The 142,796-nt window shown below is 39.0% G+C and overlaps 4 protein-coding genes and 3 long non-coding RNA genes across 11 annotated transcripts in view; 5 read left to right on the top strand and 2 right to left on the bottom strand.

The window, feature by feature from the left end:
- Positions 1-39,640: 39,640 nt before the first annotated feature.
- Positions 39,641-45,113, bottom strand: pcare1 (photoreceptor cilium actin regulator 1). Its single transcript, XM_040041281.1, has 2 exons — positions 41,171-45,113; positions 39,641-40,212 (listed from the first exon to the last, which is right to left on the bottom strand). The coding sequence occupies exons 1-2, from the start codon at positions 44,500-44,502 to the stop codon at positions 40,089-40,091; spliced, it is 3,456 nt and encodes a 1,151-aa protein (XP_039897215.1). The 5' UTR covers positions 44,503-45,113; the 3' UTR covers positions 39,641-40,088.
- Positions 45,114-45,608: 495 nt separating this feature from the next.
- On the top strand, positions 45,609-48,921 carry spdya (speedy/RINGO cell cycle regulator family member A). 2 transcript variants are annotated; one of them, XM_040042621.1, is made up of 7 exons: positions 45,609-45,754; positions 46,391-46,652; positions 46,743-46,801; positions 46,882-46,967; positions 47,111-47,282; positions 47,506-47,723; positions 48,325-48,921. In XM_040042621.1, exons 2-7 carry the CDS (start codon positions 46,439-46,441, stop codon positions 48,329-48,331), a joined length of 756 nt encoding a protein of 251 aa, XP_039898555.1. In that variant the 5' UTR covers positions 45,609-45,754; positions 46,391-46,438; the 3' UTR covers positions 48,332-48,921. The 2 variants fall into 2 exon arrangements, with proteins under 2 accessions (XP_039898555.1, XP_039898554.1); XM_040042620.1 differs by having other exon boundaries at positions 45,611-45,754; positions 47,506-47,716.
- A 28-nt stretch (positions 48,922-48,949) lies between these two features.
- trmt61b (tRNA methyltransferase 61B) lies at positions 48,950-52,666 on the bottom strand. Of its 4 annotated transcripts, none has more exons than XM_040042616.1 (8): positions 52,551-52,666; positions 51,642-52,465; positions 51,444-51,546; positions 50,311-50,501; positions 50,097-50,188; positions 49,329-49,531; positions 49,164-49,253; positions 48,950-49,071 (listed from the first exon to the last, which is right to left on the bottom strand). In XM_040042616.1, exons 2-8 carry the CDS (start codon positions 52,392-52,394, stop codon positions 49,037-49,039), a joined length of 1,467 nt encoding a protein of 488 aa, XP_039898550.1. In that variant the 5' UTR covers positions 52,395-52,465; positions 52,551-52,666; the 3' UTR covers positions 48,950-49,036. The 4 variants fall into 4 exon arrangements, with proteins under 4 accessions (XP_039898550.1, XP_039898552.1, XP_039898549.1 ...); XM_040042618.1 differs by having other exon boundaries at positions 51,642-52,494; positions 52,577-52,666; XM_040042615.1 differs by having other exon boundaries at positions 52,577-52,666.
- A 2,222-nt stretch (positions 52,667-54,888) lies between these two features.
- Positions 54,889-73,134, top strand: wdr43 (WD repeat domain 43). Its single transcript, XM_040042128.1, has 18 exons — positions 54,889-55,137; positions 56,053-56,187; positions 56,385-56,506; positions 58,463-58,583; positions 58,775-58,893; positions 59,004-59,106; positions 59,399-59,463; positions 61,170-61,329; positions 63,427-63,513; positions 63,667-63,792; positions 65,322-65,468; positions 65,737-65,823; positions 66,201-66,232; positions 66,767-66,830; positions 67,295-67,408; positions 69,223-69,292; positions 71,805-71,863; positions 72,123-73,134. Exons 1-18 carry the CDS (start codon positions 54,931-54,933, stop codon positions 72,255-72,257), a joined length of 1,953 nt encoding a protein of 650 aa, XP_039898062.1. The 5' UTR covers positions 54,889-54,930; the 3' UTR covers positions 72,258-73,134.
- A 7,156-nt stretch (positions 73,135-80,290) lies between these two features.
- Positions 80,291-92,057, top strand: LOC120739507. Its single transcript, XR_005697235.1, has 5 exons — positions 80,291-81,372; positions 84,205-84,260; positions 84,550-84,637; positions 87,859-87,938; positions 91,269-92,057. It is a non-coding gene; the product is annotated as an uncharacterized LOC120739507 (long non-coding RNA).
- A 5,645-nt stretch (positions 92,058-97,702) lies between these two features.
- LOC120740372 lies at positions 97,703-99,759 on the top strand. Its single transcript, XR_005697357.1, has 2 exons — positions 97,703-97,938; positions 99,436-99,759. It is a non-coding gene; the product is annotated as an uncharacterized LOC120740372 (long non-coding RNA).
- A 30,570-nt stretch (positions 99,760-130,329) lies between these two features.
- The window catches only part of LOC120740373, a 16,002-nt gene continuing 3,535 nt past the window's right edge, over positions 130,330-142,796 (top strand). The window contains exons 1-2 of the long non-coding RNA XR_005697358.1: positions 130,330-130,780; positions 131,091-131,244. This is a non-coding gene — a long non-coding RNA (uncharacterized LOC120740373). The remainder of the gene's footprint in view (positions 130,781-131,090; positions 131,245-142,796) is intronic.

The following is a 142,796-nucleotide window of genomic DNA, read 5'->3' as shown; positions in this document are numbered from 1 at the left end:
CAGCAGTGTTAGCTAATTCTCTTATAGCCTGCCGTTGCGCCTGTCCTCTGATCCCAACCTCTCTAAGCAGTTTTGCTGTTGTACTGGCAACAAAGCCCCTGCACCCCACTTCCACCGGGCGCACCTTGATCTTCCAGTCTCTGTCCTCTGCCTCAGCTGCCAAGTTGGCATACAACAGCTTCTTACGCTCAAATGCTTCCTCAATTGCTTCCTTCCATGGTACCGTCAGCTCAACGGCGTACGCACGTTTTGGGGAGTTAGACCAAAGGACGAGGTCTGTAGTAGTTGTTACAATCTCTGTGGGAAAAATTAGCCTCTGATCCAAGTGCACTTGCATCTGACAATCACTGGCAACCTTCAGCAGGCCCAGGTACGGGGTTGAGGGGCTTGTCCTCGACTTGTCTCCCTCCCGGACAAATGTTGATGAAAGCTGACGCTCCTCTTGGTTTGTGAAAGGTTGAGCGTTGATGGATTTTCTTTTGCACTCAACTGTCTTGGCTAGACACCTGAGGACCTGGTTGTGTCTCCATGAGTATCGGCCCTGAGTAAGGCTAGTCCTACAACCAACCAAGATGTAAAACCAACCAACCAGTAAAAATACACAGTGAGTTATCAGGATGATATAAAGGTGAAATTAACTTAATATGATCAGTATAAGTGGGCTGAGTTTGAAAAGACAGCTACTATTGTTACCCAAAATTTTATTCTATAAACAAATCTTTGTACAGAATATGTATGCAAGAGATGAGATTTTTGGTGAGAAAATCTTTTTGATTAATTGGTTTGTTGCTAATCTAGTTAGAGTTGCCGTTTAACTGTCACATATGGGCAAGTGGCAAGCAGGGAGTGGAACCAGATGCAGAACTCATTAGACAGACTTAAACTCAAAATCTCAGCTTTATTAACGCTTGTAAAAACAGCAGAGAAAATGACAGCAAACAGTGACTAGGCAGGGTAGGAACTGACAGAACTTACTGACGTAGCTCACATACAGACAATGTACACACATGCGGGTGATTAAGGAGAGCGGAGACACATGGGAACACAGCTGAACTCAATCATAGCTAATAAGATAAAGGAAACAAACCTCAACAAAACACACACGGGATGAGAATATCAAAATAAAAGAGGAAGTAACACACACACTGAGACGCAGACTGTGACACGGGAACTTGAGACAAGGACTGGGGATAAACACAAATGGATGAAACACAGAGAGATGAGCATGGAAACAGAAAGGAAGAAAACACAGGGGCAGATTGAATAACTATCTAAACTAGATTAGATAGTTATTCAAAATGTATACGATTGAGCTTTTCAACTGCTCTTTTGTGACTCAGTTATACTAGAGTAAAAATAGGACAGCAACCTCCTTTCAGGTAGGAAAAAATAGATCATTCCCTGGATTGCATTGATTTTCATGTATTTGTTTATTATTATGTCGGTAAGCAGTTGCAAGTATTTGTAGTAAATGACTATCTTATAAGACAAGTGTGATATATCAACAAACTTGATCTCAAGGCGGTTTTATAGTTTCTTTCTCCAAATAATCACAGTCCAATTAAGACAGACTGCAGTCACTCTCAGACAGACTAGCCAAGGTTTGCAAATATCACAGTTACCACACAAAGAGTAGGCATAATTGCCAACTTAACCCGATTCAATCACAAGCTAATTCAGTCTTGTTTCATGTTGAAGATGGCAACTGACTACAACTGGTTGCAGACCCAGTCTCGGTATTTGAAGGACAGATTCCAAAAGCACCAGTCACATGTTTATTGCACAGAGTTGCAATGATTTTGCACAGATACTTGTGCATTTCTGCAATGGTTTTATATGTTTAGCAAACAACCTTTGAGTTAAACTGTGATTGGTAGCGAATCCAGTGAGGGCCAGTATAACAATATAAGTAATTTATTACATAAAACATACATATACTGAAGAAACACAAATATATATAAAACAATGATATGCAACTTAAAAGAGATTTGTTCTATAAGACTGAAAGAAAGTTACCTTCATCAAAGTCCTCTGTAGGAGGGCAACCAGCCTTTTCATGTACATTTTGTGTACTGTACGTGTATGTTTCTCTCTTTTACTTTTAAACATGAAATCCTTTTAGTGTGTTGAAGAAATATCAAATAACCAAGAAATATCAGCAATCAATTTTTCACTCTAACTGACCAAATACACCCAGCTGACATCATAAAGATTGTATACCTACACTTGTGTGCAGCGCCTACATAGCTAGGGGCTTGTAGCAACACAGCAATGAGCTGGAGTCCCTGTTGAGAGTTGGCAGAGATCCCAGCGTTCTATATTTACAGTCGTCAGTGTTTTTAAGTGGTAAACTCCAACTGACAATCTGATGCTGTGTTGCACAGGGGGAATAAAAGTAGAATTTAAACAAGGAATGGAGTTTCTCAAAATCTTTATGGAGTTTCAGTTTTGTGTTTATTACAGTAGGGAAATAGATTATGTGTGATCCAGTTGAGTTCTGTCGTGCTTATTTGATTTGATGTCGGTAAATGCACGAAACCTCTGGCAGACTGATGCAAGAGAAAACTGTTTCCTACTCAACTTTTATGATCTAGAGGAGCCAGTGTGGGTGAAGCTAAAACGACTCCAAGTATATGTGGCCAGAGGACAGTGAGAATTATTTTTTATTTTGCATCATGTTGTGTGAGTCAAAGCACATTTTATGACCCAGAGTGCAGTGAGGAAAAGCAAAACAGAGAAGCAGATGCACATGTTGGCTTGAAAGTAGCACAGCTAGGCAGATGCCACCTGACAGAAATGAAAGCCATGTCGCTCTGCAGCAGAGAGCATTATGCCATGGACTGTTGTGAATTCAGTAACTGACTCCAGCTCAGAGTGAGCGCTGATTTGTGTGACAGGCAGAGTGAGCATTGGCATAATTCATTATGCAGAAATTTTGCATGATCCATTACCTGAATGTTCACTGCCATTATTCCTCGATTGGATATTCCAATAATGTCTTCAGAAGGCGGCTTAAGTAGGATTTAGATTTTGGTTGAGTAGACATGCTTCCAAAACAAGAATATTTTCTTTGAATTAAGCTAAAACTGAGGTAGCTGTCATTCACCATTTTACATTTTATGATTCAATAGAACAGACATGCTGCTTTATTTTTAATTTTCAGGATTTCTCCAGCCATGTCTTTCCATTCCCGCTGCTTTTAAATGCATGTTTCCAGCCATTACCTTGTAGGAGGAACAATGACCCACACCTGAGCTATGTGACACCGGGCAGTGGGTTTCCCTCCCTCTTGATGATCTTCTGATTTCATTATGACCTCCGCGGAGTATGCCAGACTCAGAAAAGCTGTCCCTTAACATACCTGACCTTATTCCATTCAAAGTGGTACATTAGAATAATGCATCGCTTTCTGGTACATGTACTATAGTACCAGTCAAAGGCTGAGACGCCTCTGCTCATTCAGTGTTTGAATAACACATATGAATTACTGTTGTAAAAACTTTAATCTAAATCTTACCAACAATTTTTTCACATTGTCTATAACAGGGGTCGGCAACCTTTTTGATGATGAGTGCCATCTAAAATTTCCTCAGAAGTCAATGTGCCATATGATTGCATTAGCAATAAATTTAATAATGCTCTATATTAACAGTTACACACTATATAGAACAACTTCATAGAATTATATGTGTTCGCAGATGTTGGCAGCTATCAGCGAACAGTTATCAGCTATTTTGAAACCAAAACAAAAAAAAATACACTTTTTATCCATAACAAGAACTCCATAACAGCAAATGAACTGTACAACAGAAAATGCAAAATGCTATCTATGGTCTCCTCACATCAATGATAAGAAAAATAAACTGGGCCAATATGGCATGTTTGTTAATACACATGTTAATCTGATCTCTGGTCTCCCACTCAGAGAGAGGTCTCCGAGTGTCCAGCATTTGGACGGCTACCTGAGGACACTCATGTGACAGAAAATCTGCTCACACAGACATGTAGAGCCAAATACTGTCAATAAGGCCTCTGCAATGTTCTGAAGACAGTTAAACTTGTCAGGTAGTGATGTCCAGCAGGTGAAAATGCAAGCTCCATGAACACGCACAGCTGTGGATTCCAGCTGCGTTTGAAGTTCTGCAAACTTTGACCCCCATAGACTCGAGCTTTTCAGTTCATTCAGCTGCATTCCAATGTCCTCTGTGTCCAGCCAGTTAATGCAAGACAAACCCAGCTGCTCATTAAAGCTTTCTGGTTTGATCAGAAAAGAAAACATTGGTCCATACACCTGAAAGTCCCGAAAACGCATTGTGAATTCTGTCCTCGAGTCTACGGATGTATCCGTGTATTTCCGTGGTGCTGATGCTGCGCTGAGCGGACAGCTCCTGAAGCATTTGAAGTGTCGGAATGTGGAAATTTCAACATCGCTTGAAAAAACTTCCAGCTAGCAACGTCCCTCTCACCGGTAGGCTAAGTGATTTTTAGCCAATTACAAGTTGAATCTGGTATTTGGGGTTGATAGCTAAGATACCGTCATTAAGAAGCGTCATAACTAATGTGTCTATGTGAGCTAATTTGCGATGTGCACCGCTGGCCCGGCCATTTAATTTTTAATGCACCTTCTCAGATTAATTCACTGCGTGTCGTGCCCAGGGCTGGACTGGGACAAAAAATTGGCCTGGGCATTTTGACTAGAGACCGGCCCACCAGGTATTAAAGCCATAAAGCCTTTGAATGAAAACAAACACTGTTGTGACAGTGATGTACTCTGTCTTGTTGGTATATGTATGATTTCTATACATTTTACATCAGATGAAAACTTTGGTTGTAAGATTCCGTTCCTTCTCACTTCGAAACGCGTAATATTTTCTCTGAATGCGGGACAATTCCGTCTTTTTATGGGACGGTTGGCAACTCTACTAACTAACCTTATGAATAAAATAAAGTTCACTATCAGTAACTTCAAAGCACCCGCCCAGCTGTATAGAAACTCCGTCATGCTAGCTAGTACACAGTATGAGTTATTGTAACTGACGGTAAAAAGTCAGCACAACAGAAATAAACTACACCTAAACTTGGTTTATATCTGACCCAGATAGACTGCAGGTCATAACTTCTTACCTGAAGTTCATTTCACCTGACACTCGGCCTCCTGCCTCTCCTTTCCCTCATCCACCTGCTGGCTTCTGTGGAAGCTCTGCCATTGCCACAAATACATTTTAGCAGAAAACCACTGTTACAAGTTTGTTGATGGGATATTCTGCCTTCTTAATGCATTTGAACCAGGTATGTTCTGTTGCTACAACTGTGTAACTAAACTACTAATTATGGAGGAACAGCAGTCCACCAACCACTCAAGGCGTCATGGAACAAAAAGAGAAATTTCAATAACTTCAATGGTTTTTCAGGCTACTTTAAAAAACTACATCACATGTTGTGGTGAAGGCGACCACTCTGGTGTCCAGTTCTTGCTAAAGTATTTCTTAAATTTTGGTGTATTTATTCGTGGGGTTTTTCTGCTTTGTTAAAGTGAATTTTCTTTGTGCTTCTTTTGTTGCTTCACTCGTTGTCTCAGTTTGTTTTACAACCATTGTTTTCACTGCACCTCATTTCTTTTCCCATCCCAGTGTACTGAGCCTGTGTTCTCCTCTTTCCTTTATCAGCTTGTTTGTGTCTGTTTTCCAGCTGTTTTATGCTTGCTGGGTAATGCACTACAAAGCAGGATTATTGAGTTAGAGTTATCAGCGTCATGAAGGGGGCTTTCTTTTTACCCATCTAAAGCACTGCGGTAATTTATGCTGAACACAGGTTGTGTTCAAAGTTTTGGTTTTAAATTGCCTGGGCTTTTTGACTTGATGGTCAACCAGCTTTGACAGTGGACATTTGGCTCAACTCATTTGTGATATCATTAAAAAACAAACCTTAAATGTAAATGTAAAATGGTACCACAAGAGTACCATAATTCTAACCCTATATACCGTGCCTCCTTTACAAGCTAAACAACACATTCAAGCATAAACATCCTACTTTATTTATCACCCACTGTGAGCGTCAAATACATTCTAATATTATGCATGCTTTTTTTTCTTAATGCAGGTGTAGCCTTGGGAAAAAAATACCGAGAGAATGAAATTGGTAATAATAACTTCTTTGGTAATTTTTAAGTGAGATCATGCTGTTGTGTGAATTGATGAATGACCTCCTTTTACTTCCAACGAGATGTATGAACAGTACTTCTGAAAGTCTAAATCAAGTCAAACTACAGCAGGTGCTGCAGATGTGCTATGCTGCTGTTAACAGAATCATTAACAATAATGAGCTTTGTTGTTACTGCAGTAATCTGTGTGCGTGTTTAAGTTTTTCATGACTAAATTGTGTTATTTTAATTGTACTTAAAGTTGTAAAGTATTTCAGAAGAATTCAGCTGAGGAGGCACAGTAAGCTTTTTGCATGGGCCAGAACTCCTGGAGCTCCTCTTTAATGCTGATGCTGCAGTCCAACCTGAACACACCGAGGAACCTGTAATTTTTCTATGTGTGCAGTTTAAGGTTTTACAACTCTAGCCTGCAATCACATTCGAATTAAGTAGCAGATCTGAGAGCGCACTGAGTGCTAAATGAAATATAATGACTTGAGTACATTTATTTTATCGTTCTGTAAGTTTAAAATACACAACTGATTTTCTCCAACATTACTTTCTCGTCTTATTTGCAGCAAACGTGTTGTATTTTACTTTCATATCATTTGTCATTCTTTGTAGAGCTGTATCATCTGTTGTTCTAATGTCCTGATTGGACTAGGTGTGGCTGATTTGTTTTTGTGCAGAATAAGAGTTAAATAACAGCACCCAAATATCATCTTTCATGTGAGCATGCACAGCTGAAGATGAAAGCCTGTGTTAATAAAGAAAGTTCATAAGCACTGTGGTGATATCTATTATCTGGGGGTTTAGGTTTTGTCTCGTTGATTGTCCTTCAGTTTCCAATCTATTTTCTTTCCTTGTGTGTCTGTTTTGTGCACTTAATTTTTTATGTTTTTTTGTTCGTCTCTTTTGTTTTTTTACCAGTTACCCGAGCCTTTTGTTGTTCCAAAAATATGAGTTTAACTGAAGTTATGTACACCTTTTACCATCCACTCTCCCTAAGTTCTATATTGCTGTTGTGACAAATGTATGGTCACAATTGTATTTTGCTTTGAGTATTTGATTTTTAATTGGGGTTATGAGTGCGATAGGCTGCCGCAAAGCTCCCATACCTCAGATGGGAAGGATATTGCTGAACGAATACAACACGTGCCTCCTGTCTCTAGTATTACTGTATAAATAAGAATATTAGTGTGAGTTCACTAGTTGCAATGCACATGTAAGGAGAGTAGCTATTCCACATGTAGTTGTAATGACATGGCAGGGCTTACTACTTATTTTGTGGCAAATGTAGCTCCTGGACACGCCTCTTTTAAACCAAGTTATGCCCTGCCGCATAACTTGGGTTATACGGCAGGGTAGTTATCCGGAACACACCAGTCGGTCTACCTCTAAATGAATGTAATTGAGATGCTTGGCATGACATCTAACATTCCATTCATGCTCGAAAACCCTCCAGTAAAACAATATTTCATTTTCTGAAGGGGACGTGTACTCTTCCCACATATCAAATATTATATGAAGGACAAGTCAAGAGCTTCGAAACAACAAAGAGGCTTTAAAAAAACAGGTGGTTTTTTTTTTTTCACTTTTTTGACCAAGATCTGGTTTGTTTGGTTTTTTTTTTTACTTTTTCCACATGCACATCTTCCTATGTGGTAAGGCAGTGTGAAGCAAGCTGTGCTTTGATGGCGCCAGAATAAAGGAGGATTGTGTGACATCCGTCGATGTTTCAGACGTCCCTTTCCTGAAATACCTCAAACAGTCTCACATACGCAGACTGTGCATTCAGTCTTCAAGTCACAGCCCAAACTTCTGGAAACAGAAGTAAGATGAAACTATTAGATTAGTTATTTCTGAAAATATCCCAAAATAATGAAGCTGCTATAAGTGAGTCAGAGATATGTTCTTCTTACCTGCACTTGAAATTTGTTACAAATCCAGACTCTTTTAAAGTTTTTGAGGAAATGTTAGATTTGATATGAAGTCATTTGCCTCCAGCCATGACATTTCTCTCAACTTTAATTGTAGACAGCTTGTTTAGAAACTTCCAGTCCAAAAAAAGTTCTGTCAAGATACTCGCTGCATTTGAAAGCAGAAAAAGCTTCTTTTTTTTTTTTTTAAATCTTTCACAACAAGCACAGTGCCAACACCAATAGTTGAAAGCATCTTTTTTAAATGTGTGACTCATGTTTGTAGCTATATTTACTTCCATGCCCTCTTAAATGACAATGAGTTTTAGCACTCTGGAGATTTGGCATATAGTCTCTAATATTTTCCTCAGTTTTCAAGTGCACCTCCACACTCAGGATTTATTTCACTCTTTGTCAAATATGTAGCCTGTCCACTCCTGTGATATTCATTCAACAAGTTCAAGCTATCCTAGCAGCTCAGCAGGGCTGTACTTAGGGATAACCTTGTGAAAATCTTCAAGTCAGGATGCTCATACATGAAAGTATGATGATGATGGTCGTGCTTGAAAGGTCCAGCAGTAAGCATTATTTTAAAACTGTCTTACCTCTAACTTTGTCTCGAAACTTAGCCCAAGGTGTCTCTCTCATATACTCATTTCTAATCCTGCCCCATCTGGTCACTCTCAATGAAAATGTCAGCATCTTCATCACTGCCACCTCCTGCTCTTCTGGCGTGTCTCTGTGTTAGTGTCACTGACTCCAAATCTTATAGTCAGCCTCACTAGTATCTTGTAAATCTTCCCTTTGTTAGCATACAAACCAAGGAGAAAAGATTAACCTATTCTCTCTCCCACCTTGTTACTTATTGATGTTTGGTCAAGACCCCAAGGTGTCAAGTTTGAACACACTGCCTTTTTAATTGGAAGTGCTCCTGTATATCATTTCCATCCTGCCACCCTCTTTGGTCAGTTATGTCTGTTGTCACTCAATGCAAAATACATTAGTGGAGCACTATCTTGCAGCTCAAAGCCAAGGAGGTGACCAATGCATTAAAATGTGACAAGAAGGTCCTAACCCGGTGTCAGTAGCTTAAGTGACGAATTGGGCATTGGAATGAATTGGAAAAATGTGCATTAACCAAGCAAATCTTTTTCTAATAGGTTTCAAAATCACATTATACGAGAAGGCTCATAAATCAGAGATGAATTAATTTTGAGCTTACTTCAGCTGCTCTGTAGATGAAAATAATAAAAAAGTGAGCTAACAGGATTCCAATATAATAGCGCTATAACTTCCTGTGACAAAATGAGATGTGTCTTTGTAGATGCTATAACTTCCTAAAGAAAATCTCCACACACAACCTCACATGACACCCTGAAAGTGGCAGCGAGTGGTGAGGAATGATTCACTCTCCTAAGAATGTTTCATTTGATTAATTAGACCTGGAGGCTCAAAGTGACTCAGTACCAGAGAAAAAGCAAAGCTGATACATGATAATTCGGTGAAGCTAAAATATGATCATTTCTCTTCCGTTACTCATCTCATGACCCCTCGGGCTTATCTTTTAACCCTGCAGGGATTCTTAATCCCCCGCTTGTCTACCAGTGATTTGGATGCTTCCAGCTTTCTTTAGAGGTCCACGCCAAGTGACAGGTCTTTAATTCCAGGTGCCAATTTAGTTCCAATATAGCTAGAAGTCAGCTCTCACTGGGTAAGCAGGAGAACTGGAGGTGAGAAGTGCCGAAGTCTCCACTTTCTGGACTCAAGTAGACTTTACTTAATTTACCTATGCTACATATAGTTATTAGGTCCATTTGTGCACACCACAACAGTGGATTTTAAATCAATCATTAACATTTAATATTCCAGTAGCATTTCAAATATAACATACATACTGTACTGTACTACATACTGTAGTATGCCTACAAGGACAAATATTATTGATTTGATGATTTTTTTTTAATCCTACATTTTGCTAGTGATTGAGTGTGTAGAAGAATTTGAAAACCGAGTAGACACATTTTAGAGAAACTAACACCTTTTAGAAGCGTTAACAGCTTTGACTACCAAATTACTCTCCATTCAGCTGTTATAGTTGTGGCAGATCAAATGTAGCACCTCGGCTACTTTCAGTGCATATAATTAGCTGTCATTTTAGTTCCAGAAACTTCAGACACAGTCATTCTTAACCTAAAACCAACTACCTACAGAAATTCAACCATTACAATTCTTTCAGTGTTTCATGTTTTCACTTGAACCTCCACTGCTTTTAGCATTTTTGCTTTGCCTTCGAGTTTTATAGCTTATAGAAGGCTGTGAAGTTTATTATTACTGTAATACATGGATGAACAAAACCTATGCTTTGCTGACACCCAAAATGATAAAGGAAAACGTCAATATTTCTTCTCCTTTGATGGATGAGCAGCCACTTAATGACTTTCAGTGTTGAAGTGTTGATGGTTCAACTTTATTTCCCTTATGGTTCCATCTTTAGTTATTACTTCAATACAATGACATTTCAAAGTTTCAGAAGCCGCAAAATGTCAAGACATTTCGAGTATATATGTAAAAAACTGTATATATGTAATATGCTGAAGTTAATACACAGTAGATTTCCGTAATACACAGTAATTCACCAAGACTTGAATGAGTTTAACAATATTCTGGTGTATTCTCCCATATGGAAAAGACATAGTAAAAACATATATGATTTACTCATGAAAGTGGCCACTTTCTCATTACTTTCATATATTTTTTAGTAAGTATACAAAACATACAAGTTTCATTATATAATTTTTCAAGGGATCTTATATGTGTTTTCACTCTTGTATGCTTTTCATACAAGTTTCACACAAGACAGATACAAACTTTATAAGATTTATATATATCTTTTCCATATGGGCTAGATCAGTTTTACAGACCACTGGATACAACCCGACAGGTCTGTTAAACAAACAGGGCCAAACATACATTTAAAATCTGTATTTATCTGGTGACTTGTTCAAGCAATAGGAGTGGATTTATTGATTCACCACTAGCAAAGCAAAGAATAAGCACAACAAAAACTGCACGCTTGCAAAACCGTGACAACCCTGAAGTAGTGACTTACTTCCGTACTTAAACAGAATACAAAACATCTGCACACACAGAATAAGTCAGCACAATCAAGTTGTCTCCAGGTGCCCACAATGGATCAGCAATGCACCAGTGTTGAGCTAAAAAGCAAATGTCTTAAGTTTGAGTTATTAAAGTAAAATATCCTCACTGGCCATGTTGTTATATACTTCCCTTCTGCTAATATCTACTCAGCTCATAATAAAGCAGTTACTTAAAATGCATTTCGGCATGTAGACATGGCCAAGAGCACCTGCTGAAGTTCAAACTGATCATCAGAATGGGGAAGAAAGGTCATTTGAGTGACTTTGAAAGTGGCATGGTTGTTGGTGCCTGTTAGGATGCCTGGGTCGTTGACCCAGGGGTTTTGAGTTTATTATATTATTTATACTTTCTAGTTTTTGGTTTCTTTGAGTTCTGTCTTATAGTTTATGTCTCTGTCTTCTCTAGCTGCTCGGTCTCCCCTGTCAGCTGTATCCCCTTGTCTAGTTCGCGTCTCTGTGTGTCCTTAGTGGCTATATCCCCGTCTCCAGTCAGTGTTTGTGTCTGCCCTGGTCCCACGTCTCTGTTCCCTCTGTTGCAGTGCGTGCGAGTCTGTGTCTTTGTTCAGTCTGTGTTATGCGTTTCCTGTTTTACTTTGAAAGTCCATGTCTGATGTTAATGTGTCTGGTTTTGCTTCCCCTTGTCTCGTTAGGCTTGATTTGCCCCAGCTGTGTTTCCCTCCTGTTACCCATTCCCTGATTGCTCCCTCTGTGTATTTGAGCCCTGTGTTTCTTAGTGTCTGTGTCGTGATCTACTGTTTATTTTGCTGTGTGTTTTGTCAATCCGCCGGTGTTAGTTTATTTTTTGACCTTTTTCCCCAGTTATGTTATGTTTGAGTTCAGCATTAAAGCTGTTTTGGTTTAAGTTCTGTCTCCGGAGTCTGCACCTTGGGTCCTATTCCTGTCTGCACACAGCCACACCTAACAGAAGATCGCGACCATACTATGGACCCAGCAGACTTTGAACTCCAGGAGCGACGCCGAGCAGCCTTTGCCCAGCTGGAGGAGGAACTCCGCTGGAAGCCATGGCTCACCCCTGACGTCGGGCGCATTTTCCATGGCACTCGGCTGGCTCTCGGCGGTCCCCGGAGCTGCCAGAAGTCTCCACCTGTTGCTCCGCTAGCACGCAAGATGCGGCCGTTTCAGTTGGGAGTCCTCCGCGTGGCTTCAGGCACTCACGCTCCGGCCTCAGTGTCACCATTCTGTGCACCGGAGGCTCAGTTGCTCATGCCACCAGCTACCTCTGCCCGAAGGAAACGGCGCTCACGTCGCCGTCATATGGACACGTTTGAGCAACCTCCGGTGGTGAGTCAAAAGGACTACACTTTCCAAACTCCACATGAGCCAGTTTTCAGTGTGCCTGCTCCTTTGCCTTCCGGTGCTCCTTCGCCCAGGGCAACTGTGGTCCAGCCATCTCCTGCACCTGTATCAGTTCCTCAGGTGAGGGGGACTAGGGCCCAGTTTGTCCCTGCTCCAGTTTCCAGGCCAGCTGAGGCTCCGCTAGTCTCTGCGCCCGTGTCTATTCCGCGGGTGGGAGCGGCTACTGCCCAGCAGGCCACTGCACCGGTTTCTGTCCTCGCTGGAGGCTCGGGTGAGCCCGTCCAGCAGTTTTCCGTAGGCTCTGAAGACATAGCTCAGCTTAGTGCTCATCCACCACCTCACCCGCCATTACTACCATCTTTACAACAGTCGATACATATTAGACTTCTCTCCATAGCTCAGACATTAGCTCACCTATCTGCTCAGTCACCTGCTCAGTTTCCGCCTCAGTTGTTTGCTCAGTCACCTGTCTCTGCTGGAGGGTCCGAGGGGCCCGTTCAGCCTCCTGTCTCCGCTGGAGGGTCCGAGGGGCCCGTTCAGCCACCTGTCTCCGCTGGAGGGTCCGAGGAACCGCTTCAGCCACCTGTCTCCGCTGGAGGGTCCGAGGAATCGCTTCAGCCTTTTCTTCCTGCTGGAGGATCCGAGGGGCCAGTTCAGCCTCCTGTTTCCGCTGGAGGGTCCGAGGAATCGCTTCAGCCGTCTCTTCCTGCTGGAGGATCCGAGGGGCCAGTTCAGCCACCTGTCTCCGCTGGAGGGTCCGAGGGGCCCGTTCAGCCACCTGTCTCCGCTGGAGGGTCCGAGGGGCCCGTTCAGCCACCTGTCTCCGCTGGAGGGTCCGAGGGGCCCGTTCAGCCTCTTGCCTCGTCAGCTGGGGGTCCGGGAGGACCCAGCCAGCACGTCCCAGTGTCTGCTGATGGTTCTGGCGAGGCCGTTCAGCCACCACCGGCTCCACCGCCTGGTCCGGCCTCCGAGTCTGCAGCTCCGCCTGGTCCGGCCTCAGCCTCTGCAGCTCCGCCTGGTCCGGCCTCTGAGTGTTCAGCTTCGTCTGCTCCTGAGGTCTCCATGCTGTCTGTTCCTGCACGTCCTGCACATCTTGTCCGGCCTGCTCGTCCTGCACGTCCTGCTTGCCCTGTCCGGCCTGCTCGTCCTGCACGTCCTGTCCGGCCGATGACTGGACGTCATTGCCGTCATGGACGGCCCCCTGAACTACGTCGCCGTCGGTGCCTCCCGCCCGGCCGGCCTCCTGATCTGCTCGGTCGCCGTCGGTGCCTCCCGCCCGGCCGGCCTCCTGACCTGTTTTCTGGGCTCTTGGACCATCAGCCTCCGGGCCGCCCCCCCTGACCTGCCCGGGTTTGGACTGTTGTGCCGTTAGCCTCCGGGCCGGCCCCCCTGAACTTTTTTGAGACTATTGCCTGGGCCTCTGCGCCTTTTGTGAGCTCTTTTGTTTGTTTGCTTTTGGACTATGCCTGGGCCTTGGTGCTGTTGTTTTGGACTTTGTTCCTGTGTTTTGTTCTGTTGCTTTCCAGGCTCCGTTGTTTGTTCTTTTTTTTGTTTCTGGCTCCTTGTTTGGTTTGTTTCGAGCCCTCCATCCTGTTTCCCCCGCCGCCCACCCTGGTTGGGTTGTTTTTGTTTGGTTTTTTTTGTTTTGATGTTTTGGTTTGGGCTGTCTGGAAGCCAGCCCTTAAGGGGGGGTACTGTTAGGATGCCTGGGTCGTTGACCCAGGGGTTTTGAGTTTATTATATTATTTATACTTTCTAGTTTTTGGTTTCTTTGAGTTCTGTCTTATAGTTTATGTCTCTGTCTTCTCTAGCTGCTCGGTCTCCCCTGTCAGCTGTATCCCCTTGTCTAGTTCGCGTCTCTGTGTGTCCTTAGTGGCTATATCCCCGTGTCCAGTCAGTGTTTGTGTCTGCCCTGGTCCCACGTCTCTGTTCCCTCTGTTGCAGTGCGTGCGAGTCTGTGTCTTTGTTCAGTCTGTGTTATGCGTTTCCTGTTTTACTTTGAAAGTCCATGTCTGATGTTAATGTGTCTGGTTTGCTTCCCCTTGTCTCGTTAGGCTTGATTTGCCCCAGCTGTGTTTCCCTCCTGTTACCCATTCCCTGATTGCTCCCTCTGTGTATTTGAGCCCTGTGTTTCTTAGTGTCTGTGTCGCAATCTACCGTTTATTTTGCTGTGTGTTTTGTCAATCCGCCGGTGTTAGTTTATTTTTTGACCTTTTTCCCCAGTTATGTTATGTTTGAGTTCAGCATTAAAGCTGTTTTGGTTTAAGTTCTGTCTCCGGAGTCTGCACCTTGGGTCCTATTCCTGTCTGCACACAGCCACACCTAACAGTGCCAGGACAGGACGGTGTTTTTAAAAAAACTGGTCTACTGGGATTTTCCCCAAAAAAAAACATTGTGAGGGTTTGTAGAAAACTGCCTGAAGAAGAGAAAAGTGAACAACAGCTCTCTGGACAAAAAAAATATTTAGCTGTTATCGACGTTCGAGCTGTTAGGAAGGCAAAAGTAATTCAACCTCGTTACCTTGTCCGATCAGTTTCGATTTGTGCTGCTACATTCAGATGTTAGGGTCAAAATGTGGTGTCTCAATAGTCAAACCTGTTGGTGGAGGTGTAATGATGTGGAAGATATTTTCTTGGCGCATCTTGCAACCATTAATACGAAATTAGCATTGTTTAAATACCACAGCCTTCCTCGGTATTGTTGCTGATGATGCCCAGCTTTAGAACTATCAGAAGATGGGTAAACATCTTCCAGCAAGATAACACGCCATGTCAGAAAAGTCAGGAATGTTTCCAGAACCCTGTTGAATCTATGCCTTGAAGAGTTAAGACCGTTCTAAAGGAAAAATGATGAACATCCTTTCCAGTGTTTCAATGATCATGGTCTTTAGGCATGTCAGGTCATTGGTTCAATTCTCAAATCCTTCTGAGTGTAACAGTGCATAAGAAAAGGATATACAGTGGAGGCCTTATTCCAGTGAAGTAACAAAGTGTCTGATATCAGTATTGGTGATGTCTTTGTAAGGGGAAATGTGGTGAACATCATCCTTTCTCACCACCTATGATGTTATTGGTAGTCCAAGTGTGTTTGTCCTCATCTTAGTCCCCAAGCATCCTGGATCTCCTTAAAATATTTCTAGGTCAGATGGAAAATGCTTTCTCAGCTGCTTTGACTCTCTGATATTATAAATATCTACCCAATATCTTTCAGATGCATACTGTATAGGAGGATCCAAGGTATCCTAGTCAGCTGCACAAGCCTTTACATCTTTCAAGGTGGCTGTAAAGCAACTTCCTCTCAAATGTTCCTAACTCGGGGGAAGAAAATGTGTCTTTTTTATAATAGGGAGTCTCTGTCTCTGAGCTCATGAGAGCAGGTGTGGGTGTTAAGATCACTTCATTATACACTCACTTATGAACAAGATCCTGAACATCCTTAGTAATTAATTTGTAATCGTTTTGCTCATATGCTTTGCTAATAGCAATAGACAATTAGAAAAGATTTTGCCATTTAATCTGAAAATTGATGTTAATGCCTGGAACATGCATTCTTTCAAATGGAAACTCTCTCATTTTGTAAATTATGAACTTATTTACATTATAATAAACAATAAAGCAGTGAGTGATAAAGGGTGTGGCTTTTTTGTGATTGTATAAGCAGTTTCAGTGGTTTCTCAGTCAGAAACACCCCGAGCTTGTCTGGGTTGCAGAAACTGAGATGGCAACTGCCAAATTGCTCAAATTTAAGCTTTACAAACTAGCGGGTGGCATCCGGGATGCATTGTTGAAGCAGCAATATGCCTTTTTTGTGTTCAGTCAGAAAGTAAGGCTGTCTGTGGAGGTCAGGCTTGTGGATGGGTGTTCTGAGTTTCTTGGAAGAGATATGCGTTCTCATAGAGATGTCTGCTCTAATGTTCTTGTCTGGCAGCAGGGTCATGTACTGAAGCGTGATTGATATTGGATGATATTTGCTGCTCTGGTAGAAATCTGTGTTTCTTCTAAAAGTCCTGGCTGAAAACTAAAAAAGTTGGAGGTTATGTTTCCTGGGCCCTGATGCCTAAAGTGCTCAAGAAGATAAAGTTTCTGAATCAGTCTTCTTTTAAGACTCTTCTCAAAAAACCTTTTAACTGAGGATTTTTTGGATTAAAGTGCTTTGCGTTGACAAAGAAATCAGGAGAGCTTATCTCATCATCATTATGACTTTAATTACTAGAAAATATTTCACAAGTGGAAGGGCTTGTAATTATAAGAAAAGGTTGAGGTAGTTGCCAATGGGCGGGTGGTGTTGCTGCATGATTTACTGCAACGAATATAAGCTTAAATTAAATATTAGGTGTTTGTTTGATTTTTCGACACAATACTTTAGATTTTTTTCTTTTGTTAATGCAGTGTGTGTCTGTATTGTTCTAATTTACTTGAGGTTTATTTTCTTAAGCTATCCATCCCTGAGTATATATGAATCTGTCCATCCAGTAAAATCGAAAAACTACGACACTACAACCTTAGCATCATCATCAACTGGCAAAACATCCCCAAAGTGAACACTCTCACTTTCCTTCTGGCTACATAAAGAGTGCTCTACTTCCTCCACTGGCACTGAAAATTGATTTTGGACTGGGAGGTGTGAAAATCCCCAATATGGATGGAATTCCTAGCTGCAGGTCAGTACAGTCGGTATCTTATGTAGAACTGGCTACACTGACATATTTACCCTTTATTCAAACACATCTACTTTTCCCCTGGACCTCAATGATAAAGACAGCCATGGGTACTTGGACATTTGCGATGCTGCTGCAGAGTTGCCATAACTTATCAAGCCTCTAAGAAGATTTTTTGTGCTCCTGCGTTCTGTTCATTAGTCCACTGATGGCCATGGGCTGTGGGTGCAGAAAAGGGAGGGACACACTAGCTTGACAGCTTTGGCAGCACAGAGAAAAAGCTGACTGGAGCTCTGCTATAATGTCTCCGTCCTCATATACATTTTTCTTTTTAAATGTAATTTGCCCCTATAGTTTTGAAATTGCACGTGGATTTAGTTTTTGGGTTGTTGTTTTTTTAAACGGATACTACATATAGCACTGTTGTGCCATTTTGGTGTTTGTCTCAGTCAGCTTTTATGCATTTCAAATGCATTTCAATGCTGTATGCCACCCTCTGAGTCGGATCTCTCCACAGTTGATTGGAAGAATACAGAGTTCATCTTAACTGGGATCCCACTGAGGAAATACAAAACATTAAGGGGCAGCATGTAGTTTAAAATTCTGTGTTAATCTGCTTCATGCTTAATCGATCATTCAACCAGGGCTTCAGTTTGAGAACATTTACTGTTTGCTGTGCATGTAATCTGTTATGCATTCACATTTCACCTATATTTTAGATTCTGGTAAGAAAAAAAAAAGTAGAGAAAAAGTAAAGTTCAAACAGGTTTTTAGAGGTTTTAATAAAGTCAAAATGTGTCAGTAATTTTACACATATAAAGAGCACCATGGGTCAAGGGAAAATAGTTTGCTGTGTATAGCTAATTCATAACAACTCTAGCATGCTTGCTAGCTGGCATTGGCATAATGCAAAAATCGAGGTTTCATTATGAACTCCATGGAAACCTTTGGGTGACATCACAGTGGCTGCAACCATCTTTTGTATGCATATATGTTTTTGATATTTAACTGAGGCCAAAGCAAACTGCTGAATCTTGAATAAATAACATTTAGAGCTATGTAACTGTGTTATTAGCCTGTATCTGCTGATGCCTCTATTGCTATTGCTGCCTCCACTACCCTTCTTGAGCCTTGGGTTTGGCAGCAGTTGTTTGTCTCACATAGCGAGGTCACATGGGAAGTCATTTTGGCAGCTCCTGCCATCAGAGCGTGCCAGTCCTTTTCTCTCAGCCATCGGTACATGGTGCCAAACTGAGAAATGAAGCATGTTATCTGTAACTAATACAGTCCATCTCAGCTATGGGATTATCTGACATCTATGACTGGGCTCTCTGCTGTATTGCATCCACAGGCAGGGTGAAACTCTGCTCATTAGTGATGCGTGGGTCAGCCCATAACTTGCAGGTCTCAAGGGTTATGGGTTATAAAAAACAGAAAACATTCGAATACTCTAGGCTGTGACTACTAGTCCACCTTCACCTTGTCCTCCCCTCTGTTTCAAACACACACAACTACACACACATTTACGCACAGTATAGTGCAAATCCTTTTGTGCCATGGCTGTCAGTAATCTGCATTACTGAACCACAAAGCATCCCAGTGTTAGCTGGGAGTGAATCAACAGCAGCATATGAGTGAGGAAATTAACCTACACTGACAGCACTGTGCTCAGCAGTTACATTTGTACATAATTTGAGGTCATGTAACGTAAAATGCCCCTGCTTGTAGTGTACAGTGAGAGGTATGACAAAATCCTGCCCGAGTAAAAATGAGGCACATTTCAAATGTTTTTACAAATTATTTGAATTTATAGAGTTACAAAAAGACTGTGCAGGGGTCGCAAGTTCTTACAGGCTGCGTTTGTTATAGTGGTGTAACTAACTTAAGTGTGGATGTTAAAACATTTGGACCTGAAACAGCACTGCAAGAGGAATAACGCCAAAGCTAGTACATGCAAGACAATGCTTTTTGATGACAGCAGCTCGAGGAGAGATCCCAGGCGTTTTTGCTTCTGTCAAAGTGCGTTCTAAACGTCATATTTAAAATGTAAATGAATACAAATATTAATCCCAGTGTTTGTTCTCACTTATTCTTTGATTCCAATTTTCATCTAAGATTTCAAGCCTTCTTTCATCTGCAAACTACCACTTACTCACAGGCGGCTGCACCAACACAAGTAATATCCCTATGGACAGCAAACAAACAGCAAATGCTTATATCTTCCAGGCATGTAGTTGACAAAACTGCAGAACAGTAGGTGTCAATTCATTTACCAAACACATCTAAGTTAAGCTTCGAGTCAAATAGAGCTTCAAAACTTCCAGTGTGTTGACGTGTGTGTTCCACAACGCTGTGCCCTGGGGAAGGCTACACCGCCCTCTGTCATTCCTGCTTATATGGTGGCTCTTTCAGAGCTGAAGACAAGCTGAGAAGAACGCACTAAAGATGGTCTACTTTCACAGTATTATGTTTTAAAATTCTTTGCAACTCATGGAAAAAAAACTCCAAAACAACTATGACCTAAAATTAAAACAGAATCATTTGCTTGACGCTGATAAACTGCACATCAACTGAACTGAAAACAAATCTGCTTGTATTGTGATGCAAATATCCAAACAATAATCTCTTGTGAATACACACCAGGAGTTGGGTCATTTGAGCAGTTTACTGCCAAAAACAAACCAAATAAAAATCACATTTAAACACTGATTAAATGCATGGCATACTTTTTAAATTCCATAAGCACAATCTGCATAATTATTATATAATCAATATTCTGATTTAATATGCTGCTGTTAATCTTACTTTACGTTTAAGTTTTTGATTTAATGAATTCATTTATTTACAAAATATTCTAAGATAATGCATGGTATGCAGTTAAGGCCATTTTTTACTTAGTCATGTGTTTGTTTATTTTGCCTTTTTTTTTTTTATTTAAGTAGCTCCACTCCTGTTTGTTTCGAAAACATTTGTATGCTTGACAGATCATGTTTTATATAAAGACCTTCCAAGACGTTATAATTGAAGAGATATTTGAAAGGAGATAATTCTTAAGGATCTGGGAACAAAGCTGAAGATGATGGCAGGATTTACAATACCACAATACATGTAATTAAAACACTTTATTACCAGACACTGGTTTACAAACAGCATGATTCACTGCCACCATGTTGCTCTAGCTAAAATAGCAGTTCAACACAATAATTAATTAATACAGTTAAAGACAGGCCACTTGGGGAGGCAACCTACAGGGTGGAGTGCTACCAGTTTCTCACCCTGGACGTCACAATGCAATTCTCACTGCAGCTTAAATGGTGCTTTATACTCATATCATGGTGTTTACACCCATATGCATAAGGGAAGCTCACCAGACATACCTCACCAGACTGTGTAAAACAGGAAGGTATTTAAATTCATTTTCATATTGATTTATGGCTGACTTTTTGTGTTTCCTGAAGTTATTTGGCTGCAGAATTACCAAAAATATCAAGAAATGGACTGTAACTTGTTCCCTTATCATGTTTTACATTTTCTTTCATGTGATCTTCAACATACAACATTTAATAGTTTGATTATTAAAATCTGACAATTCTACATTTTTCCATTCATCCAATAATCTCAACAATATTTGATGTTGTTGCCAATAGTAGTTCTTGATACTGGTTAGAAATATGATAGGCTTGCCTACAGGGAATTGTTTATTCTGTTAATGTTCATCTGCAAACATGTTCTTTAAAGTTTTCTTAAAACACTTTTTTTCCCTTTTTATTTTGGGGTCTACAGGGACGTATTGTTTCAGACTTGTGCTTGCATACGTAGAACAAAGAAAGGGCTGTTTTCCAGGCAAATATCAATCTCTGGGGAAATTGCAATGTTGCCAAAATGATTGATGAAAAATAAAGAAAAACAACACCATGGAATGTATTTAAGGCACAGCACTTAGTACTTCACTGCAGTGTATTATACAGTAATCCAATTCTAATTAAAAGTTTTGGTTCGGTCAGAGAAAGGTTTGAAGGTGCGGTGGGGTCAGATCACTGACCTCTGGATAGAAACAAAGCTTTGGGAGTGGAAAGAGAATGTGAAGTTAATCCTTTTCTTAAATATGTTGAAGTCATGAGCATAATGGTAACATAACTGAAAACCAGCTATAGGATATTAATTTTATTTTTTAAGCATAAATACAAAAACCCTTCCAGTCATTTCAAAGTCTATAGGAAAATGGCTTTCTGTCTTCCTGCTGAGTTCATGGGCTCACTCACACATTATGGGTCATACTGACTCATTTATTTTTGATATGAAACTGCATGCTCATTGGATAACGACATGTTAATCACGCTCCTTTAGCCAATAAGCATGTGGTTTCACAGTCAGACCTGCTCATCTCTCATCACATCTTTTTTTTTTTTAACTTAATGGCAACGATTGCAAAAAAAATCTTGAGCCTTCAGCAGCTTCAGAAACCAGTGGGTGATGTCACAATGACTGTGTCCATCATTTATGCTGCCTGTGGTAACTAGGCTCTCTTGTCCATGACAGTAGGTTGCTTTCCATCCAGATTAACTGTATGTAGTGAAAGCAACTGACAGTGTATGCCTTGCAGCTATCGTCGATTATTACCACACAGAGTGCACACTTGACAATGAAGGCTGTATACCTCCCAACAGATTTGTATTAATTAAATGCCCTGAGGGTAGGTACCACCACAGTGTTATTCCTTTTTATTTTCCTACTTACACATTTTTATCTCTCTTTCACCTACCTAGAGATATCCAGTCGTTAAAGTAGACTTGGTTTAAATGGATACCATCGAATCTGCCGAGGGAATGCAGGGGGGACAGAGAAGCGAAGTCATGTAGTGGAACATTGTTTTAATAGAGCCACTACAGACAAGAGGAAGCAAAAGAAGCACAAAGGGTCAAGAGCTACAGCAAGGCTAAAAAAAGACAAGCTGGAGGAGGAGGAGGAGGGAAAAATAGGATATGCTGACTTCATTAACGCAATCTGCAAATGTACACCAGAGGCCATTGAAACTCTATTCAAATCTATAATAATGAAATTCTGTGTAGCATCAGGTCTTTCAGTGGGTAACTCTCTGGATTACATGGGAAAAATGTAAGATTACAGATATGCAGATTTAAGCTTTTGTGTCTTGCTACATGTTAAATTTCATTTGCAATTCTGCTTAAATGTTTAGTTTTTAATGTAATTAACATATCTCGTTTGATTTTAGTATGTACTTGGTCAAACCTGATGTAGTCACAAAAAATGTGTATTAGGAGAAGCTGTTAACATGAACAGATATTCACTCATTCCATCTTTAAGTCTGAGATTATCTGGCTTCACTGATTCTTGTGAAGCTGCTTGTAAACTCTGGGTGTATTGATTGGGTTTTGAGCATTTTCATGTTAATGTGGAGGAGTTGTTGGAAAGCGTGAAGAGTCAACATCAGAACCATGAGTGATAGTACAGGTTAATTAAGCTTGACTTTAGTTATATCGAAAGTGATACTCCAGGAGGAGAGCTGTTGGCTCAGACAGTAGTCTTTCTTGTTAGTTATTTTGTTTAATAAAGTCTGTTTTATTTAAATAAATCTTTTGGGTCAGCTCCTTTTTGTCACTTTCTTTGAGCAAGTTTGTTGCAAATTTCACATAATGAGAACAGAAGAAGATGCAGAAACCGGAGACCTAATTTCCGAATATTTAGGATATAAATAGAGTGCTAGAGTTATTAGAAAAGGCTAATAATGAACAAATGTGATTTACTGAAAAGAAAAAAATGTCATGTCAGACTGTTTCTGCTGCCAAAACCCAAAGTAGAGGAGGAGGAGAAAAGTAGTTAATACCAGACCTTATAATCCTGGGATAATACAAGACAACCATTTCCAGTTATCATCACAAAGACTCCTGGTCTTATTCTGAGCTTTCTGTGAAGAAATAAGAATGTAAATGCTTCAACATTGACAGGTACAGAATTAAAGTAACTGAGCCTAGAAGACTGGAACAACAAAAGAGTTTAGCTGATGAATGAAAAAGTCACTTTATAAACTCCTGTTTCCTGTCAGGGTATTTTTGAAATGATGAATTTGTATTTGAGGGTGAGTTGTTGAGCTTTATAGATGTTTTAATGGGATCTTCTAAAGATAGCTGCACAGCACGGGTCAAAATGAAGATCTGTACCAAAAGTGTGAGTGAAAGTTAACCTGAATAACCTGATTGGGTTCGTATAATCGTAAAGTTCCAATTTCAAGCTATACGTTGAATACTGCAGGAGGCACAGTGGTGCACTGTTGCCTCACAGCAAGCAGGTCTGTAAGAAGGCTGTATGAATGGTGGTCTGTCTCTGTGTTAGCCCTGTGACAGAATGCCAGCCCGTCCAGGCTGTACGTTGTTTCGCACCCACAGAGATAAGCTCCAGCCCTCCCGCAAAACTGAATTTGATAAGCAGAAGGAAATAGGTGGATGGAAATTGTAGACGTATTGTAGACATCATCATCTTGTTTCTATAACACTCAGGCAAGAATGAAAATGTGTTGTGGTTTTGACTGACAGACTAAGGATACTGCAATTTGTCATTAACAGCCAGGCCCTGACGCATAGTTTAGAAGATGGCTTTAAATCCCAGATCCATGGAGTTATGTCCATCCTTTATATATGTCCAAAAATAGCTGAATAGCCCACTGACTGCTTCTGTCAGACAGACACAACAAGTCAGACATTAGCAACATATATTCCTCCTTCATACTTCCATATTAACATCACTTGTCACTCTGCAAAGACTAGAAGCTAGTTAGCATATACTCTGCATGGGCTTTAATGTTCCCCACATTGGGCTCGCTGGAAAAATGGTAATGTATTAGTGTTTCTGTCTAACTCGTAGACATCTCCTACAAAGTAGGAGCTTTCCATCAATATCTCTTAGACTGCAGTTCAAATTTACTAAAGAACTATGACACCAACTTGAGGCCATGTTTAGTCCATACTTCTCTAGATCCTGTTATCTCTCACTCCAGGACCAATGACCCTTGCCCAGTCCTCCACCACTAGTGGCATTATCCCACCAGATAAGGTCCTCTGTCAGTCGCATCAACCTGTGCGACATTGTGACATTTGGCGAGACGAACAGTGCCGCCGCTTTTTTGCTGACCTTTCACAAAGGCTTCAGCAACACTGTGTCACAGGAGTTGCCCTCGACTGCATTTGTGGCCGACACAATCCTGAACTCAATTTGCGCTCTTGCTAAAGGGTGTAATGATTTTGCAGGTCTAAGAGATGTGCTTCTTTAATTCTCCACTTGCAGACAGGTGCATTCTAATCTTCAACTATAAACATGGATGAGTGAAGGTATTATATATAAACAAGCAAAATATCCATCTTCACATCTTTAGCATTAGATTAAATTGTGCCTCTTATTGCAGCATAACAACAGCGATGGTAAATTTGAGCTTCCTGTAAATAATTGCAAACCTTTATGAGACGTAAGGTATCGCGACAAGAATGCCTTTGGTAACACTGCCACCCAGTGTGCAGAAGAACAGCTGCAGCTATTTACTGCTATTTTTCTCAGTATCAGTGCCTAAATGCTAATGCAGCTCCTTCATAGTGCCAAACTGAAGTCACTTTATTCATTCCTTATATGAGAGCTACTGCAAACATTACACAATAAAAGACTTTTAACTGCATTTATCTAATCAAGTCTGCTCCTAGTTTGTTGATATTCTCAGTCCAGCAGAGTTTACAGACCTTGAATGCTAATGGTACTATTAGAATGCAGTGCATGCCCGCACTGTGCAGGGACTCCAGCCTTCTTGCAGTGAGCAAAGCCCTGACATGTATACACACGCGCTGAACTCATAGTTCTTTCTATAACATATAAACCCACTATTTGTCTTCAGGGATGCTTGGGCATCTTGAAGCTTAAAGATCTATATTTCCTTCTTTGCTCACCCAATCCCTATAACAGTGACCTGTTTGCCCTTCTCTTTCTCCTCTATGTCTTTTTTTTATTATTTTATTTTCATTATTGCTTGTTATTACAACGACATCTGATTGAACCTGTTCCTGTTAATCATCAGTTTTCATCCAATCATCGCTCAGACACTTAAGCAATCTGAAAATTCTAACTCTCACATTGTTGCAGATCTTTGATTGCGCTATCTATATGCAAATGATGTGTGAAATTCGACCGCAGCTCGTATTTTGCAGGCTTTTGTTGGGAACCTGTGTAACTCAATATCATCTGTTAAAAAACCAAGTCACATATTCGGTAAGTTATAAAGAAGCTTTGTGGGGGGGGGTTATTTATCTGCAGCAGCCTTGGATAACTGTAATAACAATTTTCAGCACCAATCCATTCAACACATAGTGTGTATGTGTGTTTACAGTTGCCTAGTTGCTGAATGTGCACAGCCTCGCGTTCTCTCCCAGCAGCTGCGTGTTTCCCAAGGCTATCGATTTTCTTATACAGCACATAGCAGAACAGCATGCAAATCTTCCACATGATCAACTCTCAAATAGGAATGAGGTAAGTAACGTTTAATGGAGTTTAGTGTTCTGATTTCAAACTTTCATGAGGCTTCATAAAAGCAATTATGTTAGATGTCGGATACAAATGCAGAAGATTCAAGAGAATCAAATTCATATAACAGGATAACATATGCTCACATAGACTTAATTCAAAATGGTTTAGTGTCATCATCATGTTTGAGATTTGTGTATTTGGAACCAGGATGTATCTTTATTAAAATGCAAACCAAGCTATTTTTAGAAGACTACTTTGAGAAGATTTAATAGAGTGATTGTCTAGCGCTGGTGTGATTATACCAGCTTCAGTTATTCTAGAGGATCAGATTAAGTAGTAGTAGCCAGTATAGTGTAGTATATTACAGCTTCAGAAGTAATACAGCAACCCTCATTCTGGTGCTCTGATGATGTGGACAAGGAAAGGAAACTTGGGGGTTTTTTTTATTTTGTTTTGTTGCTTTTGCTTGTTTGTTTGTTTGTTTTCTGACTTTTCCTTATCCATACAGCCCAGATTTGTTCATTTTGGCTTTACAGTGATGGAGCTTTCTTAATGGACTTGAGGATAAATTGTTCAGAATGAAAACTCTAAAGTGGCCCCGAGCAGTTAAGGGACTGTACAAACTCATTTGAGTGGAGTCAAGTATAAGACATTTTAATGTTGTATCTGGTACAGAAAGAGAAAGCTACTTAAGACATTAACATTTTTTTCTGTATTCTGTCAACTAATATCCCAAACCCAGATTACAGGGTATATAAGTAACATAGTTCCAAATTTTAATTGCAAATGCCTTATGTCTCCAAATCTAGCTACTGTTTACCACAATATTCTCTAATATAAACAGTAATAAGTTAATCAAGTTAATGTTTGCACCCTAGGCACCAATATGTACATTAGTAAGATTAAAAATGTCCAAATATATGGTCAACACTGAAAAGTTATGCATATTCCAGTCAGTCTAATAACTTGTGTTTGCTTTCCAACACTATTAAAACTCTCATTTGCTCTGCCTTTTTCTGACACCTGGTCCTTGCAAGAAATAAATCTGATAATGAAGCTATTTACATAAATGTCAACGTGTGGAAACTGATGATGAAGAAATGAACATTGCGAGACTTGCTGTAAGTGCCACTGTTGATCAGTGAAAAAGAATCAGTCTGAGGCGACACAGATTAGATAGGAAGGAGCAGCTGATGTACAGTAGCTACAGTAGCTTCTCTCTTGTGTCTTTTTTACATTGCAAAGCTAACAGCAGCCAATATGTCAGCCCCAGCAATGTAATGCTCATGTTCAAATAGATAGCCATTCAGGTAACTCTAATAATGTATATATATATGGCTTGTATCACTAATCTTGAGCGTACTTTTTTTTCCCTCCAACTTTGAGGAATAATCTAAGGATAAATGCAGTACTATAGTGGCTTTTAGCAGTGTAACAGGCCCTAATAATCATATGATTATGTAACTACAGTTTAGGAAGAATGAAATTTAGAAGAAAGAAAATTTAAACTAACATGTCTCGTCTGCTTAATCAAATTATAAATGGTTTAGTAATTACAATGCCTAACATAACAATGCTACATCCATGTCAGTCAGCTTGTAAAGAAATCTCAAAAGATTTAGAAAAAGATTTAATCCGTTCAAAACTTCTTAATTAGTTCACTTGCATTTCACAGCAGTTCAAAAAAACAAAGTGTAAAGGTAAGGTGATTTTTATTTTAGGAGGTTAACAGCTATTATTTATCATACAGCAACATTTTTATGCAATAACATATCCGTGAAATAGGCTGGAGATGACATCATATACAACCATATATCATAGTCTGACTAGTTGCATTGTGCAGTAAGTGCAGATACTCAAGTATATATAGGAGTTATTTTTCAGCTGTAGCTGCATTTTTGCAGAACGTATATTTGCATCCGTTTGCCTAAAATGTGAGAAACCACATTCATCTTTCTTAAAATGCCAATAACAGCAGCAACATTGCCTGTGCCTGCTATTAGTCAGTGATTCAGGCATGCAGATGAGATGTTTCAGTGAGCCGTCTTGCCACAAATCTCTGCACGCTTGTCACGCTCATGCTCTCCCATTAGACCATGTTTTCTACATCTCTGCATCTGCATCGGTGCGTCGCAGCTTGATCTAACCTTCAGGTTAAGGCCGTTTGACACAGACGGTTATCAGATAGTATTATCATGGAGCTGCCATGTCCAGACGAGCACTGAGCACATACAAGGCCTGATAAGAGGCATCCATGGCAGTTGGTGGGTCGTGTTTTTTCTTGAGCCCCACCGGACCAGAGTGTTCTGTAGTTGTAAGCCAGGTGGAGGAGTCAGCCTGTGTAAACTGGATAAAGAGAAACTCTGTTGACCTATGTATTTGCTTTGGTCTTGAATTTTGTGTAATGATTAGGCTCTGAGGCCAGTTCAGCAAGATAGTAAGAGGTTTAAATCATGATAGTGGGTTTGCTGGTACAACAGCTGGTGCCATCTTGGAGTACTAATGCGTCATGAGTGTAGAGTTGCCTGGCAGGACTGTATGTGACATTAAAACTAAATTAAAAGTAAAAATGTTTTGTTTGTTATTCGTTCAACAAAGCTCCAATAGCAGATGGATTACAGAAATACTTGTAGTTTCAAATATTTTACAGTTATAATTGTTTAAAAAATTCCTGTTTTGACTGTTTTTGTACCACACTGTATTGTATTGGTCCCACAATCTGGAAGGTTCTCATTCTTTAGCCTACATCTGAGCTATGATTTTGTAGCAGTTGGTAAATTTTGCTTGTGTGCAAGCATTCATTTCCATTAGTATTCATTTCAACCCATGTTTCAAGCTACTAAATTGATATAGCTCAGACTCCGAAAGTTCAGCTCTATCCGTGCTAAATTCCTCGTTGTTCACTAGCTAGCAGCTGTATAGCTGTGTGTGTCTGTTGCTTTGTTTGGCAACTGGCACTGATGTTTTTTTTGGAACTTTTATGCTCGATCAAAGCTGCTGACAGCAAGCAAACGATATTAAAAAAAATGTGCAGTCTGTAAATATTCAGGTTGAAACTACAACTACTGTAACAGTCAGAAAATGGACCTGCTCGCCCATGTGACCAGACATTTGACGGATACTGCAAGTCCTGTCTTATAACACTCGTGGCTATTTTCAGTATTGCAAAAACTGTTAACTGATATAAAAATACTAAAAAAAACTATTATATAAACTAAAGACTAATATATTAATCATGTATAATATTTGATATTTAATATTTAATCTAATATTTTTAGGCATCAAGCCATTAAGTGATGTAAAATTAGAAATACCAAGGGTGGGTGGAGGAGCTAGAAAGGATACGAAAGGGGAAGCCAACAGTAATAATTGGAGCCCTCGGGGCTGAACTGGTAGAGTGACTCCAGCAGGTTCCAGGAACGACATCCGAGATCTCTGTCCAGAAGAGTGCAGTCCTAGGAACAGCTAAGACACTGCAAACTCCCAGACCTCTGGCAGAGGAGGAAACAGGGATCAAAATACTGACGGTCTCATCTTCTCACAGTTCCTTCATTCTCTTGCTCTCCAGTATTTTTTACTGTTCTCCTCCCTAATCCCCATCCCAGATTCTCTATTCCACAGATAAAGACTGACTCTCCATCCCTCACATTAAATTTTGGGGGACAAAGATGTCAGTGCTGTTGTCCTGACTCTCTAGAAAAGGCTTTCCTCTGAGATCCACAGCACTCGATCTGTGGACATTTTCCAAAAAGTAGTTGAAATAATAGTTATTCAAGCTTTGGGGCTTTGACTTGTTACTTTGTCATTATTATTATTATTATTATTATTGTTGTTGTTGTTGTTGTTGTTGTTAATATTAGACAACACATTCTACCTCCTAGAACACAGCCGCCATGAACAGACTTGGATTGCCAACTGATAAAGAGGGCAGGACTTCCAGATATCTGCATGTGCAAAAACCTCTCTGAAAAACTTGTCCATAATTATACTGAGTTTATTTATCGAAATGTACATTTTATAAAGATATAAAGCTTCTCCATCACCTAGTGACCCTGAATTGAATAAACAGCTAAGGGGATGGATGGATGAATATGTTTTATAAAACTACTTTAATTGTGTCGTGCCTGTATGTAAAGTAATTAACCAAGAATAACCTCAGGCAAGGTTGTACTTTTCCATCTTAGGGGAACTATGAAGCTGCACCCACCAATTATCTTTAATATGAGGTGATTTTTAATTCAGGTACCTGAACGTAAGGAGGGGAAATAAAACTCAGCATAGATTGTAAAGTTCACAGACAGATGGTTAAATAATCAATTAGAAAAGATGCAGCATATTGGAGAGCAAAGAAAAGTGATGTGCCTCATTTTAAACACAAGTTTTATGTTATATTTTAAGAAGTTGCAAATGATGAAGCAGAAAGTTTCAGAGCTGATGGGCACTGACTGAAAAAAGCCTGCTCGCCTCTAGCTAAAAGAGACATCGCTGTCCTCAAACACACCTAGACTTTTGGCTGCTGGGCTGAGATTTTATAGACAGGGACCCGAGTTGTTTTGCAGAGAGGATATGGGCAGAGGGCAGGAAATAATTGTATCAGATTTATTTCCATTTTGCTGGAGGGAGCTGTGGGACATCTAGTACTTGATTTCTGAAAGAGCAGACATTAGCTCCTGTCGGTTGCTTTAATCACTGTTTTCCAGTGGGACATAGATCTGGGTGCTGTATGCATAACAGAGATGATAAGAAAAAACTGTGCTTGCATATAATGTGTTCTAATACTTATAGGCCTGGAAAGGTGCTTTGAGCTGCATCGCATGCTAATTTAAAATGAACCAACTACAGCATGTTAATGGTGTTAATAATTGATTATCTTAATCAAAGCTGTGTATGTGCTGTTCAGAGATACATCAAACATTAAAGATACAATTTATTTTTCTAAACTTTTGCTAAAAGCAGTCATTTGAAATTCAATCAGTTGAAGAATGAAGAATAGCACTGGAAGAGGTCATAGAGGTCATTTTGCAAAGTAGTAATAGACTTATTGTTTAGGTTGGAGGGCTCATTCTCATGATGGATTCAGTAGAACTGCACCTTATTAGCTATTTACATTCATGAACCATCTTGCACAATGGTTGCCAGAAGGCATTTAATCCCCCAACAGCTTTCTTGTTTTACATATTAATTGTATAACTGTTTAGTTCTACAACTATCAGAATTAATTTTCAGCTAGATGACATCATTAATGGATATTTCTGAGTGTGTCTACTTACTGTCTGTCCTCTACTTGTTTAGCCAGCGTGGGTGCAGCCCTATGTGAGGTGATGTGAGCCAGTCAGATGAAGACATCAAATGCCATTGCTGGAACCGTGACACCCACTGAAGAGCTGGAGAGCAGGGCAAATGTTGATTTCCCTTCCTGACGGGCTGAGCAAACATGCAATAACAATATGGAGTAGGTAATTATGATGGGAACTCATTCAGTAAATATCACTTTAGCTCCATCTCATTAACAGAGGAATAAACCACAATGTTGAACAACATTAATAGATTGTTTAACTCATCATTAACCTCCAGTGCTTAACTTGCCAGATTCCACATTGTTTTTGCGCTGGAAGGAGAACCGGCGTGTCGGTCTTTCAACACAGCAGCTTCAGCAACAAAAGGTACTGTCTGTACCTGGTTTTCTCAGCAGAGGAAAGCTGCCCACACATATATTTTCAGATCTAGAAAACACCGGGTGCACTGGCAGTGTGTGTTTAACATCCCCTCTCTGTCATCGCCCACAAGAGATAAAAACTGTTAAACATTCAGGTGCTCATTTGAGTCTTCCAGGCTAGCTAAAAAGAACAGCTTTGTAACAGCGCATTGCCTATTTGCTAAATATACTGCTGTGACATTTGTTGTCATGGATTTTCTCATTACGTGTGATAACACGTGAACAGAATGCAAATCCACTTTGTCTACAGTATATTTATTTATATATGATTTCTAATATTCTATATAACTTTAATTTATAGTTACAACACTGGAGCTCATTGTGTATACAATATGTTATTTAAAACAAGTTTCACTGCATGCAGGTGTAATGTACTTACTGTACTCTTACTGTAAATCTATGTGCATGAAGCAATCAATTTGATGCTGGTGAAAATTATACATCAACCCATGCCTTCATCGATTGTCTAATAAAAAGTTAAAATCAGTTAAAATAAAAAATTCATAGCACAAATTAAAGCCAGTGATTAAAAATGTCTTGTTGATTAGAGGAGAATAGCCAGACTGTTTTGAGCTGATAGGAAGCCAATGGCAACTGAAATAACCACTCATTATAACTAAGGTATGAAGAAAGGAGTCTCTTGAAACACAGCATGCTTAACCTTGAAAGCAACAGAAGACCTGCATTGGGGCATCTGAACACCATCTCCAGCGTCTTGTTGAATCTATGCCATGAAGACTTAAGGCACTTGTGAAGGCAAAAGAGGGACTACAAGCGAGGTGTAACTAACAAAGTGGCCAGTGAGTGTATTTGATTTTGACAAATTCATACTCTATGCCTGGCTTCTTCGCAGAACAGTTGTTTTTGTCCCTACATTTACATTAACCATTGTTAACTTTGCAGGTGATGCAACAGTAACTGGGCTTATGTCCAACATAAATGAGTCAGCCTACAGAGCGGAGGTACAGAACATGAAGAGCTGGTGCTTGGAGAACAACATGTTCTTTATTAAAACAAATGCCAAGTGGCTTATATTAACTGTAGAATGTCAGAGAAAGCCTTTTCGTCAGAAGAGACAGTGTAAAGAGAATGCCTAACACATCTCACAGGGCCTCACGCAGTCTACCAACACTGTTTCAGTCTAGAAAGAAGAGCAGCTTTTCTTGAGGTAGCTGAAGAAACCATGTCTGGCACAATTCAGCACTGTAGAGCGCATCCTAACAAGTGAGCCACACAGCACCTGATAAGAAAGCTTTTTACAGTCTTGTCCTGCAAAAGGAAAACAGTTGGGTTCAGCTCAGTTAGTTCATCTATGTCTTGCACTGCAGCAGGAAGGCATAAGTGTAAAGCCTTCTTTGCATGCACCTCCAGACTGACAATAGTTTTTTCCCAGTGCAGTGACTGCTCTTAATCAGTCAACAAACTACCACACATGACCTACTACTCCTGTAACTATACTGAGGACAGCTTACTTCATAGACACATGTTTACTACAGCATCACAGTAGTTCTATGGTATGAATTCTCAACTCGTCTCAATATCTAGATCTATAACACAGTGACGAACACTGTTATCATTATACCACAGTGTACAAGAGCTAACACATTTTATAATATTTACTTATTTTTTTACTATTACCAAATACTATTTTTTTGCTAGTTATTTTACAACAATTGCTTGGCAAACTTAATGTTGCTGAACGTGTGCAAGATTATTGAACTTTCTGTAACAAAGCTACGCTAGTCCCTTCTATCTTTATGTTCATTTGTATATGGAAATCCCTGAAACATGAATCATGGCACACACCAAATCATTTGTGCTCTAAGCAAATTTGCAATGTCTGTTGTTGTATTGTAAAACTCAGAATCTAAGATAACGAGTGAGAGAGACATGAGTTTGAATTATGCTGCTGAACTGTAACTAATATGCCAGCTGAGTGGAAACAAACAAAATAGTTCTCCCATTGTTAACTGTATTTCTACATGAAAATCTGTCCCATGACTGTAATTATGGTGAGTCAACTAAAAATAACTTTATCAGGAATAGACGATTTGGAACAACTGTTTTAGTAGTTTCAATGTTTATTTGAGTGTCATTATCGTTTATAATAACCCAAAAAAAAGCCAAAGGCAGACACTACTCAGCACACTTTCAATTATTTCTTATTAATCTAATTGTATTATGTATGAATGTGTTATGCAGATATTGTGATGGTCTGCTTTATAAGTCCCCTTTCTAATAAATTGCTATTACAATGTCCAAGTGGCGACCATTGATGACATGCTGTGATCAAAAATGTCTTCTCATTGCTGTGTTTAGTATGAAAACTGTTTCCATTTTGCTAAAAGCTGAGGACATGAATGATATTGTGCTGCCCAGGAGGGGAGAGAAGCTGCAGTTCTCCAGTTATATGCCTTTCACAGCAGGTTTGGCAATCGCCGCTTCCTCTCAGAATAACAATCACTCTTTGTACTTTCTTATTCCAGGGCAGCAGACACACCTTCATTCCCTGGGCAAGAAACTTGTAATTGAAACAAATAGCACTAAATGCCACCTCTTACACTGGTATATGTATTAAATAAAGGTGACTCGTCTTGCTGGGAGTTGTAAAATGGTTTATTTTGATTGCTGAAAGCCTGGAAAAACATTTTAAAGAAAGTGTTGCACTTTTTACTTTGGCCTGTCATTTCAGGTTCTTGCATATAGGCCCACTGTCCCAGTAACTTCCCTCCTTCTGTAAGCCATGAAACACAATGGATACTCCTTTCAATCAACTTATGGATTCTTGATGTTCACATTGTACTGGTCTAGATATTGTTAGTTCTCTTGTGAGTTTTTTGTTTTTTTGTGGGGTTTTTTGCCTGTCCCGTTTGGCTCTTTTGCCATCAGAATTATTGTCTAAAGGCGAAGAAAGATGCCCAACGGATTTACTTTACCAAATTTTTACTTGTTAAATACGGGACAGACTGTGGAAAAGAAAGGGGAGAAAGAAAGAGGGAAAGAAAAACAGCGGAGAAGAGGGACGGGGATAAAGGGCAAAAAACAAAAAAACAACAAAAAAAGCAGACAAAAAATACATATATCAATCACCTGGATCACCTGTTGAGAAAGAAAAAAGAAAACAAGCAGACGAAAGAAAAAAGAGAACGGTGGTGTGTGAAGACTCCAAACTTGTGAGTTTTCTTAAGTTGTGTTCTTACACAATAGCAGCATTTGTTATTTTTCCATAACTAATGATTATGCTTATAATGGATGCTGTTTAGCTACAGTTTCATGATTTACATTTATACTGTTCAAAAGCTATAAGGAAATTAATAAACTTCATTTTATATCCCTGACATGAACTTAAATGGTAAATTTACTGTGTTTAAAGAAAATTTACCAGGGTTTCTTAAAGGTCTAGTGTATTCTTCATCTCTTGACTTTGAGATACTATTTAGGAATTGTTAAAATATATCATATCAACTGATATAACACCATCCTGAGAGTCTGGAACCAGCTAATCAGGTATAGCCTGAAGCTTATCCCAGCTATTATAGGGCGAGAGACAGACAACCATTCACACCTATGGGCATTTTGGAATCACCAATTAACATATCCCCACTAAGTGCACTGTAGACTGTGGGAGGAAGCTAGAGTACGTGAAGACAACCTGGGCAGACACTAGAAGAACATGCAAATTCCACATAGAAAGGCTCTGGACAAGTAGCGCAGTCAAACTCAGGACCTTGCTGTGAGCTAAAAGTGCTAACCACTGCACCACTGTGTTGCCATTTCCTTAAATCTACATTCATTTTTATGCGCAGCAGAAGGCAATGACTCTGCAAAAAGAAGCCGCTGGATGACAAAATGACCTAAAGACCTTAGCAGAAACATCTGGTTAGTTTATATTTTTAGTCACTAGTTTTAAATCTTATTGAATGCAAAATGGTGTTTATTATGTAAATTCTGATTTCTTTTAGAATCTAAAGAAGTATTCTTCTGACCGAAAAGTAACTACTGACCACTGAATGGTATTTTAGATTTTTTTATATACAGAGTATGTTCACAGAGTTCCTGATAGTAGTTTTAAGGAAAGTGGGTGTCTTGGTTGCATGAGGAGATTTATTCATTTTGCATGTTGATTTCAAAAGCTGTCTTTAAAGAAAGAAAAATCAGAGTGGGATTATTATTAATAATTCACACAGACATTAAGACAGTTAGACTCCCACCACTTGTTTTATATCATCCTCCTTCAGCATTATTTTTTGGCAATAAGCAATAAGTCAAGGCCACATGAGGTCGTTTTATGACAATGCTTCACTGTAAAAGCCATGTAAAATGTAAAAGCCAGAGATAACACAATAGTATACATCAAATCAACAGCAGTATTAAACTATACCATATTTTTTCTGATCCCTATTGTCTTATGGGATATTAATTTATTTGTATTATTAGGCATCATTTATACACAAAGCTGGTGGGTGCATTGCTACATTATTTGAAATAAATCTTACATAAAAGAGTAACACAGCATACATCTAAAAGCACTGTGTCTCACTTTCTGAGGGATTACTGAAAGATTCATTGGAGTAGGACAATGAAGACTAAGAGGATATAAACAACACCATTATGAATAAATCAACTATTCTTATGTCAGTGTTTGCTTATCAACATGAAGATTGTTTTATTTAGTCTATATCCTTTGGTATAATCTGCAAGTTTGTATTCAAGTCCCTTCAGAGAGGAGGGAATGACTTGGATGTAGCACATTTATCGCAGTCCTCTGTGTTCTCTGTATATTTTCTCTACTGGGAAATTATGCTTCAGAGACTGTATAAGTCATTCATTGTATTGTCTAACACATTAGAGCATTCACTGATAACTCATAATCTAAGCAAAACAAACAAAGGGGAGATTATGCTTCCATCTGTGTCTTTGAATCATAAACAGTTTCCACTTGATTGCACAGGAAGTGCAGACTGATGGGAGACAGATTGTGAGGCGAGATGCTCCTCTGGTGGAGAACAGATGTCATTGCAGGCGTGACTTCATGTAGCCTGTCCTTGATAGCAAGTGAGAGGACAGAGAGCTACTAATCCACCAATCAGATTACTGCAGCTCGTTAAAGAGAACATTTCCTTTAGTAAAGTGTAAAGAAAATGATTACTACACAGACATATGCAGTGGCCCTTTGCACTGTTTAAACATAACTTTAATTTGGATATTTTACATCAGTTATTTTCTATATCTACTAAAGAAAAAACAGAATTGTAGATTTTGTGTTACTGCCCAAAATTTTATAAAACTGTAAAAAAAAATGTACATCCTATAACAATGTTTGAGAATAATTGATCTTAGCATATAGCAATATAGCAATATTATAATACAGTAATTCAATTTTATAGATATTCTATTTTATACTGTGCTGTAAAATCAAACGTCTTTAATGTATATTCCCCACTCACCCTGTAACCATTCGTCTACGCTTTTTGCCAATTTTCAAACAAACAAGTCATTACGTTAACCTTGAAGACCTTTGTGGATGTAAGATGAATATTAATGGGTTGTTAACATGACCCCCACGTTACACCCCTTCAAAGTCTTATCAGAAAATTGTAAAAATCTTAAAATGATTCAATCATGAAAAAAAAACCATACATGGAATTACACTCAACAGCCATTTCATTAGTTAAATCCTGATTAAACCCTTTTTTGGTCTCAGTTCTTTGTGGCATAAAATCACCAAGGGACCGGAGACATTCTGCAGAGATTTTAGAATAATACAGTTCCTGCTGATTTGCTGGCTGCACATCCATGAGTTTCCACCACATTCTAAGGTTGCTCTGTTATATTGAGATCTGGTGAGGCCATTTGAGTACAGTGAGCTCATTGTCATGTTGAAGAAAACAGCTTGAGAATATCTGAGCTTTGTGACATGCTGCAATATCCTGCTATAAACACCCATCACTGTGGTAATGATGATCGGATGTGCAACAACAATACTTGGGAAAGCTATGGTGTTTAAACAATGCTCAGTTGGTACTAAGGATATAATATAATATAATATGATATAATATAATATAATATAATATAATAAAGAAAACATCTCAACCTCAATTTTCTGTTCTAAGCTGTTCGATGTATTGTGCATTCAGAGATGCTCTTCCATATACCTTGATTGCAGTGAGTGGTTATTTGAACTACTGCCTCCTCTACTTTAATTTAAAAGGCATTTCTCCCCCTCGCTGAACTCAAAGCAAGATCAGTTTTCTTGGGTATATACTGACATATATACATATACATTACATACATATACAGTATGTAACTTTTATACCATCTCTACTTACATTTTAGCAATTTTATGCTGTGCTGTACAAGTCAAGCCTGTTTACTGTGTATAGCATTGCAAAGCAACACTGAAGATAACAAAGCCTAAATAAGAAAACATATTGAAAAAAAGAAAGATTTCTGAAAGAAGTCACAGTTTCACTTGAGGTTGGTTTTAAGAAAATCGTGACATTATTTTAACCAGATTCATGAGGTCATTACCTGGATTACTTTCCCTTGCTGCACTTTGCTCATGTTTGTTTCAGTCCAGTTAGATTGTGGAGGCTGGATGAAGCACACAAATACGACAAGGACAATATTTTCTTAAAAGATCATTAAAAGACCATTTCTACAGGATGCTTATATGCTAAATGAAATGAAAGTGTTACAATGAAACAAAAAACAACAAAAAAACCCTTCTGACTCATGGATAGCAATTAGATTAAAAAGAAATAACTGTAAAAATAAATGTCTTTACATTTTTTTTCTTGTGGTTCCCATCTGTGTTTTTTCCCTCAACATTAAAATAGGCTGTTTGTTTCCTGATGAGATATGATTACAAAAGTATACAAAAAGTATTCTTTCCCTATTCTCTTTTCTTTTATCCTTACATCAAAGCTTTACTTAATTATCAGTTAAGAAAACAGAGGATTTTTTTCAGTAAAGGTATAGGTTCCGTTTCTAGCCAGGATTATGGAAAAAGAGAAAAACTTGTAGGGGAAAATAGGACATTTTAATAGCTAATTTAGCATTTTTAGTTTTCTAAAGTGTAAACATACATAGAAGAAAAACTAAATATACATTGTAGTTACAATGTATATTTAGTATATAGTTACTGGGAAGAAATATGTAGCATTCGATTTATCTTTTTTCTCATTATTTTGAGAACTTGATTTAAAATTCTTTAATAATAAAAATATGAAACTGGAATCTTGAAATCTCCTGATAATTAGACAGTAATTCATAACTATAAGAAAAGATTTGTAACTTATTGATCTTTTCTGAATACAGTGAGGATTAATGTAATAGATGCCGAGAGTGTAAGACGCTGTAACGTTAGGTCCAACCATTTCTCTTATTCTTAGTTGCATTCCCATTAAGTTCACCAGGTCGCAACTTCTACTTTTCCATTAATTACAGGACATTAATTTCAAATTACACATAAACATAATTTGTCCCCTAAAGATAAAATGCTGGCATCACCACTGTGAGCATAATAGCATAATGATGTTAGCAAGAAATACAGTATCCTAAGACATTTTCAGGGATCATGAAACACCTGAATGCAGCATTATGACAGTTGTTATTGATAGTGTTAGATTATAATATTATTTTATGCCATGTTATACCCCTAATTAAAGATTGTGAATTATTATGTAGTTTTAGTTTGCATTATTCCCCTGAATTAGAAGAAGCTGACAACTATTGCATTAGTTAAACTGATTTGCATTAAAGTAGACTGCTGATTTATTGTGAAGGAATGATATTGTTTTATGATGCATTATACTGCTGAGTTATAAGAAATACTGTTCGCAGAAAGTCATCGCCTTGTTTGTCTGATTAGAAGAGAGAGTATACTGGAGTTTTCTGCCCCATCTCAGCAGGAGCAGATAAACAGGGAGCCAAGGTTGTAGCTTAGGCGCCGTGTGAGAGAAAAGCATGTGAGTGTTTAGGCTTTTTATGATAAGGTGGAGGCACCAGAGGCTATAAGAGTTTGAGCAATGCTCCACCATTTTGAGATCTGAGGCTGTCTGCATACAGTGTCCATCTCCCACGCGTGTGTGCATTAAAATCATCGTTTGACTCAACCCGGCCGGACCAGTGTTGTTATTGTGGTTTTTTCTCTTGTGTCCATCCCCAATTTGAACTCGTAACAATAGTACATGCAAAGTTGGGATGGAATTATTTTTATTACAAAACAATAAAAAATAAAAGACAGAATAATAATACTACAGTTTAAAAAAAAACATGAACATACTTTTTATTTATGAATTTTGATGCCGAAATGAACTTAAGGTAAATTTGTGAATACTTTGTGATTAAATACCAAAAACTTAGTCATTAGTGGGAAGACAATCTATAAAAAAAAAGAGGAAGACTAAATTGTGATGTAAACATGAAGCTTTTTTTTTCAGATACAGTGCAGACATGAATGCAGTGAAAAACACCAATGAAAGAATTACAACTAATAGAACCTGAAATACATATAATTATAAACACTGTGGAGGTGTGTTACAGCAGAAGAGTGGATAGAATTAGCTCTTCCTCTCTTCCAAGTGGAATAAACAGCATCGACTTAAATCCTCAGTAAGGCCTGCTAATCCATAATCCTCCTGGCTCTGCATTGGCCCCTTTAGTCCTTGTGCAAGGCACGTCCAACAACACACAGGTCTGGGTGTGATGCAGAGCGTGTTGTCGTTCTGAGGTCTGATTGGCTACCCCATGAGTCATCATCTCTGGTTGGTTCATAGTTTAGCCTAAAAGAAAGAACAGAAAATGTTGTCATTAGCAATTAGGTAACTGGGCCAGGTGAGTCCGAGTCACTTGGTGCAATACTGACTCGTGAAGTACGAGAGATTAAATGTTTTATATAAATCTAACGTAATACGTAATAACAGCAGGGGAAAGTCAGTGGGAGGTTGGAGAGTAGCATTAAGTACAGAGAGTTATTTGTTGCATAATGTATCGTGAGAATGAGCTTCTGTTTGATAGACACCTACAATGTAAGCATTTTTTATATTTAATATAATTACTCTTTAAGTGATAATGTGGCCTAAGAGTGGCATCACTTCATATCAGAAAATCTCTATGAACTGAAAAATAAGTCTACCAAAAAAGACAAAAACTCTGTCATTATATATATTGCTGCTTAATTTTCTTTGTAGCAGTTTCTATCTGAATCATCAAAATCTGCAAAGCTTGTGAATCTTTGGTCATGTCTAACTTTTCCTGACGGTTACAGAATTAGACAGACCATCATTTAACTTGAATAAAAAGCTGTCCATTTACATGTATTAGGTAAAAGCCAGGGTTTAGAAAAGTGCATATCCTCCAAAAACATTCAAAATAGGGAACATTGTTTCAAGGTGTGGGACAGGAGGACAAAGAAAAGAAATCCTGTGCAGTTCCTTTTAAAAAAGGAAATCTTGTCACCCTGCTGTTATTATATTGTGATATTCAAAAATCTTTTAATTGCTTCCCAAGTGGACCCCATGCCACTTAATTGTTATGTATGTTATTAATACTGTTTTTTTTCCAAAACCATAACCAAGTAGGTGTTTTTAAAATAAAATAGGGCAGCTCCTACCAAAGAGGAGCATTTGTCCAGAATTGCTCTCAGAACGTTAAATAAATTTAAGGTAAAAAACAAACAAACAAACAAAACAAAGTCATGAATAATCATTTAAGATAAGTACAAATGTGGTAAAATCTCACCCCTGTGAATATATCGCTGGTTCACTCCCACAAGTCTCAGCCACTGAGATGCGTTGTGATTGTTGTGGCAGACTTAGACTCTGCCTCCGGTCTGAATGGCTACGTCTGATAAAGGGTCGTGGCCCATGGACAGATGCAGGAGTCCTCCCACGTGTCTCAAAAGTATGTAAGAGGAATGAAACTTTGGTTGAGGTCCATGCTTGCGGGGGCTTGCTTACTGAACATGGCTGGGCTTCAAACATGGACGGAGAAACGGGACAGAAGACTGAACGTGCATTATTAATTGTCCTGGCACTTGATGAGTCTTCACTGCTATTTTCCCTTGACCATCTTTGTACTTTTGGCGAAGCTGGGGGAGATGGTGCTTTGAAAGGGTATGAAGCGACTGAGTTTGAGCTCGAAATGTTCTGCTTTGAAACGGGTGGACTGGGGAGTCTCCTCTGAAGAGCAGGTGGTGTAGGAAGTGTTCTGTTAAGAGAGGGGCTAGATGAAGAGGGTGGAGTAGGCTGATTTTTGAAATTGTGGGGACTGGGAAGTCTTCGATGTAAGCTGCTTGGAGTAGAAGGTGTGGAAGGCAACATTCGCCCTCTAGACACAGGTGGGGTGGCAGGTGTTTGGCTAGTCTCTACCGAAGCAGGCACAGAAGATGCTGTAGTGTTGGATCCAGGCACTGAAATGTTACCACCATCTTGTATGTCTCTCAATTCTGTTTGAGTGGCACACGGTCCTACGTAACTTGTTGACAATTTCTCTGACTGAGAGTTTGAAGAGGGTTTTAGTTGTATGTTCTTTCTGAGTTGCTGATATAAGGAATCCTTTTTGATTTCCGAATCTGGTTGATTGACCTTAGACAGAGGAAATGTCTCTTGTTGTTCCACTCTAACAGGGGAAATGTGTTTGGAGGTTTGTGGCAAGCCTCCTTTGCTTGGCAGTACCGTCACTGACTGAACTGAGGCCTTCAATCGTTGTGATATTACACCCCTTTTCAACAAAGGTGATCTTCCTACTTTTGTTGCACCATCTGCTGCTACACTAGTTGATGTATTCTGAGCGCTTTCAAAGGAATTGTCCAATAATACTTCCATTGCTGGTGGAGGAAGACTATCCAGGTCTAAATCTGTTTTCTCACATGTTGTAGATTCAGACCTACAGCTAGTTATCCCAGCAGTCAGCACGGCTTCTACATTTCCTAAACCGGGTAACACTGGAACACCACATTTTCGCACACCTTTGAGAGGCCCCAGGACTTTGGGACCTTCTAGTTCCTCTATTCCTTGACTGAATGTATCAATCAGTTTTTTGACTGAATTCCTACCTCTGTGAAGGCCAGAAGATGGTTGGGGTGATAAAGGGGGGCTAGGAGGTGGAGTGGCTTTTATAAGACCCTTGGGTATATTCTTGTCTTTTTGTTTATCATCATCAGCTTCACTGGTTGCCTCCTGTTTTTTACTATTGGACTTTGTAGGACTTGCCTTGTCTTTAGGTGGTTGGGGGTTGTTTTTCTTTTCTAATGAAGGCTGTCTCTGATTTATTGCTGGAGATTGTGCTGGTGAGTTTCCTTGGTTTCGTTTTAAAGGATCAGTCCTTGTTTTTCTTTCTTCTTTGCTTTTATTTATGCTCTGCAATCTCCGGTTTAAATCTTTCTGGGTCCTTTCTAGTTCAAGAAGAGTAGGATCTTCCCCTTTGCTCCGAAGGGAATCTGCTGACCGGGAACGCTGACCCCTGTTCACCGGGGTCTTTTTCACTTGTGCCTTTCGTACAGCTGCTGCTGTTTGAGGCCTCCTTGGAGATCGTACCTCATCATCTGTCCAATCCTGTGTGCTAGTTTTTGTGCTCGCTGATGCCTTTGTTTTAGAACTAGGGTTTTGTGACGATACAAACTGTATCCTACCACTTATTGCATTTTTCATTTTCATAGTCATTTCTACATTTTGAGGATTTTCTATCCTCTTTGGGGGTAAACGTCGAGGTTCTTGTAGCTTACAGTCTACAGGAGAACAATTAAATTGCTTTTGAACTGCTTCTTGGATATCTCCTATATCTCTGTCCACCTCATCATAATCATTGACATCCTCTTCCCCGTACTCTGTGGAGACAGATCCTAGCAATGAGTCTCTTTGGTCATTAGCCATTATGGTACATGTAGAACCTAGTGAGTTGAGTGAGGTAAGGGACACACTAGGACTTATTTGACCCCGAAGCTTTCTCCTTGACACTCTTCGCAGAGGACTGACAGGAGTAGCTCTATTTGTCCCAGTAGACTCACAACTCTCTCGTCTTTGGCGTCTCTCAGATCCAGCAAGGGATTCATTCTCAGCCCCAATTCCACTGTCCTCACTAAAGAGAGCTGAATCCTCTGGCCCAGGCTTGTGCAGAGAGGCAATTTCAATGCGGGATAAGAGTTGCATTAACCTACTCTCTGTTGCACGTTTGACTTTAAGTTTCTCCTCTAAAAGCTCTGAAACGGAGGCAAAATACTCCACTGCCTCTTCTAAAGCACAGTCCCCAATTCTTCCAACAGTCTGGCTCACATTTCTCATTCTCTGTGTGGTGTACTGAAGCAGCTGCTGCAACAAATCCGGTGGGGGTTCGATATTAGGAGAGCCAGACTTCAGAGGGGTAGAGGATGAGAGATTTTTCATTTGGCTTGGCCAAGCAAGATGTTCGCCATTTTCTTTTAAAATTTTTTCTCCCTCCTCCACCATGTCTTCTAGTCCCTGAATTATTTCCTCGTAACGTAGAGCCATGAAGGCAACCATAGGCTGAACAGAAACCTGAGTTTCAGCTGCTTGTTCTAAAAGTCCAAGTAAAACATCATATTTGTTTATGCTAGGATTCAAAAAGGCATACGCAGCTTGGTGAGCTTTTACCAAGGGTTCTGGAAAGTCCACTTTGTGCTCTTCAGATAGTTTGTCTTTGTCCTTCTTTTTAAGAACTTTTGCACCTTTGGCATTTTTCTTTGGTTTCCTGTTAAGCCTTTTGTCTGCCACATCCTGTTTGTCATTGTGTTTCTCTTTCCTCTGTGATACTGTGCTTTTTTCTGTTGCTTGATTCCCCAGCTTATCTATGTTAACTGCTTCCATATTCACTTGCTCAGTATCAAGCCTCTTTTTCTGTGGTGTCATGTGTGACTCTTTCTGAAGTACCTGGGTTTGTCCACCTGTCTTCTTTTCCTTTGTATCTCCATTTGTAGCTCCAGATGAAACATGATTTTCCCCATCTTCAAACTGTGGATCTCTGGGGTTGTCTTGAGGTGCAGGGGGTAGCATTCTCCCCTTCCTCATAGCACCCAGAGTGCCAAAATTGTTACCTTTAGATGGTGAGCAACCCATTTCTGCTGTACAGGGTGTTTTTTTTCTCTCTTCTCCCTGGATAACACTAACACAGACAGTGCAGTAAATTGTGTAAAAAAAATAGCAAAGATTCTTAGCCACCAGCTGTCATTTTCAGATGGCTGATGTCGTTGACTCGTTGAGTAAGATCCCGTTCCGCAAGTAGACTGCCAAAACAAAACGTGGATAAATCCATTTTACATATTGCTTCCAACTGTCACAGACAGACAGAATAAATCCACAGTTTGGTGGCCATGTTTAATAAAATTTCCTTGGAGCATGTTCGAAAAAAAACACCCCTCTGCACCTTATGAAGGACAAGCAGCTGAAAGGATTAGTGAGTCTTTCAGTGAACTCCTCAGCCTGCACATATGTCACGTTAAGTCATATAAAACTCACCTACTTCTAAGAACTTAAGCTCATTTGGGTAATGAAGGCTGGCTTCAGGTGGGTTTTTTATAGCCTGCAAAACAATACATCCTAATTTAGCCAATAGAAAAAAACTGAAAGAAAAACACAGCATTTTGTTTTCATCAGAATTAGAAAATGTGCTACACTGATTCTATTTTATCCACATTTGACAACATTAAATCAAATATAGTTGCGTATTACACATCTTTCCTTCACCCCCTTTCTTAAATAATCAAATGAAGTGAGAACAAACCACCAAAACTAACTACTACATTAAATAAATAAAGTAGGAGTAAATAAAGTTCATGATTTACTCCTTTGTGATTTTGCCTCCTATAAATTAACTTGCAAAAGTTTCCCTTATATAAGATCAGTTATCCCCAACGTAAAATAATCGTTTGTTACAGCACCTTGAATGTAACTCAAACACAATAAACAACCACAATACACAGAAAAATAGCATAAATAAGTAGATTGGTAGCCTTTGTTGTCTATTTCAACAAAATAAAATGAAATATAACAAAACAAATATCTCATTAAGAGAAAAAGTCATTAGAAACTGATATGTGATTTTTACACTCTAAGTGCTTGGTGTGTTTTTAATATAGTGTTCTTCATATTTACATTGTTTGGCTTGTTAATAATAACTCCACACAGAGATCGCCATAAGCAAAGAAAACGTGGCGCCAGTGCGTGCTCGTCCTCGCGCGCAGGTGCACCGCTGGCACAGATCTCGAAGCGCGCTCCAGAAACTGCCAGAGCTGCCAACTACTATCTTGTCTGGTCAGCGTCCTGAAGCGACTGCTTTATACTCACTTTCATCCTACAAAACGTGTTGCTGGTTAGTATGAGAGTTAAGCTTCTCATAAGAACAATACTTATTTATTCTTTTAGCGTCTCTTTGTGCCGCTAAAAACAGTCGTCACTTAAATTGGGTGATTTTTTTTTCTTGATTTTTTTTTTTTTTTTTAGTCAGTTTTCTAGCTAGCTGATAGCTCCTGTTGCTGAAGAGCTGCGGGCTTTCTCTTTCTTTTACTGCCTATTGTTAATGACGTACAGATAACCTGCCTAACTTTAAACACTTTAAACTTATTCGGAAAAATTCATTATTAAATAATGTCCCCATTTTGCTACGCGGTAATCCAAATCATTTAGGGAAATTAAGCATACGTGGCATTCTAGTTTTGCTTTAGCCACTCTCATGAAAGTTCGTATTGATAGAGACACCATAGCAGACCCTTCCCCAAGGCCTTAGTTAAAGTATTTTTTGAGATAATTTAATTTTTACATTGCCTCTTGAAAAATGTCTGAAAAGAGAGAAACATTTAGCTCTTTAAATGTGTCTTGAGGGCAAATGATGGTAAGAAGCTCGAATTTGGCACAATTTAGTGGACCCCTTTGACCCCCCCCCTCCAAAAAAAAGTGACAGTCTATACTGATGATGCTCACTGCTCATACTTTTTTTTCTCATTTGCAGTGATAACATACCAGAGGACTCCTTTCTGCAGATGATTCAAGCGGAAGCATGATGAAAACTCCTCCCTCTGTTACCCTTCGGGTCAAACGCAAAAATGTTCGCCCAATCAGAAGAAACCTCAGCCTCAGCAGACACAGTGGTCAAAACACCCGGGGTGTGGTGTGGACTATCCAGTCAAACCAGGGTGACCTGTATTTTACCAAAGTGCCTCAGTCAACTGTTGTCCAGCGGCAGGAAATGGCAGCATATTTCCGTCTTTTTGGTAGATAGATCGAACAAGAAAGCAGGATGCGCTCAAGAAAATGTGAAATTTGGTTTAAATTCTCATATATTAACATCTCTTTGTCTACAGAGGATGACCTGATAAAAGACTTTCTAAGGGTGGATGGTTGCTATAAATTGACAGACAAGGTAAAGTTATTACTTTGATGAAAGCTACAAAACTTTGTTATGCTTTAAAGTGACACCATCTTTTCCCTCTATTTCATCAGTACCTCCTAGCCATGACCTTTGTGTACTTCAAAAGGGCCTGCTTCACTATTACTGAATACACCAGAAAGAATTTTTTCATTGCACTGTAAGTTCAGAGAAAAGCCTGAAAATCCTGCTTCTGTATTATATTCTGTCATGAAAAGGAAACTTTGTTTGCTTCTGCTTTTATATGTGATATTTCTTGGCAAACCTACAGCCCTGAACTCGGCTCTCGCTCTCCTCCTGTAGGTATCTTGCCAACACCATGGAGGAGGATGAGGAGGAGAGCAAGTATGAAATTTTTCCGTGGGCACTGGGCAAGAACTGGAAAAAACTGTTTCCCCGCTTCCTTGAGCAGCGAGACAAGCTGTGGGCTCGCATAGAGTACAGAGCTGCTGTCAGCAGGCGCTGCTGTGAAGAGGTACACACAAGTATAATTGCCTGAGGAGACTGATAAATGGTGCTTCTCTGGGAATTTTTAAGGGTCTTGTTTTTGCTGCGCAGTGCCATTTTTATTGCTTGGGTTTAATGCCAGACATTCCATCTCTAGTGTCTGTGGGTGTGTTTTGCAGTAACGTGATTTATTTATTTTGTTATTTTTTTCTGTTTGAGCTGTATTTATTTCTTCGACCTCTGTCTTCCAGGTGATGGCCATTGTGTCCTCTCATTTCGTGTGGCAGCGGCAGCGTTCCGATCACCATGGCGGTGCCCAGCGGCAGTATAATGATGGCGACCGTGTCCGTTTTCCCCGTGGGCCCTATGCCTCACCTGTGTCCTGTTCCCTCTGTAAGCGTGACACCAGAATAGGCCACACCTCCTCCCTCCAGACGCTCAGCTGTGCAAATCCCAGAGGAGGTACCAAGTACATATAACTAATGCTGGTGTCTCTGTTTACTGTGTGGTTTATAGTGTAAAGAGCTGGTCAGTATAGGATGCCCAGTTAAGTTTAAAACCAACGTTCAAGAAGCCCTGCAATCCAAACTGCAGAAATAGTTTCCTCTTCAACAAAAACACATAATGTTAGTATTTTTTGCACTTGAACCTATTGTCCCACTAAGTGGATTAGTGGGAGCACTCACTCACTCATCCAAATAACTGAATTCAGATGTTCCAATCACTTCTATTGCTACAGCTGCATAAAATCAATAGCCCCAGGCATGCAGACTGCTTCTATAAACATTTGTGAAAGAATGGGTGACTATCAGGAGCTCGGTGAAGTAGTACTGTGATAGGATGCCACCTGTGCAACAAGTCCAACTGTGAAGTTCCCTCGCTACTAAATATTATATAGTCAACTTTTAGTGGTTTTATAACAAAGTGGAAACGACTGGGAACGATAGCAACTCAGCCACAATATAAGGAACACAGGACACGTATTTACAGTGCTCGTATGTATACAGATAAAGCTCTGCAGTTAAGATTTAAACTCATACCTAACTACATGTTTCCATCTTTTTTCTTAGGGAATGACTCTTCCTGCAAGTCGACATTGAACACCTTCATGGACTGGATTAATGAGTAGAGCATCAGCGACTTCCTGTTTAAATCAACCAAGCAGTTAATGCTTCCTTTACTGGATTTAATAGCACTTTACTCTGAAGTAAAAGTCTGAATCCCCAGTTTGTCAGTCGCCTCAAAAGTTAACAAGGTACTCACAACATATTTTAAGTACAAGTGACAACGATGAGCTTATGTCATTTAAAACAAGCAAGTTGGCTGTTTGTGGGCACAAAACCCCGAAAGATTGTTAGTGTGAAACCTAGATTTGCTTAAAATGTTGTTGGTATTTATTTAACTTATTTAACTTATTTGTGGACTCTGTCACATACTATTTTTCACAGATGTAAATGAGTTAAGCACTGGATGCTGTCAGTTACACAGAAGGGTTTGTTTGTAGTTTGTATTGGTGTTGTGTTGCCAGTGTGCTGTTTGATGATCCAAGACTTTTGAATTTTCATAGTCTTCATTGCAACCTGCTTCAGTACACTAAACTGTTCTGTTGCTCTTTACTCACACACAGATTCTGTATATTCACTTTGCACCAGAGCCATTTTCACTAAGAAGGCAAATTTTGCATTAAAGGACAAATCAGTTTTGACTTTTTATTATCTTCTTTAAGACCGTTTATTTGATGTGTAACAATCTGTGTTCAGGGTTCCTCCACAGGTAGAAATGTTACTGTACACACTTCCTCAGTTTCACCAGGAAAGCTGAAAAAAGGCAAAAATTACACATTTAATATTTTTAATTATATCATCATACAATAACTGATACTGGGACTAGATGCGTGGTAACATCTGACCTGTGTGGCTCATTTGTTCAGGGTGAGGTCGAGCAATGTAAGGGATACTCCCAAAAGGTGGGTCGGGGTCTTCCTCTGTGGTCAGGTCTTCTGAAATGGCAATCAAACTTGAGTGGAAATACTCAAGGGGACTCTGTGAGACTCTACCGTGTTACTTTTAATCACCTTTGTCACTCTCCTCCGATGCCTCGCCGTCCTGACTTAGGTTTTCATCCAGGATTTGGGCTTTCTTGTTGCAGTATCGTCCATCCTTCTGAAGGGCTGGAGCCACCACCCATTCCCGGAGTGGAAGCTCTATGACGCGTTCACACAGTAAAGGGAGTGTTGAACATCGAACTCCTTCCAGCAGGTCGGTGACTTGAGTTATGCTGTGGTATATAGACACAGTTAACAGAGCAGAAAAGATCAATGTTTTTTTTTTATTTCTGAAAGGTTCATTTTTCCTCATGGCACAGAAGCTGTAGCGTATTTGGTCTCCAATAAATTAGCTAATGTGTGCTGGAAATACTAGCAGGTTAGCTTTGGTACATTCAGACAGATCAAGGCGGGCTGTTTTCTCCTGTGTCTCTATTCTTTGTGCCAAGCTAACATTCTCCTGGTTCTGACTTGATATGAAACATACCGATATAACAATAGTAGTATTGTCTTCATCTAATTTCAGCCAAGAGAAAAGTGTTTCGCTTCAGAAAGCAAATAGCTGTTTCCAATGGGCCCTTCTTGTGCTAAGGCCAGTTTCACAGCTAAACTATAGAAATCTGGATCTACAACAAATTTTTCTTCTTTTGCAAGTTTTCCACTTCTCTAGAAAATTTAACCAAGCAGTTGTCGGGTAATATTACATAGTGACCCAAAAAAATGTCTAAATCTGCTGGAGTGAGGGGAATAAACTACATTTAGTTTATAAGTAGAAAATGACACGGTCAAGCTTCATACTTAGCGAGGTAGACAGCACACACAGCTCCGGGGTGGAGATGTGGAATCACAGTGGGTAAAACCAGGTGAGGGTTGATCAGATCAAGAGCAACCTGCAGTAGAAATTATCCACTTGATAATCAGATCTACGTCTACCTGATGTGTTCAGGTGGTGTTGTACTGATAGAAGGACAAAAAATGTTACAAATGAGGAACATTTCAACCCGACACTGACCGAATGAAATCCCCGACCAGCAAGGAGCGAAGAGGCTGTGCAGAGGTCAGCCTTGTGAAACTGGACGTTATCCGGCCACTCCTCCCCTCGTCGCAGACTCCATGATGTCCTCCAGCGGTTGTAGTTAAGCACAGCTCTCCTGTGATGATCCTCCCTGACTTCTACGCTCAGCACGCTGCCCTTAGAGCCGACTGGGGAAAACAAAAACATAATCAGGCTCCACAGCAAGCAGTTACACTTTGTCTAAATGACTTTTTCCCTGAGGAAATGTGACATCCACCACTTTCCTTCACATCACAGATTTGACTTTTATTGGTTTTCATGAAGATTAATGAGGACAGTCAGCACTGGAGAAGTTGAGTCGTTCCCTGGACAGCAGTTCAAATGGAAATTTGATCCACGCTGTTACCCTTTATCTTCGCCTTATTATAAAATCAGTTCACATTAAACTGTTCATTTAATATGTGCTTTGTGTTCATTTAATGTGTCAGTCTGCTGTAAATCTTCTATTAATTTTTACCTTATGGAAGCACAAGGCCTGTACTCACATCCCATTGTGTTTACTTCTTTTTTTTTTTCTACCTTTTTTTTTTTAATTGGGGTTTTGAGCAGAAATGTACAGTTTATATCCTCTTGTGATTAGTGTAATGAATGGGCTTATTTTGCTTAAATTTGAGATGTAGCTAAATTATTTAACCATTTGAACATTTAGTCTGTTTATGTGGGGGGAGAAAAGAATTCTAATAACTGTAGCTTACGTTGTTGATTTATTTTAAGTAAAGCCACTTTGAATTTATAAAAACAGACACTTTTGGGAGATCATTAATTCACATTCCGGTTTGCTTTCATTTCCAAATCCCACCCTCCCCACGCCTTTCTTGGTTCTCACCTTCTCTTATCGGAACCAGACCCTCACTGAGTTCTTTGCTCACTCAAACTTCCATTCTCTTTCAAAAAAAATTGCCCAATCATATTTGAGGGTGTGGTCCCGGCTAGTGAAATTGAGTGAAATTCTTTCATTTTATCACCTGTCTGCATATCCAGATATGTCAAATGGAAGAGAAAAACAATCTGCTATCAACTTCTGTGTGTAGCTAAACTGGGAGATCGTGCTTCCATATATGAGTTCAAACCTGCTTTTGACAGGAATAGAGACATGGCCCCCGATCCAGATCCTGACTCCAGGACACAGTCTCCCTCTGTGACGTCCATCATCATTAACATAGAAGCTGCATCCTGAGGAAAGAAAAACATTCAATAGATTATCTGTCAGAAAACTCTGAAGCTGAAAGGCAACTGTGTACATATATAATTCATTTACTGCTCTCTACCTTAGGGTAGGCAATTGCAGGTCCCCGCTTCATACACAGCACATAATCCTCCAAACTAGCTCGCCTTATAAAGATGGGGACCCCCCGGTGGGTCTTCAGAAACAGCCCTGCTGGCTGCCCTGCAATGTCATTGTGCAGTATGACCCCCCAGCTGCTCTCCAGACGGGCCCCTGTCTGCAGCTGGAACATCTTCCTGAATTCCACGCGCTTCTTTCTGCGATACTCAGCAACAAGCAGCTCTCCACAGGTAAGCAACCTTTCCCCGGGCAGAGCCGCCCACACCTGCTTTTCCCGGTGATGAACTGAGCCGGTGTCCAACTCCTCTGCTCCAACAGGTGGACTGTGAGCCTCATGTTCAGACTTTTTAACGATATCCTCATCCCCAACTTCTACCTGCGTGCGATTTGGGACTGATCCTTGGATCTCTGCCCCCTTATCTGACTCCTGCTCTCTCAGCTGCATCACCTCAGGGCTCAGTGCGTCCTGGGGCAGCAGGCCACTGATCCTCTCCAGCGGGGACAGAGGTCTCCTCTTCATGGATGTCACCTTGGTACTCAGGCGTGAATAGTCGGAGGTGCCATCCTTATTATCGTTACGCTTCACAGCAGCACCTGAAAAAGTTCTTGTGTCTCTGACATTTTCACTGAGATTCACAAGTAAATCCCTGTGCCGGCTGTGTCTCTGACTGGATGCCCAAATTGTCAGCGTTCTGTGCGTAAACACAAGTCTGTGGAGCGCGACTTTCAAAGCCATTGCGACATTCAAAAAAGACACAGAGTGGAAGCTGTGGTGTCGATCACATCCAGTAAAGACAGCAGAAAAACCTAGAATGACACAAACACAGCGTGTAGACCTGCGGATTAAAAGCCAGAGCAAAGAAACATTAAAGGCTGCTTAAATGGAACTTACGCTGTAAAAGCTTTCAATCACTTTACCTCCGTTTCTCGATAACCCGGCTGTTTACAGACTCAAGGAGGACACCATGCTGGACACCGACATGTGTACAACGTCACAATTAGGCGACTGCTGTAATGATTAAAATCTACCGGCAGAGGGCGATGTTGTAACTTATATGCCTCATTCAACTATGATTTAAAAATGTAAAATAAAATGTAATTTTGTATCATCACTCCCAATTTAATATTCCAAACTTTTCGATGAACAGACTTTTTATTACGATGTGACTTTGAACTCTTTAGATTATCTTTCAAACAGTTTCCATTGACAGTTTTCGCTCTACTTTACAAGCATAATTAATTTCACACTAAATTTCACAATAAAAATGTTTTCAACAACAGGAGATTTATTTAAATGGAGAACAAGAATCATTTTAATGAATAGAGAAGTTGAACTTACGTTAACAATTTTGTTTTATTTGGAAAAAAAAGAAATTCACAAATGTAGGTTTGTCAATGATGTGTATAGTATGGAAATTTGTTTCTGCCACGAGGGGATGCAATCCATAACTTGATATTTGGAGTTGGGTATCTCAAAATTTCAAGTTTATAAGTCACACAGATGCGTGATCAGCACTACTTGATAAGTTATTTAAAGCTGTTTAGTCTAAAATGAAGCAGCCCACAAATTATTCTCTTAAAAACTAATTAAAAATTTATTTTTAGTTTAGCTCTGACCTCTTTTACGGGTTTATTGCTTTGTACAAGTTGAATCTATTTTGGGTTTTTATCTTTGAATTTACTTATTATATATTAACCTGTGTTATTGGTCGGTGCGAAATAATCTGCCATTTGTTGTTAATTTTTGAATGCACATGATGTTCAGCACAATAAAAGGAGGAAAAATGGGCAAACAATGAAACTTAAAATAATTATTTAATGAAAATACAACGCTTGATTTTAGTATTTTAGTACTCATAAGAAAAAATTAAAAGACTTAAGTTAGTAATTTAATGTTTTAAGTAATAACCTAAAACATTAACATCATTGGACAGCCTGTTCTACAGCTGAGAATATAAAACTGAGTGCTTGAGAGCTGCCAGTTGTAGAATTTGCAAATTTGGAACAACTTTTAAGGTGAAAATAACTTCAAACAGTAACACGTCTAAAAAGAAAATTTCTGTCTTCTTGACATTTAATTTCATATGACATTAATATTTTGAAAATTTGTGTTGAGTTTGTGTTATTTACAGCAAAAAAAGCTGTATCATTATTATTATTTATGAACTTTCTTACATATATAAACCTGAATGTGGACATGTACACTGGATGAGTTCATTTGTTGGTGATGCATTCAAGAGCCTTGGGAGAAATTTACAGTGTGGGGATATGAGGATCCTATAGGATGATGCAGAGATAAGTACCCTACAAATTGTGTTATTTATAGGTAGTTGTAAAATAAATGGGAACACCCAAGTTACGACCTATTTTGTCAGTACAAGTAAATGCATTGACCGATTGTAAAGGCTGATATTTACAACTAAGGATATGCTTGCTTTGGAGGGAAACATGAACACAGCATAAATCAACCTGCTTGTTGTCTGGAAGGAACAAGATTTCTGTATTTACGCTGCCCTACAGATATGTGGTGGCTAAAAAAAAAGAGCTATTATTTAAAATCATACATTTAATTCATTTTTATTCTTTTTACCATTGATTAAAAAAGGAAGAGATATATTCTTTTTTAATTATAAACTGAAACAAAATAGTTATTCCAGTGTATATATATATGTCACTTTTTTTTTAATGTTGAACATGCTGTATTAATAATACAGCACAATGCTACCGTGGTTTGTCTCACAGCAACATTTCTGTTTTATCTTTGATCATTTTATACGCACGAAATCGAAAAAATACTTGATTAGTACCACTAAGACACATGAAATACAAAATAAAGAATAGTAAGAGGAAACAGGAAACCGACACGAAACAGCAAGGAATTCTAGCGGATAGATCCTGACTATTGCTGGCTCTTGCACTGATATTTGGCAAGAGAAATGACTGTCGAACAGAGCGGTTAGCTGCAAAGATTAGGTCGATAAGAACAGGGTTAAAGGTCTACTTGACTGTGGAGACTCGGCTGATGAGAAATGTTTTTTCGGGCTAATTGCTGCACTGTAAGAAATCATAAAGTGTGAACAGTTAGTTATTGACGACTAGGAGGCAGTAACGCAAACTTAAATGTTGCCTGCTGCCGGGAAAACCCAAAGAAGAACGTAATACGAAGCGAGTGGGAGGTGCTGGGACCAAGTGCGCATGTGCTCAGAGGGCCACACGTGGGTTGTGTACACCACGGCGCACGCACGCACGCAGACGCAAGTAGCGCTTCAGAAATGGCGGCCGACGGTGGCAGTTCTTCGCTGCAGCTACCCTGCGTTTTTTCACCTAAATCACGACAGTTCTTAGCGCTGTGTGCCCAGGATGGCAGACTTCGAATTTGGAACACAGATAGTAAAACACTTCACCAGGAATACGTGCCTTCAGCTCATCTGAGTGCCACCTGTACGTGCATAGCCTGGGGACCATGCCGGACAGTCAAGGTACGTGAGGCTGTTGTTAGCGTCAGCAGCTAGCGAGGCCCGAATAAAGCTGCATTTGACAACGTGGTATAAAGGAGCAGTTGTTAAATCGAGAGAAATGTTACTTTTCAAAGAATGAAGTTTTTACTCAGCGCAGAAGGCACTGACGTTTGCCGTTTGAAATGCTTTACGGAGCTGACAGACGTGGTTAGCGGCGGAGCCACGTTAGCAGCTCGCTAGTTTTCCACAGCTGCGAAGAACGCACATGTTAGTCCCACATGGTGGTCCAAGAAAATGACGAACATGTCTTAATTTCGTAAAATATGGTGAAGTTAGTCTGAAAAACTCTGAAAGTGGCAACTGTAACTAAAAAAGATGTTTTTCTTTGTTTTTAAATGGTTATTATTGTGAATTAACGAGTTATTGAAGTTGGCATCAGCTCAGCGGAGCTTCAGCGGCGTGTGCCACCATGACACTTCTAGAAGCAGGGTCCGCTAGCTGTACCTCAGTTTATCGAGGGGTAGTTTGTTAAAAGTTTGTTACGAGGCCAAAGTAAACATAAATTGGGCGCTGAAATCGAAGTACTGCAGTTTTAAATCCACGGATGATAATTGAGACTAGAAAACTAGTTTTCTGTTCTCGTATTCAGTTTTATGATTCTTTTAAATGTCATTAAGACGAGAAATTGTTTGCAGTTATACTTTTAGCAGTCACTGTGCTGCCGTAGAATTGGTTTAATATGTGGAACCATAGTACTAGGCACTAATGCCGCCGTATTCAGTGATGCACTGGTCCTGTTTTCAGTCCGCATACAGATTCCTGGCTTTGATTATATGTTAGTGTTGACTTGATACTCAGGACCTGAAAAAAATGCTATTAATTCTAATTGCTTTACATTATGTATAATGTCATCACCTTAAATATGCTTTGTGTCAGGAGGGGCCTCAGAGGAAGAAGAGGAAATCGGAGGCGGTGCAGGTGGAGGAGAAGGCAGACCTGTTGGCGATGGGCACAGCAGCTGGAACTGTGCTCATCTATAGTACAGCAAAGGGAGCATTGCATTGCACCCTGGTAAGTTTGGGACCTTACATGGTTTGCAAAGAATCGCTTCTTTGCAACCTTATGCAGGATGAAAAATGTTATGTTTTTCTTTGTATTTTTGTCTTTTGTCAGAGTTAATTTTTTTTTTAGCATTACGCTCACTTTTTTTTTTCAAATATAATAGGACTAGTTGTTTACAGTTGCTAACTGTGCAATTTGTGTGCCAGGATGGAGCCCACAGTGGAGGAGTGAACTGTGTCCAGTGGCACCCTGAAGAAAGCTTATTATACAGTGGTTCAGATGACACAAACATTGTAGAGTGGGACTTGCAGACTGGCAAGACAAGAAGGTCAGTAACTACTTTCTCTTTGGGATAGTTTGTTTAAACCAAGAACAAATGACCAATCACTGATCAATACATTTCCTGTAATGATAACTGGTTAAAAACTGGTTTGTTAGCCTGAAAATTATTTCTGATGTTTGCTATTTAGGCTCTCTTTATTTGTTCATGCTGCAACACAGTTTTTTCAGCTATAATACAATTAGTTACCATTGTTTTATAAAAACCTGTTTTAGGTTGTTTAATAGATATCCCTTTAAAGTCACACAATGTTATCTAGTAATGTATTTGTCAGAATTTGTCTTTGTGCAGCCAGAACTGTTAGAAAAGAACAGTCCAACACGGTGGTGGACGGTGTCATGCTCACTGTCACAGGCTTCTTTAACACATTTGGACTTGAAGTGCTTCCTACATTTAAACAAGACAGTACTTTAGAAGCATAAAAAGAAATCTGTAAACACTTGAATGTTAAGAGAAGTTCTAAATACATCTATGTGACATTGCAAGTTTGTGTGTGAGAAACACTTGAAGAGTTCACACCTGAAAATCTGTTTTTCAAAAAGGATGTCACATTCTGGGTATAAATCATGTCCTTCTTAAACTGTTTATATTTTTGACACTAAACTATCCTTCACATAGAGCGTATATTGTAATATTACCTCTTAAAATTGCACTGTTTCCGAAAGGACATTGTTTTCTTGTTTTTCTACCTGTAGAAACAACACTGGTGGTGAGAAAAGTAAGAATGTGGTTCCAGCTTAAGCATGCCTGTCTTTCACAGACCCACCAAGGCCTAAAATACACCAGCATCATTGAACGTTATACCATCAGACATTTACTATCACTATATTTCATCATGAAAGCCTCTTGTCTGGTGACAGATATATTAGCTACACAGGCACAGTCAGCAGCAACAATCATGAGCACTAATGCCACCATGAATCTTCACTTGATGCTCAGTAAAGCCCATTCGAGGTGCACAAAGTGGGTTGGAGAGTGTTTGTTTCTTGCTGTTATTAGGAGAGAGCACCAGTAAATAGTATGCTGTTGGCCATAAACTTTTTAGGTTCATCACTTCAGTAGGAGAAAGAATAATGCAGTGATAGAAAACACCAAGGTGTTTCTCACACATCACACTTCACAAGTCGTTATCTTCTTTTTGTTGGTGCAGTTAGTGGAGCATTTCGTTTAACTGCTTGCATCAACCAAACGAGTTCTACTTTGGTTGTTGTGTGGCCAGCTGTCTGAAGGTTGTCAAAGTGGTGCAAGTGCCATTCAGGTCCAGCTTTCCACATCGATCTTTGCTAACCTTAAAAAGACTTCAGTTTGATTCAGACTTAAATGGTTTTTCACTCTGTGCTCACTAGAGCAGTCTGTAGTTTAAGGGATAAGAAAAAGGTGTTGTGGTTTGGGTTTTTTTTTGTTTTGTTTTTTTTTTTCTTGCTGTTTTTAAAATGGTGAATGGGTTGCTGATATTTAAAGAACAGTTTAAAATTTAAAGAAAGCATGAAAAAAACTTAAACTTAGGAGATGTAGTCTGCTGCCTCTCCAATGAGTCTTTCACCCTGCAGATGAGCTCGAGCTTCACTGCCTTGGACTGCAGTTGGTCTTGTTCTTCTCTTCAGCGAGCTTCACTTACTGTCACATGACAGTACTCTGCCTCATGCAGGTTCTGGTTAGTGGCCTTGCTCACAGTGGCTCTCCAGAGTGGATTGAGAACTAGAAGATGTAGTCCTAAATACGGGACTTGAAATATGTATGACTGCAGGACAAGATTCTCTCTGGAGAAGCAGCTGAATGAGGACAACTACAAAACAAAAAGTCTAAGAAATGGAGGGGGGAGTGCCAAAATGAGCCACTAGATGTGTGTGGGTAGATGTTAATATATCATGGCAGCCTGCCCCGGTTAAGTTGTTTTATGGGAAAAGCTAGTAGTGAACCTAAAATTGTCATCGTCTCTCACAGTAAGTGGAAGGCAGACCGTGCAGCGGTGACCAGTTTGTGTGTGAGCCCTGATGGTAAACTGCTACTGTCAGCTGGACACATAATAAAGATGTGGGACTTGGACACCAAGGAAGTTTACAGGGTGAGCTAAATTCCAGATTCTTTTTTAAAAAAAAATTTATTATTATTAGACATAAGTCACCTAATAAACTTGGTTTTAATGCAGATATGTTAGTCACACTCCAGAAGAGTCAGTATTGTACTATAGTGTTATAATAGTGCTTTACTTAGACCTGAACTCAGCTGTTTTTTGTTTTTGTTTTTTCCTTGCAGAAGTTCACAGGCCACTCCACGGCTGTGACGACCCTGCGCTTTGCCACCACACGACCCCCTGACAGCAATGGCCTCTACTTTCTGTCAGGTGCTGCCCATGATCGACTGCTCAGTGTATGGTAAGTGCAGAGTTGATTTTAGTATGTTTGATGTTGTGTAATAAAGTGCATGTATGAAAATGCACTGCAGTCAGATTTGCATGACTTAATTCAAAGCTATCTTACTGAAGGCAAGTACGAGAAGATGGAAAAGACAAGAACTCAGTGGTGTCCTTCACACTGACGGATGAGCCGCAGCACATTGACCTCGTTACATCCAACAGCAAGGAAGAGGTAATGCATTACTTCTCCTGTATGTTAAATTACTTGCAGTCGGTCTTTAACAGGGTAAAAGATAATAACTTGAAACAGAGTCGTAGACTCTATGTTGATAATTTTCTTCTCAATTAGAAAATGAGAAAATATTCATACGTTTTTTTAGCAAACACTTAGAATTTAATGATTCAAAGCATTTGCTAAAATGTGTCTTCTGTACTGAGTTTCTGTTAGAACTTTTGTTCTTAAATATTTCTTCATGATAGTTCTCGTATGTGAACATTTTGGGCTTTTTTCTGGTGTTTTACAGGCAGTGAGGCTGGCAGTGGTGTGTAAGGATGGGCAGTTGCACCTCTTTGAGCACTTTTTAAATGGGTAGGTTTCTAAAACACTAGTTTTATACAAGACAATGTACGGCAGTGCAAGGTAATGGGATGAAATATTTCAGCAATAAGCATTCATCTTCTGCTCAAGAGAGGCGGTGTTGCACTTTTCATTGTTTATAACATTGTTTATTACATCCAAGTGGCTTCCTACAATCTTTGATCTTGTACAAATGCAAAGTGGACAAGTTAAAAAAAAAAAAAAAAAATCCTGACTGCATTTATCAAACCATAGACTGCAGTAGAGCCATGGGTAGGCAGGAAAGTATGGACTGACTGCAGCGTAATAAGACCAACATTTGCATGAGCATTAACACTAGCACTGAGATTAAAAAGCTAGTAAAAGTGAGACAGCCAAAAGTGAAATGATCCAAAATGATGCAGAGCAAGCAAGAGAGAACAGGGTGAAACGGAAGGGCAGCATGAAAAATAAATGAATAAATAAATGTGTGTTTTGACACGAGCAGGTAGCAGAGTGTCCTTGGCTGAAAGCAATAAAGAGAAGAATGAGTTGCACTGCACAAATAGTGCAAACTGGAGAGCTGCCAAGCAAAATTTAAGCATAAAAACATTAAATTCTACTCTTTAGAAAGATGTGTTTTAAATGTTTCCGATCAGAAATTCTTAAACGATACAATACATACATTTGTTCAGTTTTTCCTTCTGGCCATCACAGGAGAGCCCTCGTTGTCTCGGCCCCCTTTCTGCTAATAGTCATCAAAAATGCAGTTAGTCACTCCGTGGTGGATGAACTTGACTTTTACTTTCAAGGATCCACCAGACCCACAAGGTGTCAGTTTTACAAGAGCTTTTATTGTTCACTAAAACGAGCACAACAATGAATGGATTTACTGTAATCTCAACATTAAGTGTCCAAGTAACCCTCCAAAAGCCGGTTGCTTCCTTGCAGCTTGTTGTTGTCCAAGTCATTGGTTGTGATGTTTGAGAGAAGACTGGCTCACAGAGGACTTTGTGTAACTTCTGTTGCTAATTGTTCAATTACACCCATCAGCGTCAATCTCCACCCTGCAGTTTTTCAAGATCCCTCAAAAAGACCACTTCCAAAAGAGATCCTACAGCAAGCAAGCCAGACTGCCTAAATGGCCCTTTCAATAGAAAACAGACTGCTGTTCCTCTTTATCTAGCTTAATAGTGTGCATGCCTCTCTCTGTGTACTCTTCTAATAAATGGTAAAGACATTAATTTTTATAGTTTAATATACTTTGTTTTAATCACATTATTTCTTTTAAAATCAGAAAAGATAAGTGATGTCGTTACAATCTGAGACTTTGTGGCACCAGTGCCGTCCTTTTTGAAAAATTAATCTAGAGCCCTGAAAATTGGTGCATTTGTAGCTGAGGAGCCCCTTTTCCATTAGTACCTACTCGCCAAGGTTTTCAGGGTTTTCCATTAGGTCATAATACCTGTACCAGGTACTAAAATAGTACCTGCTCGGCCAGGGTTCCAAGTGACCTGAGCAGGTACTAAAATGTGACGTCGTCAGACAGCATGCCACCGATTGGTTGGTTATTGGCACCCCTCAATGAGTCGGGAGAGTTCACAAAAAATCATATCGCAGTACTACAAAATTTAAAATGTATGTCACATGGATTTCAGTTTGTATATATTAAAAATCACCAAGTACATGTTCAGCAATTTTGTATGCTATCTATGCTAATGGTTGGTTTGTCCCCTCAGCCCCTGTAAGAAGCCCTTGTCACCATCATGTACGGTGCAGATGTTAGACACAAAGGAGTCCCCGATGCCCATCCCACTGCTCGCAGCGGTGCTTGGAGCGGATACTCGAACTGTGATGCTGGCGTACGGCAGCCACCTACAGCCAGTAATGGAGAAAGTGGTGAGTCTTCTGAAGGAAACCGAAATACACAATGTTATATGATAAGTAACCTGGACAGTCATGTGTTTTCTTTTTGTGTGTGTTTTTTGTTTGTTTGTTTTAATAGCCAATAGGACAGTTCTTTCCTCTTATACAGGAAAAATTACAGTCTTTATTTAATCTGGGAAATTTAATGAAGTAAGTTGATGTCCTGGTATATCATCTTGTACAGTATAATTAATAAAAGATACTTTTTTTTTTTTTTAAATCTACACTGGATGCCCTTCCTGACACAGCCCCAAAGAGATTTGTGTCTCCTCTAAGGATCAAGTTGGGGATCTCTCGTTTATTAGGCAAATGCGTAAACCACTATACAGGAACTGGCAAAACATCTGAAGTGGAATTCATGCTCACATTAACACCACAGTCATGCGTGGGCTACCAGTAACCTGATACGAGCTGCAGGTTTTAATGAGCACCCTGATCACTTGAACAAAAGTCATGGTAGCATTCTTATTGGACCCCATTAAACTATATTAAAATATTACTTTAAAGACTCCATCAGTATGAATACATGTACTAGAATTAACAGATACACACATGTCAGTACCTGCCTAGTGTCTCTGCAACAAAGTTTCTTTAACACTAAAAACGGTGCTTGTTTTGAATAGGGCCATTAAGACCAATAACCTCTACAAATACCATTAGATTTTGACAGCTCTGTTTCTAATTTGCACTGTGATGCATTTCATTAATTCCCAGTTTGGTCCTTCACTTTCATAAAGTGTATGTGAGGGACATGGGCAGGTCAAGCTTGGTGTCTATACCCTCTAAAGCTGTAGTCTCAAGATTAGCCAAATTCTCATTGGTCAGACAATCACCAGGATTACGTTCAGAAGAAGAAAAACATGGCATCATTAGCCTTACAGGGTTGGTCAATAATTCTTTGGCAGCACAAGAAAGGAGCACCTATGGAAACAGATTTGGACTTTGTCCATCAACAGGAGACTGCTAGGGCTGATTTGGTTCATTTTAACATTTACTACACATTTGTCCAATGACGAGGAGGTTAAATGTCTCACAGAGTAGTGTCTGAAAGATAAACTTATGCTGAATAGCCCTAAGACTAAATATGTCATTGTGCCCTTAAGATCTGCAAAGGCCACAAAATCCACACTTAACACGATTTTCACCTCTTCATCATTTATCAAATATTTGGGTGTTTACATCCAACTGTTCTCTCTGAGGAAGCTGCATCAGGCTGTGCACTCACCGGGTGAATTTCTTTAGGAGCACAGTAGAGAGCTTTTTATTGCCATAATTTTATAGTTGCTTTTCTTATTACCATTTTTTTGTTTCTTTTAGAACTACTTTTTTCCTTTGCCGTTGGTTGATTCTCTCCAAATAGAATTTCATTGCGTCTTTATACAAATAGAGAATGTTAATTCTTAAGTAGTGAGCTCAAACTACAAACGCCGTCATCTTCAAAGAGAACATCTGTGTGGCTGCGTTCTGTTAAAAAGGCTGGCCAAACAGTTGGAATAAACTTTGCAAAAACGCAGCAAGGCACATCTCGTCCGGCTCTAGGGTCCACTGGAAGTATTAGTTATGGGAACATTAAGCTGGATGATCAGTGTTCTCTCATTTAAAATAAAAAATGGATTTATAGATAGGAATTGTTTATTTTTGTTCATGACATGAAGCCCATAAGTTATTCATTAATATTTCATGTGCTGCTATCACCAGTTGATGTAATTATAGGCGGGTGCACACTTGTCTCTGGTTATAATTTCATTCTAAAATGTGATGTTCAAATGATTTAATACAATCCAATAATTGCCTTTTATCTTTGTTTATAAGTCCTTTAGGCTGATAAGCCTGCCGGTAGCATGTACCTCATACACTGGCACATTTTGTTAATTAAGAGATAACATATAAATGACAGACCACTGTCGCGTTAGCAGATTACTGCATATCTCATGTCTGAAAAAAGGACTTGGAGGTGATGAGCGCCTGACAGTGTACAGCTGATAAATAATACAGCGTTGTTTTTGTCTGTAATATTCATCAGGATTGGTCACACTTACCTGTCAACCTTCTTTCCTCTCATCTGTGCAGGACATCAACACAGCAGAGAGACATGTGTGTTTGACCCGGGATGTTCAGACCACTTTGTCCCTTTCCATGGAAACCACAGTCTCCAAGGTAACAATCAAGTCTTCATTTTCTTCACTATGTCAAGAAGACTGGTCTGGACAGGTTATTTGCCAGTCCATGTGCACTCTAGATAAACTCCCAGCAATTCGAGCTGCAGTGAAGTGGAGGGTAAAAAAAAATTTATGAAATTGCTTCTTCCAGGTGAAAACTCCAATTGTGAATGCCAAAAGCAAAGTGCTGGTCCCAGGACTTCCTGGTCACAAAGCCCCACTTAAAGGAACCTCACAGGCATCAGAGAAGAGGAAAAAAGACACAGACACCAAAGAGGTAGGCTCAGCCTCCGGATGAGTGCATCTGTCAGTCTCTCTGATTCTGACAGCTTTTTGGCTTCGGCCCCAAAACGACTAAATGAGCATAAATGTCTCCACCACATTGTTGGCTCAGTGATTAGTCACACACCAATCGGTCAAGAGAGGCTGTTAATATGGGCTCAAATTGTGGTCATAAATATTTTGTACTTGTAAATCAGTTTTGTACTTGTGAATCAGGATTTGTATGTGTAAAAAGAATTTGTGTGTGCGTAAAAAAGATTTGTGTGTGGACTTAGCCAAAAAATATGTGTGAAACTCTGCTCTCAAGTTTCAAGTTACAAGTACAAATTTTGACATTGGTCAATGTCATGTCAATCACAAATTTAACTATCCAATCAGAGAACAGATCAGTTTGGCTGTCGGAGGGGCGCTTTTTTGAACTGCAGGTCCTTGAAGGGTGATACAGTTTGAAGCTGGAGGATCTCTGTATAAATATCCGATAGCAGTTAGGTCCCCTAACTTTCAGTAGCTGTTGAAAGGAAAAAGTTGTGGTATATCAGTGGTTAGAAATACCATTATTACTTTAGGATTAGTTTAACACAAAGTCAGGGCTGACCCGGGACCATTGCTGTGAGTCACAGTGCGCAGCATAAAGGTACTTTCACATCGGATGCAGCATGTGCTGTTAATGCTAACTAAAAGCCAAGGATCCAGAATTTGTTGCGCTGGCTGCTGAGCTCTGTGGGTTTTTGCGGCAGCTCTACCCGTACTACATGCACCTGCTCCTTGTCGTTTCTATCTCTGACTTTATGTCCTCTATAAGAGTTTGTGGGAGTTTTTTTTTTTTTTTTATCTTCAAATGTTCAATAAAAATAAAAACTCGGCCCACCACAGACTGTTTTCCTTCGTGGTGATGAAGGAAAACGCTGGGCTGGCATGTAAAAGGGCATTTATATTTATTCCCTCAGGACCTGAAGCTCCATAAAGCACCCCTCCAATAGCCGAACCCATCTGTTCTCTGATTGGATTGTTAAATTTGTGATTGACATGACATTGGTCAATCAGATGAAAGGAAGAAAAATAGTGTCAAAATTTGTACTTGAAACAACGTTTCACATGTATTTTTTGGCTAAGTCCACACACAAATCTTTTTTACACATACAAATCCTGATTCACAAGTACAAAATATTTATGACCACAATTTGAGCCCATATGTTAACAGGTGATTTATTATGAGAAGGACATTGTTACAGTGAAAGTGCATAAATCCTCATCCAACCCACTCAAAAACCTGTTTGCATTTATCATTCTGCAGTAGAGGGTTTTTTTGTTTGTTCTTAAAGTTCTGCTTCCTCATTCGACATTGTTCATTCATTCGAAAGGTTCAGAAACTCTCTCAAAGATTAATCACACTTACTAAAATTTATGCATATGTGGTATTTTAAGTGTTATAGATGTTTCTGTTTTTGATGTAGTTTTGGTACTAAACTCTGTTTTGAAGTTTGCAACCCCCCTGGCTAAAAGATAACTCCTGCTCCTCTGCAGATGTCAATAGCAGAGCGACTTGGTGAAATTGATCTGTCTACAGTCTCTGAGAAAGGAGCATCTAAAGGGACGGCTTCGTTAACGACAGACAATTTTGCAGTACTGCTGGTGCAGGGCCTGGAGAGCAATGACGCTAGCATCCTGAACGTAAGTTCTCCTTACAGAGTCTGATGAAAGGCTTAAAACTTTGAGGTTGAAAACAATCTCAGTTGATTCCGGTGATAAAATTCAATATCAATCCCCAAAACATCTTTCAAAAAAATCTTTGAAACCATCTGTGAAAGTGTTGACTTTGATCAACTTCCCACAGTAATGCGAGCTGAAAATAAATGGAGCCAGTTCTTCTGGCACGTCTTGGGTTTTACATTAACTTGTTCTGTGCAAACTTCTTTCCCCCACCCCTTTGCTCCTAAAGAAAGTTTTCCAGACTCGCAAAGACATGGTAATAAAGAAGACTGTGGCTCGGTTACCCCTCTCTGCAGTTCTACCATTAGTGGAAGAAGTAAGTGTCCCCTTTATGGTCAAAAAGCAACATTTTGTGTTCCTGTGAAGGGATGGGATGGTCAGGATTTTTCAGCTTTCATCAACTTTTTAACATTTATATCACCACCTGGTAGTACATATTAGGCTCCACAATCAAAATACAAAAACTAGACAAATGTTGCACAACCTGTGTGGCATATTAGAAGTTTTTGGCTCTCCGTTTTTTTTTTTTTTTTTAATCTTTGTGCCGTAGCACCTAAGAGCTAAGAGTCTTGAACTTCCCATTCCTACTACAAAGCTACATTAACCTGCATCTATGTTTTGTCCTGTTGTCAGGATTTGTAAGTGAACTCATGTTAACTAGAGTTTTTAATAAACCCCGTATCTCCTCTGCAGCTCACGAAGAGGCTCCAAGGGCACCCGTTTACGTAAGTGAAAGCTTGACGGATCAGCTCGGCATTTAATTAGCTTGAGTTCAGTGTTTGTCCACATTAGACATTAGTCACTGATGCAGTTATTTGTACCGCTGCTTTTTATTCTGCATGCCTCTGGCATATGGCATCATAGTGAGTGCTGCAAGAATGAGGCCAAAACTAAGAAGTGAGCTAACATCTTGGAACTGTGTTGGTCTCATTAAATGTTTCATTAGATGATCAACACAAGCTTAAGACATTTTTGCTTTTGTGCTACAATACACAGAATGCACAAGTAAATTCCTCCCATGTGAATTTTAAAGTTAAGGTCTAATACATATTGGCATTTTACATTTATGCTTCAAAAATGTTTGTAGATTATCCTGCTGAACAAAATATTCAAGTGAAACCTTAGTATCCCACAGAGCTTGTGGAAGAATTGCTAACTAACTGAAAGGTGAACAAAAATCACTGTCCCTGCCTCACTCTGAGTATGAAGCTGGCCTGCTCCCTTTGCTTGACAGCATATACATTTGTTCTTTCTTACAGGGCAGTCTTAATGGTACGGTGGCTCAAGGCTGTACTTATGCACCACACATCATACCTAGCATCGGTGAGTTCACTCTGCCTGCACTCGCTTTAATTCCTGCACTGTCATTTGTGTAGTGACACACGCCAACAGTGCTTATTGATGCATAAGGCCAGAAAGCAGCCATTCATATTTAATGAATGCATATTGGGATGTAGATTCGTGGTGTCTGACCATCAGTGTGGCTCTGACTAAAAATATCCTCACAAGCAGGAGGTGCTTTGACATTCAGCTTTCTAACCTGCTGTTCATACCACTCTAAACAAGAGGAAAACTAGCTTTTTGTTGACCCTTCTGCTTCCACAAAACAGCTGGAATGTCATTATAATTTTAAATGTAAGCTGAAGCCTGGCTTGCTTCATGTAAATATCGCCTGAAAGGAATGGTTAGCAGAGGAGACAAAGCTTTGGCAGAAGCCACTTTGGGTGCTTTCTTGTTGTCTGCTGAAATGTTTTTACCTTCAGCTGATCTATCTGTGTATCCAACAGCTGCCAGACCTTGTTACCCAGCTGGGAGTCCTTTATCACATGATTGAGAGCAGAGTGAAGATGTTCCACAAGCTAACAAAGCTGCATGGGAAGCTTTATCTCCTAATGACACAGGTAAGTGCCAACATATGCAGTGTTGTGCACAGTATCATTAGCTTTAAGTATTTTCAAATGACTGGATTTTGAGTGTTCGAGGGGTGAGTCGTGTGTCAGGGACGACTTAGATGGCTTCCCTCACAAAGCTGCTGTGTTTAGCGGCACCCTTAAAATGCAGAATGTCCTCCCCGCTCACTCTTGTTTGACGTTTAACTGTGAAATACATCAAATCCAGCATCCGGTGTGAGATAGAGGCATGGTTTGTATTTGAGGACAAGTAAAGGATGAATATAGTGAATTGTGTCAAAACAATAAAAGCCTAATGCTTTTCTGTTTAGATTTATTTGGAGAGGAAAGTTTGAATGGAGTGTTTTTTTTTCCCTTTCCTGCAGTTATGCTCCTGTAGGCAATGTCAGTTTTACATTATGTTCTTCCAGTAATGTGTACATAATGAAGATCCATTTTACTAGTAAATATTACAGCTTACTCCTTGAGGGAAAGACTTCTTTAAATAGGCTGTGTATAAATAACAAGTGTGCTGATGTATGCAGAATGATTGTGTTATGTTTAAACCTATTATTGAGTAGCTGCACAACATTTGTTTAAAATCACCTCCAGAAGTCTGTGTGTAGATTTGTAAAGAAGCTTTAAACATTGGAAACATGTAACTGTAGTAACAAAAATGACATGATAAAATGGAGACTAGGCTGTCCAAAACAAAGGGTCTTTCCTTATACAAACATTAGGAATGCGACGCATCATTCAAATCAGTGTTTGAGGACGACAGTCTGACTTCACAGGAGCTTTCTTTATCACACAAAGAACGCATGTCATTGTCTTCTCCCCACTTCTGCTCGTACACACCTGGGAGCTGTGAGGCTGTGAAGACGCAGGCAGAAAAGTTTGAATGTTGTTTCTAAACATTTGGTGACTGCTTTGAGAGCTCCAGGTGATCGGTTTTGTAAAACTGAACTCTGCTTTGTATTGTTCAGCGTTTGATCCAGAAAGATGCTCTATTTATCCCTCAGGGGAAATTATTTTGCCACAGCAGCCTTAAATGCAAACCACAAATCCCGGAACTTAAATTACCCAAACAAGATAAGAAAGCAGACAAATTAGACAGTGGTGTAACTACACTGTAACAAACAGGTGTCACACTATGCATGTACAATTTTATGCAGATATGAAAAAATTGCATCCTTGAAGGCTATTTTTCACAGTGTAGTAAATAATCAGCCATCTGTAAGGTAGTATAAGAATAGGTTGCATATAGTTGAGATAAATATATCCATAGCAGTGTGACATTTCTCTCAGACACAGCCAATCAAGCAGTCTGATCTTGGATACACCAGAACAGTTTATGCTATTTGTATCCATAATAGCTCCTGAAAGTATATAATGAGCGCTCTGGCAGTGTACACTTTTAGTAATAAGATGACGTTTGCTCATTATGGCAGTTTCTTTATGAGCTGAAATGGAAGCGTATAAATCCCAATGTGGCAAAAACATGTGGACACACTGATTTGAGTTTAGTTTGTAGGTTTCGGGCGCTGGATGTGTTTGGTTCTTTTAGTTTTGTTTCTTTAGTAAAACCAATAAAATCCCCCCCCTCCCTTTTTTTTTTTTTTTGGTCTAGTTGTAATTACAAACTGCACACATAGTAATGCTGTATAAGTATGTGATATTGAAAACTGTTTAAGTAAAAAAACATTTTGCTTGCAGGTAGAACAAGAAAACATGTTTCAACCGTGTATTTTTAGTCATGTTTTTAATGTTGAGTTAAAAAAAAAGTCCTGTGCTGTATCTAAAACTGTTTTCCCTTTCACCACTAGATGGCGACAAGTGACAGCAGCAACGTGGTTTCAGATGTTGACCACACAGCTAAGCTGGTCTATGAAGACGGTAAGTGTTTGTTCTTCTGTTTAGTTTCACTAACCTCCCCAATCCCACCTTTCTCCTCTCAAACTTACCTCTCTTGTGGCATCAGTTCCTTCAGATTTCATGCAGATCATTGTTACCTGTGAATAATGCAGTCCATCGAGCAGAGGGTGTGGTAGCTAGCTGTATTAAAATAATCATTGTTTTTTCAGCCTGTACTATCTCTTGTACATTTTCAATGGGTGATTGACTGGATTGACTTCTTGAAGGTGATGGAGTGCAACAGGTCACATCGATGCCCTGCTTGAGTCTCCGCACTGCTACACTATTGTCTTCTCATTATTTTGACTGGCATTCATTATCTTGTCATTTCACCTCAACTCATCTGGGACTCTGGCTGAAGACTGCGCTGAATCGGTTAAGATTTATGAAAACAGCGTTGGCCATCATGCAGCCACTCTTGGCAATGCATTGCACGGAAACATGACTCCTGTTGCCTGGCAACCTGACCGGCAGCGTTCAGATCCTCCCCTTTGAGCGAACAACAAGGCCCCGCTCTGTTCACTCTCATTTCTCATTACCGTACTGTATAAAACGCTTTATTGAGCCACATAGAAAATTGGCTTTCATGAAATAATTAACCTGCGCCTTGAGTTCCAATATCCTCGTCAGTGGTCCAGGATGTGAAGGTTCATTGAACAAAAAAAAAAAAAGTTCATAAAAGAAGCTGCTGAACAGGAAGCAGAACTTTGTTCTTAGTGTCAGGAATGATGCTGTGCTCTGAGCTTATTATGGGTCCAACTTGGGAATCTGACAGGAAGCTTTAAACTGCCAGACTAGTTAGTCAGGAACAGGAATGATTAAGCCATCTCTCTGCTACCTAATTGTGTTAATTGTTGTTTGTGTGAGTAACATTAATTATACATTGATTAGTCCCGGGCACGATGCAGATAACACTGCCAGTTAGAAAATTGTATTTGTCATTTTGTTACATAAAATCTGCATTTTCACAAGTGACAAAACTCTTTTTTTTTTTTTTTTAAAAAGCAACTTTTTATCCCTGGCTCCAAGCACACGCTCACGGAATGGCTAAGAGCAGCGGTCCCCAACCTTTTTTGCGCCACGGACCGGTTTATGTCTGACAATATTTTCATGGACCGGCTTTTAAGGTGTCGCGGATAAATACAACAAAATAAAACTAGTACCGGTACAGAAAAAAAATAAGATTTATTCATAACACACGTGAACAGACCCAGGAAAACCGAGTTAACGATAACAAAATAACGCTAAAAACCCTGAAAACCATACATTTCACACCCAAGCCTCAACTCTCGCGGCCCGGTACCAAACGGCCCCGGGGGTTGGAGACCGTTGGCTAAGAGCATCTTACAAGGATGATCGTGCACTTCAATTTGTGTCCACTTTTCTTTACATGGTTTGTAAAATGGAGCTTTCTTTAATGTCAGCCGGCGTCATTACCGAAGAACTGACCAGCTTCTCTCACTACTTGGCCTTTTAGACTGTACATAAAAGATGGATGAAGCTAAGAAAAATGCTGCAGTACTGAATTGCCTTAACCCTTTGTTCTGGGCAGCTGGGGACAATGGCTCTTGAACTTTATCTTACTTAATCTGACCTCAGTGATATCTTTTCTGACCAGTTTATGGTCTGAGTTGTTCGTTTCAGTTCATGAAACTGAATGTTTATCTTTTAAAATATGGTAATTGAGTCAAATGGGAGGATAAAGTCGGGTATGCTGCCCATTTGAGAACCCTTTGATGGACGGCTAAACAAAGGTATTTGAAACTTTTAATCAAATTCTTCAATAATGCAGACTTTGCTGTGTAACTGTGCAGCATCTCATCTCATCGCATTGTGAATTGCAGGAGAGTGTCAGATGCTGTCTTGCGCTGTTGAACACTTAGATACTGTAAAACCATTTAATGACTTATTTTATAAAATCCTGAATATAACTTGATGTAACCATGTTGACATTGTGCTGTTGTCATTTTTACTTACCGAGGCTTTAAAAAGCATCGATTTTTGTTTTTTAAAATGAGGCAGCAACCCTCTTTATGATGTCGCCCTCGCAGTGTCCCATATATTCACGGTGATTACTCCTGCCTGGTTTTACTGTTGGACAGCATGTAAGCATATTTACAGTTATGACATATAGCAGCAGAGTGTTTAGCGAGGTCTGTAACCAAGTCTGGCTGGTCAGTGTGCAGGCAGCAGACAGTGGCTGGCTGATATAATGGGACAGATAGAACCATCAAATCATAATGACCTCCAACACTCCTGCATCATAAAGTTCATATTGTTGTCACAACTAAATGGCCCTGCTGTAGTGTTGAAATGCAAATACCTTCCTTCACTCTGTATGAAATGTAAAGAACTGAAGCATGAAACACTTCCTTCCTTCTTTCCTTCCTTTCTTTCTTTATTACCTTTGTGGAAGGTTTGTGTTTGTGTGGAATAAAAACTTGTTTGGCTTTGTCAGCTGAATGATTTGTTTTCCTTTGCCTGCGCTTTCCAGAGTCATCTGATGAAGACGAGGCCTCTGGTGATGAAGGTCTTCCCGATGAAGACTCTGATGTAAGTTAGACTAGAAATTTACATTCTTAATGAACTGTTTTTCCAGCTCTTCCTCATGCAATTTTTGCACATTAAGGCAGTGTAAATTTGATGAGACACAGCAAACAAATATCAGCCAGTGCCATCTATGACTTTGTAGAAGCTTTGCAGATATTAGGCAAAACTGGTGCTGGGAAGGAAAACAAGTAGATTAGTACCCCTCATGCTGTCAGGCTGTCCATTTCTGAGTTAAGCTGAAGTCTTATATTTGTGTCCTCAGCACTGGGAGGAGGATGAGGCGATGACGGAAGACAACCAGGAGGAATCGGAAGACGAGGATCCCGACAGCAGAACAGAATCCAAAGCAAACGGCGAGGAGGATATGGAGCATGAAAACGAGAGTGAAGAAGAATGAGAACACAAACACCAGTCAAACATAAAACGGACCTGAAAGAGTTACATATACTTTCATTTTATTTTCATGCATTTGATTTTATTATTGGAATAGAATGCAATTTTGCAGAATGAAGGGACACATTGAAACGAGGCCAGATGGCCCCCCTGCCTCGCTGCAGCTCGATTCAGCCGTGGGTTTGGAAATGTCGAGCTTGTCTCTAAAAACTGAAAGTTCCTCGACTGATTTCGTCCATCTGCACTCCGACTTTACACCCCGATGTGTTTGCATTGACTGCCAGGCTAATTTGGTTGTGTTTAGTTGGCCTACGTTCTTGAACCTGCATTCCAAATTTGATGTCATAATGTTAAAATGGTATAAGTATGTATGTTCAGCTTTTCATTTACAGCACTGTGTGATCGGTTTATTTTAACTCAACTCTGTAGGCTATTTGAAACACCTGCAGAAATGCAAACACGGAGCAGGAGTGGAGTTTGGATGTAGCTCCCCCCATCCCGGGGTCTGTGTTTGTGCAGAATACCAGAGGTGGGATTGCCAGGCAGGACCATACATCATGTCCCCCGCAATGTAAATCTGTATGTACAGTGAAGTGTTTGTATGAGCTCTTCCCTCTACAGCCACCCCCAGAAAACCTTGGGATTAAATGAACTCCTGTAAAGTCTCCTAAATGCTGTTTATTTTTTCTTTTTTGTTTTTTTACCGCCTTCAGATTTGTTTCAGATTTGCAGCCTTCTCGTTTTTAAAATGTGTTCTTTTTGTGTTTAATATCAGGGCATGTCTTTATGTCCACTGCCTACCACCCATAGTGACAGGGGCAACAGAGGACAAGAAATTGTGAACTTTGCTTGAGTGGGTGAATAAATGGGTTTTCAAAGTGGCTTGTGGTTTCCAGGGTCATGGACATATTTTAGAAATGTAGGCAGCTTCAGAGTTGAGATGGGTATCTTTTATAGACACTCATTAAGAAAAGATTGATGTAGCCTCTATTTCTGTAAAATGAAGCAAATATGGAAGTGCCTTAAACTTGCATTTATTTATTTATTTATTTTCTAATGGCCAGCCTAGAGGGGGGGCAGCAGCTCTGGTTGCAGAAAATTGTCTGATTCTATAAAAGTCTAAGAGAAAACGGTCCTACAGCTCACTTGATTTATGACCCAAGTAAAAATTTTCTGATGGGTTTACGGTCTCAGTCGCTAGTTTCAAGTCTTATTGAATACAACATAATTTATTTTTGCCTTTTAAGGCATTTGTTTGACATTTATTTGAAAGTGGGAAGAAAGTGAGGGAATGACGAGCAGCAAATGGCCCGGGGCGCACAAACCAGAGCAGCTACAGAAAAGACTCAAACCATCAGTACATGCTTACTCTCCCAGTTTAAAGAAGAATTCACAAGTATGTGTTAGGCCAGGGTTATAGACAGTTTTTTTTTTTAAGAGGACCAGAAAGTAAATGAAGAGCTACACATTGAATAAATAGAAACATGACACAGACTGCAGAAACAAGGCAAAGCAATTCATTTTGATAGCCAAAAAAGGCCTGGATCATGAATCACCTCAGATCTGTTTCGCTCAGTAACTATCACACGTGATACCATCACTACAAACCTACATCATTAAAAGCTATGGTACATGATAGATTTTAATTCCCACTGGAAAATTCCTGTGCCCTTATTTTAAAATCTCACCCACAACTAATTACCTAGTAACCCCTCCACCTCTGTTTCGCTACTGGTATCCTGATTATGTCACTATCGTAGAAATCCCCAAAGGCTCTTACCCTGCCGTGTAACAGAGTTCAGCTACACCACTGGCCTACAGCTGGTGACGGTGTTTCTTCTGTTGTGGAGAGATCTACTGTGAACTGGAGGGTGACTCCAGAACCTGCAGCAGGTGGAGAACTGTTTCATGTGTAGCTCACAGATGCTGCAGAACAAGGTCTGACAATGCAAACCACAATTATAGACAGCGGAGTTCAAGCTTTTCCACGTAATGAGAAACTTACTGGAGAAAGTTGATATGCCTTTATTTATGGTCACAAAGTATAAATGATTTGGAAGTGCTACAGGCTGGTGGACTGTCCAGGGTGTACCCTACCTCCTGCCCCCACTACTGCTCTTGTGTGTTTTGTCTGTACTGGCAGGGCTGTGGTGTTTTTTTTCAAGATCTTGCGGATAGAAATTTTTGTGGTGCTAAAGGTACATGTGGATGACTGACAATGAATATGACACCTGAAACAAATGCAGAACATCACATTTGCAGGGGCATGATGCAATTTACTATACATCTGAAAATCTAAAGATTTGGGATTTATTTAAAAAAAATGTTAATAGTTGTAGTATGTGTGACGATGCTAATTTTTGTTGAGCTCCCTCCACCCATTACAGAGGAGATAGAATGCATATATACATACACTATGATCATTATAGCAAGATGCTGTGGTTACCTTGTGAACAGACACTACTGTGTGTTTAGTGTTCTTAGCACCTCAGTCACATCTAACTGTGACCTATGAGGTCTGGTTTCAAAGCATCAGGATGTCTATAATACTGAGCTTGAGGCCACAAAACAAGACTTCACAAACCAATGACATCACACTGGCTACATCCTCTTTAAGTCCAGTCCTTAGCTCGGTGGTTCGCAGTTGGAGTATGTGATGTTGAGAAACATCCTATCCTGTTTAAAATTTCAAAATTGATGTATTTATACTTTTATAAATATTTAAAAAATTTCATGATCTGGTATATTTTTTGGCTAATCCATTGAAGTGAATATCTGAAGGAGATCTTTACTTCTCTCAAGCAAGAATGACAGTTGACAGTTGCCCCGAGGTAGTTCCACCGCCCTGTTCACAGTGGCCTAATATAACCTGAGGTGTTATAAAGATAGAGATGTTTTAGTGGGTCACATGTTTACACTTACAGTGTACTGTTCATATCACCATGGCCCCTTGCAGTATGAATGGAATAAGGAATATCAGGGATATAAAGATATCCTGGTTCTCCTCTATTTGGACAGGTAAAACCAAACTACTACAGCATGACTAACCTTATGAGAATGGATAACTTTCATCTCTATTCATCTGGAAACTTCAGACTACTGTGCGTGCTCAACTTCCAATTTTTCTTCTCTTCAGTCTGTATGATGTCATAGGGATCTCACCATATTAAGGATATCCTTAATATGGTGCTTTTAGCCACAAAGCACTTCTGTTTGTGAGGGGAGCCAGAAAAAGGTTGGCTTAAAGGCAGAAAATGAGCCACCAGAGGTGACCACACCAAGGCCAAATATTTTACATAGTATTCGAAACTATGAACTGTAAAAAGTTTCTCTAAGAAAGTCAACAAATAAAAATTATAGAGTTGGAAATGAGTTCCAGTTTTTGGTTAACAGTAACTCTGTTCCATGAGGTGTTCCTGTAAGCCACAAAAGTGAGACAAAGTAACACAATACACTGATCCTGGAATCATCTTATCTAAAATGAAATCTAGTTGTTTATCATATAATTTACAACTTTGTTTTTCCTTCCACAGTGACTTGAAAACATCCCGAGTCGTCCAAATGAGGCAGAGCAGAACAGAGCATATTAGAAAACCTACAGCAAAATAACACAGAGGTGAGATTTGTGTTTTACACAGAAGCTTCATTTGAGAGGTTTTAAAGAGAAAAGATCTGCTTGTAGGCTATGAGCTAGCATTTTAAACAAAGTGTCTTATTGCTTTAAAACACTGGAAATAATGTATAGTGTACTCAAAATAGGTTTGGCTTAAACTCAAGATTAAATCTGCATTTTTTAAAAACAGAATCTCATTTACTCATTTCAGATTACTTATTTGTCATTAATATTATTATTATTATTTACTCCACCTGTTAGTGTTCCTCCTGATTACTTCTGGTAAAAGTGAGACAGCTGAGAAGCACGTCTGTTATTTGTTTGGCTATATTGGTTTACAGTAACAACCAGAAAGAGGTCTCTGTGGTCTTCTCTTGTGGCCCTAAGGTACAATAAAGAGAGTGAGCCATCTGATTGTGCCAGACTTTAACAGCTTCTTCCTTTGGACTACTCATGCTCTACCTTTCCAGCAAGTTTCATTAAATTAGGCCTGGAGGAACAACAGTTGTCCAAAGAAGTTTCAGGGAAAGCAAGAAGGATGTCATGGTCCTGGGTCGAGCGACCCAGTGTTTGAGTTTTATGTATCTTTTGTATTTATTTGTGCCTTAGCTTAGTTCACCTAGTTAATTTCTAGATTGCTGTTTAGTCTTGTTGTCTCCCCCTGTACTAAGTCTCCCTGGTTCATGCGTCATGTCTGCGTGGTTATGTTTAGTTCATGTCATGTCTAATCTCCATGTTTCTTGTTTTACTTTGAAAGTCTGTATTCAATGTCAGTGTATTTAGTTTCACCTCTCCTGTCGTTAGATTCATGTGTGTCAGCTGTGCTCCCATGTGTGGCCACTTCCCCTGATCATCCCTCATGTGTATTTAGTCTCTGTGTTTCATGTAGTCTGTGTTGCGTCGTCTGTGTTCCCACCCTCCATGTTGTCACAGCCAGTCTTAGTATTCATAGTTATGGTTTCCTGTGTCTTCATAGTTTTTCCTAGTTTTACTTTCCCAGTTTAGTCATAGTTTAGTTTGTCACTGCGTTTCTGCCTTGTCTGCACTCCTTGTCACCAGCCACAATAAAGGCTCGCTTTCAGTTAAGTTTACTCCAGTCTACTCTCGTGTGTTCGCACCTGGGTCCACCTCCTCAGACCGTGACAAAGGAAGTGGTTTAATCTCATAAAAACCTTCCGATTTATTGTCGTGGTTGTATTATAACATCAAATAAATCAACAGTGAAATAAAAAGTGGTATCTTAAATATTTATAAGCCGACAGATCACATGGTTTGGATACGTGTACCTGTTTTGCATTTTTGCTGGCCTTCATTTTGCTCTTATTTCTTTTTTATTCCTAAGTTTTATCTCTCTGTTTCTTCTAAATGTACCTCCCTTTTAGAGACTGTATACAATATCAGAGTTTAATTTGGAAAATGGAGTGAATTTATGATGTCTGAAGTGGAGGACGCTCTCTATTGCCGCAGTCACTTTGTGATTTAAGCCAACAAGACAGGTGGGATGCTCTGAAAGTCCCCCAAAGTGCCTCTTTTGTCTTGGTCATATTGTACACCACGGGAGGACTATCCATCATAAATTCACCTGGTGTTTTTAGTTCTTCTGTGAACAGGCTTTGAGCTGCATACTGTATACAGCCTGTATAAGCACAAAACCGAATATGAGAAAGTGCAGCCATGTCTTTTGTTGGATACAGGTCAGGTCTTATCCTTTCAGTGAAGGAGCCTTTGATTAGGCAGAGAGAATCTTGCTGTTGTAAAGACTCCTCTCAATAAAAAAAAAGAAAAAGGCACCATTAGATTGTTTATACTAGCAGCTCATTAACAATCCATAATCCACCATTATGCTTAATTTTTAAGCAGCTTCTAGTGGTTGTGGGAAACAGCATCAAGTCTTTCAGAATAAAAGGTCAAACTTTCATAAAATGTCTTTTGTTTTTAAAACTCTGCTCAGACTTCTGTTGCTTTTATTTGTACTGGTAACATTTAAGAATGATACTGGTAGATGGGATTCTAAATATCACATTATAATTTACATCCAAATATCATGTCACATTTGACCTGATCTCACTTTTACATTTAAAATATGCCTTTTGTTAAAGTTGATCCCAAAATGTGTTTTTATTGCACTACAGACATCGTAAAGTACGTCTGAAAGGAACAAAGAAAACAAAATGTATATTTAGAAAATATCATATTTTTCCCTTAAAAGTAAAGACTGAGTGAGAGTCAGCTGCCATGGTGGTGGTTTGTGCTTGTTAGTCTGGAATTATTACATTTGGATTTATCACATTATTAAATGTATCTTAAAACTCAATGGACCATCTACCAGAGTCCTCTAAAAAATAAAAATTCACCTTCTCCTTCACATTTATTTATTTGGGCTCTTTCATTTATTGAGATGTGTGTTTTCTGTTGCCGCAAATGACCTTTCCAGCTAAGGAAAGGTGGAATAACATGTTTACTACAGGTAGACACTTTTATTTATACTCACCAGCGACTTCATTAGTACAAGTACAAGGTTGGATCTGCTTTTGCCATCTGAACTGCTCTAATTCTTTTTTACACAAATTCAAGGTGCTGGAAACAACAGATGTTTGTATGTACTGACATGATAGCATCCTGCAGTTGCTCCATATTTTTTGGCTGCACATCCATGATGGGAATTTCTGGTCCCCTCAAACTGAATTGAGATCTGAGGACAGTGGAGGCTATTTGATAACAGTTTATTCATTTTTGTGTTCAAGAAACCAGTTTTAGATCATCTGAGTTTTGTGTCATGGCGTGTTATCCTGCCCGAAATAGTAGGGGTGGGGGAAAAATCGATACTGTGTAGTATCGTGATATTTTGTTTGCTAATAATGTATCGATACAGGGACAGCAGAAATCGATATTTTGTTACAAAAAAGGTTTTTGTGCTCTGACTTCAGAGCATGTTGATCCTTTTTCTGAGCAAGAATCCTGACATTCCTTCACTGTCCAAATGTGTTTAACTTTTTTTTGGCAGCAATAAACATGACAGTTTACTTATTTTAATTTAAGACATGTTTTATTTTAATTAAGTTTAAAACTTTTTTATTTAATGTAAAATTATATTTTGTTTTATTTTACTTTCAAATTCTTCAGTTGCTGAATGGGCTGCATAGTTTTCATAATTTGCATAGTTCAGAATAGCTATAATTGTACCAGATGGTTGCATTCAGTTAAGTTGGACTAAACTGTAATACAAACCGTTCAGTTTGTCAACAATAAAACTGACTGAAATGAGAGAAAGACTGAGTGTGACACTTTGATATTAGATAAAATGAATATTGATAAAGTTTACCTTTATGTACAGAATCTGAATATCGCAAAATATTTTAAAAAATTGCAATAATATCGTATCGTGCGTTAAGTATTGTGATAATATCGTATCGTGGGATGTATGGTGATTCCCACCTCTACGAAATAGCCATTAAAAGATGGGTACATTCTGGTCATAAAGGGTTGGATACGGTCAGCAACTGGTTGCCATACCGATGACCAACTGGTGACTGGTCAGCCTGCTTAAGTAGGCTGTAGAATTAAAACGATGCTCAGTTTATATTAATGGACCCAAAGTATGCCGAGAAAATATTCCCCAAACCATCACACTATGTTGAGTGTTGTTTACACGAAATTCTGAGCCTGGCATCGAAATGTCACAATGAAATCGAGACTCACCAAAACCTGGCAATTTCTTCCTATCTTCTGTTGTCCAGTTTTTGTCAGCCTGTGTGAAATGCAACATTGTGTCAGTCTTCTGTTGTTAAAAGAATTTGCTGGCTTTTTTAAAATCATTGTTATGCTGATGATATTCAGCTTTATATCACTATCTTTAAATCTCAGTGTGTTTCTAAAGTTTTAACTGTACAGAATTGTTTTAACTGCATAAAATCGCGAATGTCAGATAATTTTTATTCTCAGCAGAATGAGAATAAAACACAGATCTTTAGTTGCATTTCCCAAAAACCTGATGCTGTTCATCAGAACATAGTGTTTCTCCGACTGAAAACGCCACATCCAGATGAATAGATGAACCTGGATGATTGAGCATAAAAGCATCAAGACTTAGTTGTGTTTCTTTCTCATGCATCTCAGTTTGTATTTCAGCAGTAAGTAGTTGCAACATGATTAGATAATTGTGTTAATGAGTGACTGAATACATGTACCTAATGAAGTGTCTGGCGAGTGTATACAGTAATTATAATAGTATAATAATAACATTATATCGTTAGCTTCATAGCATAAGTGCCTAAGTCATTTTTTTGTGTTTTCGGAAAACAAGAAAAAACTAATTTTCTAAATGTTAGAAAATTAGTTTTGTCTTGTTTTCCGAAAACACAAAAAAATGACTTAGGCACTTATGCTATGAAGCTAACGATATTCATCATTCTACACTTAGGCTCATCATGCGTAATTGGGCAAATTTCCAGTTTGAAAATGAATTTTGAAAAGAAAAAACAAAATAAATTAGAAAACAAAAACAAATCAACACAACGAGTGTACAGTAATACAAAAGTATTGACAGCAAAAATATTAACCTATAAAATATGTGTGTATTTAAAACTGAAAACATTGTCAGCCATTATTAGAGAACTGTTTTAGAACCAAGGAGCAACACAAGAGAAAGCACAGGGTCCTCTGAGGAACCAAGAGCAAGAGGAACCAAGGTGAGTTTTTGGGAGAGAACCACAATAGTCACAAAGATGGGGTTAAAATATACTGAACTTTAACTATAATTTAGTTTTTTCTGCTCATTAAAGCAAAATCCATCTTGGTGGAAGTCACCATGGGTTCATGTGTTTCTTTTTTTTTTTCAGATTTACTGGTTAGTAGCCACACTGCTTTATCCGCAGGGTCTCTAAGATGTGGGAGAGCTGTTCAGTCTGTTCATTAAAGCTCCCAAGAGAGACGTCTTCCCTTCGTGGTATTGACACCACTTCAGGCCTATAAGAGTGTAGATAATTCAGAGAGGAGATGTTAGCTCATTAACAGAGCTTGTGGTTGAACTGTAGATGGTTGCAGCTGGGGAAAGAGAAAACCCCGTCCTCCTCTCAGTGATCGTTGATTGCTGGTACCCGGAGTCATCAGTACTAGTGGTTAACCATTCATGAAATGTTATATAAAATGTCATTGTTCCACTAATGCTTTAATTGTGTGAATGAACACTAGGCTTTCTGCACATTGAATAATGTATTTATGAGTGTGCATTAATAATGAATAACATGCATAATTCATAGCTACAATAGTTCAAACTTTTTAACAGCACAGCAACATTTTAAGCAATGAAAACCAGGCAGCCAGTGTTTTGTCATCTCATTATCTCCCACTGTTACAGACTTTGGGAAAGGTGTACCGACAAACCTGCTTTTACAGGCACCGTGGGCGCTGACCTGGAGTCAGGGCTCTTGACATGATGCAAATGGTATGCAGGAATCAAAGAGCAAAAGTACCAGTCCACCCACTGTGTTGCATCTGCTCCACCAAGGTAAGAGAAGAGAGGTTGGTCAACCACTTGAACTGACCTGTATGTTATGTAGAAATATGTGGAGAAGGTTTTGAATAGAACTCGGTGGGAAAACATAGATTTGGTCTGTTAAAGAAATTCATATCATGAAAATAATGAAATTGTTTGTGTTAGGTATGAGGTGTCTGCTGAGAATTGGGATTGACCGGATTTGAGGAATTTTAAAACTTTAAAAGAAAATGGATCAATTAAATTTTAGCCTGTGACCCCACTTCTAACTACTTTTGACTCTGCCTGCTCTGGCTGAAGAACTATTACATCATTAAAATGTTGCCAACAGGTTTTTGTTAGCTCCCTTATTTGTTGAGGGAGTTTCGCTTCAGTGAGAAAATATGTGTTCTGTTTTCTTTTTAATTGAGAAATCTCAGGCCTCCCAAGACACCTTTGGTTTAATGGTATTTAATAGGAATAGAACATTTGGCTTGTATTGTTTTCCTGAATGTGAAAAAATATAAACTTAGGCTTGTATTGCAGCTCCATTACTGCCCGAGTTTTTTTTCCTGGCTCAGATGGAGTGTTTCGGGGGTGACTCACTGAAGTGAGCAGGATTAGTCTGCATACAGTAAAAGCTACATGATTTAAGCCTCCATCATTTAATAGAGGTTTATGTATTGTTCCTGTTATTTCTGACTAATGTCTACACTTACTTCTATTAGGTACGCTTATTAGATAAATAACTGCTTGTTAATGCAAATAATTAATCAGCAAACCCTGATTGCAACAGTAACTCAAAGAATAAAAAAAAAAGATACTTGTTACAATCAAGACATATAAAATAGGATCTCTGAAAGTGTGACAAAGACCTTGAAGCAGAAGACCACACCCGGTGCCTATCTGGAAACTAAAGTTGCAGTTCTCATACGCTAATGCTTGAAGTGTGCCAGATTCATGCAAGTTCTTATTTTGCATCTAGCAGATCAGGCTGTATATCTCGCTCTGCATGTCTAAACTCCCTCCGGTGACCCCAACAACTTTCGACTGACTCGAAGGCTGTTTATGAATGTAGTGATTTGTTCAATTTCTGTTTGGCAGAGTGATGCTTTCTGGTAGCCTTGAGTGGTCTTTCTTCCATCTATAGAAAAACTGCAGCCCACATATCTTTGCAGTAGGTTCCTGTATTACTAACCCCTGTTCTGTATGTGAATGCATGGTCTACTTCACTTCATGTACTTTTTGCCACAGCAGGTACAATTTCTAAAATATAATTGTAATGAGAGAGAGCCAAGTGCAACCACTAAAAAAATCATAAAAGTACATTTGTGCACTTAGCACGTATACATTATGCTTATTCTGATTAGCTCTACCTGATGTTTTCTATTTTTGGTCTATCAGTCTTAACACATCTGTTGAAGTAACACAGGTAAAATAGGTATTCAGTAACACAATAAAAAAGAAATACATCATGCCACTAGAGAACGTTCCCATTCGGTAATAAAGCCCAGAAAAGCATCAATCCATACAGCAATATCCAAACTGTACCTACTGCTCTTTTTTCCCAGCTTCTGTCCATGCATGGAATGGAAGCATGGAGAAGTTTTAACTTGCTCGCTGGGCTAAAATATTATCTTCATGCTTCCATTTCCTGTGTAAATGTATGTAATAAGGTGATCCACTAGTGTCCGGAGGCGATCATAGCACAACAATACCAAAGCACATCTGTCATGAAATCCATGGATGTGGTCCTGCCAGAGTTCCCCGGTGAATTTCTATAAGCCCCTGCAAGCTTCGTCCCATTTCAGCTGAGCAAACCACAAGAGATGAAGGGGGCAGAGGGCGCTGCTAGATGTGCTCCAACTGCCAATGGGAAATGTCAGTCCCTCTCACAGACAAGGAATAACAAATAGCCTCTTGAGTGTCTTGACAAGCGATGGCGGCTGCAGCAAACTTACCCCACCCCCATCCATAGGGAATTATGCGTGACGTGAGAAAGAGCCTCCTGCTACCTGAGAAATGTCTCATCTAGTGCTTGAAGACATTTTGACAAGAGTATATTACATATTTCATTGCATCTCTCAGGTAATTCAGTCAACATCAAGAGTCATAAACAGGAAAGGTGTTACATTATTTACTTTCAGTCTGACATCTCAACATCCCACTTATTATTTACATCACTCTATGCTGTCAGGGGCAGGAATAATTGTCCCCCTTTAATTCCATATTTTACATTTTAGTCTGAAATCCCTACAAATATGCTGTACTTCTGGGTTTTCACTCAGAACTGTCCAATTTATTAGCTTTTTTTATAGGTGCTAAATGTCACCCGAAGTCATTTCCTGCAACAGTAAACACTTTCTTAGCTTTTAGAAGTGTTTACAGCATCGCACAGCAGGTTTGTGCATGTTAAAGGAAATCTTCAGCGATGGCAGCTTGAGCTGGAGCATTTTGGTGACACAGAAATTACTGTGATTTTACACTTCAAACCACTCTGAAGGCACGATCCTTTTTCAGTATTTGTCACAGTGACATTTTAAAAATCCATTAATTAGTACAGTGCAAGGCCTTAATTTGTACACTGAGATACCATAGTAGAATTTAACACTACTTTTTAAAGTAATCTAACACTGTTGAGGAAGTGCTGTCATGTTAATAAAGCTGTATATCTAAAAATAATACATTTCCTGCTTCACATCAAGACCTTTGCTCTTATTTACTTCAGTTCATATTATGTATCATCTCATATTTAAAGAAAGAAGGTAATCAAACTAAGCATTTTATTAGCTGTGCCTTAAATCATCAACTTTATTTATTAAGATTTAAACTGAAGTTGTCAACTAATGGGAATTCCTTTTCAAGGTCAAAGAAGAAAAGGAACAGCTGATTAACTGAACACTAACGAGGGCTGCGGTCTGGTAAGCCTTTTGAAGGTGCTGTGCATACTTAGCGTTTTAAATGAATTAATGGAACTCATGCTGGTGACTGGATGAATGTATTGGTGAGGTTATTTTTCATTGTGTGTTGCTTGGTGAGCCTTTTCACTCAGGCAGTTCTGGGCAGTAAAAACTGTTGTTCCCACATGCTAGGGCAACATGGTGGAACAGTGATTACTACTTCAACCAGAAGATTCAGGTTTTATTCTGCTGGTTAGAGGAGCATGCAGCGGTACTAACAAAGATTTTTACTTTTATTTTATTTTTTCAGTGGCTGAATCAACTTCAAAAGTCTCGGGTTTCCTCCAGTTCTTGTGAATGTGATGGCAATGACAGCATCTGAGCAATCGCAAATAATGGTAAGTGTACTGACTTATAATATTAGAAAATATTATGATAAATGCATAATACAGGCTAAAAGTAAGACAACTGCTACAGAGAAATCAGCAGCATGAGTGTGCATGGGAAGAAAGCGTGTGCACTTTAAGCGCTTTTGGTCAGTAAAACTGGCCCAGATCTAGAACTGGCAATAAGCTGAGAGTGAAGAAGTGACTTGGATGAGCGAAGAAACATTTCTGCCACTGAAAATACTACGTCCAGATGAACAGGATCAACTTGTTGGAATGGCCAAGAATCAGAGTAATAATAAAATCTAGTCTATTTGAAGGCACAAAAGAAATGGCAAAATGTAGATTGCGTGAGTTAACAGACTGATCAATATCACAAATCTATTATTAAGACATGGGAGATTAGGATGGATTATAATAGAGTATTTCATTAAGATTTTTCGATCTTTCAGCTGCAGCATCTGTGGTTTTAAACAATCTACTAGCAAGTAAAGATGAAATATAAAAACAGAATTCAAATGTAGGCTTGGTCTATATGCAAATTTGATACAATGTCAACAACTCAGGTTGTATCGAATTTGAAAACACGTAATTCAAAAACACATAAATATGCCTGACATCCTTAAACGAAGCAGCATCTGGCTGCAGTTTAAAGACTTTTTTGTCTCAGTCTTGGTCTCGCCTCGACTTTGTCTTGGTCTTGACTCAGTCTGTCTTGGTCTTGGTCTCAATACCCTCTGGTCTTAGTATTGTCTTGGTCTTGGTTTAGGCAGCCTTGACTACAAGTCTACATATTAGTGACAGGCTCTCCAAACGTTGCCTTGTTTTATTCCAACCGGACAGGGGCCATGATTGTAGTTCCTCCTGAACTACAATCTAGAATTAGTCAAACTTCTGGAACATTTCTAAGCAGCCAGCTATAGTCAGCTGAACGGAAGACAATTGTTTATACATTTGTGTCATCACGCCTAGATTACTGTAATGCTCTATATACCAGCGTGGTTAGACCCCTACACATGTTACTAAGCACGCTCACATTACTCCTTTTCTTTTACCGTAGTAGATTTTGGAATTGGTTTTAAAATGATTGTACTTAAATATAGAGCATTAAATGGAAAAGTTTCAGACTATTTATCTCCTCTGTTTTGGTTGTTCCTCATGCAAGAGTGAGAACTGGGGATGCAGAGCCTTTCAGTCAGTGGCACCAACAGTTTCCCACTCCAGCACTCGCTTAGCTGACTCATTTAAAAATCAGTTAAATTGATTGTTAGATTGTTGCTGATGTTAACTGTTTTCAGGTTTATTATATTCTGTATTGTTCTGTATTTTAACTTTTTTTTTGTATTGCTACTAACTGAATTTTAATTCTCTGTTAATTGCATTGTAATTATTCCTACATTTTTATCTTTTGATTATACAGCACTTTGTGACTACTGTGTAAAAACACTATCAAAAATAACTTCACTTATTGCTTTCTTACTTAATTGGTGGTATTACTATCAGCCTCAGCTGTTAGTTACATTCCTGTAAAAGACTTGATATGTGTGTGCAGAAATGCGTTTACATCACATGAGTAGAAGGAGGATATGCTGCCAGATGTCAGCTAACATAATTTCTGTAATTTTTACTGTAGAAGATTTTAATTATGTGTAATAGTAATTGTTGTTTAGTTGTCATATATTTAAACAGCTCTATTTGGGATGAATAGAAATACTTGTGTTAGCCTTTTCATGGGCTGTCAACTTGTCCAAAGGGCGCTCCACTACTTGCCCAATGTCAGCTGTGTTCCAGTCCCACTGAACCCTGGTTGAATAAGCGATTAAGAAAATGGATGGATGAAGGTTTTATTCTGACACATCATATTTTTATTTTTTTTCCTGCCTAAATTTTCTCCAATCACATCCAGGCCAAACTGTGTGCTAATTATATTATAAATGACTTTTCTAAATTGCAATTGACAGTAGATTAATTAAAATTAAACCACTAGATGTCAATATTGTTTAGTTTTTTAATGTGCATAATTCCCTGGGATTGGAACTTTGCTCAGTTTTAATGAATATTGTTTATGAATTTGAATTGTTTGCAGCATTATGTGACAGTCGCACTGGAATACCCAGGGCCATTTCATTCAAATAAAGCCAGCTGCCACAATGCAGAAGGTCAAGTTACAGAGTGACCAGAATTAAAAGATTCTCTGCATGAGCTGCCCGAGGATAGCTACAGCAACATGTCTCTACCGTCAGTATTTTGATGTGTGTGATGAGTGCGCTCATGTCTTTTTTTTGAGTCAGTTGTTGGAGCTCAGTAACCTTGCCTTTTCTTGGTGTAGCCCTCTATTTGGCCGGTGACAGCGGTTATCACTGAACACTAAATATGGCTGTGATCCTTAGAGCCTTCTAGTAATGCTGAAAACAATTTTACATATCCTCTTTGCTGTTGTTACTTGAAATAACTGCATTAAAATCAAGCTAGCTTGAAAGCAATTTGTAGTAGGTTAACTGCCGACAAGGCCTAATCAGCCGCTCAGCTGTTAATGTCATCATTAATCCAAGCAGAGAACACAATTATATAGTTAGTCACATATAGTGGCCTTGTGGTTCCACTCCAACTTAAGTCAGTATTTTTGGTTGTAGTCATCATAAAACATGTAGCAAACAACATCATGAATGTGAATGTATGAAGTAGAAAACAACTAAACAAGTCTAGCCATACATATAAAGAGTATCAGCCAATGGAGACTGTTAATAATAGGTGGGAGATATGTCTTCACACCAGTGGAGGAAATAGCACACACTTATCACCACACATGCAACCCATGTTTTGGACCACTATTGACCCATTCATCCATTCATCCATTCATCCATCCATCCAATCATTGTCTTCTACTTATCAACTAATACTACTTAATTCAAAAAAGCTAATCTAACAACAACAACTAAACAGTTAGTTGAGCGCAGTCTAATGGGTAAATTTAAAGACTGTGCAAGTGTTTAAATTTGAGGGCTATTTTAAACTGTCAGTCACAGTCTTGAATAACCCAGTTGTAGTTTCTTTTTTTGACAACCTATCATTAGCAATGCTAGTCCCAGCACCCTTCTTCCTATGCAGGTTCATGTCCACATGCCTGGCTATGTAACACTTTGCTCTGACAAAGGCTAAATACAATCGTTCATTACTGCTGTAATCGGTCTTACTTTCCACTTTGTCTTTGTGTTCAACTTTCCATCACACAGAGAGAGAGAACGCTGCAGGGGTGCGGGCGTGTGCCAGCACTGCAGCCCTGCCTAATGGAGGATGGCTGCAACACATTTTAGTGAGTTAATGTTTAAACATTTAATCAACTAGTCATGCACATCCTTAATAAATGTATATAATAAATATATATAAAATAAACTATAAAATATACATTAGAAGAGGAGAAGGAAAATGAGTTAACTATAATACAAAAATAGAAATAATTAGTCCAAACCACTGTAATATCACATATTAAATATAGTAAGGAACCTCCATCAAAAGTACATCAACAAGTCCTTGTTCGTGCCCCAAGGATTTTTCAAAAGTAAATAATCTAAAAAACAGACTTCATCATCTTTGATTCCTGCAAAGAGACAGAAATGTTTGATGTTTCTTTTTAAAATGTCTTTCTGCAGCCATGACTGTGCATAGAATTTTGTTCATTTAAAAGGAATGGGTCAGGGATGAATGAATAATGCATGAAGACATGTACATTTGGACAGATGATGGGACTACATTAAAGGTCTCGGGGTCACCAAAATGAATATATTCATTATGTCAAATTCATGTTTGTCTTATCCCAATTAGTGCAGATACCTGGGTGAAATGCACACAGAGAGACGAATGAGGGCAAAAGACTTGTTTTCTTGTTAAAGGAAAAGAGAATTTTCAGTTCCAGTGCTTTGTCAGGCTAATGGGAAAATAACAATAGAGTGGAAATTAAGCAGAAAATGCTGATATGACTTTTACTTTGTTATTTTTGTCAGATAATGGATTTATTCTATTGCACCTGCAGGCGATTTTTACTTTGACATATTTAAAGGACAGACCAGTTCACCATTTCTTCACTCCTCTCAAGAACACTCGCTCGTTAGTTTAGTATAAAAGTTTAGATGTAGTGTACAAAGTGCACTATACTGAATTTATTGAAATTTGCCCTCAAGCCAAAGTTACACAAGAGAATTTTGTGTATACAAGTTGTTTCTGAAGAGAAACATAATACTGAAACCACATGCACACAAGGTTACATTAAAATGAAAGAGTCTGAGCTCACCAAGCTTATTATACAAGCTTAAAAAAAAGTAAGACTAATTAGTCTGCACTGCATTCCAAAACCAGTGCAGTTTCTTTAATTTGCTTTCTGCATACCCCTAACATTTGACTCTTGTTTCAGTCTTAACATGATGTATGTAGACATGAAATTCATATTTAAGAGCTTCTTTTGATTTATTTATTTTTATAATGAATGCTTGAAAAAAGAGTGCTTAAAGTTAAAGTTAAATGTTGCAATTAACAATTTGGGCTTGTGGTGGCAGTGTTATCTCATTTTGACAGTTCCCAAACCAAAGCTTTTATATTGTGGAAACGCTAACTGCCAGGCAAAGTCACAATACTGATGTCAGCTACATACACTTTGAACTCTGTGTAGTTCAAACACTGCAACTGCGTTGTACTGACATGGAAGCTTGCTCTACAAAAGTTGGTTAGCTAGCTGCCTGGCTGACTAGCTAAGTTGGCCATAGTCATAGTGAAAACTTACTGGTGTAAAATACTGTGTCCTAAGAGTAAAGCAAAAAACAAAACAAAAACAAAAACAAATTAGGAGCATGCAGGTGGAAAGAGGAGGATGGGTTGAAGGTCTGTGTGATCTTGTAGTCTGATTTGTTTGTTGATCCCTTCAACTTGCCACAGGAGAACAGGGACAGAAGACAGAGAAGGGAGGAGTGCAAATAAATGTACAGAGACTCAGTGAACTGCATCAGTATGTATTTGTGTGTGTGTGTGTATATGAACTATAATATGTGTATGTGAGATAAATGCCACACAGAAGAACTGCCATCTCACTTGCTTTTACAGACAGGATGGGCCGATTGTGTCATCCAGGAAAACAAACAGCTTGTACAAATATTTCTTGAAGGCAGAACTGTCAGGTGTCAGAAATTCTTTCAGTAAAAACATCATTCGGCTGAGATCCAGTTTTTAAGTCTTCCAATTTGAATGTTCAAGAAAGAGTGTCCTGATGCATTAAAAATACTAAGCCCTGTTTTCATAATCTTAATCAATAGCCTAATTCTTAATCAGCAGCTGCTGATATATAGGTTTGATGGAAACTAAATTTCTTAATAATTTGATATTGAATCCATTACTCATTTTGGTTGTGTTTAATTTCTGCTTCCTGACACACAAAAGATAGAGTTCCACAAGGTTCTATGACCAATATTCCTCTTTATACCTGCTTCCCTGATGCAGTATTGCTAAAAAAAACACCCCAGAATATATTTCCATTGCTATGCAGATGATGCTCAGTAATATTTATCTATGAAGCTATAAGATACAAATCAATTAGATAAACTACAGAAATGTCTTAAAGCCATTCCTAAATGACCTAAAATGTTCTACCTCTGAATTCTGACAAAAGTGAGGTAATTGGATCAGAAACTAACTGAATGGCTTTGCTTGGGGCGATCGTGGCTCAAGAGTTGGGAGTTCGCCTTGTAATCGGAAGGTTGCTGGTTCGAGCTCCGTCTTGGACAGTCTCGGTTGTTGTGTCCTTGGGCAAGACACTTCACCCGTTGCCTACTGGTGGTGGTCAGAGGGCCCGGTGGCGCCAGTGTCCGGCAGCCTCGCCTCTGTCAGTGCGCCCCAGGGTGGCTGTGGCTACAATGTAGCTTGCCATCACCAGTGTGTGGATGTGTGTGTGAATGGGTGGATGACTGGATATGTAAAGCGCTTTGGGGTCCTTAGGGACTAGTAAAGCGCTATATAAATACAGGCCATTTACCATTAGTGTGTGGAAACCTGAAGCTACTTTTCAAACAAACACCCTGTTTTAGAGTGATGCTGAAAAATTAGTTCATCAGTTTGCTACTTCTATGTTAGGATATTGTAATTCCTTATTAACAGACTGTCCTAAGATTTCACATCACAGAGTACTAACAGGGACTAGAAAGAGACATCATATTCTATATTACTGTCTCTTCACTGGCTCCCTGCTAAATTTGAAACTGATTTTTAAGCCCTTCTCAAGGAAGCCTTACCTTTAAGACCTCATAGTACCATATTATCCTAATAGAGAACTCAGCCATCAGACTTCAGGCCTACTGGTGGTTCCAATGATTTCAAGCCCCTCTCCTTTTGCACCACCTCCTAGGTTGGGTTTAGGACACAGACTCTCTCTACTTTGAAAATTTGAAAACAAACCTTAATTTTTGATAAGACTGCATCTAGTGAACCTGAACAATCTGCTAGTTTCCATAGTGCAGTGAACATTGCTTTTTTCATTTAGCTATTTTCATTATAATTGTGTTTATATGCTGCTATTGAATGCCATTAACTTTTATCTCCTCTCCTGAGTATTTTGTGCTCAGTTGGGTTGTGTTTTTTTTTTTTGTTTTTTTTAACTCTCTAGGTTCTCTTTTTTTCTATCTTTTCCCAGCATCCCCCCAACAAGTCACAGCCGTTGGCTGCCGTTTCCTGAGCCTCGTTCTGCCAGAAGTCTCTTCCTGTTCCCACCATTGCCTAGTGCTATTCTTAGGGAAATGTCTAATTGCTGGATTTCTCTCTTTAAAGCTGAAGGGGTTTAATTTGCAATATAAAGTGCCTCAAGAGCACTTGTGGTGAACTCATACACTATAAATGAAACAGGGAAATTTGATAGACAGGTGATAGGTATATTATTTTGTTCTGTTTTATTTTGTTCTTTATGTTTATCTTTTGATGTTCTTGTTTGCTAAGGTCAGAGGTGGGAGGTAATGAAGAAAAAATACTTTGTTACTGTACTTAAGTAGAATTGTCGGGTATCTGCGTCTCTGTTGTTTCCTGTTTTACTTTGACAGTCTGTGTCTTATGTCATTGTATTCTGTTTTGCTTCCTCCGTGTCTCGTCATGTCTAATTAGGTTCTGCTGTGTCTCCCTCCTGTTGTGCATTTCCCTCGTTGCCTTGTGTATGTATATATAGCGTGTGTTTCCCCCTGTCCCGTGTCGGATCATCTGTGGTTTCCCCTGTGTTACTTCTGGTCATCAGCCCCGTGTATCTCCCCCCCCTGCTTTTCCAGGTTTTTTGCAGTTCTGTTTCCAGTTTCATGTTTAGTCATTTCCAGTTTAGGGTTTTCTTTGTATTCCTCAGTTCCCTGTTTCCCTTGTGTTTTGTAGTGTTTTTGCAATCAACAGTAAAGGCTCACCTTTTGTTAAACATTCACCTCTGCCGTCCGCGCTCCCTCCTCACGCGCTCCCTCTGTCACCGTGACACTTTAATATTTTTCTTGTAGGTTTCTTTTCTCTGAAACAAACCTGTCCAGGGAGCACCTCGCTCCTTACCCTCTGGCAGGTGGAATAGGTCCCTCCTCTGCAACCCTGAGGATGGATGGATGGATTGTCATGGCATGCCTTAGTTCTGTCTCATGTCTCTCTACCTCTAATTATCCTGATTATCTTAACATGTGTGTGGTTACTTTCTCCTGTGTCTTATTTCCTAAGCAGTTCCCTGTGTATAAATAGTTCAGTTTTTCCCTCAGTCCTTGTCGCAGTTAGAGATGGGCAAAGTGAGGTTTTGTGAAACAGTAATTATGATCATCAACATGATTTGGAGAAACCCCCAAACAACAAAGCAAGGAAAAGCTGTGAGATTGTTAAAGATGGCAAGCTGTGAGTGTAATGTGTTTAAAATGCTAATTTTTTTCTGTTGTATTAACATTTCATTGGTAATTCAGTGAAATGCACTGCAATATAATGTAACTATCACAGTCTGTTTCTCATAAACTCAATTAATACGGTCTCTCACTAGCCGATCAATTAATATATTACTAACTTTACTGAGCTATCACACATTAAATCTCCCTGACACTATCGTCCTGTGACATAAAAACCCCTTTAAGTTTCAAATGTGTTCGGTTGATTTTAAGTTTGGGTAGGCTGACATCATATTAAACCTTATGGATTAAGAATGAGATGTCCACATCAAAAGCTGACCTTTTTAATTGTAAGACATACAATGCATCCATACTGCATCTGGGTCTTCACCCCTACATTTCACCCAACATCCATACCTGGTGAAAGACATTACATCTCCTTCGAATGATGTTTCCTGGTACTTCGTGTTAACTGTAGTGTATCGTTAAAAAAAAAAATCAGAGGCTGTCTAATGCCGGGTGCTGTTCTGCCTGCTTAAATATGTTACACATAAAATTTGTACTTCAAAATATTATTGTTCGCCATATGTGACTGAAAATTCCTTGTGCTTGCTTTCTCTTCAATATGCTTTTTCTTCTTCGTCTGCCCAGCAGCTCATTAGCTGGAAATTCTGTGGGTAAGTCTACTTGTGTCACCAGCCACAAATGGATACAAGTGCCATGTTATAGAGCATCTGACTGTAGATATCAATTTGTAGTAAGGTAAGTCAATAAAACCTGTAGCTCTATATTTTGATAGGTAATTATTAGCATTTTAGACTATTTTCACATTCCTGTTTATGCACGGAACAAATTGCCTCGTGTTTCATCACCTCTGCTGTCAAAAATGAGGCAATTTAATGAAAAAGATCAGAAAAAATTTGCTTTGTACGTGATCCCACACATAAGCATGTGTTAAGTTGCTATTTTAAATTGCTCATTGAAAAACAAATCCATAAGAACAGAATCCGAGCTCGTCGTAAACTCAGAGAGCGTATGATAATGGATTCTCTATTTTAGCCCTGATAAACCAACAAACACAATGATAATGTGATGATGTGTGCTATAACTGATGGCTGGCTGGAGGCAGGAGGATATATGAGCAAGGGATTCATTTTATCATTATGAAGAACTGAAAACACGGCTTAGTTGTGGGAACCTTTATATATGGTAGCATAAGCAATAAACATTTGCCTTTATGCCTTGTAGCACATGTTTTGCTATCCACTTAATGTTGCAACTCTTTCCAGACCTTCTTTCAGTGCCTGCTGTGCTGTAGCCTAGTCTGTGTGTGTTTGTGTGTGTGTGTGTCCAACCCTGTACTTATTATATAAAAGAAGAAGTTAGTCAATAGATGCATGCAAGATGCCACTCTCCTCCTTGCTTACCTCTCATTCCTACAGGTGTGCCAGAAAACCACACCCCACTGCCACATTTTAAGCTTTTTATGATGGCTGTTTTTTTTTTTTTTTTGACAAAACAGCGCCTTTGAATAGCCTGAGACAATTTCTGCTTAAGAAAAGACATGAAACAGAAGAGTGGGCAGCCTAAATGAATGGTGGGAGCTTAATGAATGGACCAGCTATTTATTCTTGATGATAGAAACTTCTTGCTTTAAACTTTTCAGGCTTTCAAAAGGGAATTACTGATTTTTACTGGTTTGGCTTGATTCTGTTCAAAAAGAAGACTGTAAGAATGACACTGACGGGGATGAGGATGGACTGCAGATGTTAAAATTTGGAGGGCTACAGGATAACAATCCCTAAAATGCTATATAGGGGCATGGCTGCTCTTTAAAGTGAGAGTTCAACAACTTCACATTGCAACACATTCACACCTCAACTCTTGTCACTTGTCTTGATGAGCTGTCTGAATTGAAATGGCATTTGGCCTCAGGCTGCACTAACAATAATCCATAAAGTCATAGCAGAGAAGAAGAAGCAGATGGTGAAAACAGTCAATTTGCAATAAAGAAAGAAACAATGGTGATGTTTGCCATATTTTGGATAGCTCTTATCCCCTGTTCATTTAGCTTCACTGTTTTTGTGTTTCCAACTGTTTTGTTTTCGTGTTCTGCTGTCCATATACATACCCCACTTCATATAAAACTTTTGCAACTGGCCATATCAAACAGTTTTATACAGAATAACTGGCTGTTTCACTCTGCCTGTTTAGGTGTGTAGTGAACCTATAAGCTTCAGAGCTGCTGTTTGTGACAGTGTCTTTGATAGGGATAGAGCCAGGGGTTAAAGTGGGATTTGGCTGGTGGAGGATCCCTAAGTTTCTTTGTAGCAGTGCAGCAGGGGAAAATAACTCACTCAGAAATAAGTCACGTAATAATTTCTGCTGTGAGCGCCAGTAGATTTGTTTTCTTGTGAACAGTCCATGGTCAGCTGAGCTGTGCTGGTGCTCTCTGCAGATTTAGTCACAACATTCTGCAATTTATAAACTGACGGCTGTAGAAAACATTCACATGTGCTTGACATTATACCCGCTTTCCAGCCGCCAACCAGTAAAAGACTAATATAAAGGTGAAATTTCCCAGGTTAACAGAAGCAAGTCCTGTTACTCTGAAGCTATATTTAAACACGCACGGTCACTTACTGTATATTGGCAGTTATTTAAAGAGCTGTCTAAATGAACTTTCATAAATAAGAGAAAGATCTTATTTAATAGTAGTTCATAGTAGTAATAGTAGTTTATATTATCAGATTTATTTACTGATTACCTGATGGAGGTGGATTCATTTTCTAGATTATTCCAGGCCCCTTTATGCCCCTGCTTGTAATGTTTCTTATTAAAATTGGGGGTTGTTTAAAACCTACATAAACTGATTTGTCCCAGCATTTTTTTTTTTATACAATCATACAAATATAAAGACAACAATTGTAGAACACTTCCTCACACAATGATTCAGACATTTCATTCTCTGATGTCTGAAATTTAAAGCAACAGGAAGGGAAAGCCAGAGTCTTTTCCTGAGCCTCTTTAGTCCATGAGCTTATCAATGTGAAGACTGTTCCAGAGTCTACAGACATCTACAACATCAAAAAGGGTGCTGTAGTTGTAGAAAAAAACATCGGAGTAAGGTGGGTGATGGATGGATAGATGGGCTATTTTTTGTTTTATTGCACCGTGCATGCATGGCACTTTGAATTGATTTGAAAGTTGCATTTTTCTCTGAGCAAAGGTTTACCTATGCACCCAGGATAAAAGACCCGAGTTCTATCACTGATTGTAACAGAAACTCATACTGCTGTTTTCTATAATTTAATTACATGAGCAAGACTTTGCATAAGTGAAACAGTCATGTATTCATACAGGTATTTTGTCTAGGTTCAATCAAATATTGAGCCTTTTCATGAATCCCCAAATGTTTCTCTAACCGAGGCCCAGAACATATGCTCGAATATAATACAATTAGAGTAGAACGAGCTTTCAAAATAAGTCCCATTGAATTGTTGCTGAAATTAAACTCCAGCTTGGGTGACTGTCTTTTATATCACATTAATAGTGGTGCAGCACAGTGAAACGATGGCATAACTGCTGATTAGAATGGTGCTTTTCCACATGAGTACGACAGGAAGCACACGCCGGCAGTTTTCTAATCGCTCTGCGCACCGTCGCGTGGGATTACGGGGATGAACTGTTTGCTCCGGATGAAAATTGAGGTAAATCAATTTTCCATTTTCTTTTAGGACTTCACTTCTATCTGGTGTCAAGCTAATGACAGCACAAGCCACTGGGACAGGAGTCATTCATCAAAGGTGTTTAAAAGCAAACGCAGAGCGGGATCCTCTCTCTTCGCTCATTAGTTCAAACAAAATTACTTCTGAGGAGAGCTGCTGGCAGCTATCATGCTCGGCTTTTACAGGGTGGCGAAGGCTGGGGGTGCTGAGTGGGAATGAATGAATTGCATAAATAAAGACAGTAACCTCCCACTTTGATGTTGTAATGTGCCTCAGAAGTGATGGATGTCAGAAGTACTCAGGATTGGGACAGATACCAGAGAACAAAATGCTAAAAAATAAATAAATAAGAGCGAAAAGTGGCACTATAGCCTCGAGATGGGTTTGGCATGCATCAGATCTTTCTTTTGTCTCTTTCTGGACCAAAAAAGTTCACCTTGGTGACAAACTACAAGAGAAAAACCAGAGTGACAGGACAAACATGACAAATGCAGACATGAAGGGTTGAAAAGTCTGATGAGTTTGAAAAGTATATAAATTATACAATATGACTCTGAATGTCACCAGATTGGAACTGAGTCTGACAGTCTTTCAACAGGAGCACTGTTCTGCAAGGTCCATGTGCTTCTTGCTAAGTGAACTTACCTTTGTCTTTCCTTGAATCTACCAGATAGCTGTGTGCCGAAATCTCGTTCATTTTGAAGATTGGGATACTCGGGTGAGTTACTTATCACAAAAGCTTGCAAGTCTTTTATAGTTTTCTCAGGGAGAGATATTTAATACAGCTGAGCAATTCACTACTTGAACAGCTGCATCTTTCTTTAATGTAGAATGTTCAGGTTAGTAGCTTATTACTTAGCCTGGGGAGTCTTTCATTGCACTTCCTTGATAGAGGCTCAACTCTTTGTCTCCAAGTTTCCGAGGCAGGTTTGTCTCCCTGGGAGTGTGTGGGAGAATGGCTCAGGCAGGTACACCAAAACCAAAACAGGAAGGATGTCAAATAGGTAAGCAGATCATGAAACAATTGCAATCAGCATGTAGGGAAGGGATTCTCCATAATGATATTTTGGCACTGAGTTTATGGAATACCCAAGTATGGTTCAAAACACCCACATCATGTGAGCACATGCAACTAATTTTGGTTCTGGTGTGTTTCATCCCACTTGCGATAGGTGGGCTTCTTGCTGCTTCTTAAACAGCCTCAGAGTTTTTCTTGCAGTATTGTTTGAAGAATTCACCAAATTATTTCAGTGATGATCATTTCTGATTTTCTGGTATAATATGTAACCTTGTTAGAACTGTACAATGCTTGACAGTATAACTGTTTCACAGAATAGCGTCTACAGTATCTACAGTAGTGATGATAGCAAAATGTGGCCAATAGGTGTCACTGTGGAGATTGTTGTCAATGTAATCCCAGCAAAACTGCTTCAAACATTTCAGGGTTTTACAAAACGTTGCTTTGCCCATCGCTGTCAGCTGCACAACATTATCACATGAAAGAGGTTAACAGTCTGGCAATGGGTATTGGTGAGTGCTGGGTTCGAGTACTCTCAGTGATTGCAAAATGGAGAACAGGTGCACCTACTTGAGCCTCCTGGGCCACACCCGCTCCTGAAAAACAGTAGTTAGTTTTTCACACCCATTCACACAAACAGAGGAGGGACGGACCAAACTGCAGAAGGAGAGGCAGACAGAATTCAGGCCAGCACCTGGACTACAGGTGAGACCATGACACAAACATTTTTCGCATGTACAGACTGCATGTGTTGGATAGGTGCAGTGATGTTACTAAGAGGTTTGTGAACTCTTGTTGTGAAGCCTCAGTGTTAGCATTTATGAAGCAAAGTGTATATATAGAAACTTAAATGGCAGCAATTTTTTTTTTTTTTTCTTTTTTATTTTTATTTTTTTTTTTCTAAATGGGTATTGAGCTGGATTTTTGAAGCAGGGTAACTGGTGCTTCACTGAAAACATGATTAAGTCCATATGGTAAAAGACAGTCTAAAGAAGGGATTTTTTTTTTTTTTGTCCCATCAGACAGATTTACAGAAAGCAGCAGCATTTAAGCTCTAGGATACAGCAGAAGCAAATGCAGAGTGATTTCCTCGGTTGTCTGTATCTTTCTTGGGGCTACTGTAGAAGCATTTGCTGTATTCTTTTTCCCTGTTTCTTGTTTAATTTATTATTTTTATTTGTGTATGTATTGAGAAGATATGGGAACAGACGTTACTTTCAAGGCATGCTGTGTACTTCTAAATTATGTTTTTAGGTTCATGATTAGAATTTTTTTTTTCTTGTTTATTTGATGTATCTTGGAGCTTCAAAATCCAAAGATCTTTTAAAATCAGACACCCTCAGGTAATGTATAGATTTTTGTTTGTTTTTGTTCTCCAGCCAGCGGCACAAACCCTAAGAATATTAGGCATTCAATCACCAGAAACAAAGATAATTCCCTGGTCCCTGTGGAAAATTTGTTGATTACTAGATGCTGATTACTTTTCAGTTCAATGCCAGTCAATAAATCAAGAAATGAACTTAATTCATGTGTAAAATCCTTCATTAACACCACCTTTAGCGTCAAGTTAACTTGATACTGATATGTGAAATTCTTTTAAAACTATGTGGTTTTTTTATTTTATTTATTTTTTTTAGGGAACATATAGTTTGCATACTCCTGGTTCAATTTAACATCAGGTCCAACATAATATTCACATATTGAGTGAGATAATTAGTCGATTCATCCACTAATTTAATTATAGCTTCATTATTTTGAGATGTATGTATGATGGTGGATGCGAACAAGGAGAGGCGTGTGAAGCCACATTGGTATTTATAGAAGAGAAAAACAGTCTGCTACATTTTAAAGTGCACTTCAACAAAATGGCATCAACCTTAAGGTCACTCATATTTGCCCAGCAGTGAACAGCTCAGCACATCCATGTTTAATTTAAGAAGAGGCCTCTGTGCAACACTTGAAAAGTGAAACTATTAAACAAAACTCCACTGGACAACAGAAGTTCTCATTTAACCAAACAAGGTGATGGGTTTAAGCACTGGGAGTCGGGAGGCAAATTATAAATTCATGAAGGTTTTGTAGATGCTTTATTGGCTTTAGGCTAAACCTCATTGCCAAGCCTGTAAACTAAGTTTGACAGGCCCCCATGTAGAGCAACAGGAATGGGAAATAAGCCTCTCACTGCTCATCCCTCCTTTACAGCCTGAAAACTTCTGGATCACAACAACAGCAAGCAGAACATGAAGGAGCTGATATGGAGATCAGCTCCCAGCGAGGTTAAGCAGGGTGGGGAACCACATCCGCTGCTCTGCATTCATGATTTGGAACAAAATATGACTTTGAAGAGGGGAAATCCTACTGGAAGTGGAATGTGTAAAGGTTTTGTCAGTATTTTTAAAACATGAACAAGCCTCTCAGGACTGATGTTGACAGCTGTGTCAGGAGACAAAACCTGAACTGACAATGACTGTGAGGCATACTGTGTAGATTTAGGAAAGAAGCATTTCTACTGAGCTTCATTTCATATCAGAAATTATAAAAGTAATGATTCAATAAATGCATGACTGGAACTGAGTTTGGTGCATTAAACATGACATGAAAGATAAAACGTTCTCCTCCAAACTCTAAAGCAGGGCTTTAAACAGTTTTGTAAAAGCTTATACTTGAATACTAAATGCACATGGCGCATTAGAGGTCATAACCTCCACTGTGCAATATCAAAATATGATAAGTTACAAATATAAGAGTTTATTTTTCAACGGGCTTATGCTAACACTAATTGTATTGTTAAATTGTAATGCTTGGCTGGAAAACATTGGGTTTGGCAATTTGAGCGTTTGAACCTCACTGTAATTTGCTGACCAGGGGTTTCATGATAAACAATATAAGAAAACACAGCACAAAAACGCAAACCACAAACTGTCAATATTATTAATGAATAATAAAAGTAAAAGCACTATTATAACAAAAATACAATACCAGTGACAAGGGTTACATAAGAAAAACAAAAAGGATAATAAAAGGATATTAAAAGATGACATCATTTCAAAACCAGTCTATAAAAGTGTAATTTTATAGACTGATGGATCTTGAAAAGGCACAAGTAACACATTAATTTCTTTAAGTGATTTCGCTCATGTCAACACAATTTTCTTTTTACTTTAATGCATCATTATACACCTTTTAACACTGCGTAAAGCTGAGCTTAGCCTAACCCTTACCACTTGGCAAGTAATTTAATACTACCAGTCATGGCATAAAAAGAAATACAAACATAAATGTTAAACTGTTAAAATGTCAAACTGTGCTTGAAGCAGCATGCTATTTTTTTCCATTTCTAAGATCATCATGTAGTCTATGGAGGCTTCACCCTGCATCCACATGACCCAAGCAATCTGCTGCTATGTCCTGGTGCCAGACACCACTAGACACCCCCTGTGCCCATCCACTGAGCTGTTTTGTCAGAATGAGGAGGGCCTACACAATATAAACCCGGGGTTACTGTTGCTCATCATTTTATAGATACAATAAAGAATATTTCTCTCTGTCTGGAGAAATTAGCTTTTAAGGTAGGCAAGAGATTTCATAAACTGACAGCACCTATGTAAGTGTGTCAATAACTGCATGAATATCACACAATATAGATATCACACACAATGGAGACGTGTAGCAAAATATACAAATTACTGTTGCTCCATCCCCAATTTTGAACTCGTAACACTCAATACTCAAGCAAATGTCACTACTTCTTGTAGCAACAGATGTGGACATATTGTCCCAACATGCACTGTATATTGTTTATAACTCAATTTACAAATGACATTTCCTGAGGAGGACTATTTGTTGTTGCAATGATGTCATGCCATTGTGTGAATACAAAAGAACTGGGGGAAGAATGGCAGTCTTTGTTTGGTATTGTGATTGTCTTGTTTGTGTGTGTGTGTGTGTGTGTGTGTGTGTGTGCGCGTGCACACTTCCTGATGATCAGCTAATCCCCAAGTCCTGTTTATAAAGATATTTCAAATCTCAGAAATTAGTTGTAATTGTGATACCTTTTTAATAAAGGTGCTGTTTAATTTATCACAAATTTAGTGAAGCTATAGTGCACAGCAGTACTTTAGTATGTTTAATATGTTTTAGTAATTGTTAGTTGGGTAAAAATGCGATTAGCGCTTGTGAAGTATTTGGTGAAGGTATTTATTTATTTATTTATTTATTTATTTTTTTAAACTCTGGAATCTTTGAGACTGTATGTTAACTGCTTTGCTTTTGTTATAATATCTGTATTGAGTTTCCTAAATCTTGCCTCTGACATATGCCCTCCAGACCAAAATAATTTAAGACTAAAACTACCTTATAAAAACTTCAACTAAACATTTTTAAACAATAAAAATTAAACTGAAACAAGGAAATCCACCCAGGAAACTGAAAGTAATTTAAAAATCAAAAAGTCAAAGTGAAATAAAAATGAAAACTAATTAGAAAATACAAAACTATAATAACTCTGCCAAGATGTATTACAGTGGAGAAAACTGCAGTGTGCAAGCTATTGATTATTTCCATGCGTGGTGGTGTTTTTTGTTTTAGGCTCAGATCCGGATGCATTTGTCTTTTAAACATAAAAAGGCCCTTTTGATGAAACTCTTAACATATTTTCAGCACAAAATTAGCTAATCGTTATTCAGAGACATAATCACAGGACCAAGTAAATTATCTTGGAATTTTACCTTTGGAGTTTTAAATCGGCAATAAAGAAAAAGTTTGCTTTATTCAGTGCATTTGGGTCCACAGAATTTTTACACCTAACACAATGCTGTGTTGTGTATGGAGAAAGGAAGGGGACAGCTTGTGATCGGGGGCATACCGCATCATCTGTTAAATTTGGTGAAATATGGTGGAAGCAACGTTATGAATGGCTGCCAGTGGAATTGGACCACTACTGTTTATTGATGATAAACGGGAGAATGAATGTAGCAGGATGAATTCAAACATGCGGGACTGTACTTTTGCTCAGATTCAGCTAACTGCTGCAAAACTGATTGGACAGCCCTTCACATTGAAAATAACCAAAAACATTCTGCAAAAGCAACCTTGGAGTTTAAGGCAAAGAAATGAAATATGCTTTAATTGTGAAGTGAATGCTTTTCAGTTCCTGAAGACAACTGAAGGCCGAGAGTCGCAAACTGAAGCGACAGCTGAAGGCAGCTGTGGTAAAATCCTGGCAGAGCAGAAAAAACTCCACTTTCATGGTGCTCCAAAGAAAAACTGTCGCTTAGATGATAGCTGCTTTTAACGTTACATTTTGCTCTTTAATGTGGCATGAAAGAATAATAGATCATCTCAGTTGTGTGAATGTTTATCACTGCAATGCAAACAGGTGATCTTGAATATGCATGACGCAGTCAAATCCTCCCAAACAAAACTGCAGGGCCAGGCACAGCAGGAGAATCCTCCTCATCGTCTGTCGCAACAGTCAGCGACAGGTGCAGTCACTGCCTCCATTTTCACAAAAGCAGGCTCGAGTACTGTATTCACACTGTATGTTCCCAAATTCAGAGCAGAGTATAATTAGTGATACATTACTTGTTCCACTATGGTGACAGCTTTCAGTACCTGGGGTTAATGCCTCAAAAATTATCTTGAGTATAGAGTAATATTTGGTCTTTTGTATTAACATAATGCCTTTGTATTTTAAATAAAAGATCTTATCTTGAATTTAATGATGATTTTATGCACAACTACTGAATGATGGAAGTAACTTCTCTAAAAGTGCACTAGCTGTTTAGTCTTCATTTTTAGTTAATTTGATTGGAACAGGAGCCATAGGAAACAAATGTGAATAAAGGGACTATGACCATGACATAAAATGCTAATCTGTTAGAGGAGGGGATAAAAGTCATTAAAGACCACAGGAAATGAAAATGTCAAGTAAAGCAGTTTGGAAAGTTGCAAAGTTCTTAAGAAAAAATAAATCACTGGTGGCCTTCACAGTAAACGCAGGACACGTTTCCCCTGGCAAACAACTGTAGCTGCTGACAGAAAAGCCCTTAGAGCTGCCGTCATCAATCTAAATGATCTGATTGATGATCTCTGTGAGGGTTCAGCCTACAAGCTTTCAGTCCTTCTAATGAGGAGCTTCCTGAAATGGGACACAGCTGCTGCTTTTATATCTGCCCCAGTGACAAACAGTAAAATGCTTTTACAGTTGCTGCATTGAGCCAGTGCATTTCTATGATTTCTAAGACCTGAAGTAGACTTCAGGTAGCACATTTGTGTCTCCAGGTGGTGACAGTCAGTGCAGCAGTGGGTCAGGCCTTTTAATCCCCGATACAGTGCCATGGGTCGGTCTTGCTCTGAGCATATTCAGAGGCACATGTCTGAGTGAATAATTGCCTACCATGATGATGATAAACATCATCCCAGACAAAGACCTTTCCTCATTGTGAAAGTGGACACAGCTTTGAGCTTAACACCAAAGATTGATGAAGTCACATAAAAGAACCGACAGCAGCTATCCGGAGGGAGCAGATAGGTCGGAGATCTCCACAGGACTGAGGCTAAAAACCACACAGCCACTGGTGCGTCACACCGAGGACTCCGACACGGGTCATGTGCCAGTAAGCTGTCATTAAAGCCAGTTAATAAATCAGAAAGTGCTTCATCATGTCACATTGTATATTTGATATGCTTCTGCTTGCAAACAAGGATTTTCAGCTTAAAAAACAAAAGACAAACTGTATACTTATACTGCAATTTGGCGCTTTTTTTCTATTGCTTTATCCACCCTTTCTTTTAGTGTACTCAACAAAGGAACTGCTGATATTTGGAGACATTGCAATATTGTTGCACTGGAGTCTGACAAAACAAGAAATCAGACAACCTGACAGAGCTGAAAGAGGCCAAAGGTTCAGGCAGTTTTATTTGGAAGTAACACAGGGACTGACTGCAAGTGAAATGTTAGCGATTCATTGCTGCAAGGAAAAACTGTGACACCCTGTACTCGCATGTGTCAAAGAAAGCACACCTACTTTAGGTTTTTACACACCAACAAAAAAATCCCCTTATGCTTGCCAGGTGTTAAAAGTGGGTAAATACAACCTCAGATGAACAATAACACATTATATATTGTACCTCATCTTTATCTATTTTACTGAAAACAAGTGAATGTGAGAGGGGAAAAAAAGAAAGTTTACCCCACAATTCAACCACTTGTAGAACAAGATTTTGCAGCAATACCTTGAATAAATTGTTATGTCTCTGACTTTTATTTACAGTGTTGCCTTAATTTATTGATGCTCATGGGCATTTGTTTATGCACAGCTCTCTGAATGTACTACCACAGTATTTCAGTCAGATTTGAACTAGGCCATTGCAGCACCTTGAATCCCCCCCTCCCCCCCCCTTTTTCTTCCTGCTCCCTGTAAATGTAGATGTACTGATGTGCTTGAAATCATTGTCCTATTTTATGACCCAGCTTGCTTTTTCATGCTTGTTTTTGTTTCCTCGCATTTGACTCTAGATTTTGGTATGCAAAGGAATTCTTGGTCAACCTAGTGGCACAGGTTCACCAAACCTGTTGTGCATTAATGCAAAACATCTAACTTTGGTCTTGTCTAGCCAAAGCACATTATCCCTCAACTCTTGTTCTTTTTGCAGATACAACTTTTCTAACTCAAGTTGCACTGACATGTTCTTTTTATAGAGAATAGACTTTCTCCTCACAACCATTCCACACAAGCCATAGTTTTTCAGACTCTTTCTAATTTTCTGTCATGAACATTCACATTTAACATGCTAACTGAGGCCCACAGAGTCTCAAGTGTAGCTCTTGAATTTTTCTTTTCTCTGAGCATTGAAAGGTCTGACCTTGGGATGGATTTGCTGGGACATCTACTCCTAGGAAGATTGGCATTGTCTTGAATGTTTTCCACTTATGAATAATCATTTTCAATGCAGAATGATGGACTTCAAGTTGTTTTGGAAATGGTCTTCTAAACCTTAGCAAGCTGCACTAACCATTGCAGCTCTATAATAAGTGCTGATGTCTTCCCTCCTTGGCATTGTGTTAACATGCACCTGAATGCTTCAGATCAGCAAACTACCAAAACCTCTGCTTTTATAGAGGTCCTCACACTTGGTTATGATCAATTGATTAATGTGATTAAATCAAAGCAGCAGCTGGCTGCTACTTGCCCTCCTATGGCGGCAGTAAGGGTTTCTTGTTTTTTGACATTTGTATTTTTGGCTTAGTTTTGGTTAATTAAATAATGACAGTGAGGATCAGATGATTATTATGCCCTGATATATAAAAGTACAGACTTGAAAGAGTGTCTACTTTTTCGTTACTGTAACTATATTCGAGCCCTATTGGGTCCTAATGCAAGGCTGAGTGCATTGATGGTGCATTTCCAACGTTCCCGATGTCATGTGTGGATGCAGTACACTTTGCCCTCACTGGTTTCTTGGCCGCATAGAAGACCAGCAGGGACCACTTTCTAGCTAGTGATCAGTGCTGATGCTTATGTCAGTACTTTTTTTTTTTTTTTTTTTTTTTCTCTAACATTTTTGATCTAAAGTTAAATTTGGATCTTAAGATTTAAAGTGCAAAATTGTGTCCTGCTTCTTGGAAGTATTGGCACTCGAGAGCAATGAGAGTGGACCCAAACGAACCAAACAGGAGTTTTCTTTTTTTCGGTACCGGTACTAGTTTTATTTTGTTGTATTTATCCGCGACACCTTAAAGGCCGGTCCATGAAAATATTGTCGGGCATAAACCGGTCCGTGGCGCAAAAAAGGTTGGGGACCACTGACTTAGAGTAAAAGGACAGGCACAGATGTCAACTGTGACGGTGAATAAAGAAAGTCAGAAGAAAGTCAAAAAGATGGGGGGGGGGGGGGGGGAAAGGAAGACCAGTGGAGAATTTCGAGTGAATCCACAAACCTGTTTTACCAAAAATTACAGTAGAAATAGAAAACACGGAAATGTAGAAAATGTCTTTCTGTTACATTGTTTTCCACCACAGACCAGTTAAAAGTTTAAATTATTGCAGTTGCCACATGTAATATATGTTAGTCTACCTCAATGTGTTTGTTCCATGTCTGTCTTTCAGTTAGGTTACTTCCTGTTTTATTTTGAAGGTCAGGTACTCATGTGTTTTGTTTTTCTGGATCTGTTCTTTGTTCTTTTCCTGATATGTATTTAGTTTGTGTGTCTTCACTAAATCTTTGTTGTTTTTTGTTTTTGTTTTTTTGTTTGTTTTTTTTAATTCCCGTTTTATATTTACCTTGTTTGCTTGTTTAACTGGCTGTTGAACTTGGCTTGGATTTATCCTGCTTTCAGCATTCTTTCATAAGTCCCATTAAAGTAATTGCTTCAGTTTTCCACCTGCCAGCTGGCATTGCTTTGTGTCAGCATTGGGCCTGCTTTTGAATGAAGCTGTAAAACGTAACAGTTGATGCTAACTGCAGCAGTGCTTGTACCTCTGTCAAAGCTGCAGGTTTTATTTCTTTAAAGTTGGTTCCTGAGTTTTAACGCAAGTTTGTCTGGTTTTTGTTTCTTTTTGTTTTGGGGTGTTTTTTTTGGGGGGGGGGGGAAAAAAAAAAGTGTGTTTTTCACCGTTTTATTTGTTTACATGAGGCATCAAGGCACTGATATCCAAAGATTCCAAATGCTTATCAGAAAAGTGGGATTGACGGTAGCACAACTGTGTGCCCCCCCCCCTTTTTTTTTTTTTTTTTTTTTTTTTTAATAGTTCTTGCTATGCAATATACGCACACAGTTTAAGCACAGATCTGCACATTTGCACACTGTATATGAATGAGGGCCGGTGTCTTTAGTTGTCTGTTCTATAATGCACCGGACTTAGGGAATAATAAGATGGGTAAGTCATTCCTAGCTCACCAAATATGGATCCTTGTAAAGGAGCCCTTGGCATCACATTTAAATTCACTGCATAAGCATAATGTTTTAATGTTGACTTGAAGAGTTTAATACAGCATGGCTAAAATAGATATAGGGAGGAGGAGACATTTAAAGCAGAGTCACAGTGAATGAATTTTAATGAATGAATTTAAAGACTAGAAAACTAAGGACTGAATAGCTTGAGGAGACCATTGTAGTACCATTTAAACTAAAAATTCAATTATTTAGACTGGGGCAAAAGTAAAGTGATGAAAGACACTGAACAGAAAAAAAACAACAACAAAATCTGAGAAATCTTCCAGATAAGCTTCAGGTGTGTAAATTTGGTAGCTTTGTTACAGGAAATATTCATTTTCAAATGAATAAAGAATATAATTCCTTCAATACGTCTAAACTGTCTCCTTTTTCTTTGAAAAAGAAAATCAAAGCTTGCTTTATTTAAATAACCAAAAATATGGGCTCATATTTGTGTGTTATGACTACAGTCAACAAGCAAAATATATCAAGGCCAGATTTGGCTCTTTGTGAAAGTAAATCCACATTTCTTATAGTGATGTGCAGAAGAATCTGGTTGTTTGCCAGTGTTTTCAGATAAAGTTTATTATTTTATTTTTTATTTTCTTTCACCCTTAGGCAGCAGAAATGAATAGATTTAGGTCATTGAACTCCCAAAGTGGTGAAAAATTATGTTTACAGTGCTTGTCAAATGTATTAGACCACTAAGGTTTATGCCATTACTGTCCTAAATTAAAACTGTTGGTTTGTGCAAAAGTTTCTCCAAGCCTATAAAGGAGAGATCATTAAAAGGAATTGAACATGATTCATTGATATGCAGAATTCAATTAAGGTATTTGGCGATTAGACTGCAGTGGGCCATCACAGCTGAAAAGAATCCCAGCAGTGATAGGGATTAGGGCAGGCACCCCCCCCCCCCCCCCCCCCCATATGAGCTTGAGATTTTACAGTACGGGGAGTGTAGGCTGATTTGCCTGAAGAAATCGTGCAGAAAGATGATTGGACGAGACCAGTGAAGTCACAGTGAGCTTGACAGCATGAGAAATTGGATGTGATGTAAAGTTTAGATTAACATCACTTTAACACCTGAGAAGCAGACAGATGTGTGACTACTGATCTTCCTTACAGAACTTATTTATGCACAAGCTTCATTGTTATTGTTATCAATGAACTTTTTTTTTTTTTTTTCTAAAGGAGGAAAAAAAATAGCAAAACGCAGTAATATTTTTAGATTAAGGTGGCAAATCACACACACTCTTGAACAGAAAAAATAGTTTTTAAGGGTTAAAATGTTATGCTGACTTCTCCAGTGCGCCGGCTCATATGAATTCATTTGTTTTTGATTTCTTGTTTGTCCTTTTTATCTCAAAACATCTCTCTATAATAAAGTTGTTCAAAAATAAAACCAACAAAACAAAATAAATTAAAGTTTCCATATACCTAACACAGAAAATGCTTTCCTGTTTTATTCTTCTTCTAGATCATCAGTTTGACCCCCCCCCCCTTTCCCCCCCAAAAAAAGTAAATGAATAAATAACAAAATTAAAAATTGCACAATACATTCTTAAGCAACAAATTACAAACGATTTAGCAAGTGGGCTACAATTTTCTTTTTTTTTTTTTTTTTTTTTTTTTTAAATGGCAGAAAGCGTTTTTGCATCCTTGAAAATAGCCCACTTAATGAAGATACAAAGTTTTGTAAAATGCACATGCTGCACCCTCTCCTACCCACTCTCCCACCATGACTCAGTTTTTTATGTCCTTATCTTGTTGTCTGAGGCACTCTTCTTGCCTTTAAATCAATTTCCTCCATGGGGATTAATAAAGTTGAATTGAACATGAGCTGAAGCAGATATGAAGATGTGAAGGCAGTGTGGCATCTCTTTTCACATAGTGAAATGAAATATAATGTGCTTATCCTAAATGCCTCTGACAGGATTAACCGCAATGATTTAAGGTTTCCCCCCGGGAATTCTGCACAAAACCACCCCTCGACACACACCGCATGCTCGCACACACACAAACACCCGTCGTTGGTGCAGTAATTGACTTGGTTGGGGTGGTAAAAGCTGGAGAACACAGCAGCAACTTACTCATTCAGAAGCATAATTTATGTTCACTTGAGTCGGCCGTTAGGTGTGGGGGAAAAACTGTACAGTCTTTGTCAGTGTCGTGTGTTGGCTCTGAAAGAAAATGTAATAACATGCTCTATGTTGCTTTTCTAGACTACTAACGGCATTTAACGGGGACAAATGTTTCCCCAGGCGGTGCTGTCACTGTTGGTGGTAAATATGAAGTGTGCCTGTAACATAGTTTTCTTCTCAGGCCATCTCGTTTCTGTCAGTGTGCAAGGGTATTGTGACAAGGTGACAGGAAATATTTAATATAACATAAACAGTAGAAGTGAAGATGGTGTAGGTACTTGTTTTAAATGAATTATAAATCCAATTCAAAATGTTTCATAATGAATGCAAATATCAGCTTAGAGTAAAAAAGTGAACCTTCGAAAAATATGAAAAAACTTTAAGCCCAAAATTATATAGACATGGACAGCTGCAGACATCAAGGCCAATTACTTAGTCTTATTATACTTCCTTCTAGCCTGTGTTAAGTCTGTTTGTAGGAAGCATGAGTAGTTGCTGCACTTTTTTTGGAAATTGTGCAGGCACATGGATACTTGCAGGGAACCTTGTGTTCGCCCTCCAGTGAGTGACAAAATTTACATTGCTTGGACACCACTTGAGGTATTCCTACTACCATGTTTCACTGTGGGGTCAACCCCCTGTGTATCATTCACCCTTCTGCTCTTATCAATAATTGCTTGCTGAGATTTATCAGTCATCATTCTCAGCACTTTAGTTTTTTCCATCATCCACTGTGAAATGCTGGTATATGTGAGGCCAGCCTGAGAGTGTTTTCCCCTCCTGAGAAGTGGTTTAGAGGCACTACTCAATCTCTGAGATGAGGAGGTTCTGACGTTGCTACTGTTCTTTATGCTGATTGGATTCTTGTTCTTTATTTAGCAAGTCTTGATCTAGTATACAAACTACAGATGCTTCATGATAGGAGATGGTGTTACTGGGATGCTGAAGATGATCTGAAGCAATCTCAATGCGTCAATACCTCTAAAACTACCCTTTCTTTATTACCTAAATAGGTTAGCTTAAACACTAATTTAATGATGACTTTTATACATAAAATGCATTCTAGTTCCTGCTGTGTACAGATCCTTGTAAAGCCAAACATTTCTGGATCTTGCATGTGTATTCCTTTCAAGGATCAGAGACCAAACACTTGGTTGGTTAATCTCTAATGAATGCCAGCTGAATGATGCTTCAATTAAAGGATCCAGCTGAAGGAAATCTGTCGTTTTACACAAAGGAATTAACGTGTTCAATGTCACTAATATGTGGTGATGTATTTGCTCATTGCAGACCCATATGACACATTTTTCTCAGACTTACCAAACCGACTATATAGATATAAATAATTATCTTTTGTTTGTTCGTATGCAAATTTCTCATTATGCCCACTCACAGTAATAATACAGGCAGTGAAATGGCAGACGGCCTAGAGCGTCATCAGTTACAGAGAAGGTACGTGATTTATACTGTGTATTCAGAATATTGACTCCCACTTCCACAAACATGCCATCAAATACATGGGCAGAAATATGTCTAGCCCTATTGTCCTACAAAATACGCATATTTTTCTTCAGCAGCTGGTTTCTGCAGGGTGTATCCCCAATGGCACTAAACCATTCCAACCACAAAGGGACGGTCTGATGTAATCGGCATACGCCTTGGCTCACATCAAAGCCCTCGCTAAGCTGAGATTGCATCTCTCTCCGCCCACTGTTTCTGTCCCAGCCATCACTCTGGGAGAACATTTGAGGTGCAGCCATGTCTTGATCAGAGAGATGCAGTAGATAGTGTGATATAGCTAAACTGCTGACACAAGGCTCTCAGGCAGATGGCACCTTTTGATTCTGTGCCAAAATATTTCCTCCGTTGACGAGAAGCTCAGTATTTATTTATTTTTTGCTATCAAGTGAAAAACAACAGAAAATTCATTTCCATGAAAATGCAATGAAACAAATGTCATAGTAACAGAATATCACAGCCTTCCACGCAGCATTCTTTTGAAGCACTGACTCGTCTTTAACATGCAAACTCATCTTTAATTCATTCACTACAGCGGCGTAGCCTTCCTGTGATCCCAATTTACATTTTAAATGACAGTCGTTAATGCTAACAAATTAGGCAACTGTAGCTATAACAATAGGGAATCCCCTAGCTGCCGCACATAAAAAAAAGACAAACAGTAAAACAGGGTTCTCATAAAGACGAGCGCACAGTCTTGCTGTTCATTGCTTTTATTACAGTTTATACCTTAAGTCACACTGCTTCTAGTTAGCAAGTGAAATATCCACAACACTTAATCCAGTGTCAGTTTTCTCAGATATTCAAAATGACTTGCGGCATTTTGGCCAAGAACCTTTGTTTTGCCAACCAGACATGCCTTGAAACATGCTTCTCTCTATGTGGCAGTGTGTCATTTTGTAGTGAATTGTAATCGTGCCAGTTTGTTAGCAGATTGGAGTTTTAGCTACACAAACAAGTCTCAGAGGCAAATCTATTCTAAAGGCACAAATGTGTCATTGATTTTCTTCATCTCCAGCTATTCTAAGCAGTTAGTGTGCCAAATCATAAAACCATATCAGTGAAATGTTGCTGTCTTGCCCTATAAATACTCTGCCTTGAATACTAATTTGTGAGTATACACATTTACTGTAAGAAGTTCAGTCATTTAGTTTTTCTAATCACGCTGAGAGTCATCTGAAGGCTCCTTCGGTGGCGTTAGAAAGCTCAGTGAAGTCTCAACTTTTTATAGATTTAATAAATTCTTTTTAAGGGAAAGAACTTTTCATAGCATTAAGAGTGAATACTCAATATGGAGTTATCACTGATTGGTCATGGTTTATAATCTACTTGCATCCTTTATCTTTGCAAGTGGCCAGTCAGGTTGCTGTCATCATATCATCCTTGCTACGAGGAAGCGTTAAGTTGCCGCCTTCTCCCAAAGTCAAAAACCAACAGACTTAAAAACTCCTTTGTCCCACACGCCATCAGACTGTTTAACTCCTCACTGGAGGGGAGAGGGAGGAGAAACAGGGGGACAAGGGAGGGCGGGAACAACTGAGCTGTAGGTGCTTTTCTACACTGTGCAATATTTGTTTTTTGTTTTGTTTTGTCTTTTTTTTTTTTTTTTTCTTATATTTGACTGTGCAATAATCACTGTGCAATATACTCTCTCAAATGAGCAATCCTATTTATCCATATTGTATATTCTCTGTGTGTGTGTGTGTGTGTGTGTGTGTGTGTGTGTGTGTGTGTGTGTGTGTGTGTGTGTGTTGTATTTATGCTTATATCCTTACTCTCATTCCCCTTAATGTATCTGTAACATGCAACTTCTTTTGGTGCTTTGCTACTGGAAACTGAATTTCCCGGAGGAACCCACCCGAGGGATTAATAAAGTTTCATCTAATCTAAGTTATCAACTAATGCTAGAAAACCTAGATAGGGAGATGTGGTCACAGATAACTGTTAGTTAGCACTAATCAACATACATCTTTGATTGGTTGTTAATAGAGTCAACCTTGTGGCATTCCATCAGGACTTTAACGTGTGTTTTTAGATTTTACCACACCTTCCAGTTCTGCGGATTTGTCTTCTATTATTAATATACATTTTAATATAAATTTTCTACACATTTTAAAGTTTTGGAACTCATTAACAACTTTTTTTTTTTTTTTTTTTTTTTTTTTTTGTGTGTTTGTTTGCTTCAGAGCTATGTGATCCTCACAGGACGGGCACTACAAATCTATAGACTATGATGCTGGACATTAAACAGTTCCATCCATCCATCCATCTTCATCCGCTTATCCGAGGTCGGGTCGCGGGGGTAGCAGCCTAAGCAAAGAGGTCCAGACCTCCCTCTCCCCAGCCACCTCCTCCAGCTTGTCCGGGGGAATACCAAGGCGTTCCCAGGCCAGCCGAGAGATATAATCTCTCCAGCGTGTCCTGGGTCTGCCCCGGGGCCTCCTCCCGGTGGGACATCCTGGAACACCTCGCCCAGGAGGCGCCCAGGGGGCATCCTTGCCAGATGCCCGAACCACCTCAGCTGGCTCCTTTCGATGTGGAGCAGCAGCTGCTCTACTCTGAGCCCCTCCCGGATGGCCGAACTTCTCACCCTATCTCTAAGGGAGAGGCCAGCCACCCTTCGGAGGAAGCTCATTTCCGCCGCTTGTTAAACAGTTCAATTCAATTTTATTTATATAGCGCCAAATCACAACAACAGTCACCTCAAGGAGCTTTATATTGTAAGATGGACAGAATGTAAAGTATTTCAAATGAGCTCAATCTCTAACATATGCTGCAGTAATATTACCTATTATATTAATGTTACCTGTTTAACACTTATGGGGAACATCTTCTGCAGAATTTTTACTTCTGATACTTTACAGATTTTTCTTTCTTCTGAAATACAGTTGCATGTGTACTGTGTGGTTGTGTGTGTGTGGTTTTTTTTTTTTTTTTTTTTTTTTTTTTTTTTTTTTTTTTTTTCTCCCCCAAAAATATTTTGTAACCCCCCCCCCCCCAATTAACTTGTCACTGTCAACTAACGGTAATTAATTTTGGTCATAAAAGAGATATTTATTTAACTATAGAAATAATATTATTTAGTTCTTTAGGTTAAAGGAGTGCAGAAAGATGATGTCCATGCAAAGTGCAGGCAGACAGTCTATAATAGTATGTGTTAATCTTATCATATTTATGTTGAGTTTCTAAATAGTGGAGGAATAGTGTTTTGTATTTGTTTTGTGTGTGTGCATGGGGGTGGGTAGCAGCCTGTGCTGTAAAAGTCACCGCACATCACTGAGTTAACCACATATTACAGCTGTCTTCATTCATGGTGAAAACCCACAGAACACAGTGGGAAGTAAAGTTCACCCTAATTTTATTTTGTATGGGAGCATATGAACGTCTGAAACAATATAAAATGCCAGCCAAAGTCCTTGCACCCTTTGGTGTTTATGTTAAATGTGCTTCTTCTGTCCCGAGTCCTGTTTCAAACAATCAGTGTCTATTGCACTAAATCAATGCCAGCAATTCTAAAAGTCTATACAAGTGGGAAGAAATAAGCCATCCATTCATCCAAGCAATTGGTCTCGGAGCCAATTGCTTTTCTATTATATTGAATTTGCAGGTCTGGTCTGAAGATGTAGGCAAACAATATATATATTTGATGCATATTTTGTTTATTTACATTTTAAAACTAAAGCAATAAATCAGCAAGGCCTTTCAGGTGTAAAATGTGGTAATGAAACCATCACAAATTCAAGGGATGTCCATCAAGATTGTTTATGTTAAAAAGTTAGTATTGGCAGAAACTGCTTAAATGTTTGGTGTGCCTAGAAAAGGCCCTGAAACAAAAATAATGATAAAAATGTTCTTTAAAAAAAATAAAAGTAAGTTTAATGGGATATTTCATTATAAATACTGGTTTTAATGACATTCTAATGAAGGTGTATGACAACTGTTTTGACCAACCAATGTTCCAATCTCACATCCTGTTACCTATAATGTCAGTGGTTAACCAGTAATGTTACCAGCCAAAGAAACTCTTTTGCTAGTTAAAGAAGGGCCTCTTAGGTTTCATAATCTCTAAAGGCCTCTCTATAATCTTATTCTGTAACCAATTAGTATTTATTTTTCAAGAAATAAATCCTGTGTTATTGGAAGAATTCCAGAAAACTGAAGATTTCATACTTTTTTATTTTTTTTTTTTATTTTTTTTTTTATATAGCTTCTTTAACCAGCACAAACTGGCTTTTATATGTACTATTTAATGCCAGTTAAGGACTTCAAGCACTGCTTTCACAAACTGTTCTCTTGCTCAGTTGTGCACCAGTGCCTCCCACTTCTCTTTCTATTTTGGTTAAAGCCAGTTGGTGCTGTTCTGTAAAGCAAGTAGTTTTGTGAAGTCTCCTATTTTTTTTTTTTTTTTTTTTTTTTTTTTTTTTTTTTTTTTTTTTTTTGTGAATTTTCTGAATGAAAAAGCCCTCATTTTTATGGCACATAGAAACTTCAGAAAGATTCTTTTGATCATAGACTATAATCAGACCAAGAAAGGCTGATGTGGCAGGTCAATGAGCCAAATGCATTGCTAGAATAACAATCAGGTAGCCTTTTAACATGATAACCTCACACAGGAGAAATGTAAGTTTATCATTTTGATCCATTTCGTTTTGATTTAAATAATAATTTCATAGTGGAGCTTTTAAACGGTGGCATCTCACTTTATACATTTAACACATATTAACATCAACATTACATATAAAATCATCACACATCAGCCCAGTTAAAATATTACAAGTGTATATATTATGAAGTCTCATGCTTGTAGGATCTTTAAAATATGATAAACAATGTTTTAATAGTAAGTTTCCTTTTTTTTTTTTTTTTTTTTTTTTTTTTTTTTTTTCCATTTTATACATATCTTTAATTCAGAACTTTATTTTTGCGTCCTAAAGTTTTGGACAAACAGCAGCACTGATTGAGTTAATTGTATTACTGATGGTCTGTGTCTAAGTCTAATATTGCTTATGTCATATAATATTTCTTAGTATGTCGTAACACCGTTATTCACTTGTTTGTTTTTGTTTTATTCCAGATGTCCAATAGTTGTCATTTGGATGAGCTGCTGGCTATATTGTGATATCACTGATTTAAAAAAAGTGACCTAAAAACAGTACTAGGACAAAGCATGTAATAGTTTCTGGTTCAAAATCCCTGTAGAGCGTTGCAAAATGCATTCTGGGATACTTGGCCGCAGTGAGCCCACACAAGCCTGCACATGACAACAGAGAACTCATGAGAAAGGCTCTGTTCTGTTCTTGGCAGGCACCATTCTCTAGTTTATAGAGGTGTGTGGTGTGGTGTTTTCTTTTTTTTTTTTTTTTTTTTTTTTTTTTTTTTTAAAAAGGCTAAATTAAAACAGCTGCAGGTTGAAAACCAAAAGTAGGAAGTTAAACCAGGATCAACCTGATGGTTAAATGCAAACCTTCCAGTAATGTCAGAAGACTGATGTATGCAACAGTAATGAGATCCGCCACAACTAAAATAAATGCAGCTTTTTGTTTCATTTCTTTTGCATCAGCAGCTGCTGAGAATTTCTGGACCAGGTTAAATAACATTGTTTACTGAGCAGCAAGAACTGTGTTATTTAATTTAAAAATTTTATTAAGAGAATTCTAACTGGGACAAATAATTTATTGTATTTCAAAAGTCCCACATGTTTCTTTTTATCCAAAGACCCGAGGCCAAAGACCTATATCTTGCAGGCACTAAGTAAGACACCTGACTACTAATCGTGTGGTGCTAACTTGTTAACTAATGGTGACAACATAGGATCAAGTGAATAAGGCCTCGGTCATATAGGCTTAAAAGGTTCATACTTAACACATTAAACCACAATATCCACTTCCATCCATCCACTTAACTGCTTATCCATTTCATGTGGCTTGACTGCAGCTTATCCCAACTTTCGCTCTGCAGACTAGACAGGTTGCCAGTCTTTAACACACAAAGACAACCATTCAGACTTGCATCCATGATGATTGCTAATTTAGAAGCACCAATTATTCAATATAGCTGTCACATACTTGTGCAACATGACAGCCCTGAAGAGCTATAAATCACCACAGTTTAGGTGAAAATGCAACCGTAGTGTTGCTGGTTTCATGAAAAGTCCAATATGAACTACAATCATAGCCCACCGTTATGTTTTTGAGTACTGGACTTGAAAAAAAGCTCAGCTTTTTTTTTTTTTTTTTTTTTTTTTTTTTCTTGTTTTTCAGAACATCATTTTGTCACAGATTAGCTGATAATCGATTATTTTTGTCTGTTTGTCAGACTTTACAAAATATACCATTTAATGTGTTTTGTGAGATTACAGTGACCTTTGACCACCAAATTGTAACTGGGTCATCCTTGAATCCAAGTGGTCTTTTGGCAGATCCGTTGTGTTCCTGATATGTTTCACAAGAAAGGGCCAGACAGGGAGGACAGACAAAAAACATAATGCCTCTGGCCACAGCTGTTGCCGGCTTGGAGGCGTAAAACTAATATAATGTGTGATATCCCCATGATGTGTATCAGATGGAAATGAGAATACAGTGACTGTGACAACACCTAGAGTACATTTCTGGTGAAGCCACTCCATTTTCTGCTTTCAGACTGAAGGGAAAAGCATAACTGCATTTTACAAAGCTGCCGTTTTGGTGCCCCCCCCCCCCTTCTTTTATTTATTTATTTATTTTTTCTCTGGCACCCACGTCAAACAAGTACCAGGCCGCCCAGAGGCACAAGAAGGCATTAAGGCTTTCATTATGCGATTGATTAACCACTGAAAGCAGTATTTGTAGTATATACTTCAGAGTTAATGAGGAGAGTCGGGCAAATTTGGAAGCTTTGAAGTGAGGAGCTGAAACCCAAGTGGTCAGCTTTCACACCCACTTGCTGATTTAAGCGCATTATCTGCTGTGATTGGTCCAACTTGGTTCCCCGGTTTCTGTTTTTAGTGAGAGAGTGACGGCTGAAAGTGGAGGCCTGTTAAAGGAGGCGGAATCATAACAAATAGCACTCTGGAGACACAGAAAGGAAAGAGGATTAATTCAGAATATGTTGCTCTCCTGACATGCTGCCTGATACTTTTATTATTAGTGTAATTTACAGTTTGGACTGACACCGCGTCAAATCCAGCCACGGGTGACTGGCTGGTCCGTGTCACAGTTTAAACACTTCTTTTAGCATGAAAGTATGAACACTCTAGATAAGCACCCTGAAGCTCTACAAATGGCCTTTATGCTTCGTTGTGTTCTTATGAAACTAAACCTGGCTCATTTTTAATAAAGGAAAGACTTAACTTTTTTCCAATTTGAGTCATCGTCATGTTAATATCCTGCCATAATTACCTTGCACTTAGGAGCAATTGTGTTGCAACACAGCAACGATTTGAAAATGACTAAGGAACTAATGAACATAACATAAGAATTAATCTTTGGTTATATTTCATTGATTTTTCCCATGGCCATAGAGATGGCAAGCTTCGTGAAAATAAGTGACGCTAAGAGCAAACACAAAGAACACAATTACCAAAACTGAAAAATTAAATTAGGTATATCTGTACGTGCCGGAGCCTAGGTGATAATTAGATGGGGACCGACGTCAACGAGTTCAGTGCAACAGAGGAAATTACCATTTCTGCTTTTCCAATGAGTCACTGTTATCATTGCTTTGCCTGAGGTTTCAAAGAAACACACATTTTCATTCTATCAAGGGAACTATTGCGCAAGTTGGATTCTAATTGGAGAGTTGGGGTCTTACTGGAGACAGAAAAAACTAAAATTGATATTTGTTGTTTCAAACGGCAACCACTGTAGCTGGATGTTGAAGTCGTACAAGTGCCACCCAAGTGAATTTGTCAGACTCAAGAAGCCATTTGAATGAGTGACGAAAGGTTTCTTCCACTGAAAATGGCACATCTAGATGAACAGAATCTATTTTTAGGGATTTCCTTACCTGGGTGATTGAGCATGCATCAGTAAACTTCATATTCTTTGAACAAATTAGAATTTATTAGAATAAACCTATGTGCACCATATTTGTGAAAAGTACTGACTGATTGCTTTACACAAAGGTGTCCTGGAGATAAATAAGGTGCCTCCAATCAAAAAACAACCAAATTTATCATCATCATTATTATTATTATTATTATTATTATTATTATTATTATTATTATTATTATTGAAATCAGCACTTAAAACTTAATATTAATGGTTATTTGTCAAATAGTTTCATTGTTTTGCTGGCATGCATTGCAAAGACAAAGCAAATCAATCCATCGATCAATCAGTGGATGTAGAGGGTGTTACCCAACTTATAGTGGCATTTCCGTAGCACAGTGTGGCTTCAGCCACACTGAAAATAATCAGCAATTTGTGCATTCGTGACTGGCTGTAATTAGCTATAGCATTTGTAGCTGAGGGCTTCAGCTTCTGGGTAACAAGGAAATGACATCATTCACTTGAAATTTCAAGCTACTTTTCTCAAAATTTTGAGTTATGGATACTGGATACTTTTTTTTTTTTTTTTTTTTTTTTAGTGATGGAAACAGGCCTCTCTCTCGCTCTCTCTCTCTAAAATGATAAAAAAAAAATTATTATAGTTTAACCCAAAAGATGAGTTGCATATAAAAATATCATATAAACTGATGACATATGTAGTTTTAAGTATTTTTTTTTTCCTAATATTTAAGCTCATTACATAGAAGGGCAGGATTTACCTACAGATCCACTAACCAAAAAAAAATGTTTGTTGGAAACCAGCTTTAAAAAAAAAAAAAAAACAAACAAAAAAAACCAACAATGCTGGAAGAACCTGCTCCTATTCATATTCTAATTAGAGCCATCAACACCTGTGCCAGACTGTGGATTCACCCTCCCTGCTCACTCCTCCCTCCCATGGGTAACTATGGGTTTGTTTCCAATAATTTCTGGCATCTGTAAATGGTGGCTTCACAGTTTGTAAACGTCTGTTAACTTGAGTAATCGGGGATCATTCAAGTCTGCATGTGTTTATAGTGCTGAAAATCTGCTTTTCCATGAAGTGTGCGTTTTGCACTTCAGTAGTGTAACATGCTTAGGTGTTTATTTTTGGCCCTTTGCGCCCCCAACTGACCCTGCAGTGGCAATAATAATGTTCTGGTGGTGCATAGGCTTAACTGATAATTGTTCACACCTGAAAGTGTGGTTAATGACATGCTTGAATTAGCTTGGCAGTGGCTGCCATTTCTTGCCACTCATTATACTCTCATCATTGTATTTTATCTTGTTACCTCTAAGCTTGCATTACCAAGCTTTGAAAGCATTTATAGAGACCTTGTATGGGGCAAAGCAAATAATGTCATGAGTGATGTAAGATCCACCTGGCACCTTATTTAAACTATTACTGATTGTGCTGTGTTATTTACGTCCCTTGTTCACACAAAGCAGGTCCTCATGAAATGATCACTTCTGAATATGAGCAACATCACCCAGTTTTATGGCTAAAATCACCCGCACAATAATCACCCCAGAAAAACTTCCCCTGTTGAATTTGTAAGTTTGCTCATAAATAACTTTCTATAGGCTCGAGGCCTGGAGACTGGCTAGATCACTATGAACTTAATGTGCTTCATCTTTAGCTACTTTTTGCTTTTGTGGAATCTCTGAGCTGGAAGGCCTATGACCCATCTTCAGTATTCTTGCCAAGGGAAGCAGATTCTCATATATGATACATAGCCCCATCCATTGGCCCTTTAATGCAGTGACATCGTCCTGTAGTCTTAGCAGAAAAACTGCCCCAAACATATTGTTTCCACCACTGTGTTGGACTGTAGAGATGTTCTTTGGGTCAAACTCAGCATTTCTCTTCCTCCAAACACAGGAGGTCAAGTTGATGGCAATGAGCTTGATTTTTGTTTTATCTGACCACAGCACTTTCTCCAAAGCCTTCTCAGTTTGCCAGTGAACATCTAAATGATTCTAAGGATGGCCCTGTACTTGTTCCTGCTTGAGCAGGGGAGCCATGTGAGCACTGTAAGATTTCAACCCACTACAGCATATTGTGTTACCTTGCTTATGGTCTTGTAGCCTTTTCATGCCTTGTGCAGGTCTATAGTCTTGACCCTGACATCCTTTGACAGCTCTTTGGTCTTAGCCACTGTGGCGGGCAGGTTGGAATGGAAGAAATTGATTAACTGGACAGGTATGATTGCTTGTAATCTGTGTGCTATGATCCTACAGCTAGTGTGTCAGAGCCAGAATTATGACTGGGCTGTCCATCCATCCATGCATTCTCTTCTACTTATCCTTGTCAGGGTTGTGGGTGGCCTGGGGCCTGTCAGAGGGCCTATGAGAGACAGACAACTATTCACATTTGCACATTTACACCTATGGGCAACTTGGAATCATCATTTAGGTCTTGGACTGTAGGAGCAAGTCCAAACACAGAGAACCCACACAAACACAGGGAAAATGTGCAAACTCCACACTGGCCAAATGGTGGAGTCGAAATAAGGACCTTGTTGCTGTGAGGCAACAGTGTTAACTACCACCACACTGTGCTGTGACTGCGTTGTAGTGGATCGAATATTTGTTTCACTCAGTGACATGAAAATCAATTTATAACTTTTGTGTAATGTTTTTCTCCATTAAAATGAAAGTACTATAAGATTAGAGACTGTTCATTTCTGTGTAAATGAGAAAACTTACAAATTCAGCAGGGAATCAAATAATTTCCCCCCCACTGTATTTGTTCTTTGAACTGGAGACACACATTCCTTATTGCCTGCAACTCCACAGTCTATGAGAATTGGGACTTGGTCATTTATAAGGATGTAGTCACTGCTAAAACCCAGCTACCCATAAAGATATGCACAAAGAAAATAGAGGACATCACAGGTGGAGAAAAGACAAGGATGGAAATAGTTTACCGTTTTTGCAAAAACGGTAAACTAAGTATTACACCTTTAGGAAATAAGTATAGTGTTTGCTTTGTTGGCAGCACCACAGCGACAGCGCAGGTGGCTCAGTAATTGGAGCGTGGGTGATTTGATTTCTGGTTTATTCTATATTCTGTATGTATTTTCATGTAATCTCTTCTACCTATCATGTGCAAAGTAAAACCTAACCTAACATAAAATAACACCTCATAAAATTCTATGGTCCCACATATTGGTCCAATGGGATGTGGTTATAGCATGGTCTTTGACATATTCCTCAGACTGGGAGCACTAAATTAATACTGAGTATGGAAACTTACTATGACCTTGGATCCTACAATACTGTAATTGTAGTAGTCCTATGTGGTAGTAGCAGTAATTGTAGCGGCCTAGCAATTCATTTCTTTTTGCATGCGAGTCACTTATGTTGACCTCATTTATGGCTGTACTTAGTGCACCAAACAAATCCTCATTTTGGATAAGCATTTCAGTGAAGAGACTAACTTGTAAACCATGAATCTTTAATACTGCTTGATTTCCTACTTCTTGCTCAAAGTGTCTCAAACATTTACATTTTCAAGAGACAGTGCGATAGTGTCATCCTTGACACTGCAGTAGCGTAACTTTTACTTACCGACACAAAGTTTGACAGAGCAAAAAGAAAAAGCCGCCTACCTATTCATTTGGTCTTACATTAACATTTATTAGGCAGAGCTCAAGGAAGTGCAGCGAGTAGATCAAACTGCAGCAGTGATGATTTAGAACACAGAAAAGCGGCCTGCATTGTCAATAATGTAAAGGAGACCAATATTAAATGCATGAAGGTTGGCGTACTCACCCCTGTGAGAAATGTTAGAGCTGTCCTTTGCTAACATTCTAACTGACCCATAAAGGCCGCAGCGAAAAAAGCTGTAGAGTATTAGCATATAGATTATAGCCTGAACTATGTCACAGTTCTACTGGCTAATGTGATCGTCTATCTAATGCTTGATTCATCTGAAAAATTCTCTGATCTGGTGCCACGGCTGTTAATTTGCTAGACTTTCCAAATGTGTCAACCAGACTTCACATTACTGAATATTGTTTCTTTTTCAACGCCTCTCACTGCCTCTCTCTTCCCTCCGATTTCACACTTGTGCAATAATTGCAGTATTTGGGTCATGCTGTCAATAAAATGGCATCCCACTGTCACGTAAGGACTTCCCGGGGAACATTATTAGACACCCCCCCCCCCCCCCCCCCAAAAAAAAAAGAAAAAAAGAAAAAGATGATCAGCATAGAGCAAGGTCTTCATTGATTTGCCTGTTGAGAGGAATACTCAGCGTGATAAATGAAGAAATATTACTCTGCAAACTGCAATATTACTGAGTGACAGCCGTTTTAGAGGCATGATATAACCATTCAGAGTTTTTATTTTAGACTAAACTATGTCATAAAAAAATTCCAGCAGTAACTGCTCAATAAATCCGACTACGAAGATGTATCCATCATCTTTCAAGCATTGATGTCACCAGTGAGCCACAAGCAAGCTGGAAAACACAAAATAGCATCTAATGCCTAATTCAGCATCAAGTCTCCTGGCCATATCTGCGCGTGTCATATGGAGGTCCACTGGAGATTTGCAAATAATATCTAAATATATAGCAACTGGGCCAAGCATAGACTAAGAGACCTCAATAAGGAGCATTGTGTGGCTTCAGGCTCTTTCAGAAAAAACAGAAGGCTGATGAGGTAGTGGACTCGGCAAAGTGTGTTATCTTTAGACCCTCTGGTCTTGTCCTTCCTTTAAAACACAGTGAGCTGCAGTCACTAGATGCAGAACAGCCACCTGTTAAATTTTCCTTTATTCTTTTTGCTGAATTACTGAACTACATGTTTACTGCAGCTTTATCTTCCTGGGCATGAGTCCCGACTTCCACTGTTTATAGAAACAAGTTAATACAGCTCACACAGACAACTTACCACAAAGTCAAATGACGTGCCATTTCCTATACCAAGCTTTATAAGTGAATACCTCTTTGATGCTGGTGTTCTTTTATCATCTGCAAAGTCTTCATCATGCAAACGATGCTTGCACAGTGCTGCTGAGAGGGGGGGAAAAAAAAAACAAGGAGCAGAGCTAAAACCCCCAAGTTTTTCTTTATATGCAGCTTTTGTACTGTAGTCTCTGTAAAGAGTGGGACTTAATAAATCCTTTGTGAAAAGACCATGCAGTTCTTGCATATTTTATCATCACATAGGGCTTGAATGAAATGTACCACAACACAATAAAGCAGTTCTCACTGGGTTTGAATTTTATCATAACACATGTAGATGTGCAACCCTGGTTCTGCCGCAGTATACCTAAACTCCATCAGGGGTGAGAGAGGTTGGCTTGTTTTCTGACACCTGAGTACATTAATAGTTTATCATTCAGGAGCAATGTGTGGGTCTACATTGATAGAGATAGAGAGATAGATATATGAGACAATGACACTATTGACTTTAATTTACAATATAAATGCATTTAAAAGACCTGCTGGGACTATATTATACAGAGATTTGCATACATTCATATTATCTATGAGATTATTTAAGTATCCATAGATTATTTATTGGTTAATTTAGCAGTGCAATCTAAAGCTACATAACTGGTATTTAATCAGGTAACATTGCAATACAATTTGCTATGTTGAATTCAGCAGTAATGCAAGCAGCCTCAGGATGTTTATTAGCTTACCTTAATGTGAAAGACACAGATTTGGCTTTTAGAAGGATGTGAAGATGTGTGATTGGGCTTTAAAAAGTTTAAAAAAGTCAGTTTGGTTTCCCCCATCTAATTATAGTGTATAAGCATGCTAAAGGGGAAACTTTCCCAGTGCAATTGTATACTTGCACTGTGATTTTTGTATTTCTGTAAGAGAGCATAAGAGATTTTCACTTCATGATTCTTGTGGTAAGTCGACGAAGAAAGAAAGAAATCAAAACAACAACAGTTTGTGATCTTAAATATCAGCCCAATCCCTCTAAAACATTTTTGCCTATTTGGCACATCATTCACACCAAAATGCAATTTACAGTATTATCATACGTTATGTGAATTAGACACAATACTGATATTTTATTTTTTAAAATCTGTTATTGTCAATGCAGAACAATCCTGATGCCCCTGTTAGAGAACATGATAGCGACCCCCACAGCAAGAAGAGCTGCTTTGCTTTTGTTCTAGAAATATCAGAATAGAGACAAGGACGTGCAAGTACAGTGCACACATAACGACACAACAATACTTTTCTGGCACATGTAAAGTCAGCACGAATGCTGTGCAAACATTCGATGCAGTCTCAGCTGTTGGACTGTAATAGATGTCCACCGAGCTGCCTTCATACACACGGGTGGATAATTTCCATAATGCTGACCCTAATGGACACGCAGAAGTGATAAGCATAAACATAAAGCACAGCTGATGCTGTCGGGAATGTCATTAAATGGTGTCGGATGAAAGTAACGGAATAACACAAGAACCTGAATATCTGACCAAATTACAGGCAAACCATCCAACAGTCGATCACATATTTACTTGATACCACAGATTTTAACCTCATGGAGGAGCAGAAAGTAAAGTGATTAGAATTTATCATCTTGCAGACTTTGAATTTCTGTAGATAACAGCAAGCCTGTGCAGTCAAGCAATTTTCAGGCCAACATGGCCATCTCTACAGCCATGTAACTAGTGGGGCTAAAAATGGGACCAAATACACACAAAAAAAAGAGTATAATGGTTAATGATGATACATTATTTTGATTATAATAGCACATTTCTGCCCAACTGTGGTTACAGTAATTAGTAAAGTTATCTGTAAAGTAAAAAACATTGAAGATTAAAAAACACGATCCCAGTTTATGTCACACTACTTAAGAATCAAAAAATAACAATCAAATCACATATAGTTGACATATAACAACACAGTGTTAGACGAGCAGTATAGATGTACAGCAGAAAAGTGTACCATCAACTACCTGGCTCGAGAGGGTGCAAGAGCAGTTATATAAATGTATCAGAAGAAATTGCATCATTACCTGATACGGTATGGGCATCAATTTTTGTTGTTTTCAGAACCGCACTGAGCAAACCTCAGAGCTCCTACTGCTGGAGATTACCAACAACATCAGGTGTGTGTGTGCATGCTCAATCCTATATGATACATGTCAACAATTTCAGCTTATAATTAGATGATTCAATACCTGGCAGAAATTCTCCAGAGTTTTCTTCAGTCTGCTCTAATAAATCCGACTTTAATTTTTTATCAGCTTCTTGGTTTTCTTCAGACCTCAAGCAGTTTAGGATAGAGGGGTAGCTCTTAAAAATCACTTTCTAACTAATTGCTGTGCTTGAATTTTCCACACTACACAGATGTGACAATTTTACAGAAATACTATTATTCATTTTTTTTATTTTGTCACAAGCATTCCCCAAAGGTCTTTAAGTAGACAAAGGAGTTATGAAATACAAGAAGTATAAATTATTGCAGCAACATGGCAGAAAAACCTTGCTGGGCATGATTTCACATCTCATATTCTTAAATAGGGCAGACAGGATTTTGGCCAGTGCCACCTTCTCTGAGTGTTATTGTCAGGAAGAGGCGCTGTGATGGGGATGGGATTCAGGACACGCATATTCACAAGCAGCAAGCACATCAGCTTTAAGTAGGAGGCAGCGCACACACATCGAAAAGAACAGAAAGAAGCGGTGCCCTGATTTTGAGGCAGTGGGACATGTAACTGCAACTCACGACTCACACACTCACACTGACATGGATAGCAGACGTTGGATTAGTGTGATCTCACAGCAAACACAGACTGAATTTCCACCAAGGTCCCAATGGCAGATTTTGACATCGGCGCTGTCTGGGCTGTGAGAAGAGACTGAAATGTTCCCAAACTGGATGAGCCAGAGGCTCTGGGTGCTAGTTTGCTTCACTTATTGATAAACAAAACCATTTCCCTCTGCTAGACTTGAGAAATGTAACAAAAATCCTCTTTGAAAAGGATGGCTGTAAATGGTGAGATCAGATAAATAATGGATGCCACCTCTTATCTATTCAGCCGAACAATTGCTGTTCATATCAAAAGAAGCACTTTAAAGTATGACTAATGCTAATCAATATTTTTAAATGAGTAACTGACCTAAGCACAATTTGAAATGTGTGCAGAATTGATTTTAAGGATAAGCTGAAGAAGAACTATAAACTGCAGCCAATGCTGCAGTTTATACTCACTGAAAGTGCCTCGTTTCAGCAAACAAACCACGTAGAATTAATTCTGATATTTTACACAAGACTCCAGCAAGAATCTTATGATTGCATCCAACGTACTTCACCTATTACATTTAGCACTAGTCAAACATTTGGAAATATCTTCAATTCAAAATTTCCCTTTTTTTTTTTTTTTTTTTTTTTCTTTTTTCCCCCTAAAACAATGAAAAGATATCTGATTGCTGAACACTTGTTGGCTTTTTCTCTTTTGCTATGTGGTCCCGCTCGTGCCAAATGATCTCAGTTAGGTGATCACTGTTCTTCTCAGTCAAATAGCCCTTACAGAGCTTTTTTGGGGGGTGTTCTGGCTCATTGTCCTGCTGATAAACAAATGATTGTCCCACGAAGCTCAGACGGGAGTGGATGGTGTGTCGCTACAGGATGTTGGAGATTTATTTTCTGCATAAATCACCAGCAAAGCCCCCAAAACACTATCGCACCTCCTCCATGCTCCGTGGTGGGAGCCACACATGAAGGTACCATCTGTTCACCTTAAACCAAAGTCCAAATTTTTAATGCTCCCCACAGTTTTTCTTCTCAGTCAACCTCTATAGCAATTTCTTTGCTGTAGTTTGGGAATCAGGGCTATGTGGCCACAGTCTTTTCCCAGCAGTGCCTGGTATGATCTGTTGAAGTCTTAAAAAAAGCTTTTTATAGTCCATTTTCATTCCCAGGGGATCAGACACTGCCAGTTCGCCAAAGCAGATTCATTGACCTTGGTGCTATGATGCACCTGATTATGTCAACACTGAGAGGGGTTTCCAAATCATAAGTATTCCATTCTCTCATATGTGTACTTGTAAAGAACCCTTTTGGTGTTACATTTAAATATAAAATGGAATTCTGTGGCACAACTTCACCTACTTTCAAGGTGCTCAGAGAAGAACAGTAGTTTAAAGCAGCGGTCCCCAACCTTCTTTGTGCCACGGACCGGTTTATGTCCGACAATATTTTCGGATCGGCCTTTAAGGTGTCTCAGATAAATACAACAAAACAAAAACAGTACCAGTACCAAAACAAAGAAGATTTATTCATAACAAACGGGAAAAGACCCAGGGAAACAGAGTTGACAATAAAAACGATTACAAAAATAACGATAAAAAGTTACTAAAAACCCTGAAAACCATAAATTTCACACCCGAGCTTCAACTCTCGCGGGCCGGTACCAAACGACTCACGGACCAGTACTGGTCCATGGCCCGGGGGTTGGGAACTGCTGGTTTAAAGGGTTCAAAGCTCCAGCAATACTTGTAGTACAAAGAATAGCTTAATTACCTGATCACTGTATTTCAGCCTGTGGCCTTCATTGGGCCCATCAAGAACTGTAATACAGAAAGCATTTTAAAAGCATACCTGGTTGAGTAGGAAAAAGAACTCCTAATAGGAAAAATTCAATGCAACAAGTCATTTGTCCAGTATACCCAATAGTACCTACCCATCAATTTAATCAGTTGTGTTATTGCACAGAAAAAAAGATATTAAAAAAATCTGTGTGGATAAATATATTGGATGTGGACAAGTGGAGGGCCTGCAAAGAAGGGCTGTGTCACGGTCATGGGTCAGTGACCCAATGTTTTTGGTTTTTGTACTTTCACGTTTGATTTTATTATGAATTATGACTGTTTGTGTTTTGGTTTCGGTCCTAGTATTTCTAGCTCCCTAGTTTTGTAGTACTTCCTAAGTTCTAGTTTTTAGGTTTTGTTATTGGGTTTCGCAGTGTTTCTTCTGTGCTCCATCTGTTCTGTCTTCCCTACCTGTGTATCCCCTCTAGTGTAGTCAGGTCCCTCTGTTAAGCCCGCGTCTCTGAGTCTGTCTTCGCGTGTGTTTTGCATTTCCTGTTTTGTTGTGGAGATCTGTCCATGTCAGTGTATTTAGTTTGCAATTCCTCTGCCTCGTCGTGTCTGATCACTCCCAGCTGTGCCCTCCTTCTGTGCCTCATTCCCTCGTTATCTCTCTATGTATTTAAGCCTTGTGTCTGCCTCTGTTAGTGGCTGGTTCGTCTGTGTTTTTTCCCCTCTGGCAACCAGAGTGGTTTTCCTGCATCTGTCTATGTCTCCCTGCATCTCCGTTTGCGTCTCTAGGTTTCAGGTTTGTTTTCTATGTTTAGTTTTCCCAGTTTAGGTTTACTCAGTTCAGTTTTTCATCACCCTCGCCTTTGTTGTATGAGCACACTCCATCGATAAAGCTTCCTCACCTCAGTTGTGCCGCATCTTGGGTCCTTTAATAATTCCATATGGCTCGCCTCACGAACCGTGACAGGCTGAGCTTATGGATATATGATATAAGGCTAGTTGGGGATTGAATCACACATTTGCTTCAGAGAAAACCTGGGGTTTAGTATCTTGCCCAAGGACATTTCAACATCCAGGCTGAGGTAGCCAGGGACTGAACCACCAACCTTCCACTTAGTAGACGACATGCTCTACCTCCTGAGCCGCCGCATATACTATTTGCGGAAAATCAGCAGATTTAGAAAATTAGTATTTCATGACCAGGGATGAGATAGCAATAGCACTGATCTGAGTTTTAGTTTGAGGCTCTCTTTCTCATTTATTTCTGAGGTTAGTACTTTTGATGTAGTAACTCTGAAGTAATGATAGACTGCTGTTTCTTTCAGCTTTTGCTTGAACTGAATTATTTGCAGTCTCTTTACAAATGAACATGGAATGAAATTCTACCAATGAACTTTTCTAAAAAGTTCACCTATCAGCTAAAAAACAATTTTATTAATTCATTTGAAACATTGACTTGATGACAGCTTTGCACATTAATGACAAACTTGAGAAAATATTTTAACTCTCACAAGCATGCTGAAATGTTCAAGGCTGAGTTTAATTGCATATAATTTTTTTTTTTTTTTTTTTCCTTTTTCAGAGGTTTTAGGACCACCTTGCTATAACTTTACATTTTAAGCAAAAACAGATCAGAAATTAGAGTAATCTGTTTTTCATTGTTCCTGACCCTCAGACACATTGTCACATCTTTCTGGTAGGCTTATAATATAATAATCTGCCATATAAAAGGGTGGATTTATTATCTTTCCTAAGTCTAACCAAGCAACTTTAATCTCCTGGCCTAAACTCGTGCGTGCGTGTGTGTTCTTGCCACTAAGTCACTTATCTCTGTCCAGATTTCTTGATTGTTTCAGACTTGTTGTTACAGCACCGTGCAGCAGCTAAAACATCCTGTAAATTTCTTGACCTTCCTTACAGGCACTTGGAATGCATTTAATCAAACATTGTACTAATAAATGATGGGACAAAGCCAAAAAATCAGTATTGGATGATTGTGTTTTAGCCCTCAGTCACCACATTGTTTAAAAACGGCATGATTCTACACTGAAAAATAATATAAATGCAACACTTTTGTTTTTGCTCCCATTTTTCATGAACTGAACTTAAAGATCTGAAACATTTTCTACATACACAAATGACCCATTACTATCAAATATTGTTCACTGATCTGTCTAAATCTGTGTTAGTGAGAACTTCTCATTTGCGGAGATAATCCATCCCACCTCACAGGTGTGGCTTGTCAAGGTGCCGATTAGACAGCATGAGGTTATGGTCATGGATAAATGGCACAACAATGGTCCTCAAGATCTCAACACGGTATCTCTGTGCATTCAAAATGCCAACAATGAAATGCACTCGTGTTCATTGTCCATAACCCCACCGGCACCATGGGCTACTCAATCCACAACGTTGACGTCAGCAAACTGCTCATCTACATGACGCAACAAAAGCTGTCTTCCATCTGCCCTGAACAGTAAAAACATCTGTCATCAGAACACCTCTCCAACGTGCCTGACGCCATCAAATGTGAGCATTTGCCCACTCAAGTTTGGTTAAAGTGACAAACTGCAGTCAGGTCCAGACCCCGATGAGGACCACGAGCATGCAGATGAGCTTCCCTGAGACTGTTTCTGACAGTTTTTGCAGAAATTCTTTGGTTATGCAAACCAATTGTTGCTGCAGCTGTCTGGGTGGCTGTTCTTCACCTGGTCGACCTTCCTGGAGGTGAACATGCTGGATGTGGAGGTCCTGGGCTGGTGTGGTTACATGTGGTCTGCGATTGAGAGGTCAGTTGGATGTACTGCCAAATTCTCTGAAACGCCTTTGGAGATGGCTTATGGCAGAGAAATGAACATTCATTTCACCGGCAACAGTTCTGGTAGACATTCCTGCAGTCAGCATGCCAATTGCACACTCGCTCAAAAGCATCTGTAGCATTGTGCTGTCTGATCAAACTGCATATTTCAGAGTGGTCTTTTATTGTGGGCAGTCTAAGGCACACCTGTGCAATATCCATGCTGTCTAATCGGCACCTTGACATGCCACACCTGTGAGGTGGGATGGATTATCTCGGCAAATAAGTTCTCACTAACACAGATTTAGACAGATTTGTGAACATTATTTGATAGTAATGGGTCATTTGTGTATGTAGAAAATGTTTTAGATCTTTAAGTTCAGTTCATGAAAAATGGGAGCAAAAAAGTGTTGCATTTATATTTTTGTTCACTGTATAATAAAAATAACAGCATGGGTTTGTGAACACAGCACTGTCTACAAATGCAGGCTAAAGCTCTATCATGAAAAGAAGAAGCCATATCCATATGTAAACATAATCCACAAACACAGCCATCTTTTCTTGGCCTAAGCTAATTTAAAATGCACTGGCAAAGTGGATAACTGTTCTGTGTGCAACAAAGGAGACCCAGGAGTGCTGAGCAGGTAGAATCCTTTATCAGAAACGAATGGATCTACAGCAGTCTCCCAAAAGTCCAGCAACTGATTTCCTCAGTTCCCAGTTTCTGGACTGTTTAAAGAAGACTGGATCCTACACTGTCACAAACACTGCTCTGTCCCAACAACTTGAGACCAAATCTTTCAGTTTTTACGATCAAATTTCATTTTCTCGGTTTGGTATTTTCTATTGTCTTTTGAGACCCTTTTGAACTTTTTGTTGTCATCTTCTAAAAAAAAAAAAAGGTCACTTCATACGTAGGCTCTTTAGTCCAGTAGCATTGCCAAGAAATTTTGTTCCTGTGTTGCTTGTTTGTTCTCTCTTTTACAAGATAAAACTAGCTGGATTAGATTCAGAACCAACCCTCTCTCAAAAGTAGTGCATCTATCAACAGCATCAGAGTTGGCAGGTGGTTGGGGTAGGCAGTAGTCACACAAAAGGCAAAGCGCTCACACCAGAAACTGGGAGTTGCGTGTAGACTTCCATCTGTGCCTTGGTTTAGGTAACAAAAGCAAATGTCTTGGGGGTGAAATGAGAAAGATTGTAGTTTGTTAAAATGCAAATGAAGACATTGTATTTTAAGTTTTTTATATTAAGGCAGATCACAACTTTTTCATAACCTTAATGAAGTGCAGCAAATGCCTGAACATGACCATAAAAAGCGGAATATTGATGTTGTGGGTATAAGTAAATGTTGTATTGCACTTTCTCAGTGAACATGGTAACAGCAAATAAATTGATTTGCACATTAAGTTGATATAAAACAAATCCAAGTCACGATAACTCACAAAGGCAGCAAGTCTCTGAAAACATCTGAAAGATGACTTTGCCAGGCATCAAAACAACATTAGATAGCACTACATAACCCCCTGTTCTCTACTCTACACTTTGTTTGGATGTTAAGCTGCAGTGAGAAGTAGTATCTCTCAGGTCTCTGTGCTTGTTGATATGTTACTTACCTGATAAATTTGCTGTTTGTCCAAAGATAACAGAATAGAATAATCCTTTAATTGTCCCACAAAGGGAAATTTGGTTGTAACAGCAGCCAGAAAGACGCATATACAAACAAACAAACAAACAGTACACAGAACAGAAACATACACATTTTTCTTACATATTTACATCAAGGACAATGGTTACTATAAAAAGTACTGTACAGTTATTAAATTAAATAAAATTAACTACAGATAAGAGGCAAACCCAGGTTGTAGTGCGAATCGGTTGATTAAATTATTGCAGTTACAGCGCAGATGTAAACATCTATGATTGTTGGGAGCAGTTTTGATTGTACATTAATGTGGTTACTGGTCACAAAAGAATTGTTCACATTTGTTCACATTTCTTTTGCTGAGTCTATGAAAAAGTGCCAACGATAACAGTTTGAGGGGCATAAAGTAGTATTTTTGCACCAAGAAGATGATTCTCAAAGAGCTATTGTCTGAAAACTTAGTAAATATCAGCATGGTGTGCAGTGTCTCCTGAAAAAAAAAATCTGAGGAAACTGCAAAAACAAAATAAGTGTCAACAGTATCAGAAAGTAATGACCTTAAGACACAGAAAACCTGAAACTGGACCTTCAGTTGATCCAAATTGTATTATATTTCGTCAAGTCAATATATGGGCCGCAAGTAGGGTTGAGATGGTCCGCAAGTGGCGCCTGGCCCACGAGTTTGAGATCCCTGATCTACTGTTCACTGAAGCTTCATCAGAAATGGTCCCAGTAGAAGGGTGGCTGTCAAGAGCCATTCTTACAGAGGAGAAAGGGTGAGAAATGCCAAATGTTATGGCCGGTCTAGGAAAACCCGATCGCAACAAGAGTGATCCATCCCCTGCTCAACCCCAAGCAGCACATCACACCATAAGTTAAAATATGAAATGGTTTATTTGCAAACACGAAGCGAAAAATGGGTTCACAGGAGTCACTCAGGCTTCGGGGTGGACCCACGCCAAAATAACAAACAAAAAAGGAAACTAACTCGGAGCGATTGCTTACCTAGCCCCAAAGAAACATTACCAAACAACAATCACTTACCTCCCTGACTAACTAAACATGAGAAGACTGTACCCAACTGAAAAGGCAATCCACCCCTACTTCCTCCTGGACCTGCAAAGCAACACAGGGCATGTCGCAGCCCCAGCCGGTTGGGGTAAAACCGAGGATGGATGATTGCTGTCCTCAACCGCGCCGTCTTATACTCTGCCTCCAGAGCAGCATCCAGTCCTGGCGTACCATCTTCGGGATCCACCACTCCTAGAGGCGCACCTGCACACTCACATTTGCACGTCATAATCCCAAGCCACGACGGCAGCCGTAACGCAAAGTTCACAAGACCTGAATTGAAATCAGTTTTATGGGGTGATTTTGGTAAATATCATTATGTATGGAAGAGAGAGAGGAACAACTGAGTGTCTACAGGCATCTGTAAAACATAGTGAGAGCTCTATCGTTTATAGCTGCATTTCAGCCAGTGGTATTGGGCAAAACTGATGGAATGAAGAGCACAGACAAGATTTTGATCTGCCATGCAATACCATGAAAGCATCTGACTGTTTTCATTTATCAGCATGACAATGATGATAAAACATTGCCAATGCAATAAAAGCATGCCTGGATAGGAAAACACAATGGAACACTCAGTCATGGAATGGCCCTCTCAGAGCCCAGAACTCAGCATTATTGAAGCACTGTGGGATCGCCTTGACAGAGAACACAACCAACAATCAGCCAAAAATAGTTTTGGTTTATTTCTAAATGTCAATGTTTAAAGTCCTAGACAGTTGTTCACTTGCACAGTGATAGTGTTTACCCTTGGAGGATGAATGACATAATCCAAAGAAAACTGTCTTTTTAGGAAATAAAAGCTGGCAGATCTGTTATTATACTTTTTGAGTCATAGCATTGAAGAATAAAACATAAAATGCACTAAAGTGGATTGCACAGGCAGACTTTTTTTTTTTTTTCCCAGGTATTTTAGGTGTGCCACTGCATGCTGGTCCACTTTGCAGTGATTTATTGCTATAAAAAGCCTCACAAGGCCCACTGGGTTCACTTGTTATAAAGACGGGGGAAAGTCCCTGTTGCCCTGTAAGACTCACTGTCAGACGGCCATTACCCGTCTCTAATCCAGGCCAACTATGTTGATCTGGTTCTAGATCTCTTCCATCGCCTCCTTTGCTCCCACTCTTTTCTCTTTATAACAACTTGCAATATAGACTCACCTTGCTTCTTGCCAGGTGGCTAATGAATTTTTCATATCTAGTATATGGTGCTGGAGAGATGGGGTAAAATCCTGACATGGGAGGTTGCGTGGGTGGGCTTGTCAGTCTGTGGAGAAAGGGGCATCGATTAATGGAAGTAGGAAGTGTGAACAATTACAGCTTGGTCAGACAGGGCAGGGCTGAATTCTGCATGTTTCAGTAAGGAGAGTGAAGGACGGTGGGATTCATTCTGCAATCCTAGGGAATAGGCTGGGGAAATTATGGTAAGGTTCTGAATTGTTGGCTCACTCACTTCAGTGGCAAGAATATCTCTCAGCTACAATACTCCTCCTCACATACCAATTAAAGCATTGGATAGTGGAACCCAGTGTTCATACATGACGTGCATATGCAGAAGATAAAGGCTAATCTTAGGAATTCCAATATTGTTGATCCTGAAGAAATGGAAAGAAACAAAACAAATTATTTTTCCTTTAAAAGCAATGATTACAAGAAATCCCGTGTAATGCACAAGTAGAGGCCACAATAGTGAGACTGGCTTCCACCTTTACTCTTGACAAGCACACAGCAGTATATCGAAACAAGGATTTAGGTGTATGTTCAATAGAAAATCTTCAACAGTGCTGTTCAGCTGCTGCTGCAGTATACCATCTATCATCTTCCTGCAATCCACTATAGAAGAAAGAAGGTATTAACCCCCGGTGAAGAAAGTGAGGCATTAAAACCTATAGGATAAAATTTCTATTTGGAATGACTTGATATATTTTCAAAATTAGTATTGTTGGAACATCTAGTTCAAAAGTGCTGCAAAACACTTTGTTTGGCATAATGAGACAAACCCAAAATGTTATGCAGCGTGAATAAAAAGTATTTGCTCTATTGAGAGAATGAAGAAAATGACTAGACATTGAGCAGGTAGTTCAGTTCATTGACTATATTGAAGTAGTAAATCTGTGTTTGCTGTCTACATGCTGAATTAAGTGTATAGAAGAAATAAGAAAGCTAAGTTATTATTGTGCTGCTGGAACAGGAGAAACATCAGAAAGTTCATAAACATTTTGAGATTGACAGAAAAAGAAGAATTGGGCAATTATGTGGGTATGTGAAACTTGAGTAGGCCAGTGAAGGCATGGGAGTGCCGTAGATACCTTAAGGATTAACAGGTAATTGGAAGAATGCTGGTTGAGCAAATTCTAGTTTTAAAGGCAAAAATAATAGGGGGGAAAAAAGTCATTTTTAAAGGTCTGATTGGGTGAAGAAATGTAGTCAAAACTCACTGGCCAGATATTTTGATGTTGTGGAAAAAAAATGAAGAATTATTGGGGGGGAAAAAATAAACAACCGAATCAGAAACGAGGGCAAAGATCACAAAATCAAAAGTTCACAACCACACAAGAGAAAGCCTTTCATGTCTAGCTACAGATGGATTATGTATAGAAATACAATCAAACCTTACATTCTACTGTTCCTCTGTCAGGTACGGTATAACAGCAGCATCTGTGGTGGTTGGAGGAAAGGGAGAAAAACAGATGAGTTACTCATTATCTTTCCACTCTTGCAATATATAGGAGATATAAAAGCTAATCAGCGCTCTGCTTGTCAAACAGGACAAAGCAGCTGTTGTTTTACAGAGTGAGCAGAAGACAGAAATGTTGATGCTACATATTCTGAGATCTCATTCTACAGATACTAATAACTGTCCCAAACGGCAACACCTATGAGGGTAGTCAGCAGTTTACAACACACAACAGACAGGGTGATTAGTGCAGAACACACCTAAACTGCAAATCATTTGAAGAACCAAAATGTCTTCATAAAGCATCTTGACATTGTACTCGCATTTTCAGATACTATCTCTTTAGTTATCTTTTTGATTATTCTGATATGCACGGTAATACAAACAATCCAATCAGAGTAACATAATGTGGCTCTACAGGCAGCTTTTGACAGGGAGGTTAAAGTGACAGCCATCCTTCATTATCAGATTGATTTGGATCCACAAGGGGGAAGTCGGTGCGGGGAAATTATGTTTAAGTATTTTCTAAACTGATTAGATGCTATTATTAGACATCATAACTTGGCTATTTGCCCTCTGAGATAGTTTCATATGGTTATAGTAATGACTTGTAATTGCTTTCCTTGATAGGCAGTCAAGAAGAGTTTTAAAGTGACACTGAAGGGGGGAAAATTATCATGAGCTAGGTAGCAGTGATCCAAAGAGTACAAGTTATATGTAGTGAACAAACAACAGTGCTGCTGAACTTAACACACACACTCTAACATTTGTTAACTAAACTGACAACAACACAATACTATGATATTTACAAACATACATCCATCCATCCATCCATTTTCAGGGTTGCAGGGGGTGCTGGAGCCTATCCCAGCTGTCATAGGGCGATAGGCGGGGTACATCCTGGACAGGTTGCCAGTCTGTCACAGGGCTAACGCATAGAGACAGACAACCATTCGCTCTCACATTCACTCACGCATTCACACCTATGGGCAATTTTGGATTAATCAATTAACCTACCCCCACAAGCTGCATGTCTTTGGACGGTGGGAGGAAGCCGGAGTACCCGGAGGGAACCTACGCAAACATGGAGAGAACATGCAAACTCCACACAGAAAGACCTGATGGTGGACTTGAACTCAGGACCTTCTTGCTGTGCAGCAACAGTGCTAACCACCGTGCTGCCCTTTTATTATATTAACAAACATACACACATTAAAACATGAAAACGAACTAGTTCCATCAGGGCAAGCAAAGCACCAGTACTTGTCCAATGTAATCTAAAATGACACATCAATTAAACTGTTTTAATTAATTCAAAGTAAAAGTGATCTGTCTCTTTACATATCAAATAACATTCTGTCATAAAATATCTCCTGTTTGCATCAATCTTTTAAATTTCTTCTATCTTGTGGCTTCATTTAACTTTTGTCTCTGGAAGCAGATTTGACTCAGATTCTATTGGAATCCGTAGTGTTTGTTGTTTACCCTGTGCATGTCCATGTTCTATTAACAATGACTTGAGCTTGTCAAGGCTGATGGGAGATAAGCATAGAAGACAAGCTGCCATTGGCTCTGGTTTCAGTGCTCTTAGATCAGTTACCTTTCTGCATGTTTATGGAAACGGAGGTAGCATCAGCAAGTAAACTCCCACTTTGATATCTGTCATCTTAACAGATAAGCTTTCTCTTAGTTACCACCAGAATTAGAATTTACTTTATAGACGTTTATAATAATTTCTTCCCATGTCTGATTTGATAAACAGATACTGAACAAGTACAGTTTCAGCTAGCATTTTGTTAATATACCACTTGTCATGGTTGTGCGTCTGGTGACCAGGTGTTTATGTTGTGATTATTCAATAGGCTTTGATTTAGTGTTTCCATGGGTTTAGTCTCTTGTGTTTGTGGTTTCCCAAGTTCTTTAAGTGCCTGAGTTTTCTCTAGCGTTTTCTGTATTTTACAGTTCTTTTTTGCAGTTCTTTTACAAATAGTCACAAATAGTTGATTCTGTTCATCTGGGCAGTTCTTCAGTGAGGAAGCAGTGCAAAAAGGTGAAAATGTCCATGCAGAGTGCAGACAGATACACAGGGCCATCAAGTTATATAAAAGAATAAAAGAAGAGCAGCACAAAATCATGGGAAGGTATGTTTTAATGTGGTCTTTGTTTCTGCTGCCTTCTGTGAAACCAGAAATGTTCAGAGATGAAAACACAATGTTGGAGAGCAATATGCGCTGAGTTATGTATTGAGTTTAATGAAGTGGGGAAAGTTACCTGAAGCAGCCAGTAACATGGAAAGCTAAATGTGGAATTTTGGAGAAATTCAGTTTTGCCAAAAAAAAACTAAAGGCTAAACACAAACAGGATAACCATAACTATTAACACATTTGTGTTTTCGAATAAATTCACTTGTCTGGAGCATTTAGGTGTGTGTTAAACGAATACCAAGAAGGAAAGACATTAGCAATTCCAAAACATCCAATACCTACATCTCTATAGGCCACAATTAGCATGTAAAATATTAAAGTTCATAACAGTACAAGTAGAAGAAGACAAGGAAAAACCTCTTTCTTAAAAAGGAACATAGCAGCACAGCTTAGGTTTGTAAAATTACAAGTGAAGACTTCTGGAACAATGTCCTTTGGACAGATGAGATGTTTTTTTTTTTTTTCCCCAACACACTGAATCCTATTTGGAGGATCAGCTGATCAGTAGAAGCATCTTATACCAACTGCCCAGCACAGTGGTGGTGGTATGATGATTTAGGCTTGTTTTACAGCCACAGGAATTGGTCGCCTTGCTGTCATTGTTATACAGAGGAGTTCATGGTCTAAACAATACAAAGTATTCTGGACTGAAATGTAAGGCTGTTTCTGAGACGGACAACGCTTGGACAGAAATGGGTCATGCAAGGACATAAAAACACTCCTAAGGACAACAACAAATCACAAATAGTGGATTCTGTTCATCTGGACGTAGCATTTTCACTGGGAGAAATGTTTCGTCACTCATCCAGGTGACTTCAGTTTCAGCTGACTGCAGCTTTCCCCAATCCTGTAAACAGTACATTTGCATAACGACCTAAAGCAGGACCACTGATGAACAATGGGCTGTGAGGTCAGTTTCTTGATGATTAATATTCAAATTGTCATTACTATTGATCAACAACCACTGATCATAAACTATCAATGACAATTGCTCAGTGGCCATGAGTACCATTCACAGAGAGTTGGGGAATGGCTACAATCACGGCATTGTAAGATGGTGAAAGATGGACCCTTAGGCCCCCTCCTCGATTCAGAGACGGTCTGTCCCTTTTCACATAAATGGCATCTCTCCCGCTCAAACCAGCGCTCATCCCTGTCCAGAATATCCTCATAGTATATGGAATGGCCACTGGCCTGTAGGTGTAAATAACTCATGTAATCTCTTACACTCTCTTCGTGCAACCACTTCCTGGGTCTTGTTTCAGGGGCTCATAAATATTTTTGTCATTGAGCAGTGAAATAATTTTCTCATGTTAGTCTTTCTTGTTTAGCAAAACTGTGCACCTACCCTTGTCTGCCCGATGATAATGTTGTTGTCTTTACTAAGCTGTGCAAGTGCCTTCCTCTCCCCCATGCTGATGTTGGATGTTGGGGGGTTGGCATTGCTGAGGCAGGCTGAAACTCTTCTTCGCAATTGCTCTGCTTTCACATCTTCAATGTTGTTGTTCTGAATTGCTGTTTCTGTAGCTGTGATCAGTTCCACTGGTGGGAACTGAGCAGCAAATCAATAACAAAATGTCTGAAAAGAATAGAATCAAGGTGTTGTAATGGCCCAAGTTAAAACCCAGACCTCAGCCTAATTGAAATGCTGTGATGGGAAGCTGTGCATCAACAAATGCCTATAAATCTCAATGAGTTGAACAACATTGTAAAGAAGAAGAATGGGCAAAATATATTTATCAAGAGAATGTATGTGACTGATAAAATCATAGAGGAAAACAGTCACTCTTAGAACCACATTTAGCAGCAATAACCTGAAGTAGAGTAACAAAGTTATGGGGTATCTTCAGTTTTGCATAGGACTGCATTTATTTTTCACATGTATACTTACTGTATATGAATGACCACAAGAAATGCTTTTAATTAAATATTTAGCTGAGCCATCAAAGGAAGGTTATATCCACAAAATTAAAACGATTGTCATTCATTTATAGAAGCCCTGTTTTTCTTTGTTGTTTATGTGAGGAAATATAAAAGCCACTGTTTGTCTTGGAAAACACATGCAAATAACACACAAAGGGGGACCTTGTCTTACTGCTGGTAATAAGACAATTACCAACAAAAAATGCAATTTTAATGTTTAAGTTGTAAGTGGTAATATAATTTCCAGTTTGATGACTTGTTACATTCCTTAAGATGGGCAGATTGAGTACCCAGGACATCCGCATGTATGTATTATTGTAGGATACAATGTTAAGTGACTTGAGGTGACTGTTGTTGTGTTTTAGTATAATATAAATACAACTTAATTAAATTTTAATTCGAATGTGGTCCAAGACTTCATCCTAGAAATCCTTGGTCCAGATTTGATACTGGAGGTTAGCTAAGGCCACATCTGGACTGGTACTGATGACAGAGTTTGTGATGCCCTTATATGAGAAGTCCATCTTGGAGCTCCTTGTATCTTCTTTGATGGTTATGGTTGTTAGTTACATGAAATTCTGCATCAGAGTTTAAGTTGCAACTGCACCTGACATGTCATTAATAATAACAAACAGGAGAAAATGGGACAGAAGGTGTGCCATTTTTATAAAGCTAAGAACCTTGGGCTCATGTCTAAAGTAGGGCAGCACAAAGATCTAAGGGGTCAGGCCTCATATTGTTTTTTTGTATTTGAGCCAAACACACATGCGTCTGTCTTGACTTCTACATTTTGAAAGGCTTTTGTAATAGTTTGTGATAATGATTTGGTTAATATTAAAAATAACCTTTTTGAATCACTGAGAACATACCGAAAGCAGAAAAATAAATGATAACGTGCCACAAAAAGGCTTTCATGGATTCTTGTAGAAGAGCAGGTCTTAGCTTTCAGAGTGTCCCTTTGTGGAATACAAGGTAAGGTAGCTGTAATGAAGCAGACTGAAAGGACTAGTGTGATGGAGGTGAGAGGCATGTATGCTAGTGAGGTAACATGTCAAGACAAATTACTCCCAGATGTACAAATCTACCATTGCCCTCTCCCAATAGCTGAAAAATTTCAAAGCTGAACTTGTTTTGGAGCAGATTAAAATGAACATTTGGTGTGGACACTGATTTCATTGTTTCTTATTTTTCTAGTCATATTGTGGGGGACCTGGAAGACTTTCAACACAGACACTTCTCCATAAAAAGGTTAGTGACTGATTGACTTCAAAGTGACGGACTTGCATAAATAGGATCAAGCAAATCACTTGTTCCTTTTTGCATCTTCATAATGTGAGAGGTGTGCCTTCATTGCCACTGTGCAGATCCATGCCCGTGTAAAGGTCTTATCTTTGATCTACAAACGGCAGCTTGTGAAAGGTTGCTGGTGATGGTGGTGTATCTACAGTCTGTCATTTTTCCTTTTCTTCCCTTGGTAAATGGCAGCTGTCTTCCTTTCTTGCAATGCATGGAGTGATGCTGAAGGCTTGTTTACAGACACCCCATGGCATGGAGGGCATGATGTGAATTAGGAGGTGGCTGAGGTGTTAGAAGGACTAAGGAAGATCATGCTACAATGTGACTGCTCTGTAGTTGAAAGCACAGGGGAGAAGTGCAGACTCGGCGTCGGAGCCTTGTAAAGTCTGTAGATCTTGCTCTCACTACGCAGTGTTGGCTTGTATGTACAGCAGCCCATAGGGAAACTTAAGTGGAGGGTCCTGGGGGAAAACCAAACGATTTAAAACTAAGCGAGTGACCATCTGCTATCTGAATTCATTGTACTGTACATTGATGACATCGGTATCAGTTAAAATGAAAAGTTCTCCTTTCTGCTCAGCTATAAAATCTCTCTGACCATGGAAAGTCACCATTGTGGGAGAAGAGCTTGAAGGATAAAGAGTAAAATTAAGTTTAGACCCCAAACAGTCATTCATACTTTCCTTATAAATTAACATTTTAAGGTTGACATACAAAGCAGACATTTTTCCCGGTACAATGTCTACAAGGACTACAAATGTTCTATTCCCTGCACTAAAACATTCGATACATTCACCTTGTAATATTAAGCATTTATCGTG

Source organism: Simochromis diagramma, unplaced genomic scaffold, assembly GCF_900408965.1.
Source record: "Simochromis diagramma unplaced genomic scaffold, fSimDia1.1 OVJJ01000304.1, whole genome shotgun sequence".
NCBI classification, from domain to species: Eukaryota; Metazoa; Chordata; class Actinopteri; order Cichliformes; family Cichlidae; genus Simochromis; species Simochromis diagramma.
Note: the sequence above shows the minus strand (reverse complement) of the source record. Positions and strands in the feature narration are given on the sequence as shown.

What these genes read in the sequence shown, in the direction of transcription:
- spdya (XM_040042620.1), top strand. Translation starts at nt 46,439, where the DNA reads ATGATGAAAACTCCTCCCTCTGTTACCCTTCGGGTCAAACGCAAAAAT. An exon ending in AGCATATTTCCGTCTTTTTG is followed by an intron (nt 46,653 to 46,742) that starts GTAGATAGATCG and finishes CTTTGTCTACAG; the next exon opens with AGGATGACCTGATAAAAGAC. An exon ending in CTGTGCAAATCCCAGAGGAG is followed by an intron (nt 47,717 to 48,324) that starts GTACCAAGTACA and finishes CTTTTTTCTTAG; the next exon opens with GGAATGACTCTTCCTGCAAG.
- pcare1 (XM_040041281.1), bottom strand. Translation starts at nt 44,502, where the DNA reads ATGGGTTGCTCACCATCTAAAGGTAACAATTTTGGCACTCTGGGTGCT. An exon ending in CCAGCGATATATTCACAGGG is followed by an intron (nt 40,213 to 41,170) that starts GTGAGATTTTAC and finishes TCTTTCTTTTAG; the next exon opens with GCTAAACTATGAACCAACCA.
- wdr43 (XM_040042128.1), top strand. Translation starts at nt 54,931, where the DNA reads ATGGCGGCCGACGGTGGCAGTTCTTCGCTGCAGCTACCCTGCGTTTTT. An exon ending in TTTGAGCACTTTTTAAATGG is followed by an intron (nt 59,464 to 61,169) that starts GTAGGTTTCTAA and finishes TTGTCCCCTCAG; the next exon opens with CCCCTGTAAGAAGCCCTTGT. An exon ending in TTCTACCATTAGTGGAAGAA is followed by an intron (nt 65,824 to 66,200) that starts GTAAGTGTCCCC and finishes TCTCCTCTGCAG; the next exon opens with CTCACGAAGAGGCTCCAAGG.
- trmt61b (XM_040042616.1), bottom strand. Translation starts at nt 52,394, where the DNA reads ATGGCTTTGAAAGTCGCGCTCCACAGACTTGTGTTTACGCACAGAACG. An exon ending in CTGCAATTGCCTACCCTAAG is followed by an intron (nt 51,547 to 51,641) that starts GTAGAGAGCAGT and finishes TTCTTTCCTCAG; the next exon opens with GATGCAGCTTCTATGTTAAT. An exon ending in TGTGCTGTCTACCTCGCTAA is followed by an intron (nt 49,532 to 50,096) that starts GTATGAAGCTTG and finishes TATATACCACAG; the next exon opens with CATAACTCAAGTCACCGACC.